Source organism: Lepidochelys kempii, chromosome 18 (assembly GCF_965140285.1).
Source record: "Lepidochelys kempii isolate rLepKem1 chromosome 18, rLepKem1.hap1, whole genome shotgun sequence".
Taxonomy (NCBI): Eukaryota; Metazoa; Chordata; order Testudines; family Cheloniidae; genus Lepidochelys; species Lepidochelys kempii.
The window spans coordinates 18,009,282-18,119,173 of NC_136397.1; the positions used below are offsets into that span (position 1 = coordinate 18,009,282).

Below are 109,892 nucleotides of genomic sequence, written 5' to 3' on the forward strand. Positions count from 1 at the left end.
TACACTAAATCTTCATCAGCAAAGCACTACAAAAACCAGCCAGGTCAGTTTGACCTGTCGAGCTTTGTCTTTATCAGTGCTGCTGTCGAGAGGCTTTCCTCATTATCCCTTCACTGACTGAGGGCCTACAGCAGGCACCCCTCGTTGCAGCTAAATGGTTCTCCGTCAATGCTGCTCCCAGAATTGGTGGCTTGCTGAGCACTCTGAACCCTGCCTAGCACCTGTAGGCATGGGAAAAAAAGAGGCCAAGAATAGGAGGTAGGTGGCTTGCTTGGCAGCGAGCTGGTTAAGGAGCCCAGCTAGTCTGTGGGGATTCTAGACACAAAGAATTTACTCCAGGATTGTCTCCAGTCATATTACAATCCTAGGGAAAGTTCTCTCTACTCCACTGTACACAGGTCTATTGCACCATTTGCACTTGCTTGGTGCCTTGAACGTCTTCTGGCAGCAATGGAAGCCCACGTGTGGAGAATGTAAGGGATGAGATCAGCAAGATAGACCCAAGACAATACCTTTGTCTCTCGTTGCGGAGTTAGTTCCAGAAGCCCATTTGCGAGACATTATCCTAATGCTTCTGACAAAAAGAAGGGCCTTCACCAAGCCTTATGAAGTTCATGTACAAGTCAAGATAAATAACCACAAAAGAAAAAGCCAAAACCCTGAATCAGAAGCAACTTATGTAAAAAGAGGGACTTGTTAAACTGTATCCTGGAAACCCACACGACTTCACATCTCTGACAGGCACTGGGAGCAAATCCCCAAAGGAGTTAGAGGTGCGATCTGCTAAGGACTCAGCTTGGGGAGATAAGAACTACTCTGGGTTCCTAGGTAGATGACTTAAAAGTACAAGAAATAATTACAATCTTCTAGAAGCAAGGGGAAGCCAGGCCTTGTAAACACACATCGATATGAAAGATTCTTAAATCGATGAGGCCTTTCATGGGAAGGCAATGTGGTGAAAACAATATTGACGAAAGGTAGTCACTAAATTTAGAAAGAAGAAATCACTGCCAGGAATCTCTTACTCCAGGCCACCACTTCTGGGTTGATACAGATTGGAGAGATTAACCAGGACCACCACCCATTCTGACCAACAGAGGGCTAAGCAACTGTATCCAAGACCCCACGAGGAGCATTACCCCTTAATTATTTTTCCTAGCTGGATGTAAAGAGCATCAACTCCAGAATGAGGAAAAATGATTGAATGCTTCCCAATTATTGACGAGACAGGTGAGGATGGTTTTATATATAGATAGATAGCTCTGCTCTTCCATCTATACTCTTGTTAAACCTTCAAGTAATGTCAGAATATCCATACAATTAAAATGCTGCACCACTACAAATCACTTTCACCCAGACATCCCAATGATGTGCAAGTTTTAAACTTGTGATTTTAAATTTTTTTCTCGTGCCAGTATCATCCATTAGGTTTACGGAGTGTCTCCATATTCTTAAACAGAAATTCATCCCTTTTTTCCTTTCATCCCCATTGGTCTAATCTGTATCTTGAAAGCCATTTTTTGGCCTAGGAGGTTGCTTGGATTTAGACCGCTCAAGTAGGATCTTTTTTTTTTTTAAAAAAAGGAACCTTTTGGGTTTTTCTAGGCCCTACCCTGTTATTGTGGGCTTTGATGAAGATGAAAGGCATTAGAGGCAAACAGAGGAACACTTTGAGTACAAATACATCTTTCCTTTGCCATCATATAACTTAATTCAGAATCAACATGCGTCAGCACACGAACAGCTCAAGAAGGCAGCAGAGCAAGGTACGAGTGGAAAGCACTCTCTGCACAGGGCAGCTAGAATCACTTTTCATTGGGTTGTGGGCCCCTCTTATTCCTCGTCTATACATTCAGGTGGCTGTTAATGAAGCATGTTTCAGCATACAGCTTAGCTCATAAAATTTGGAGGACTGCTAACATTACAATTTATTTCCTGCCTCAGAGATAAAAATTTGCTCCCAGTTTAAATTCCACCTCTGAGTGACCAAGCACAATTTACAAAGGAGAGGGTGATGCTGTAGAATCCCACACCCCAGAGCATTCTTTTAGATCAAAGCCTTTTGTGTACATCTGGAGGCAAAGCTGGGGTGAAGGGTGGATTCAAGTGGTTCATGCATAATCTGCAGGAACAGCAGGTTAGCTGTTTGGCAAATGGAATAATTTTGGCTGAACTGTTCAAGTTCTCTACATGAATCCACACTTAATGGCTAGAGCAATGGGGATGCTTCCCTTCTAGACACACATATACATAGCATATTCCTATGTAATCAGAAAGAATACCTCTGAAGATCTCCTGGATATGTATATACATTTTATATGGATACACACTCACTTAAAATAAAAGCTAACAAAACTCATGTTCACTGGCCATGTACAATAATATCCTCAGATGCTTACTCAGTTTTTATGAAGGGACAATAAAGAAAGAGTGAAGATGGAAGTGGGATACAGCTCCCAACACTGTGCCCGCTTCTGCTCGCCACGGGTTCAACTCTACAGAGCTGCTGATGCCATCTGAGGTGAGGGGGCGGAAGCAATAATTCTGCTTTACATTTTTGTTCAATCATTCTGGATGATTGATGCATGGAACGCCTTTCTTAAAGAGGCCATCTCTAAGCACTTTAGCTCTCCTAGAGTCATCTTAACCATCTTTCTTTGCCTGCAAATATTCCCATAGCAATCAGCTATGATGTCACAAACATATGAATGAGCAGAAGCAGATGAAGTTGAATGAAATCCTGCCTTTAAGTAAATAGTCTCAAGGAACAAAAGGAAACAGGATGAGAAGAGAAACAATGAAAATGTATTTACTATGCAAGCAATACTGCTTATAAGTGCCACAGTTTTAACTCCCCTCTAGACATAGGAATGTATTCACAAGGAGATGGTTTCTGTTTGTAACTTTTACATTTTGGCGGGGGGGGGGGGAATGATGTGTGGATATTTTAGTGAGGTAGGGCTTTCTATGATCAGAGTATAATTTAGTGGTTACTTAGGACATTCCTGGAAAGCACGTCAGCCTACAGGGTCATGGCTTTTCACTTTAATGCAAATCATGACTTGGCCTTCGCATGGGCAAAGAGGGGCAGAATTTCCATGGTGCCTTTGATGGGGCAGAAAGCTGCACTTGAGAGCTACAAGAGCTGCTGGGTGCAAAGCAACATGGTCAGATACTGGACTTGCATCCATTCTACCTTTTAAGAAATACATCTTTGAACTGGGTTTGTTAAAGAGATTAGGAAAGTGGTAGATACTTGCCACTTCCATGGGGCTTTTCATGCATAGATCTCAAAGTGTTTCACAGAGGTAGATAAATATCGGCATTTTACAGATTGGAAAGCACACACAAAGGCCCCAATTCAGGAAAGCACTTAAGCCCTTGCTTAACTTTAAGCATGTGCTGAAATCCCATTGAAGTCAAGGGAGCTTTAAGCACATGCTTAAGTGTCTTTGTGAAATGGGTGGGTGGGTAAGAGTTTTATCCAAGACTCCATAGCAAGTCAATGGGAGAACCAGAAATAGAACATAGGAATCTGGATTCTGACTCCAGTGTCATTTTAAAATAAGCAAACACCTTTTATAATACATCATAAAGAAGTAAAAAGGACACAAACCTAGTCCTCTCTCAATCCTTGATAGGCTCCCTTTAAAGAGACACCATCAACATATGATTCTCATCTTCTACCAGTAGCTCTTCACTTTTTTCCATTCTTACCTTCTAATAAATTACTTAATTTTCACTGTTTATGCTGTTCACCTTTGGCATTTCCCTCAGTTTGAGCCATACAATTATGTTTTGCTTTTCCTTTATGAACAGTGACTGGTCAGTTTTTGGCCTGCCAGTAGAAACACTAACCTTGTTTGAGACCATAACACGGGAGGGAATGTTTAGATCCAAAAAACACTCAATTTCCTTTTATAATTAAATCATTCCTATTTCTAGGTTTTACACTTTCCCATTCTTTATATGGAACACATCTGTTTACTTGTGGCATGTCATTATAGTATCTTAAGGCCTTAAAGTAATTATTTCATCCTCACATAGCACACCTTGGTTATAAGTGACATATCAGGGAAATGAGGCAGAAATAGATTAAGGCCCTGATTCCTGCAATGAGATGTGCATAAGCAAATCCCTGCACATGTATGGAGTCTCACTGACCTCAATGCATTTCACGTCAGGAGCAGACACTCTGCAGCTTGCCCAAGGTCAGATATGAAATCTTTGGCAGAACCAGGACTAGAAACTGGAACTTCTAAGTCCCAGTTCAGTGCCATACCCTCAAAACACACATTCATTTGTTTAACCCCACTTTCTCTAATGCTTTTTTAGAGACCTTTAGTTTCATCACAAGGAACCAACATGCAGGTATCCAGCTTCTGTTCTGAAAACAAAGATAGGGAGGAAATAGAGATTTTCATTTTTATTGGATGCTTCCAATGTCATATCTAATATTATACAGATACTCATTTCCCATTCACATCTTTGCATATTCCAGCCATTCAGACAATTACATTAAAAGAAGAAAAAAAATGCACAACTGAAATAAAATAAATTGGTAAGCTGGAAAAATACAATATAAACTGTATCATATTCAAGAAACACTCTTTATAATTAAAATCCCACTTGCAACAATTAAAGTAGGATTTTAAAAAAATCTTGATTTTTATTTTTAAATAGGTGGCCTTTATGTATATTTTTATTTCTCATTTTCATATGTACAATTCAGCAGGTCTCTCTGCCTGCCTGTGGCAGAACACCTGAAACGTAAAAACAAACACTGAAAAGGAAAATTATTAACAAAAAAAGTTCGAAGTTCATCTTCCAGGAAAGTACAGTATGGTCAGAACGTTACACACATGCTTCTTTCATCTGCATTAAGGCCTAAGCGACGGATGTGCTTTAATAAAAGCAGACAGTGTGAAGAAAAGTCCTTCCACTTTTCTCTTCAAATTCCTGTAACAGCTCATCTATTTCGTTTTCCATGTCTTCTGTGTGCTGTATCTAAGAAGAGGAAGAACACATCAGTAATTGACATCAGATGATGCTGATCGAGTTTGTAACAAGGCAGCTCTCCTTTGTTTAGGTTTATTTCTAAATCGGACCAAATTATAAAACATTAAGGACTTCATTGGCAATTTGCTAGTAATTCTAAGAATGCACCCAATATGTAGATACACATATGTATTCTTTAACATACAAAATAACATGCAACTATAATATCGACATGTAATTTGTACCACATTTGATTACTAAAGATGCAGCTTGGTTGTTGAGTTCACTACTAGCAACAAAAACAAATCCCCAAAGGAATTCAGGCAGACAGACTGGCACATTGGGCCATATTCACACTGGAATCAGAACCATTTTTCAAACACACACAGTGGCCCCATATACATTAGAAAGACCACTGTGCGAGGCAGCAGGTTAAATACCGTTGTCCCTGACCTAGTTACAACTTTGTCCCATTTTGCGATGCGGATGGCACCTTAATCCTATTTCAACACACAGCCAAGACTTGAGCCAGATTACAAAACACAGTCAAGGTCCCATCTACATTGTGATCCTCGTCCCCTACTACCTATATTAGCAGTGGAGGCTTCTAACTAGTGTGGCCAGGAATTATGTCTTGTCCTCAGACAAAAGAGAAGACCAAGAGAGACTATATAGGACCTAAGAAAGTTACATCTACAGCCCCTCTAGTTCCCACTCAACATATTGGTGATATTTTTCTTCCGATCAGACTGGGTAACAATAGCATAACAAACAAACCAATTTACTTAGAGCATATTCTTGGCAGCACTACATATGAACATGTTCCTGGATCATGCGATGCGAGGAGACCTCTCCTCCACCCCACCCAGTATTCCCTGCGAAAGAATCCAAGTAGCGGCAAGTTCCACATTAGGTGCAAGTTCCACAAGCACACACAGGAGACTTGAGAGCTTTGCCATCTCATCAAGCCTACAGAAGGTTCTGGAGACTGAAAGTGTGTGTGTGGCATCAAGAGATTAGACCAGACTCCCTGTGGAATACCAGTCTGCCATAAGAGTGGAATATCAAGGCTTATTAGCTTGTGGAAGAATTTTCCCTTTGCCTTCATGGACACGATGCTAGATTTCTTTAGAATTTAATGCATCAGCCAGCAAAGATACAAGTGTTGATTAAATAAGGTGGTAGGGCTAAGACTATTGAAGGTGGAAAGTAGAAGGTACCAGCTGCTTAAGCATTTTACGTCTCCCCCACCACACATACAAATGAGGGATTCATTCTGGGCAACCCTCCGAAAAGATGCACTCCTCATTCTTGTAACACCTCAGAACCGAACATCTAAAAATAATCACTGTATAGTAAAAGCTTGGGTCGACATAAGCGCCTGTAAGTATATACGGTTTCCATGCACACAGTGAAGTGTTAGCACATCTGGGGTTCAATGTGTAATAAGTGCTGATGCGTGCAGGCTATGCAATATTGGATTTAAACAATAGTTGCTAAAAGAATTGCGTATTCATTCAAGTACAATGCCCATGGCTAATTATGTATTTGTTTTAAACTTTTTTGCCTAGAAAAACATTCATTCAATGATGATTCATCCATCTAGGCACATCCGTTCTGAAGAGAATCCTAAGGAAGGATTCTAGAAACATCAGTTTGTCAATATGGATTTTGTTTTAGGTAAAGATTCACCTACCACAGGTGAAACAAACAAACAAAAACAAACTAAGTATTTTTTAAAAAAAAACCTTGTAATCAGCTAAGTCCAAGGTGCCCATATGGCATGAGAACTTTATACTTACACACTGACATAGCTCACAAATAAGGAAAGCTCCCAGAGTCGCCTCCTCATGATTATCCTGAATGTCCACGTTAATCACATGTACGGGTTGGCATGTCTCCTGTTCTCTGGAATTCAAATCTAGTTGGGAACACCACACAAAACAGCAACACTTCAGAAAACCATCAGGCTTTAAATGGACATCCAAGAAAATATTTGTAAGGCCTTTATGGGGAGAGAGGGCTATAGTAACGAAACAGGTCTTGTCCTGTCTCAGTCCTCCCTGAATCTTGTTTTAAGAGGTCAGGCTATTTTATGTTTTTCTATTTTGCTGTGCAGCACCCCCAAGTATTCAGTGAAGCAAAAGGAGATTGGCTATAAATAAAATAATTGAACCTTCCAGAAGGATACAAGAGCTCACCTGCCCAAGCACAAAAGTTACTTGCCCAGCCTTTACTTGGATGATCATAAAGACCTAGGCAAAGATTTTCCAAAGCAACTAGTGATTTTGGGTACTCAACTTGAGACACCTTAAAGAGGCCTGTTTCTCAGAGAATGCTCTGCACATATCCTCTGCAAGTAAGGTCCCTTTAAGGTGTCTCAAAAGCCAGGGCTCAAATTCACTAGTCATTTTTGAAATAACTGGCCTTAATGTGTTTCACTCACAGATCAAAAAAGTTAACACTTCCCAGGGAAGCATATTCTGCAAGGCTGTGGAATATCTATTAGTGTGGTTCCTCACTACTCTATAAAGCTTCCAGTCATGTGCTCTGCATTAACAAGAGGCTCTCCTTCCCACCCACCTCCTGCAACCTCAGCTTGGCAAAGTTAGCCAAAGGCTCCGGTTTAACATTTCATCATCCATTCATAGCAGGAGCTATGCAGCAGCACTCAAACCCTCGTTCATTTGCCAATTATGAAGAGTCTCGTCACACTGTGAAAGAGGTGCACAATGTGGAAACTGAATGAGCAGTTGCCTGCCACCACCGACCCTCATATAGACAAAACGCTCTTCTAAAATACTAGAGCAAGAGCTGTTCTCTGCGAGCAGCGCATGCTGAGTTTAGTGGCAATTCATTCAGATCTCAGGGCGCTTACTATTGTAAAAGCCAAACTGGGTCCAAGCCAGCTCCCTTAAAGCCCCCAGAGCTCTGCAATAGTACAACTGACAGAAACCCAAAGGAAATAGACAGTGATTTGGAGAGCTGGCAACATGCTGATACGGGACTAAGCAGGCAGGCAAAACTTTTATTTAAACATATAAGATACTGGATTTTATTGGCTGCTTTATGAATTTAAAGACAACTCCTCACGATTCATGGAATATTGCATGTTGAATGGTTACCGAGGAGGCTGGGTTCTGTTCCTGGTACAGACACTGACTGTATACCCTCAAGCAAATGATTTAGCCTCATAGTGCTCAGTTTCCCCAATTTGTAACATGAGGACAATCCCCCTTGAAAAGCACCATGTATGTGCAAAGCACTGTTACATCTATACTATCGATTTATACTCCCCAGGCTAATTTTACCATTAGTTGGAGCCAAGCACTCTGAATTTTAAGGGACAGCATTTGTAGGGATGTTTAAGACAGGAACTTTGTCTCCAGTGGAGTAGTAAAGAGACTCTTCTAACGAACCAGAGTGCGTCCTTCGTATTTGGTGATGGCAATGCCGGCCAAAGATAAATGCAGGGCAACAGTTCAGCAGAAGCTCCTCTAGTGACTTTGCTACACTGCTCCGTTCCTGCCTCCGCTCTCACTTCTAAGCACCATCACATTTGCATTAGCCTTCAGCGTGTGGCGGCACACGCCCATGAGGCTCCTCAAGATTCTCCAACAGCCCCTCTGGCACACTCAGCTGGGCTCTGTCAACAGTGGCAGCTGTTCTGTGACAGCATTAAGAGAAACAGGTAAAGAGGGCTTCAACTGAGAAAGAACCACCAAGAAAGCTATTGAACCTCCATTTCCTTGGGCATGTCACCTCTTGGCTTGATTTACCCCATTCACAGGATGGGGATAGCACGTCTCTACCTCTCTGGCACATTATAAGGATTGTTTAAAGGCCTTTAGCACAAGAGAGTGCCATGTAAGCATTAAGCATTCACTATTCGGCAACTGAACGGTTGCTTACTTAGTAAAAAGAAAAGGAGTACTTGTGGCACCTTAGAGACTAACCAATTTATTTGAGCATAAGCTTTGCATCTGATGAAGTGAGCTGTAGCTCACGAAAGCTTATGCTCAAATAAATTGGTTAGTCTCTAAGGTGCCACAAGTACTCCTTTTCTTTTTGCGAATACAGACTAACACAGCTGTTACTCTGAAACCTGCTTACTTAGTGTAACATGAACCAGTTTCCACTTCTCTCAATAAAAAACAAACTTAACATTTCTTGATACCATTAAGCACTGGAGATAGCTCTCAGACTATGGGATCATCCAAGCTACAGTTTTTAATAAGTTTATAGTCAGGTTGTAATGGAGCTGACTCTATATATCCACACCAAGGCTGTTAGCCCACGGCTTCTGACTGTTTTGGCATACCTGGCTTCAACCCTGCTTATGGACAGGGTTGTAACATGATTGTCAGGCAGTAACTAGGCTCTAATGCAGGTCTGCTGAAATGCAGATGGGACCCTCTAACCTTGCCTAGCTAGCTAAGAAGATCTGGAGGACCTTAAAAACTGGAGTAATAGCAATGGGACGAAATTTAATGGTGCAAAGAGCCAGTTCATGCACTTAGGGACTAACAAAAAGAATTTTTGCTATAAGCTGGGGATTTATCAGTTGGAAGCAACAAAGGAGGAGAAAGACCTGTTGTATTGGTTGATCACAGGCTGACTATCAGCCATGAACGTGATGCGGCCGTGAAAAAGGCGAATTCAATTTTAGGATGCATCAGGCGAGATATTCCCAATAGAAACTGGGAAGCGTTAGTACCATTATACAAGGCACTAATGAGATCTCATCTGGAATACTGTGTGCAATTCTGGTCTCTCATATGTTTAAGAAAGATTATTTCAAACTGGAATAGGTGCAGAGAAGGGCTACTAGGGTGATCAGAGAAATGGAAAAATCTACCTTATGATGAGACTCAAACAACATGGCTTGTTTAGCCTAGCCAAAAGAAGGCTGAGGGGAAATAGGATTGCTCTCTATAAATATATCTGAGGGATAAATACCCGGGAGGGAGATCGGTTATTTAAGTTAAGCACCAATGCTAACAAGAACAAATGGATATAAATTGGCCATCAACAAGTTAGGTGAAGATTTCTAATAGCCTTGGAATAGCTTTCCAAGGGAAGCAGTGTGGGCAAGAACTTAGCTGGCTTCAAGACTGAGCTCAATAAGTTGATGGAGGGGTGGTATGATGGGACTCCCTACAGTGGCATGTAGCCCACCTGCGACTTCTAGTAGCAAATATCCCCAACAGCCAGTGATCGGGTACTAGATGTGGAGGGCTCTGAGTTACTACAGAAAATTCTTTTCCAGGTGTTTGGTGCTTTCCAGGGTCTTGCACACATGCTCAGGGTTTAACTGATCACCAGTTAAGGTTGTGAAGGAATTTTCCCCCAGGTCAGACTGGCAGTAACTCTTTGGCGGGGAGAGGGGGAGTGCCTTCTTCTGCACCAGGGGACATGGATCACTTTTGCAAGTTTAAACTAATGTAAATGGGGCATTCTCTGTAATGTGAAGTCTTCTAATAATGATTTGAGGACTTCAGTAACTCAGCCAGAGGTTAGTAGTCTATTCCAGAAGTGGCTGGGTGGAGTTCTGTGGCCTGCAATGTGCAGGAGGGCAGACGAGATGATCAGCCTTAAAGTCTAGGAGTCTTCCCACTGCCAGGATTTGCATGGGGGGGGGGGAAGGCAGGGGGGAAAATATCACATGGTGCACGGCTCTGATAGAAGAGCACCCGCAACCCTCTGCCTCTGGCAGTCTTCAGGTGAATCAGTAATCTGTGGAAAATCTAGGCAGCTCTCCTAGAACATACAGACCCAGTTATGTATTATGGAGATGTGGACAGGCCAACATAGCTGGTGAGACACTGCTGTGTGGACACACTGAACCAATGTTCGCCATATTTATGCCAGAGCCTGGTTACTGTTAACATGGTCTGAACTGTAGTAAAGATTGGGCAACTGACACACCTAGACTTTTGTATGGACTCATTTCCAAATGGCAACTTCTGCTTTCAGGGAAGTAGGTAGGAGGGTTGTCTTGCATCTCTCTCCTGCAAGGTGACACCCTCTCCATAAAGACAGGATGCACCATATTCAGCCTGCTGGGATTCCGACCTCAGAAGCTTTTGGAATCTTAGTCTGTAAATGTACTTGACTTTCAGGATAGCTCCTCCAATCCCACCAACCTGCTTTGAAGGCACCTGCACACCCCACTAACTTCTTTTACAGATATAGTTGGCATTTTCCCAGCCAGCCATCACCTTTATGACACATCTGACCCCAGATCAGGGACCACTAGTCTTTTCCCAGATGCATCTGCCACCTGACGCCAGATGGGTTGGATACAGATGTTTGCAATTTGAGAGGGACTAAAAGGGTAATTGAAGTAAACTTAGTTTAACCATCCAAGGTCCTTACCTTCTACTACTTGATCATAGACTCTTTCTTCACAAGTTAGAATCAGATCAAACACATCTTTGCAGTTCTGGAATCTTTCTGGTCGTGGCTTGATTCGCTTATTTCTGTCCAACATGTGTAAAATCCCATTCTGTGTATATCTGAAGTTTCTAGAGTTAAGTAACTTGGAAAGTAAATTTTTGTATTTTCAGTAAAGTAAATGCTTCCATTACTCTTTATTTGCCTTTGTTTGCTTAGAAGCTAATAATTAGGACCAAAACAAAAAACAAAAACCCCATAAACCCACCCAAGGAAGAGATAAAAGATGTCTCCTATTTGAAAATATAAAGGTCAATGAACTTAACTGAACTCTACAGCAATCTCCTAAAAGCTGGTAAAACAACCCAATCAGGAAAATTCACAGCGTCTCTGGAATACACAGCCACCTTCACAGAAATTTACTATTACTGTCAGTACAGAAGCAAAAATCACCCTCGAAGGCTCTGAAAATGAAGAAGCTTTAAGAAACGTCTGTCTTTTATAGAGCGAGTTCCGTAGCCACAATACTTGAACAATTAATGACATGTACCCGTTTTATATACATAAAAATGTATGTCTTCTGTTTGCATACAATATTTCCCACAGTAAGGGCCTATATGTTACAAGCCAGTCATATTGTGCTCTTAATGCTAGTTGCAAAAATGTGTGGAACCTACTCAGAACTGGGTTTGTATAACTGATCTTCTTAAAGGAATTAAAAAATCCAAAGGAGAAAAGTGCCTTGAAAATATGTCACCAGGCCTGGGTGTGCTGGAGAAAGACATTGATTTATGCTTATTGGAACTTTATACCGTCTCCATATGAAAGGGATGAATTTCATCTGCTGCTTAGTATCTATTACAGTGATATGACTAATCTCAGGGTCAGGATTCACACACTGCATTCCAGTTCCATACAGGAATGGGACATACTGCTGTCAACACCATCATTATCTTCCCAGGCTTCTGCAACATTCGGTTTCAGTAAAATATGCCAGCATACAGGGCCATTTTAACCTGTGGCTCATTTATGCTTTTTGTCAAACCACTGCAGAATCAGGCCTCTAGGATTTTTTTCAATTGTTTTTTAAACTGTTCAACATACAAAGTCTTGCTATAATTTGAAACCTAGGTGAAAGACCACTTATTTATTTCCAGACACTCCATTTCTAAAAATAGATATTTTCAGAAGGTAATACACCAAACTTAAAGCCAGGTTTCAGAGTAACAGCCATGTTAGTCTGTATTTGCAAAAAGAAAAGGAGTACTTGTGGCACCTTAGAGACTAACCAATTTATTTGAGCATAAGCTTTCGTGAGCTACAGCTCACTTCATCGGATGCATACTGTGGAAAGTGTAGAAGATCTTGCGTGTATAAAAAGATCTTCTACACTTTCCACAGTATGCATCCGATGAAGTGAGCTGTAGCTCACGAAAGCTTATGCTCAAATAAATTGGTTAAACTTAAAGCCCTTAGGCAAAACCCTCTCTGGAAGCAGTTTCAGACGTGGATTAGGAAGGAACACCAAAAATGTGTGGATAGAAGAAAACCTATTAGCCAATGCACATCTTTCCTCTCACCTTAGAAGAAGCAGTGATACTTACAAACAAGTCTTTGGAGAATGCAAGTTTGCACTGGTTATTACCAGTATAAAGATGCACCATTTACAAATGTGTGATTTTTGTGTCAAGAAATTCCCCTCTTTAGTAGCCAGACCCTTTCTGATCTTGAATCTTGCAAACATTGAAGTGAGCTATCCATTTTTACATTCTTTACAGATTCATACTCCTCCCAGATCCCCTCTAACTTCTTTTCTAAAGATCTAGTTTCTAACTCTTTGAAATAATTTAGGACTCAAATCCCTGAATCTTTCATTCTCGTTATCCTGTGAGTTCTAAAATTCCCCTCTGCTGCCTGGGTAACCAGATCTATTCAGACTATCCCAAATCCATTCTCGAGTGGTGTTGAAGGAACTGCGTTAAGTCACTTCCTCTAACCTACAGATGCTCACCTATGCCCTCCTCAACACTGAATTCTGATGTTTAATAAAACAAAAGTTTTGAATTGCATCAAAAATTAACCCCAGCTCCTCTGCCTACTCAGTGTTCTGCTGTAGATAGAGTGGATAGTCTATTTCTATTATTTTGGTCTTTCACTATCAGCCTACATTCTCTGCAGTGAATTGTCCAGACCACTTGCTTAACAGACAACATTCTTCTGAATGTCTTTTGCTCTGCAAAAGAAAGATTGGCACTGCCCTTTTTATATCCTCAGCCAATTGTCATCTCACTGCAATGTTTCCTTCTTCCAGATCACTAATGAAAATCACTCCCCCAAGCCTTGCGCTATCCCTTTCTCCAAAAACGCTTTCACTTGGAATTATGATTGGTCTACAATGGCCAATTAGTTATCCACTCAAATAGTTCTATAGCACTTACTAGGTCCATAGTTTCACCAGGTCACTCTTGGTTACATCCTTGAAAAGCTCCACTGGATTTACTAGCCACGTTCTTCCTTTTGGGAGTCCATGTTGTTCATGCTTCTGCTTTAATGGATGTTAGTTCCCCGGATGTGCCTAAAACATATGCTTTCCTTCTACTCTCCAATCTATCAGGTATGCCCCCAATTTCTGCTTCCTTCAGAATCCTGATTTGGAACCCATCTGGTCCTGGATTTTTCGGTCTATATACTCTCTTAATCACATGCTCTGGCACAATATCAGTTTCTCCCGGGTATGTTTCCTTTCTAAGATAAAATATGTCTCTAGCATCTGTCCTTTAGCTTTCTTTGCTGAACACTAAGGCAGAGAATTACATTTACTAAAAAGCCCACAGTCAAGTTTTACCTCTTCTGCCAACTTAGAGCTACTTTCTCCCAGGGGCCATCTGCCTACATACAGAATAAGAGGCCAGAAACAAGTATTTTAAGATTTATGCCATTTTCATATATGCTCTTATTATACACATTGCACCTGAAAAAACCAACATACCACACGTTGAAAAACTGGAGGTGGTAATGATGAGTGTTTGCATTATGTACTCATGATTGTTTTCTTTCCCTCATCACAAGCTGGGGTGAATTTCAATATGCCTTCATGGTGTGACACTTGTGTCACTGTCTCCACTATGCTTGCTCAGATATCTTGAGAGTCATTTGAGTCAGACCTTCCTCTTCTGCCCACACAGTGTCCCACCCCCACTGTCTCCTCCCCTATGCATTCCAGACACATTTTTTGGCATAGCCACCTCTCCAGATGGTGTACACAAACTTTTCCTTTGACTTTTGAACAGCAATGCTGGCTCTCAGCTCCAGCAGGAACCTCACCACTGTGATGTTCAGCAAGTCAACACTAGCAGCATATGCATTTCTCCAGGATGTTTTCAACCTAGACAAACCACTACTTGTCAATTGTATTATGCCCATTTTACATCCTTGATCCCACCGCCTTTTATAATGGGCCTGATTCTGATCTCATGCCACAGTAACTCCACTGAAGCCAATGGAATCCCACAAGGGTGAAACTGAAAAGCATAATTAGCATTAGGCTCAAATGCGTTTGACTCTAGGCAGAAAATGTTGCCTGCATGCACACCTAATTTCTCCTGTACCCTTAGCACTATGTACTAATTTTTAGTCAATAAGCCACAAGCTATTTACATGAGCAGTCTCTCAATTTTACGAAAGATGTATGGTGTTCATTTCTTGGTATGGAAAAACTCTTTAGGTCTTTGCAAAATTTAAAGAACTCAACTCATCAGCTGTCCACCACTCATTCCACACAAAGCGAAAAAGATCACAATGAACAGTAAAACAAACTCAACTTAGTTTAAAGTTTTGTTTTTCAAGAGATCATCTCATAGAAGATTATACTCTGTCCTCCCACCTTATCCCAAACAAGAATAAGCCCACCCACTGTTTGCCCCTCTAATCAGTTTATTCATAACCTCCCAACTCATAGAATTCAAACACACAGAGATGCACACTAGCTCTGTGTTATTAGTATATTAGTTGGCAGATACATACAGGCAAGTCCTCAGCAAAGTGAGTGTCTTCCTTCATTCCTTATAGTTAGCAATACGTATCTTAAACCTTCACAAGCAATTCAGCACAGCTGGCCGCGCACGTGCTGAACAGACGACTCTGAGCTCAGACTATTCCCACCTCAAAGTCTAGCTCAATGCCAAAGCCAGGGGAAGTACCGGCCTGAACGTGTTTAGGTTACATATCACGCTGGCACCTCCTTTTCTTACTCCTCTCAAACACACAGTCACGCTTTCATCCACACTAAAGAAGCTATTCTTACAAGCAGCGCAGTAGACGGCTTAAAGTCTGATGTCACGATGTGGATAGAAAGGTGACTAGATCGCCAGGCTCAATGGGTAGTGATCAATGGCTCCATGTCTAGTTGGCAGCCGGTATCAAGCGGAGTGCCCCAAGGGTCAGTCCTGTGGCCAGTTTTGTTCAATATTCTTAATTAATGATCTGGAGGATGGCGTGGACTGCACCCTCAGCAAGTCTGCAGATGACACTAAACCGGGAGGAGTGGTAGATACACTGGAGGGTAGGGATAGGATACAGAGGGACCGAGACAAATTAGAGGATTGGGCCAAAAGAAATCTGATGAGGTTCAACAAGGACAAGTGCAGACTCCTGCACTTAGGACAGAAGAATCCCATGTACCTCTACAGACTAGGGACCTAATGGCTCGGCAGCAGTTCTGCAGAAAAGGACCTAGGGGTTACAGTGGACGAGAAGCTGGTTGAGAGTCAATAGTGTGCCCTTGTTGCCAAGAAGGCTAACGGCATTTTGGGATGTATACGTAGAGGCATTGCCAGCAGATCGAGGGACGTGATCATTCCCCTCTATTCAACATTGGTGAGGCCTCATCTGGAGTACTGTGTCCAGTTTTGGGCCCCACACTACAAGGATGTGGAAAAATTGGAAAGCGTCCAGCGGAGAGCAACAAAAAATGATTAGGGGACTGAAACACATGACTTATGAGGAGAGGCTGAGGGAACTGGGATTGTTTAGTCTGCAGAAGAGAAGAATGAGGGGGGAATTCGATAGCTGCTTTCAACTACCTGAAAAGGGGTTCCAAAGAAGATGGATCTAGACTGTTCTCAGTGGTAGCAGATTACAAAACAAGGAGTAATGGTCTCAAGTTGCAGTGGGGGAGGTTTAGGTTGGATATTAGGAAAAACTTTTTCATTAGGAGGTGGTGAAGCACTGGAATGCGTTACCTAGGGAGGTGGTGGAATAGCCTTCCTTTGAGGTTTTAAAGGTCAGGTTTGACAAAGCCCTGGCTGGGATGATTTAGTTGGGGACTGGTCCTGCTTTGAGCAGGGGGCTGGACTAGATGACCTCCTGAGGTCCCTTCCAACCCTGATATTCTATGTGTTGTATAGTAAGAGGACACTTTGGTTTATTGCTATATAGTACTGGTACAGGAATTAAAACTTAGTATTTAAGACATCAACAGGGATTCTTTGTCGCCAACTCTGAAGAGTGCAGCAATGTCCTATCATTATAAGGTTTAGTCAGCTACTAAAATATTAAAACAGTCTTAGGCTTCCAAACCATGGTGATTTGGTTAAGAAAACTGGATCAAGCAATCACTTTCTCTAAACACCCACCCAAAATAACTTCTACAGGACTGGATCTATATTGCATTTGTTTAGCATGAATCACTGCCAATTGCCAACCTGTGCTGCTGGGTTCTTCTATCCTATTGTTGCTGCATTGTCTTTCTTCTTACTTAATGAGCCCAGCTCGCCTCTCATTTAAATGAATGTAAATCTGGAGTAACTCCATTGCAGTTAGTGGAATTGTGCCGATCTTAAACCAGTGTAAGGAGAATGAGGCCCATTGAGTAGATACTTAAGACAATGCAGCAGAACCCGAGCTTTTTTTACACATTCTCAGTTGGAATTCTCTTCATGCAAACATTTATCTAAAACATTTATCTAAATTCTAAGTTTAATATTTTTGCTTCCTATTTCAATAAATCGTCTAAAAGATGTATTTCTGCTACTTAGCCTGAAAATTTCTAATTAAAAATTTAAAGAAGTTCACTTTATCCAAGTTTCAGTCATCTCTCTTGTACGACTTTGTGCTTCTAACCAGTTAGACGTGTGTCCTTTTTCTTATTCCCAATTCCGCCATTTACAGTTTTCCAGAGGCCTAAAGATTTATAGTTCTATAATTTGCAACTATTTCAAAAGTTGTACTAAACATGCCAAAATGTTTAAACAGAGTGAATCATGTAATAAAATACAGATACAGTGGTTGGGGGATTTGGTTTTTAAAACAAAAACAAAAACCGTATGGCTTGAATGTGTTAGGTCCAGGCTCTCTGTTTATGTTTATACCACAATGAAGTTATTCACCACCTTTGAGTACTGTAGTTATTCTAAATTCTATTTCAGAAGTTAAAATTTAAGAAAAAGTTAGAGCATAGTCGATCGTACTAAAGGCTAGGTTCTCTCCCCAAAGTTTACAAAAGCGTCTAGTAAGAGTAATATTCTGTTCATCGTGTAAACAGCATGATCTGAGATGTAAAATAATGTGTTCGTGCAAACTTCTCTGAGGGTGGGATAACACTCTTCTGTATGATTCACGTATAGTTGACCATTGACAATTCTGGAACAAGGAAATACAGAGATTTTAAGGGAATAAATGTACATTACCATCACAGACGATAGAAGTCACTGTGAGCCTCACACTCAGACCCTTGAAGCGATGCTAAGTCAAGCTGCATTAAATGGAAGAGATCCCTCAGAAGCTGACTTAGTGTCAGCATCCAGATGTTTTCTATCCTCTCCCCCCACATTAAAGATGCATCTTCACAGCTGTAGGCCAGACCTAACCCAACTCTAAACCTGTGGATACCATTTTCAGAGATTAGGATTTTAATTGGCGTACACTTCGTATATGGAACCACAAGGGGACAATAAGAGAAAAAGACAAGGTGGCATTAAAGGGAAACGGCTCGTGGGGGCGTGGAAAATTACCACCATACAAGCTCACAATGATGTAAAAAACTCTAGTTTTACTTTTGTAGCAAGGCGACAGTGAAGCTGTGATCTTGGCCAGGGCACCAGATATTCTAGTGAGATTTGGAGCACAGAAACCAGCTAGCCTGAACAGAGTCCATTCTTTTGGAGTTAGGATTAGGGAAAAGTCTTGCACTTGATGGTGGCAGATTTCTTTTAAGCACTTTAAATGGCAAAAAAAGAGTGCAAAGTCTGCTGAGACAAGAGAATTAGATTGTTAGAGAACTTTCAGATACCACATAACAGATGTGTTCTGGACATCGCAAAGTGAGGCGAGATTCCACACTTCACACCAGGGAGAATCAGAAGTAATTAACTCCATTAACTTCAAGGGGAGTTACTCCAAATTTACATCAGGGTAACCGAGATCAAAATCTGCCCCTCTGTTGAAGTGTGAAAGGGTTTGATCACAGAAATCAGAAAAAATGGCTTTTGAAAGATCTAACCCAAAGCTAGTGACCAATGCTATTATATTTCCTCATGCATTAACCTACTACTGCACTGTGAAAGGGCAAGCACCCCAAAAAGGGAGGTTTATTAAAAGAACTCCTGCAATATCACACAAAATTTGCAGCAAGGGCGGTTTAGGTTGGACATTAGGAAAAACTTCCTGTCAGGGTGGTTAAGCACTGGAATAAATTTTCTAGGGAGATGGTATAATCTCCATCACTGGGGATTTTTAAGAGCAGGTTGGACAAACACCTGTCAGGGATGGTCTAGATAATACTTAGTCCTGCCTTGAGTGCAGGGGACTGGACTAGATGACCTCTCAAGGTCCCTTCCAGTTCTATGAAAATATACAGACATATTGTGTATTAAATAGTACAGCCAGCTATTAAACTGCTCTTTAACATTGAAACATTAGTCCAACTCCCAAAATTGTCCTGCAATGTGACATCACGGGGAATCTCTGATCAGGGAAGGCAAGGAAGTAGAAGAGCAGGAGTACTGCAAGTCAGGACTTAAATACAATAGCAGACGTGTTCACAAAATGAGCCTACCACATGCTTTTATCAGTCCTGTCAGTTACATTAATTAATGCTAAACTTTGCTATGCATTTATTAAATCCAGCATGAAGACCATCCTAATTAATTAAACCAACTCTGTATAATCTTACCTTGAAATGAAAAGGGATGAAGTTATTACACTAACATCCTGTCATTTTAAAAAAAAGAGTTACAGGGGAACTAGATGACTCAGTAATGAGATAGGGAGCTCTACATCATTAGGTTGCCAGAAGTTACCACCTTCTGATGGCCAACAGGGGAAGAATGGGAGCTTCCAGTCAAGTTTCCAACATGTAGGTGGCCACACCGCAAAAAACACACCCACACAAAAACAAAACCACATCTATCAGCGCTCACCATTGTACCCATTGTGAACAGTCTTCAAAAGACCAAGAATGGCAAATGAACTCCTTTTTCACCTATGGATGTGGACCATTCAGAGAAGGACTGAAGCACATTGTTGGGGTGAACCAAGGGGGAGGAAACTAATGGCCATAATGTACATTTTGTGGATAAAGGCTTCTGTCTCCAGGACTTTCATCCCAGCACCTTTCACAAGCATTAAAATAGGGAAGTTACTATTAAAAAAAAAAAAAGAGAGGCAATTCTTGCCAGTATCATAGAATATGGTTTCCGGTGCTACCTCAGCCAGACCATGGCAAGAACTACTTGTACATAAGCAGGCAATTTTTGTAACAATGCTTGTAACAGTAAAGAAGAAAGTCCGTTTCAAACTCAATATAAAATAGGCCAGGAAAAGTTGCCCTAAATCAATTGTTCCATTTTATTTTGGGATTGTTTTCCCCCTGATTATAAATAAAGTGGGGAGAATGAGTCACCAGTTATATCAAAACACAGAGGGGCTCCTGCATGAAACGTAGCTGGAAGGACACTGTAGTTGTACCACAATTATTGCTGTGTAGGGTGGTCAAGTTCCATATTGATGGATGTGGGACAAAAACCTCCTATACAGAGAGGACAGTAAAATACTGGCTGTTTGTATGGTTTAGATGTAAAAACCTTCACAGTTCCCCTTCTTAAAATATGACCATTCCTAAACATAGGACATTCTTCATATCCATTTCCAGATGCAACAGACTTTGCATTTAGACCCCACCCACCTATTTTGTCTGCTCATGGTCTCAGACATTCTATGGTTAACTGAGCATTTTACATACACAATTTAAAGTACAGAACAGATGTAGCAGTAGGATATAGCCAAAAAAAGTTCTTTTCCCTCAAATGCCCTTGGATGTTTACTTTATAATTCTATGTATTCTAGGGCCTACATTTTCAAGTGACTAGTGATTTTGTATGACTAACTTCAGACATCTTAGAGGTCTGATTTTCAGACAGTGCCTAGCATTCACCCTTGGAGTATCAAGTCCCTTTAAGGTGTCAAGTTGGGCACCTAAAATAACTAATAGTTTTTGAAAATTTAGGCCCTTAATGCACAAAGAAAATGGTTTCACCTTCAACAGGAACAGCCCTTGGCCTGAACAATGGCATAGCTCAGACATGGGTAACTTTATTGGGTCACTACTTCGATTGTAAGCTCTTTAGGGGGAGGGACTGTCTTTTTGTGCTCTGTGTTGGTACTCCTCACACGTGGGGTCCTGGTCCATGACTAGAGCTTCAAGGCACTGCCAAAATATAAATAAGGGGAAAAAATAATTCAGAGTAAATAACTAAGGAAGCGATGAGGACAATGAAATGGGAGGAACAGGAAATAAAACGGGGCTTGTACAGTCATGCCAGGGGAAGGGAGTTAAGTGAGGGAAGGAGGAATAGATCACTAACTGTGCACCCTGATACCCTGAGTTTTCCATTAATTATGTACTATTCACTCTTTGTCCAACTGGGTTTAGCATAATCTGTTTCTTCACAGAGATTTCAGCAGCATCTGAGCCATAGAGCTCTAATTAATTAGAGTTGGCACACAGACAACAATGCACAGATCATCTTCCTAGGCCAACTATACTTTAAAATAAACAGCAGTAGTATCTGATGCATTTAAATTTCAAACACAGCTAGACAATCATGTGTTTATGGCACACAGCATGAAGAGGCAAGGGCAATACACGCCATGGGTACTTCACTCTGCCAGCCCTTTCCAGCATAGGAAGCCATTGTCATAGTTGGACAGATATTCTATTTTAATTAGGGCTGTTGATTAATTAACTCATAAGATTAACTCAAAAAATTAATCATAATTAAAAAAATTAAATCAGTTTTAATCACACTGTTAAATAGAATACCAATTGAAATATATTACATATTTTTTTCTACATTTTCAAAGATTGAAATACAGACTAAAGTGTACACTGCTCACTTTATATTACTACAAATATTTGCACTGTAAAAGTGATATAAAAGAAAGTATTTTTCAATTCACCTCATACAAGCGCAATCTCTATCATGAAAGTGCAACTTACAAATGTAGATTTTTTGGGACATAACTGCACTCAGAAACAAAAACGCAAAACTTCAGAGCCTACCAGTCCCCTCAGTCCTACTTCTTGTTCAGCCAATCGCTAAGACAAACAAGTTTGTTTACACTTACAGGAGATAATGCTGCCCGCTTCTTATTTACAATGTCACCTGAAAGCGAGAACAGGCATTTGCACGGGACTTTTGTAGCCGGTGTTGCAAGGCATTTATGTGCCAGATATGCTAAACATTTGCATACCCCTTCATGTGTCGACCACCATTCTAGAGGACATGCTTCCATGCTCATTAAAAAAAGAATCCATTAATTACATTTGTGACTGAACTCCTTGGGGGAGAATTGTATGTCTCCAGCTCTATTTTACCCACATTCTGCCATATATTTCATGTTCTAGCAGTCTTGGATGATGACCCAGCACATGTTCATTTTAAGAACACTTTCGCTGCAGATTTGACAAAACTCAAAGAAGGTACCAAATGTGAGATTTCTAAAGATAGCTACAGCACTCCACCCAAGATTTAAGCATCTGAAGTGCCTTCCAAAATCCGAGAGGGACGAAGTGTGGAGCATGCTTTCAGAAGTCTTAAAAGAGCAACACTCTGATGCAGAAACTACAGAACCCAAACCACCAAAAGAGAAAATCAACCTTCTGCTGGTGGCATCTGACTCAGATGATGAACATGAACATGTGCTGATCCACACTGCTTTGAACTGTTATAGAGCAGAACCCATCATCGGCATAGATGCATGTCCTCTGGAATGGTGGTTGAAGCATGAAGAGACATATGAATCTTTAACGCATCTGGCATGTAAATATCTTGCGACGCAGGCTACAACAGTGCCATAAGAACACCTTCTCACTTTCAGGTGACATTGTGAACAAGAAGCAGACAGCATTATCTCCTGCAAATGTAAACAAACTTGTTTGTCTGAGCCATTGGCTGAACAAGAAATAGGACTGAGTAGACTTGTAGGCTCTAAAGTTTTGCATTATTTTTGAATGCAGTTTATTTTTTTTTAACATAATTCTACATTTGTAAGTTCAACTTTCATGATAAAGAGATTGCACTACAGTACTTGTATTAGGTGAATTGAAAAATACAATTTGTTTTTTACAGTGCAAATATCTGTAATAAAAAATAAAGTGAGCGCTATACACTTTGTATTGTGTTATAATTGAAATCAATATATTTGAAAATGTAGAAAACATCCAAAATATTTAAGTAAATGGTATTCTATTATTGTTTAATCACCCGATGAATTTTTTTAATCACTTGACAGCCCTAATTTTAATTTCTTGCCCCTACTGTGTAGCACTGTTGGTACCATGATAATGCTCAAAAGGGGCTGCATTTAAGCAGAGTCTGAATATATGGTTTAATATGGTGCACGGTTTAATACCGGAAAGCCTTCTCAGGCCCACAAAAGGCACTATGCAAATAGTGCATGAGTACAACTACTGGCATATATTAGGTAACATTCTGTACATATTATCAAGTTAAGCTTCAATCCACCCAAGTATTTCAAATGTTCCATTTTATACACCTACCAAATGAGCCTTTTAAACATGAAATTCACAACTGATTTAAGATGAAAGTTTGTCGCTATCTAAAACACAGTGGGGATTATATTAAAAACCATTTGGTAAATTGTATCCAGCTTTTAACTTTGCGTTTACCAAAGAAGTGGACACTTTTGGTGAAAACATTTTTATAGCTATCCCCGGCACCTAGGGCTTTTAAATCTTCAAATAAAAATCTGACATGCAAATGACTCATGCTCTGGGTACAGTAGTCAACATACCGGTACAGATACCATAATTTTTCTTTGTAGAAACCAAATGTTCTGTTTTGCTATGCAGACAAGCCAACTATAGCTGTTTGGACTGGCATTTACAGGTCTCATTTTTCCATGGTATCATCTTAGCTTTCTAACTGGCTACTATTTACAACGTCAATTCTGTATTGTGTATGTGTCGTATTAGCAGAAATGAAAACCAAACATTTCCTCCAGGTGGCCTAGAAAAAAAAAACACTGATCTAGCTTTCCAGTAGTTTAAGAGCCTTCCTTATTTCTCCAGGGAATAAGACTGAAAAAGAATCAGGATTAAAAGTCCCACACTGCAGCCTGTTACAATTTACTATTACAAGAATATGGCTAGATCCATTTCAGTTTGCATGGAAACTGCATGTTTTTAAACATAAAATTTATGTAGTTCAGACTGTGTCTATATAGCTCATTGTATTGTGTAACGTAACTCAGGTTCCGAGTATTAGATCAAGTGTCTTAAAACACAAAAAGGGGATACTTTGGGGTTAAACACACTTGAAAAGTTTTTTGGTGTCAATGCCTTACACAACACTGGAAATAAAGTTAAAATATCAAGGTTACTTATTAATACCAGTTCTTGATTTTTATATTCCTCTCCACTTGGACAATGAAAATCAGATTAGTCACTTTACTTTTGTGGATCATGTGCTAGTAATGCTATGAAGTTTGGATTGCAATCAATGCAGGGGAATGTTTACAACTAAACAAAATATAGTTGTATCACAAAGTAGGGGAATCCTTTAACTGATCTTAGTTTTCGTAGTATTTTTAAAATAAAAATCTAAATTTTAGGCCCAAACTAACTTGTGACCCTTGAAGTATGTTTAATTGTTCATAACCTTGAAATGATTTAAGTAGGACCAATGCAGGCGACTGGACTAGATTGACCTCTCAAGATCCCTCCCAGTCCTACGATTCTAGGATTCTACATTTCAACTCAAATAACCTTTGGTTCTCTTACTCCCAAAGATCACACAATACATAACACTTATCTAACATTTTTCTGGTGCCTCACAGAAGTGTTTACTGAACTACACAAAGGAATTGTGTCACCCTGCACTGAACTACAGCCAGGAACAGTTCAGTAGTGCACAGTAGCACCACACAACAGTTTGTGACAGTAAGTGAAGGTTTAGGTTAGATATTAGGAAAAACTTTCTAACTACAAGGGTAGTGTAAGTTCTGGAATAGGATTTAAGGGAGGTTGCGGAATCCCCATCACTGGTGGGTTTAAAGAACAGGTTGAATAAACACCTGTCAGGGATGTTCTAGGTTTACTTGGTCCTTCCTCAGCATAGGGGAGCTGTACCAAGAGGACTTCTGGATGTCCCTTCCAGCCCTACATTTCTATGATAATCATCATATTTAGTTTGAAACTGTAGGTGGAAAACTTAGGTAGGCAGAATGCAATTTCTGACATTTGAATTTAGCACGGACATCAGAGGTGATGCCATTTATCTTTGTGATAAAGGCCATAACACCACAAAGTTTTAAATCACATCTGAAATACAGCACAGTGCCTGATGTTATCCTGGAGAGCTGATCCCACATGGGGTCAGAAGAAAGAGCTCCTACCCATTGAATCACCAGAACCAGCAGCATGTGGGATTTCCTCTGAGATCTCATCTAAGCACTAGCCAGGCTCAACTTCACTTAAGGAAGCCACAACAACAGGTGAAATGGCAACTAAACAGGTTTTCAAAGGACATTTTCATGTGGGGAAAACAAGAGCACTCAAGATCAAACTAAACCAACATACTCCCTATACTAGCCTGACTGAGGTCATTTTTATTCTATTGCATTGGATGAATAAATTCAGCATGAAAATGCAAAGCTTTTCATTTCGCAAATCCACCTCGATCTGGTTTGCCCAGTCATCCTTAGGATGACCTGTTCAGTTTAATCCAGGAAATAGGTGTCAGATTAAGATGCTCCTTGTGATGCCAGTAGCTTTTAATCTTTAATATTTTGTTGCTTAGTGCTCATAAGAAGAATGAAATCTAGTATTTATCCCCTGAATGGGCAGCAGCAAGGCTGGATTCCCAACACAGCTCAACCTTGCCCTGGAGGAACAGCCTCTGGCTTAGTTTAGTCTTCACGGCCCATTCAGTCCATGTCCTGTCTGCTCAGACTGCTAAGAAGGGGGCCAATTATGATGGTAGTGGTTTGCGTTGAAATGCCTTGGCCACCCATTGCATTTCACAGAGTCTCCACACCACCCACAACAGTAACAGCTTCTGTTCATTGGTGAAACAGGGCAAGGTTCAAATTGGCAACCTAGAAGTGAAAGGCTCTAATTATTAGTCCTCTCTAAAACGGTCAGTAACCCACCTCCAGGGACCATGTCTCACCATTCTCTTCCTCGCCCTGTGGGTCTTGCCTTTAACTTCGCTACCCTTTCTCACTTTTGACAGGGTGGTCTTTCTGCTGCCTTCGTCAACGAAGCCTATGTTTACACTACAGGCTTCTGGCACCATAGCACGGTTGATCGGGCGTGGGCAAAGGTGTGATTCCTAACTGACATAGCTGTGCCAGCTGAAGTCTCTAGTGTAGACACAGCTATACTGTACTGGTAAAACTACACTTTTCTTGGTATAGTTTATTTCGCTCCTCAGGACTGAAATGGGGAAGATAGGGCCTTACAAATGTGGTCACTTTGAGATCTACTGATGAAAAGAGCTACATAAAAGCTAGGAGTTACTGACATACTGGTACAAAGTGCAGCTTTGCCAGCATAGCTGCCCCCAAACTAGGAGCACTTTGCAGATATAGCATACTGGAATTCCGGTAATGGTACAGTGCTCCTACTGTAGATAGGTCCTAAGTACCAAGCCCCACCTAGTACTACACACCCATGCTGGGACAGCCTTTGGCCCTCTTTCCTATTAACAGGAAGCAGCTGTGCACAATTTTGATTGCTCCTACTTGAGAAAGCTTCTCAATTGCTTTTGCATTTGGCATTTTAACCTATGTTGATTCTTTTAAAAATTAGTGCCTTGGAGAGAGAGTGTGGATTTGAGAGAATGATCACAATCAAGAAAAATGCAACCCTCAGATCTCCTAATCATGGCTGTGGAGGTGCACCTAGGAGTAAGGGGATGAAACTGAGCAAGGTAAAATTTAGGCCGAGTAGCAGAGAAACACTTCCTAATAGCGAGCTCTATTAGACCGTGAAATAGTCTCCTGAGGGAAGCAGTAGAAGCTGGAGTCATTTATAAACACAGACAGGGACAAAAATCGCCTCTTCCAGGGAACAGCCCAGCACTGGGTTAGATGAGCTGGATATGCTAACAAAAAGGCATTTCCCACTGGACAGCATTATTTGTTTCCTTACTATGCACAGACTGGCCCGCGAACTTAGTGCATGGGTCATTTACAAAGAGGACAATTGCTTCATGACTCGATTTTCCCTTTTCACTGCAAGGTTGAAAGGAGCAGAAAAACAGCGTGTGGGGCTCGGCTGCATTGCTTGCCGGCCTACAGCACTGCTGGTGCTCCTAGAGCAAGCTGGTTTCTACCCACACCTGGCCAGTGGCAACAGTGCTAATGTGTCTGAGTGGGTTTTTACTCCTGGGAATGACAGCAAGAGCAGCATCACAGCACATCACCTTAATGGTGGGCGGGCAAAACAAGGGTGTTTTGGAAAGCCAAACTGTATTGGGAAAAATTCCCTCCCAATCCCATGGCTGCTTCTTTTCTCGGCATGCCTAGCAGCATTTTGCTGGGCCCCAAGGCTTCCGTCACGGCTCGCTTGTTAGCGCTCAGTGCCCTACAGCCCATCTGTGGGAAAAGAGATTTACAGTAATGGGGAGGGGGGTCCCCAGTCAGATAGTCGTGGAGCACTTAGCAAGGGAACTGCAGGATGCTGACAAGCTAATAGTGAGCAGCACGCAGAGGCACACTAACTTGGCAGCAGTGGGAAGGGAGTTGAGAATGAACACAGAGGATCAAGCAACAGAGAAGAGAGGGAGCCCATCATAAGGTTTCAGATAAGTAGCCGACTTTGCTCCTCAGAACATAATCTTGGGGGCAATGTGAGGGAAGGCCTGGAGGGATCAGGAAGGACACGTCTGGGTAGATTACTGGCAATGTTAAAGCCTGAGTACAGGGAAGGAGGCATTGCAGAATTTTAGGGTAGACTAATTATCCCAGATGCTGACCCCCTCCCTCTCTGAGACAGCAGTGGCATTTTCTTTTTCCAACTCTGTTTAGTGTCACCAGAGCGCGTGGTTCTGTGCACAGCCACAATCCCTCAAACTGGTTTCAGCTGTCCAAGATGGCTCTCCACCGTGGAAAGGTCTCTGGAAGTAAATTCTATGAGTTAGGACAGTCACCCCACTGATGGGAATAAATGCACGGGAGTAATGTGGCATGGATTAGAAAATGCCATACGGGAAGCAAGGGCTAATTTCCTCGCCCTTCCCTATCCAATTTTTCAAACAGCGCCCTGTCATGAATGTGGCAGCTTTAAGAGTCTGCACAGGCCTGCATCATTCCAGGAGCAGACTTATGCTGGCTTCAGCTGACACTTTCCTCCACAGGAGCATCCATGGAAACTGCTCAACACCTACTCATCACTACTCAGATGAACTGAGATATCCCTTTCCCTATTCCATATTCCTTCCTCCCCCTGCCCCCAAAAGCTCTGGATGCAAAGGATGATTTGGGCTCATATCAAGGGAATTGCAAGAAGAGATTTTCAGAACAATATAAGGGTTGTCTTAGGACCTAGTGCTAGAACAACCATATCTGAATATACTTATTGTTGGCTGGGTTCTAGCACCTTCCTGACCAGCATGGAGAGGGATTCAGTTTTGAGACGCTTGTTATACACCACTACCTTACATTGTCTACAGTACTTTTATAACATGCTTCTCAGAGCAAGCCCGTTTCACATCAGTTCTCAATGCGAGCACGGGTTCACAGCGGGAGTAGACATGCTTGTAATGTGGCTGGAGACTTCCAAATCTTCTACTGGGCAGCAACAATGCATGATAGTCTAACCTCTTTCTCCGCCGCGGGACCCAGGGGTAACAGCTGAGAAACTGCATCTTGAAAATATGGATCCCTCCTTACCACAGCTACGTTTTTGGGCCAAAAAAAAAAAAAAAAAAAAAAAAAAAAAAGGCAAACTTATTTCTAAACTGCCTTGCGTCAGCCCACATCTAACCGTAAACAGCCCTAAGTGGCTTTGTTCCACATGTTACAAGGGCAAGACGGCTTCAGCGACGAGATACACCCGGTTCAGAAAGAAGAGGGTTTAGCAATAGGTTCATCTTCAACCGCCTTGTGTTGGACCAGTCTAAAGCATCCGCTCTGCAGTGCGGCTGCATTCCCTCCCCGCCCCCCAGGAAAGGTTAGCGTCCAAAGCATTCGCAAGCACATACTTTGAGTACCGCTCTTCCATATGGTATTCAACATACCTTATTCCTAAATCAGAGGGGTAACGGCATTTTCCCCCACTTGTTCATCATTTGCCGTGGCCTTGGCTGTTTAGAGGATCATTTGCAGGCATTTGCATAATGCTATTTATAGCGCACCCAGCCATTTGCTGCCTGCCCTTTATCTCAGAAATTCACTGTAGAAAATCATTTCTGAAAAAGTGCTGCTTTTTAAAGACATTTCTCAGAGCTGATTAAGCACTTTTATCTGGGACATGAAGCTCGTCCAGACACTTCTTACACACATGCTGGTAGCATACATTAACAGAGAGATCACCCAAGCAGAATGCTTCAAAGCCAGGAGTAATGTCATTCACAGAATGTTTTCTTTGGGGCTTTCTTTTGGCGGGGGTCGGGGGGAGAAAGCGGGAATACTGCTGAGCCAACTTGTTTTCTGTTGGGAGCGCACTGCATGTGCATTTGCAGCTGGCGATGCATTACGTATCCTCCCACTCCCATAACGGCCCTTCCTACTCACACTGCCAGATATAGTATGCCGCATGACGATCCAGTGCTATAAAAGTCTATGATGCTCTGCACTCCTAGGCCTCTCTCCCTGAGTAAAGGAAACTGTGCCAGAATATTCATGTTGGAAGCAGAGCAAGCACTCCACTTCCCCTACACTTGTGGTATAAATCGCCCTTCCGTTCTTAAAAAACATACTCAATCTGCTCCCCACACATGACTAGCCACACACTTGGGGGCCTCACACCAGAAAGCAGGACAGACATGATGTGGCTGACTCAGGGCTTTTTCCTGCTCCTACCTCTCTTCTGGATTCCTCCCTTCCCAAGATGTAGGTTATGGGTAAAAATTTCAAAAGCACCCCGTGACTTAGAAGCCTAAATTTCATTCAAGTCAATATAACTTAGGCTCTTAACTATCTAAGCCATTTCTGAAAATGAGACAGGCATCATAGGCCCTTCTGAAAATTTTACCCTATTTTGAATCTAACATCTAATCATATCTGCCTGCACAGAGCCTCACAAAACAAGCCACACAAGTTTATTCTCAACATGTTTTAGGGGAACATATAATTTATACCTAGACCTCCCTCAGATGCAAGTTTATTGCCAGAGGAATTTTGTTCAGTTCACTCTGAATTTCAGTATCCTGCATCTTTAAGAGTATTGATATTTTACTCCACATGCATTTGTGATTTGAACCACTGATCAAAAAGAACAAACATCAAGCTTCACTTGCTCTTCTGTACCTACATATGCCAACAGGGTTGGTTTTCTTGAGCTCAACATTTCATGTCTCTGGTGGCAAGAATAGCAGGATTAAATCAAGAACTATAAAGGCTCAGATTATCAGAGATGTAAATCAAATTCACTACACAGGGACTCTCCCAAAAGAACCTTCTATGATTTAAATTGTTAGGTACTAGCGTCAAGTTACTAGATGCTTTAGGAAAACGAAAAGCTGTGATCCCACAAGGCACAGTTAGAGAATATATTGGTATCTGCTTAGTTTGGGAAGTCTGGTGAGGAATCCTGTTGGTAGCAGGGAGACTAGCTCTGCCCCAAGGGAAATTAATCTGCTCTACAGCTAAGCCCCTTCATGTTACCAAGTGGCAGACATCATATAAGCATTACATATACAGAAAAATAACCCACACTCACTGCAAATGGATTGCAGATAAGCCTTCAAGACAAGAATGCTCAGATGTGTTTAAGATCCTAGACAGTCTCAAATAGCTGAGAAGGTAGACTAGGAAGTGGCTTTGCTTACAATTATGGAGAAACATCAAACAGAAAGGCAATGTTCTGGGCTACCTTTTTAACAGGTCTGTTACAAACGGACCCAACCTAATTGTAAAGGCTTGGTAGACACATCAAAGGAAAAGTCAGGCCTAGCAATTGTACTGCCTTGACTGTGACTAGTGACACTACTGTGGCAGTTCTGATGATTGCTAACCTACTACTAGAGAAAGGATATCAAAGGAAAGAGCAGTGTAAGCTTCCCTCACGTTGCCCCCAAGTTTCCCCAATGCTGACTTGAAAGAGCCACCTTTAGCAGAAAAAGGGTGCGGCAGAGCATCCCATTTGAGCAGAGCGGTGCACTTAACATATAAGCAGGTGTGTAGGGGACGGTTTGCTCTGGAAATGAAAGTTTATAAAGTGGAAGTTACATGCTATTTAGGAATGCATTTAAGACTCGCATCTGAAGAAGTGGGGGTTTTTTCCCCACTAAAGCTTATGCCCAAATAAATCTGTTAGTCTTTAAGGTGCCACTGGACTCGTCGTTTTTAAGACATGTACACATCCATTAAATGGCATGGTGATTTTAAAATATTGAAGTATTTCACATATTTAGATTTGATTTCTGGAACAGTTAAAATCCCAAGAGCCCAACACAACCCCAAGACAGTCATACAGCTCTGAAGAACTCAATTCCTAGGTGATTTGCAAAAATCTCTACTTCAGGCCACTACTATTTTGCCTAGGTAGGGTTCCAATTCATCCAGCTGCTACGCTGAAAAGTTCTCTTCCTTCTTTTGATGTCCTCTACTGTCCCCTAGGCATTTTCAAGGCTCTTAGAGCCCAACCCAAGCTTTGCCAGAGAACCATTTCTTTTGAAGGAATGAATTTGCTCCCCCAGCTGCAACATTCTGTGATAAGAATTTTCAAATGGATTGGTTTCAGTAGCTATTAGTCAAAATAACACATTTACAAATATGCTGTATGTAAAGCTCAAATATTGTGGTTATGAATGCAGTAATACCACCTAGATATTATAATAAGTTTGTTTTAAAAATCTGTATGCAATAGAGCCCTGGCTGAGATGGGCTTCTGCTACCAGCACAGAAACCAAAACACCCACAGAACTGGCCCTTTGAAGAATTAACTTCAATGGGACAATGCTCAGATTAGTTCAACAAGCATGATGGAAAAGCAGAAGGGAACTAAAATAAGCAGCGGCCAGGAAAAGAGCAATCTGATGAAGTGGCAATGACTGAAGTTCTCAGCTCACAGTGGCGATGAATTTAAACATGCCCTAGAGGTCTTTTCTGCACAAAAACTGTATCACTAACTATACCGCTATAGCTAATGTGGTACAAGCGCCCTAGTGTAGACTCAAAATTATAATCAGTTTAGAGATGCCTTATACAAGTATAGCTATTCCCATTTCAGAAGGGGAAGCAGCTAGACTAGTGTAAGGCATCTTTACACCAGTTCAACTACATCTATACTAGAGGCTGTACTGATTTAATTATTTTGGGTAGGAGTGGAATAGTTAAAATCGGTACAAGAAGTGTGTGTAGACCAGGCCTAAAGTTCTACAGAACAGTGGATATCAGGACAAGGAAGAGGATCTCTCATAGGTCTTGCACGCAAACTAAACACGGAAACAAAGTGGTGTGACATAGCAATGTTATTGGCTAGAAGATTGTCTCTATTAGTCTATTGCCCCATTTAGAAGTCATTGTCAGCCAGTTTTAATCAGAAGCTTTCATTCAAGCAATTTTTTAAGTAAAGATAATGGTAGGGAAAAGCGATAATCTTAACCTTCTGGAGATACATAAATATTGAGGCAAAGCATCTATGGGAGATAAATGTCAAAATGTTGCCAAAATATCACAGAACCAATGCCCATTGTAATTCCTTTCCATTATACTAGGACTGATGGCAGGGTCAGCCTCTCATTCCTTAACTCTTTTTGGAAAGCCTATGAGTGGAGAAACTAGGAGGCTCATGCCCTGCCTGGATTAGAAAAGGTTTGCCTATATAGCTATGCCAGCCAGCCTTCCTAGTGGAGACACCTCTTACGCCAGCAAACAGTTCTTTTGCTGGAACAGGTCATACTAAGCTGTATCAGCAAAAAACTGTTTTGCTGGTATAACTGCATCTACACTGAGGCTTTTGCTGACAAAGCTATATCTGTTAGGGGTGTGATTTTTTTCCCCCCACATTCCTAACCGACATAGCTACACCTGCAAAACAATTAAGTGTAGACCAGGCCTCAGTGGAAGCTGATGCAAAAAGCATAAAGGTGGAAAGGAGAGGTGGAAACAGGGAAGAGGCAGTGGGAACTCGTATCTGAGAAGCGAGAACCAAGCTGACCAGGAGGAGCTGCAGTCACTGTACAAGTTACCTGGGGGAGAGGCTAACAAGCTGTCCAGTTTTATAAGAGTCAAGCATTGCACTGCTCCAGGGACCCTTTGGTTATATGGGGCTCAGCATTAACGGGTTGTTAGTTATTTTGCCTGATGGATATTGGTGCAGTAATGTAAAAGATGTTCATTACTGATCTGCTTCACTGATTGGCTTGGAAAAGAGCTATTTGCTTCAGCCAGAGCAATGCATCTAACACACTTTTCTAGAGTACATTAATGTAATAAATATTGTACTCTAGAATCCTTCAGAATGAAATTTAAGAGTGTTTTACAAACTACAGAGCACCACTGAAATGCAGCCAGACTTGGGAGGGAGGGAGGGAGTTTACCAACAGCATTAGCAAGAGAAGAGGTAGTCATTTTGGCAAAGTTAATCAGGCCAAACTCCTCAACTTGCCTTAAGATCTTAACGGTCTGTCCAGAGTAGATATGACCTCAGGTTAAGGTCTCACCTTTACTTTGGGTATGCTATTTTTATGGACTACCTTCTGGTCTGTGGGGGGGTTGGGGGAAAGGTGTACATTCATCCAAAGCTGCCTGGCTGACATGCATTTCATTTGATATCACTGAAATTCAACAAATCAAGGAACTTAGACTTGCTTTGCACAATTTTTAAAGATTTCTTAAAGATCAGTTTTACATATGAAAGAGTCTCAAGCTCTGGATCTTTTCGGGTATACGCCTGAGCAGCTGAGACTCACTATGGCAAGAGAGGAAATGTAGTTGAGTAAAAATTTAGAAAGAAAAGACGAGATCTACTCTTTGATCCTTGAATGGAGCCTGCAGTTAATATTGCCTCCTTGAAATGGAAATACCAATTTAATAGTCTTTCCATTTTAACATGAATGCAACAAAGGTGAGGTGCAGTCCTTATAGAAAAGCGTCTAATTTTAAAAGGATCTAGTAGTGAACATTGCCTTTGAGAACTTTTTTTTAAGGTTTTGAATCAATGAATCTTTAGTCCCTTCTCCAGAAAGCTCTCGTTCCTGCAAGACTGGAAACTTTGATATGCAGAAAGTTGGACCTTTTAGAGGCTGTTCAAATTCCAATTTTTAATATTACTTTTCCCTCTCAACTCAGTTTCTCAGACATCCGAGTCTTCTAGCGAAGAACAAAACAGCAGAGTGTGACATCTTGGCCTCACTTAATTAAAATCAGTTTTGTCGTTGACTTCCATGGAGCCAGAATTTCAACTCAAGGGTTTAAAGCCTTTCAGTGTCAGGTATCAAAAAAAAAAAAAAAAAAATTGTGTAGCACAGCACAAGCTCCACGGAGCACAGTCTCCCAGCCAAGGGCCAGGACAAAAGGAATGTAATAAAGTAGGCCGGCACCTTCCAGCCAGGTGGACCCCAGAGTGCTTTACAAATCAGCTGCAGGAAACCACTTCGCCCACCACTGAATGGCAGCCACTTTAGGTGGAAGATGACAGCTGCTTATTAGCATTACACAACAGTTTAAGAGTATCTATAGCCAATTGAAACTATAGAGGGAGTTGTGAGGGGTAGAATATCATTACCCAAGGTAGAATTTGGCCAGGATAGTCTTATGGAAAGTGCAGAAAGGGAGTCCTTTGAACCATTAGGCATTCAAACACTTTCTAGGGGTTCCGACAAGGAAGTGAATAGCCTGAGGCACAAAAGGAGGTTTTCTGAATAAAAGGGAGGCCAGCAAGTGAGCCTCACTGCTCCTGGCTACTTCCCTCAGTCTGTCCGCCTCTCGGTCTCTCTCAGGCCATGAAACATCTCTGATAAGGTTGGTTTCTCTCCATTACATCTCAGCAGGGAGAACAGAGCTAAAAGCTAAAGCTCAACTGGGGACATTAAAAAGGTCAGGAGTGAAGAGGAGGAAAGAAACTGGAGCACAATTTACTCAAGTAAACAAGTCCCAAGAGTTGGGTTTCATTCAGGAAATGGCACCTCAGGCAGAACAGCACCTTTTAGGGACAGTGTTTCAGCACTGACTCAGAAGATACTGGTGCTGATTTACACTTAGGAGACATAAGCCGTACACATATCTGGCATAAACTGTCATAGAATCATAGACTATCAGGGCTGGAAGGGACCTCAGGAGGTCATCTAGTCCAACCCGTTGCTCAAAGCAGGACCAATCCCCAGTTTTTGCCCCAGATCCCTAAATGGCCCCCTCAAGGATTGAACTCACAACGCTGGGTTTAGCAGGCCAATGCTCAAACCACTGAGCTATCCCTTCGTGAATCACCATCTTGACTCACTTCAGCACCTTGCATTTTCCTTGGAAGTTTCTCATCCCAGCACTAGCCTGGTTCTACCTTGCTTTGCTAGTAAGATCTATCTAATGGACAACCAAAGCTGGTATGACAGTAAGTAATGTTATGTCCATTTAATTCTGCTCTTAACTAAAGGTATCTCCCCCCACTATGTCCATTCACCCTCAGATCATGCTGCTTTCTCCAAGATACCCTGGAAAAGCAGCTGTATATTCATCTTTAAGATCATTAAATGTAAGGAAAAAAATCCAAAGTTTAAAAACACAGTAGAAAATTCGAAAGACTTCACTTGAATAGATATAGCCAAAGCACCCCAGGTTACCTGCAACTTTTTTACTGTAAAATATTTAGCTGCAGCGGTATTTACATGTTAATTTTAAAGGCTTCAGCTATTTTTCTTCCAAGGAAAATGTGCATTTTCTTCAGGGCATTTGAAATCAGATATAAGAATAACTGCAAATAACCAAGAAAATAAAATTCTCAGTGAACTAGACTCTACGGTTTTGTGAAGAATTACTCTGTTCTCAAGCTAAGCTCAGGCTCAATTATTGTAAATTACAGGCAATCTTTATGCTAGCAGTATACAAGTAGTATTAAATAGATTCAGACAGACAGACTATTTTTAAGTAACATTAAGTGTGTTACTGACAAGTGGAAGAAAATGTAAAAGGCTAACATTCTTAACACATACTGTCAGGCTTTTCTCATCCCTCATCACAGCAGGAGTGCAAGATGGTGTAGTAGGCTTAACGTTGAATCACTCGGCTCTCTACTCATTGTGCTATTCCTTATTTCAATAATTGTTATTGTCTGAAGTTCTACGTTAGCCCAATTCTGCATTCATAACACCCAGCAGGAGCCTCTGGGTGCACAAGAAATGCAGGAGATGCCCTTTTAGCAACGCTTTCCTTCCCACAAGGGCATTACAAGATTTTTAAAAGCTTTCAAGTCCAATCGCCATGCACTAGAGATCAGGTCTGAGACTCAGATATTTATAGCTTATGCCTCCCTGGAGTTGTTACTATTTATTGGTTTAATATAGATTGCCTTTATGTGCCATTCAAAGCACGTTATGTATCCAATAGACATCCTGTTAATGGAGATTTTTTGATTTATTACAAAACTCCCTTTACATTTGTGACATAAGCTTGACAAATCAGTTGAGTGGCTACAGTTTATCAAGCCAATCCAACTGCTACATCTGCATATAGAAGATCCACCAGAACTACCCATGCTGTCCTTCAGGGCAGGTATCTCTTTTCTATGCTTGTACAGCACCCAACACAACAGGACTCCAGCGTAGTACCAGAATCAATATTTATTAACAAGGCTCTGAAAGACCAGTGATCTTAACTCAATGCAAGGGCTAGCAAGTCCAACAGAAGTGTTTACATTATGAGTCTAAGCTCTGTTCAACTACATAAAATGAAGGGTTCCCCACCCTGGATATCTTTAATCTGGTAAAGATATTTCATATTAAAGCCCGTAGAATCTCCTGACTGTAGATCATGTACCAGATTCAGTGGCCAATATTATTTTGATTTTGAAGGCTTCTTGTTCAGCAGAGCTCATTCCCGCCCCCCAAATCCCCCAAAGACTGTTCCCTTTTTAATTTTATCTTATTGGCTACATTATTCTGTGTATTTTCTTCGCTAAGATTTAATTTCAATGACAGCAAACCCAAGTATGTGTCAGATAAGGCAAGTCCCTCCCCTCATCAACACTAAATAAAAATCTCTCTAAAGCAACCCATAGATCCCGTTACCTGACTTACATATCTCTATAGCACTTCTCATCCAAACAGATTGCAAAGCATCATACAGGCTTTTAGTAAGTGATTGCAAAGGCGACAGATCAGGTCACCTACCACTGAATGGGAGCCGACCATGCGGTTTAGCGAGGCTGTTAAAGAACAGCACACTGCAACGCTACTCAGTTGTTCCAGGCGAGTGAAAAACTATGTCCTTCCTCATATTTTTCTTTGAGAATTGTTTCTTAGAAGTCATCTCTTCGACCACTCAGAACCTTTTCATTTCTTTATCCTTCCCACCCGCACTGCATTTTTGGTGGCCTTGTAGACCACCAAAAAAGGATCTACCAATCCATTTGAGAATCTCTCCAATATCTAACTGATGCTCAAGAGAATTTGCATAGGCAAAGTTCGCCAAACTGGAATTGGGGCAGAACATGTGGCTAAAACACCACTATCTTTGGAGAAAAACCTATGGGACCTTTACTGAATACAAGGTTTCAGGACTGTGGCACCTTTAAAGGCCATATACGTTCTTCAGTGCATGACAATCAGGTCCATTAAGGTGGGATGTGCAGCATAATAGAAGACCTAATGGTATCTTGCAGAGCTACTTATTGCAGGATTCTGATCGTACACTCAACTAGGTGGTAACTCAGCCTCACTAAATCAAATCTTGTGTTCACACATTAAAAATTCATGCTTGTTAGCAGGGCCAGTGCTCCCTATGATGCAGATTTCTGTGGCACAGCAATACTGAATTCCGCAGAACACTAGAATTTCTGTGGCAATTAAATTCATTAAAACCGTTTTGAATTTAAGGGAAAAAAAAGTGACCATTAGTACACCATTCCTTGTGTCGTTTTAAAATTAAAATCTGTTGAATTTAATAAAAAGGTTTTGGGTTTTGTTTGATTTTACTCTGGCACAGCTTCCAAATTCCCAGTTTTCAATGAGCTGCAGAATTCTGCAATGACAATGCATAACTACACTGCAGAAGTTGTCCAGAGGAAACAAGGTAATTTGAATAGCTACAGCTGGGACTTATGAAACTCAGAACTGCGACAGAGGCAGCTAGGGGGGAAATTTTCAAAGGAACAAAAGGCAATCAGGCACCCTACTCCAGGGTTGCAAACTCTTGCCATTATCATGAGTCTCGCAATATCTGGCACTTTTCTTGAAGCTCCAGGAGCCATGTTATTACATGAGAATCTCAGCTTTCACTTACAAAAAGTGTTCTAGCCATCATGGTTTCAGAGAAAAGCTTGAAGACATGAACCCTAGTGACTCAGAAAGCAAATAAAAAGAACCCTAAGATTTATTATTGAAAATCTCATGTTTTGAGGGGTCGAACTCTGATTTTTCTATGCTTCGGATTGGTAATACTGCAACTCCCACTGACTTTCAGTTGTAGCTGGGTGACTAACTTCTGCTTGTGCCTTTGAAAATCTCCCCCTTCAGGTTTTTGGCACCAGAGTATTCTATGTCTCCTCTTATCCTTCCCCACCCCTTTAGTGAGAGGCCATAAAGATCCAAAAATCAAGGTCGATGAGGGGGAGAAGGATGGACTTCAACTACTAGTTCCCAGCCTCAAGTAGCCACCTCAGTGTACTTCTCCCCCAGTATCTACCAGTGAATCCAACAACAGGGGACAAGCACATTAAACTGGAAGTTTCAAGCTAAAATCATCAGCAGCAAAATTTATGTTGACATTTCAGCTGGTTTCACAGTTAATACCTTACTGAAGTGAATGGAGCAGACGTAACCAACACAAGGGTAAAATCATCAGAAGCTGCTGAAGCCATGCCTATATTAGGGCTCTCACCAGTGCAACTGAAAGGACAGAAGCACTAGTAGGAAGTTTCCTAAAACTTCATAGTGTGGACGCTGCCTTCGATTGCAGAAAAAGAGGTGAATGCTGTAGTCCTGTAAAACATGGAACCCTGGTTACCACAAATAGATAACAGTGGATTTAGAAGTCTCAAAATCCTGGTCTAACACACAGAACTGGCCTCAGTTGTCTGACCCCAATCTGAACAGCTGAAGATGGTGTTGACTGGCACTAGAAGTGGCAACGTCAAGCCTAGTGTGAGCGTGGCTGCCAATTTTGGGTACCAGAAGAAAGTACATGGGAGGGAGGTTAGGAAAGGGAGAAGATAAATGATCCAAGACTCCAAAACCTTTTCCCTTTAGAAAAGGTATTTTCATAAAAGGTATTTCCACGTAGATAAGTATTCAAATATACAGAGGGATTAGAATATCAGCTTCCTGATCAGGAAAAGGACACTGACTGCACACGACTGACAGACGTGAAAGGAACAACTAAATTTAACAAAACGGTAGTACGCAACTTTGGTCAATTGTCACAAATCAATTGCCATGATGGGAATTTCTCTAAACTTTATTCCAGCTCCTTAAAGGACTGCTTCTTGGAAGAACTAGTTTCTAGAGCACGCAAGATGGGAGGCTATACTTGAATAGGAATTGATTCAACAAGCAGCTCTAGAGAGGCTATTAAGTAACAGTGACCACAATACAATTAAGGTCAACATCCTCAGAGGAGGAACTGTCCCAAAAACTAGTACTGTAACACTTAACTCTAGAAAGAGGTACAAAAAAAGAAGAGGATGAAGCTCTGATCCTAGTCAAAACTCGGCATGGAGCTGCTGAAAGCATATCAAACTCCCAGAAGGCATTTATACCTCTAAGCAAAAAAGGAAGCTGGGACAAGGTTGCACAATATGGTTAAAAGGGCCAGATTCAAGAGGTTATTTGAGCTGCACAAGTCTCCCTCAGAAAATGGCATTAACTGTAGTGAAGCCAACAAAAAGGAACAAAAATCTAAGAACTACGGAGGACTCTGAAGAGCAAATAGCTGAAAGACATGAAAACAAAATAAATTCCTTAAAAAAGACAAAAGTTGGAAGCCTGCAAGAGAATAGGTTTGTCTGCTGGGCTACCAGGGAGAAAGAGGACCAATTAAGGAGAACTGGAATATTGTAGAGAAACTATCCATAAAAGTTCTGAAGAATGAAATAGCTGGGCTGGAACAAAAATAGGAACTCCGTTAAAGCAGCTACTAACTAAACAGAAGGGTAGCAAACATGCATATTTTTAGAAAGGTGGCAGGTGTGGGTCCTGGGAAATAGACCAGTAAGCCTTACTTCAGTACCAACCTCATCCAGTATAGCAATTCCTTTGTTTTTATGTCTTCTGAGCTAAAGATGTGATCCTGGTTGTTGTTAACATCATCTGAGTTTTCCAAGCAGATTAAGACTAATCAGAGAATGGCTTGAAAATTGAATGGGGAGGGATGTTGGACTACATTGTTTCAAGATGGACCTCCAGCTCTCATTTTTGTCTAGACCACATTCCCTATGATATGCTGATAAAGAGTTGCTCTGCAACATCTCAAGCTTAGGGCAACTCCTTCTAAGATTGGACAGTCCTTCTTACCACAATAGAGAAAGGCCGCCTGGCATACAGATTACACTCTTCCAATCCCTAAACCAGTGGCTCTGGTGGGGGGGGGGGGGGGAGATGCGGCGCGGCAGGAGAAACCAAAGAACTATGCCATAAAAGGATCAGAGCAAGTACCCAAGGAACTAGATTTATCAAAGGACATTTCCCCCAGAAGTTGAACTGTTGAAACTTCCAGATAGGAAATCCGGACATTCTGCAAGAAAAAAAAGCCTGCTCGGAGCAATTGCTGGCTCCAGGACTTTAAAGCCAAAGCAATCTGCTCATCTCCTTTCTCAGAGCAGGAGAATGTCTCCTTACTTCACCACAGTGATCATTCCTACAGATGAGGGTTAGCAAGAAAAATGTTCTCTGGGAGTTATACAGACTTCTTTCTGCACATGCTCTCTGAAAGGGCTGAGTAAGAGAAGAGCTTTCAGTGATGCCTTTTCTCTTGAGGAAGAGCTAGTCAACCACACCCCACAGAGTCTATTTCCGGGTGGCTGGGTTGGGAAGCTTTAGGAAGCTGCCTCCTCAGTATTTGCCTCTGGACCAATCATGGGAGAGAGGAGCAGTGGGAGAACCCCTGAGAGCAATGACTCAGACACCTTCCCAAGCCAAACTGAAGAATTTAGGGAGACAAATAGTGACGGCTCCCAGGACAGACAGTTCTCAATGTAGGTCAGATCTGCTGCAACAACACATAGCTGTACACCTCCTAAACCTACCACCGTGCTCAAGAAAAGAGATTAAGTCCACCTCTGCTCATCTGGATCCTGTGGAGACTATGTGCATTAGAGCTGGGTAAATGTTTAGAAAAAATTTCCCCCTCCTACCACCAATAAATAAATATTGTAGATTTGGGTCAATTGGAACATTGAGTTCACCTAAATATTTCAGTCAAAACAATTGAAAAAAATCAAAACATTTCATTTGGACATTTTTTAAATAAAGGGTTTTGATTCTATACAACTTTTTGTTTTGAAGTTTGTTTCAATTTCATTTGAAAAAAATATTTTAAAAGATCTCAAAATTCAAACAAGTATTTTGTTCAACCTTAAGCAAAATATTCAACTTTTGGTTCACTGAACAATTTTCACTAAGACAACTCGAAATTATTTCCCCCCATAATTTTTTGGTTATTCACGCAGCTCTAATGTTCCATGCTGACACATGCTTCACATTTCTCGCCCCAAACTCTGGGATGATCAGAATGGTCCCTCAACTGAGGCACATAGACCTGCTCCAACACTTAGTACTTCACCCTATTCTCACTGAGCTTTATCATGTTGCATCTCACCAGTGAAGAGGAATACATCTTCTTGGGAAGGTGGAAGAAAGGGGAGTAAACCAGGGGTAAGGGTCTGCTATGGGGGAAACCACGAGGCCATATTTGCCAGCAAGTTGGTCTGTCCACATGACATAAGCAACAGCTGCCATTTGTTCAGGTTTGTTTGGTTTTTGCAGGGAGGGAGTAACTATAAACAGAAACAAAGATTAGTAAGAACCAGGGAGACTAACTGAACCAGAATTTTTACTTGGAGCAGAACCAAACCTGAACCAGAATACTGTCCTACCTACTGAACCTGAAAAAAAAAATTTCAGTTACAGGTAAAAATAAAGGTTCCGCATTTTTTAAGATCAATATTTTAAAAGACTATTGTAATTGTGTTTTCTTTATAAGATAGGCATGTGAATGCTACCAGAAAGGCCTGTTCCGGTATAATGAGAATAGAAAGCTGCCAGGCCACAAGAGTAAGATAGGAGAAAGGAAGCTTAGGAGCTACCTACATACCATGCGAGTTCCCAGAGACAGACAAACCATCCCCGAGACTCTCCACTGGAGAAAGATGAGGTAGAATACTCCCTGGTCCCAGAAGTTAACAATAACTCATCAAGCCCAAGGAAAACAGTAATGGCCCCTCAACCCTTCTCCCCCTTAGACAGGCCCTCCCACCTATACCCAACCCCTAAGGCAGCTCCTGCCTCCAGTTGCCCCAAACTCAAATGTATCCTTTAACTGTATAGGTCCAATATGAGATCGAATAACAGATGTTATTTTAGTTTGCTCAAATTGTTCATAAGAAATAATCATGTTTATTTGACAACAGAAAATACTAGGAAAACTCACGAAGTTGAAAAATAAACAGTAAAAAAACCCAAGAGTTTCAATTTTAAGTTAACTTCTATTAAGGCCTAAACTTGATTTGAACTGGTTACTGGCCCATTTATTTTTTTTGATGGCTTGAACCCAAACTGAACCCTAACATGCTTAAAGCAACTGAACCAAACCAAAATAAATACTAGTTCAACTTCCTAGTAAGAGCAAAACAAAGTTTTACAATGGTGATCCCGTTAAATGGGTCTAGATTTTAGGGAGCAGAGCTCAATTCCCCTCTCCTGGATTTTCACCATTTTCTCTTCTCCAGAGAAGAATCTGTATGTTTCAAACTTGTACATACTTGGCTTCAAGCATCCTTCTTGATTACTAAGACTAGGGAAGTTACTCTCTGCATTAAACAGAACTTCTGGCCTTCTCTATATACCTTCTCTTTCCTGTCAGTCCCAAGGTTGAAGACCCAGAGCTGGAGTGCAGCTTACAGCCAAGGAGCAGGGACGCCAAATGCACAGGCTGGTCAGCAGGGCAACAGTGCAACAGCCCAAGCTCAAGGAGTGGAGCTAGGCTGCTTAGAGACCATAACAGAAACCCCATCTTTGGAACTAAATCAACAAATGTTTTCACCTACGACCCATAGATGTGTGGGTGGGTGGAATGGGAATGAAGGCATTTCATGACATAGTAAATTTAACACTGCCACAGAATTTAGGAGTTACTGCTACAGAATTTGGTCCTATGGTGCTTTGGAACCCAGAGAGCTGTGCACAGAGACTAACCTGATGAGCCAGTTGGTGTCTGGCTTTTGGAAACTTAGTCCTTCATTTCTCGCATGTGTGGGTCTGTTTTCTGCAGTGTCACTGTCTCTTTTTAAAAGGCATTATTCAGCTAATCATTATGTACTTCGAAATAAACCTACTACCTTGTTTACACAGCTATAAAAAGTGGCAAAAGTAATCACTCCAACCACTCCAGAAGATGGCCACGACTTATGAGCAACAGAGATGAAGGAGACTTGTATATAAGCACATTTCCGGGAGTTGTGGATTGCGAATTACCCCAGCTATAGGGATGCAATAATCCCTAGGATATTACTGGAGGGGAGAGAAAGGAATGAGCCTCTAGCAAAAATGTCAACCCATTATCCCCACTGAGATGTGCCTCTCTCTCCTCTAGTAAGATCAATGGGTCTTAAACCACACTACACCTTGGAGATGGCAGTTAGTCTCCTCAATGACCTCCAGAGTGACCCCTATTCAGGATTTCCTGCTGTCAACCAACCAGGGATGAGTCAGCTACTCACCACTTCACTGGAACATCAGAGGCACTTTGCATGCAGCTCCTCATGCTGCCATATCAACTTTGGGGATGTGTCATGGTTATAATCAGCAGTGACCAGCCACAGGCATCGCTGCCCAGTGAAAGCCCCTACAGTAGACAAAGTAGCTACTTGCCCTGGCAGAACTTGTCCCTGCTGGAAACCATGGTTAGCACCACAGGTGCCAACAGCAGCTGTGCTGATCTAGGGGTTGCACCAATACAGCGACAGTGATGGCTAAAAACAGGGCAAATGCAAGGCCTTAGTCAGCTCCATATTTCTGATGGCAAAAAGGGCACTATTCTGCAACATGGAGCATTTTGCCGGTGTTTTGCCAAGACATCAACTTTAATCAAAAGCTATTTTCAAAAACATTTGGTTTCAGCCAGCTTCCCTGCAAATGTAATACCCTTTTAAAGATTTGGGAGAAGAGCTTCACAATACGGATGTTAATCTTTTCTAATTGGCAACCTTTTATTTTTTGTATTTAACGTAGCTGAAATTAGTTTGATAATAAATTTACATTCCATCTTTTATCTAGATGGATCCCAAAGCAATTTACAAATTAATACGTAACAATTTCACCCACCAGCTCTGAGGTAGAAGGCAACTGTTTAACTCCACCTAGCAACAGTAGTTTAGGAAAGGAAGAGGTTCTACATCAGCAGTTCTCAAACTGGGGGTCGCAACTCCTCAGGGGGTCGCAAGTACATGCACAAAACAGAGACCGACTGCTAGAATATATGGAATTTAAATCTAGTGTTTTAGAAAATTACACAAACCTTTCTGTCGCAATGTAGTGTATTTACTTCAAAAAGTATTGTAAACGTATAATGCATCTATCATTGTTCCTAAATAAAATATATATTTGTATTATCACCACCTTAAGAAAACTGGACTCTGGGGATTGTAGCATCGTACATGCATGTTCGTTGTCTTGAGACTAAAAAAGGTGAGACCGAGACAACATTAGAGGTCTTGATTGTTCAGCAGCTGAAGAGCTATAGCCATCTCAAAGTTTGCCTTAGCACTGCCCTGCCCCCCGAAGCCACCCCTCTGAGCGGAAAGGTCAAATGTTATGCAGAAGTGAGGTGGCATGATATGGCATTGTCACCCTTACTTTTCCAGTTCTGCATTGCTGCTAGTGCCTTCAGAGCTGGATGTCTGGTCAGCAGCCACCGCTCTCCAGCCGCCCAGCTCTGGGACAGCACGTGCCAACAGCAGCAGCGCCGAAGTAAAAGTAATGGGGTGCTAAGTCTGCTGTGGAAAGTTTTTTGTTTTGCTTCCTCCCAGTATTAAACAGTAAATATTAAAAAAAAAAAATCTGCTTATAATTAGAAAAAAATATGTTTTAGTCAATTTAAAAGTGGTGAGAAAAGGTAAATTCATTTTAAACAAGGTTACAAATGTAGCATTTAAAAGTGTTAAATATAAAAAATTGTTTTTAATTTATAAGGGGGGGAGGGTGTTGCTGTCTGAAAGGGGTTGCCAATATAAAGTTTGAGAACCTATATCCATGAGAAACTTCAAGGAGAATTTAAGTAGGCAGAATATAATTTAAAAAGTTGGATTTTGGCCAGGCTACAGACATTAACATTTCTCATGGGGGAGGGAACGGGGGGGGGGGGGGATGAGGAAAAGAAAGAGCCATAAGTGACTATAAGTTGTCAGGAGGACCTTGATTCTACTTTTCATCTAAAAGATAAATTTGAAAAATGTCCTACTGGGGATGCTAACACCATATGAGGCATTGGTTTTAATTAAAATGATTTTTTGTGGTTTAGATCCCAAAGCTTAATGAAATAGTAGATTTAAATTACAAATAAAACAGGTAATTTTAACATGTATTTGCAGTTTTTATATTTGCACATGAATTTCTGCTAAGAATTTGGGACCTTTTTAAATTAAACATTTCCATTCCCTTTTTAATATGGACTCAGAGGAAAGAATGCCACCTATCGATCACCAATATTTGCCGCATCACTTGGGTTTTCTTTGGAAGGCTCCCAATTACGAGCTTGGTCCTATTAAAGCAAATGAGAAAACTCCCACTAAATTCCATCAGGAGCAGATCTCAAGGCCTGCAGAAGCATGACCCTACCTGAGGGATTTGACAAAAGGCAGTATGGCTGAAATTGACATGCTCAATAACTAAAGATCTATTTCTAGTTAACTGCTGGTATCTGCAGGAGCAGATTCAAAATTGAGTCCACAAGTGGGTTTCCCTTCCCCACACAGATGGTTTCTTAGTAGTAAAAGGGTGAATATAAAAATTTGGAGCTATATTTTAGTAACAGACTGGGCTACAGAACAAGTGTATTTGGCACACAGGTATTGGTACCAATATTTCTGTCTCCTGTCATGGACTCTTTGATGGGTAAAGTATTTTTCAGATTAAACATATGGACATAAAATTACTATTTTCTGTATGTCATCTTGTTTCATATTTATTCTACTTATCTGACTCCGTATGCTAACCTTTAACAGAGTCTAGGGCATAATTTTCAAAAGCATCTAAAATCCTATTTTCAAAGGTGACGGGCACTTCTGAAGCTAAGATGATGTCTATACGTACAGCGCTGCTGCGGTCTGGTGAAGACGCTCTATGCCAACACAAGAGCTCTCCTGTTGGCATAATAAAATGACCTCGACAAGTGGCAGAAGTTATGTCGGTGAGAGAAGCTCTCCCGTGGACATAGCGCTATGCACAGGAGCTCTTATGTCGGTGCAACTTGTATCACGCGGGGGAGAGTTTTTTCACACCCCCGAGTGACAAAGTATGTTCACGTATGATAGGTCTACAGGCTTATGAAAACAGGACTTTGGCAACTAAGGGACTTCAATACTATTGAAAATGTTGCTACTCGTCTCCCAGTAATTCTGAGGGAATTTAAACAGCTGAATCTCTCCTACATAGCAACAGCCGCCCTGATTACTTAGTCTTGACAACTATGTTTATTTCATTTTAAGTGTTTGACTTCATTTTAATTTTAAAACACTAATCTCTTAGTACTACATGTATATCCCTGCAGAACCTAACTTCGTTACTTCTGCATCCCCAACTCCTTCTGAACTAAAAGCATTCCTTTTTAACAAGCTACTCTTTTGAAAGTATTTCTCATTCTTCTACCTATAACACAGAGAAGTACCTACATTTGTAAATATGTCCTCATTTAGTGTGGAAGATTACTTATGGAAAGGTTTATAACCTACAGCTATAACACTTGAGAATTTGCACTAATATATATTTAAGTGCAATCCAGATGCTTTTTATTTTTGTATAAGTGTGGATTCTCTTGTTGTTCTTCCCTCCTCCCCACCACTGATAGAGAAAAGAGTTTTCACACACCTTGCCATTCTAAGCCGCTTTTTACCTCAGCTGACTGATGTCCACACCATCGTAGAACTTCAGGCCTGGTTGGGACGGCTGCTTTCCGAAGCAGTTATCAATTCGTTGACTGGCTAGCAGATGATGGGCTGGAGTAGTTTAGCCAAAACTACTTACTGAATATCAAGTGTCCACAGTGCACGTATCTCCCCACTGGCCTACAGAACTCAAGCACGAAGTCACTCCTAAACACAGGAGCACACTGTGCTGCATTGGACCTATATTCCCATACTGAGGTAATGAGATACACAAACTGGCCCTTGTCACTAAGAACGGCTGTTTCAGACAATGTGGAAAGGCTGAAGGTGGCAGTCCTCCCCACTTAACTGAAGATAGCAGGATTTGGGGAGCATAAGGACAAGCCAAGGAATTTGGACCCCCTCCTTCTCCCACATCCCCTTTGAGACACCAAAGGAAAAGTAGTTCCCTCCCACCCTACGACAAAGCACCTCTTTCCCCCCCACAAAGAGTAATCAGCTGCCCTGAGTCCAACAATGCCATGGTCCCAAAGATAGCTGCTCCTTGGCTCACAGGCAGGAACAAGAGGGGTCTCTGGTTTTCACGAATTTAGGAAAGAACTTACCCACTCACCCAGAGTCTGGAAGTTGAGCTGCCTTTTGTACTGAAAAAGTATATCTGTTTCAAAGAACTTGAATTTGCAACATTTGAGGGCATAAAATATACAGACATAACTCCTTCCCCACCCCAAACTGGGCTTTTGCTTAAACGGGAAAATCAAAATAGAAAGGAGTGCTCAATGTCACTCTGCATAAGTATCTGTGGCTCAGAGCATAGCCACTCCGCCTCTAATGTGGAGCAGAGCTCAAAAGGCAACTCCAGAGAAGATACTGGATAGAGGACCAGATGTGTTTTAATTTTGTTGTATCTTAAAACAGTGCTACGTTCCCAATACAACAGAATAGGCAAAGTGGTAGTCACTGCAAATTCTTAAGTGCTTGAGAATGAAGACTGCACAATTCAAACAGTCCTCTATTTGAAGGGGGAAAAAAGTGTTTGCATTGAGATGTGCACCATCTCAATTAGAGGATGGATTGGCTGGGAAATATCCCTTTTCTTCACCAAAGATGTGATCATACAAAATTAAGTTATGTACCGATTCAATGGATGCCCTACATTTCAAATTTAAAAGATACTGCTACTCAGCCTTTTCATCAGAAATTGGGTTCCCTAATGTCCTTGCATAATATGGATATCCGTTTTGGGGAAAACCATGTGGAAGGAAATTTCCAACATAGTATCAAATTTAATTGTACTGTACAGCTTTATGGAGCTGCTCGTCTTAGCTGAGTACATTCAGAAAACTCAACACGAAAGAAACCACCACTACTGGGGTCTTATGGAGCTCAAATTTAATGTTTTCTAGTCAGCAAATACACAACTAAAAACCTGCTGACTCAAATCAAGCCACAGTGAAACCTGCACTAAGGACCTCCTCCATGTCTTAACACAATTTTAAAAGCCTACTCAAGTCTTGCAGTACACAATTTTGTTGAACCAATAGTTGAAAGCCCATCTCTTCTACTGGGCTACTGAACTTGTTGATTCCTTGGGTGGCCACTTAAAATAGGTTTCACTGTATTCCCCATTTTCTAATCTTCATCTAGTGCCTGTTTGCCTGTTCTCAGCCTTTTAAAAAAAAAAAAAACTGAAAAATTTCAGCCATACAAAAATAAACTGTTTAGTTATATAATAGTGAAGCTTCAAAAGATATTAAAAATAAATATTTAAAAGATAACATTTTAGCTGCCATTTCCAGATAGCTATAGAAGATAGATATCAAATCTAACATTAGCAAGATTTTACTAATTTGATCCAAAATTACTTTTATGCAGCTCCCTAGAAGTTAAAAATCTAGGTCACGCAACAGTAAAGGATTGGACAGACTGCCATATTATACCTTGTTATCCAGACTCGCTTCAGAGGCATCACATTTTGTAACAAGGGCCTTGTAATTTACCACTAGAAATTAATAAGCAAAACCTACATAAATTTAGTTTTCCCTTTCACACCAAATTATATTTTTAATATTAAAAATCAGATCCTGCGTAAAGAGAACAAGACCCCAAACAAGTGCCCTGATCTTGCAAACTAAAGATGTGTTTGGGGTTTTTTTGTTTTAAATATAAAGTATAGATGTCCTAAAATACTGTGTGCTCATGGCTGATGTGAAGAAAGGTAGTGTGCCTGACCCTTGTCACCTCTGGTCTTTGGGAGTAAACCTCACATTTAATTGGGCTTTCTGTGCCCATTCTTGGAAATATACTTAAGGAATATGTTTTTGATGTACAGCCAAAACCAGAAATTAACAATTAGCTTCTTGATGAGAAGAGAAAATATTTGATGGATTATGTTCTCTCCCCTTAGGCCACTAGTCTACTCTAAACTTTACCTGTTTGCTTGACTGAGCTACATATGATTTTCATTCTTTTGGTGGCAGCTCTTGGCATGCCCATTGCCAGGAATGGGCTCTGCACTGGGAAAACATAGCCCACAGTGCAGTGCAGTTCATGGATGAAGGTGTAAAATATTCATAGTTCTGTTCAAGAACTAAGTATGTTAATTTACTATACAAGAGGATTTTGAATGCATGCATTATAACTCAATAGCAAGTTACAAGGGGAGTGTTAGAGATCCTAACAGAATGTGAAACACCTGCCTAGAACCTTAAAACAAAGCTCTTGCCAGTCAAGCAGCTGTGTATTCCTTATGCAAAATAATGAATTACACCTTTCAAAGATGAACCATATAGGGTTTTTTAAAAAGGTCATTCCACGGGGATACAGTTCTTTGTCTTTCCTAAGCAGATCATTGTACATCTGATCATATGTTGTTTTGAAATCATAAACATTCGGCTTGTCTGGTGCTGGTCCTGGCAGTTTCACATGAGTCCCTGTTCCAAAGGATCGAACACTGAATCCTCGTTTGCTGAAAGACACAAAAAGGGATTTATAATTAGATTGGAAAGATTTAAAACCTACATGTCTAGGTGCTGAACAGCAATGCACTGGACTTGGAAAAAAAATAAGATTCTTAGAGACCTGTCAACTCTGAATCCAACCTTCTAAACACATTTAAGATAAAAAATTATACATTTGCAATTTAATGTAAGTCTTGGTGCACAATATGTATCCTACACTTCATTTAAATAACTTTAGTAATGTTGCAAAAAAGTGGCAGCCAGAAAGTGTGAAGTTGCGGGCAGTCTTTGTCTGATATCACAACAAAACAAATTGGATTGTATTCTTTTTCAAACTCACAAACTTTTTTACATTGTGTTCTAAAGAAGCTGAAATTATGTGGGTTTTGTTTAACTCTGTTTCTCTAATATCCTCATGCCAAGAGTTGTCTGTTCAACCACAGAGTGGAAAGTGTGCAGGAAGAACTCAAAACTGTTACATAATCAAAGGTTGTACTTCCTGCTGTCTCCCAAATTTTGCATCTGTACGGGTGCAACCCTAATATGCAGCATAAGCACAATGAGAGACTGAAAACAGAAGGGGGAAGCTTTATTGATGAGCACAGAAACTATGAAAAAAAGAGACATGGTTAATAAGACAAACCTTTATTTTCAAAACATTCCACACTCATCCATAAACCAAAAAAAGCAGCCCCCGAAGTTAGAACAAGCTCCCCACCTGTATCTCCCAAGGAAGATAAAATTAAAGCTTTGAGATTGAAAAAGTTCATCTTGATCTTCCTGATATTAGTGGTTGAAAAAGAGTTAGCAAAGGGACTCAAAACTGCTGTACTGGTACAAATCATGACTACACTAGGCACCTGCACTTAGACATCTGTGTCGACGCAAAAACCAAGCAAGTGCAGATAAGGCCTTAGCCACAAGACTATCACCAATACAGCTGATAATGTGTAGTTCTAATACACCAAAATGTCAAAACACTTCATTTTTTGCCAATCCAAAATCAGTTTCTATGGAAGAGGCAATATTCAATAGTAACAGTTCTCCTATTGACTCCAGCTGTGCACCTGAAACACTGATGCAATCTAAGCCACTACAAAGGATTTTTTGATAGTACATCTATTATGGGAAGGCTGGAACGTAAGAAAGTGAAATTTGTCCTCATGTCCCACCCTTTAATAATGAGTAGGAGAGAAATGGAGAGAAATAACTCTGCTACAGAGTCCCAGTATCTTATAACAGAGGCCTTCAAGTAGAATCTGTAAAGCTGTTAGGGCCTTTCACAGAACCTATTTTATGACTATAAAAATATATCTGCACCTATATAGCATCTATTCTCAGACTACCCATGACTAATGCATGAGATTCAGTGTGCTACTTCTGACAGTTAAGCATGCGTCTCCCCTTCAGTTTCAATTATTAATTTTGGCACTGAAGCCAGATCTCCATTTCAAACTCCAGCAGGAAGATAAAGCAGATAGCAGCTCCTGAGTCTGGCACCAGTCCTTGGTTTGATGCTCTCATATTCCACCATGGCGAGTCACTTGCAGCACACTGTATGACCGATACATACTTGATAACCTATCAGGACCACTACTAAACACAGATGAGAGATACTGCTTTGGAATCGGTCCCAAAAGGAACAGATTCCTCTCATTTAAAATTCTGAAAAGAAATGTATACCAGCCTAAAATTTTACTAAAAATTATTAGTGCACCTGTAGGTCTAATTTTCACAATATTGCATCTTTGAAAACGTATTATACCAGAATAGAATTGTATACATATGCACAAATACAGCTCTCCTCTGGCACACAACTGGGTGGGAGGAGGAAGAGGTTTGAGCTGGACTGTCTGGACATCATGGGAGCTAAGTTCTATGAAAATGGGCAACCTGGAGAGCATAACGAAAAAAAAAACCATCAAATTAAAATCACTGAATTTACATTCTGTGAGCCTTCACCGAGTTTTATAGAAGTGGAAAGGAAGGGAGTGACGAGATTTTAAGGAGATGAGTAAATAATACTGCTGCTGAATTTAAGGGCCCTTGCCACAGAATTTGGTTCTAATGTGACACAGGACCTTGATTACTGAATTATATACACTAATAAATCAAAACTACCAGGTTCTACCCTCACCCCAACCTTGCTAAACACGGATGTAATCAGGAAGTAAAATGTGCAAAAAACCGTAATACCAAGATCCCATGAATTTCAACTTCTCCACGTATTTTCCCCTACCAAAAGCTGTAACTGCATCATCACTGTATCTACACCCTTTTAAGGATATTCGGGCTGATTATCAGGAAAAAATCTTCCTGAGAACAAAACTATTAAGCTATGGAATACGCTGCCAGAGAAAGTGATGGAAGCACCCCTGCTTGGGCATTTAAAACTATGCAATGGAATACCAGAACATATACTGTAGGTAACGATGCTGAATTGGCAGGGTGATAGACAAGATGAGCTACAAGGTCTTTTTCATTTCTAACCTTTGGCTGCTGTCCTGACTCCCCTTTTGGCCCACAGACCACCCAAGAGACTTTACCACACTACTGTTACCAGGAAGGAGAAATTTATTTTGGAAAAAATCAACACACAGTATAAGTTAACATCTTATTAAATGACGAGCAATAAATAACTGAATTATAGTTTTAGTAGTAGCTAATTGACGCTAACCACCTTACATACTAAGCAAAAAAGCAAACGTGTACAGTGTATTGACAATCATTATGGGGTAAAGAAGAGGTCGGGGGATAGCAAAAAAAACTCCAAGCCCATCCATTATTTTCACTGCAAAGAAAGGCAGTTTTGTTTATCAATTTTATTCCACTCCATTCACCCCACCCGCCACACCAACAAAACAGTTGGTTGTCTAACCAGGAAAAAATGGGCTGAGACACACAAAGGTTTGCAGAATTTGGGTTCCAACGTGTAAGTGACAGATCCTCTTATGCTTGGTTCTCACTTGTTTTGACTGAAGTCCCTCTATAGCAGCTTTCAGGGTACCTACTTAAGAAATGCACTTGGCAATTTCAATATCTAATAAAGCAAGTGATTAAACAAGAGATCTTACTTATTCTTATAGATTCACTACTTCTTGACCCAAATTACAGGTCTTCTGAAAGACTTTTACCATTTTAAAAAGTTCTCCAATTAAATTGATAAGCATACAATGCTTAACAACCCAAAGGTTAAGTCTCCCTGAAATGTCAATTTACTGTTTAAAAATGCACATATGCAGCTTCCAAGAGATGGCTATAAAATTTCAGCAAATTAAGTCAGCTGTACAGCGATTAGGACTACTTTTAGTTACTTTCCTCCTTTCATTTAAATCAGTCCATGCTGAATTGCACAAGTACGAATGCAGAACATTCACTGTTACAGATCAGAAAGACATCTGAAAGGAGGAAGGAGCAGTATCAGAAATGATAGTACTCAGTATTTCAAACAGAACACTAATTTTTTTTTAAATTAAATTATATAAACCTGTCTACCAATTTTTTTAAAAGCACCAAATGTGCATTGTTTAAATTTAATACAAGTACAAACATCGGAATCAGCTAAGTTTTTCCAACCAGATTGAAAATTAGTTTGTCCACAAATTTTGCCAGAGTCTGATGGATACTTTATTGACTTGTAGCCAAAAGTCATAATAAACCGGGCATGTCTTCCATTCCATTCCTGTCAGCAGCTATTCTTTTAATAATTAAAACAGAAAAGAAATTTCGAGGGCAGACAAACAATCAACTGCATGGTGCTGACTTTTAGATATCTTTTCACTAGGTCATTATGGAAAGGGGGGGGTGTATGCACACGTGCGCACAACCCCACCCCGTTGAATATTTGTGGAGTTAAGATTATGAGAAGCAGGATCAGTCTGTTGCTTCACATATACTGCAATACCACTGCAAATATCTTCTACTCCCAGTATGGCTTCCCAACCATAATCCTATATCACCAAGCTCAAGCCTACCACATTTCTCATATTTAGGGTTATTTGGTTGGCTATTTTATTAATGTATTAAGTGCCACCAACACCCTTGACCTCAGCAAGCTGCCCGGCAAGCTGCCACTTGAAAACAAAGGATTGTAAGAACTCCTCCATTAGTCTGTCAGTATTGTTTAGGAGGTAAAAACATCTGGCTTTCTAATTCTGATGTGATTTCTGGAAAGGCATTTCAAGAGTCTGGCTTGCTTTTTAAAGACCCAGACTTGCATCGTCACTGAATTGTCAAAACACAAAAGAGACCGAAGTTATCAAGCCCTGAGATCCAGAGCAGATGTGAGCATGTACTGTGAGCAACTGACCTTCAGCATCTCAATTCCTTGCTCTCCAAGTATCAAATTGCAAGAAACAAAAATAAAATACAAGTGTTTAATTTTAAGTGTTTATGCACATCCTATTCCCAGGGACTGAGTGCTCTGTCTCTGTAGTGCTCCAAAACCTTCTTGGCATAGATTGTGAAGGACCAAGCTTTATCCTAAACTCTCATGTGTTCCCACACCACAAAGAAGAGGAAGGCTGCCTTAGTAATGTATTTGTCTTACCGTGCTTTTTATTCCATCTTCCCCTCTTCTCACCTTCCTATACTTTCTCCCTCTCCAATAATTCTGAATGCTCTACTGTTTCTGCACACAGTGGAGACAGGAACTGTGATATGAAACTGAGGTGATCCTGGTAAGTTTCATTCTGCTAGACCAGGGGAGGATAGGTGGGATGGATGGAAGTGGAAAGCGTATATGATTTCCCACAGTTGAAGAGAGGAAGACTCATTTTTTAAAAGATTAATTTCTCTTCCCTTCCCCAACCTTTGGCACAGAGGCTAATCTCTCTGTTACTCATGCCTAGGCCATTTTCCATACTTACATTAGTTTCATTCTACTGCCCCTACTGGGCAAAAAAGTACAATAGGAGAACCACGACAGATGGAAATTTTAATGATGAAATTCAAACTGTTCAGTTTTTGTAAATTTTGCTGCATCCAAACTAACACCAGATCTGTTTTGTAGTTGAAATACATCAGTACATTTCTACCTGTGGAATCCCAGAAAGGCAGTGTTTGTTACAGAAATAACTTCATAGGGGAGCTAACACCAATCTCCCATTATTCTTACATGAAAATTCAATTTTTATACTGCTGTCTAGTATTCAAATATTTTCTTAACTTCAAAACAATTGAGATGCAGTTACACAAGAAATGTGAACACAAACTGGTCTGAAGTAAACATCAGATTTATATCAACTTTCATTCCTGTAGCTACAATAACCAATAAGATGTTTTAAAGTCCATGAAAACAGGTTGTCAATTATGAGAAGCGCTTCAGTAAAAGAACAAATCCCCCCATTTAAAAATTTGATATGGAAATAAGGCTCACTAATAAATTCTGTACACTACATGATGTAAAATGGTATCTGGAAGGACTACAAATAGTGTGAATTAGCCAGTCTGTACCTGTGAAAAACAGGTTTGTAAAATGGAGCTCCCTTATCCCTCTCCTGCCCTTTCTCCACCCATCTGTTTCTGCCCTACAGTCATCACTTCATCAAGTAGTGGGATTTCGCAATACGACTCTGCCATAAGATAATGGCGTAAGAGAAGATTTTGGCACCATACCCTTTTCTTCTTCCTCTTTCTCTACCCGCCCTCCCTCCCAGGTCAGGATGGTGGAACTGCAACAGTCAAGTCATTTTCTTCCACTTTTTTCTCCTTGATTTTTTCTGTTCGCATACCACAATACCACTGGCTGAAATGAGTCACGGGAGATGCAGACATACTGGCCACAGCTTTCACCACAACACTTACCACAGCCACCCTCTCTCAAAAGGTAAAAGCTGCATTTGATGAAGTCTGCATCTCATCTGAAATAATAAATAGAAACTTTTCATTGGCAAGGCTTCCTACCCCAAGATTTGAAATTCTGATGCATTCTGACTTATTTTTGAGACGTCTCTCTTCCCTAAACAGTCAGAGCACAGCTCTCAAAACCAAAGTCTTTACACTGCATTAGTAGTGGCCAGAGTACATCTGTGTGTGTCACTTACACAACATGTTGTGCTTTGACATAATCTGAAAGTGTTTCAGCACATTTCTGGTAACTGTACAAAAAATTATTGCTAGTGCCAATTGAATTACTCAGCACAGCCTTCTTCTGCTAAGCAATTAAACAAGTTGGATTAGTGAGTGAATCCAGATAGCTAGCACCAAGCTTCAGTAATACCAAAAAAAAGAAATCTAACATTTACAGTACAGGATAATTTATACAGAGTTTTGCATTATCAAGGTCAGAGTAAAGTTATTTATAACTATATGGGAAATATTAAGGTAACTCCAAGTACACCATCCACAGCAACAGCAAGACAATACTAGCGCACCTCAGATCACTGCTGATCACTGCAAATGCCTCATTCTAACCCAATGCATTAAGAGGTCCATTGATGGATGTAAGATTTGTGTAAATAATTTCCACGAATGCTAGTTAAAGTTATGAGCCTAGATAGGAGACTGTACCCATAGGAGACTGTACCCACACTCAGGGCATGTCTACACTTGCAATTTAAAGCTGAAAAAGTCCCTTTTTTGCACAAAAACCATGGGAGCGTCTACACTTACTAATGACTTTTTGCAGTGAACCTCAGAAGTCTCACCGCAAAAAGAAAACCACCTCCACGAGAGGCATACAGCTCTTACTGGTGATGCTTCTGCAGTGATGTGGAAGTGAAGACACGTTCTTCCTGTTTACAGAGCTTTTAGCCCCCGCAGGATATCCCACAGTGCAGAGGTGACCACTCTGGGGGGCCAGCAGCTCTGCTGCTCTGACACCAGGTAAACAGACAACCCCACCCTCCCCCTGTAAAGCCCTGGGGAACTTTGAAACTCCCCTTTGTGTTTTCTTGGCAAGTGCTCACTTATCATTTGGCCAGGTGACAACGCTTGCTCCATGGAGCAAATGATCCCCTGCTTGGACCAATGCGAGCTACTGGAGCTGATCACCGTTTGGGGAGAGGAGGCCGTGCAGGGACCCAGGATGCCCCACGATCACCTCACCCTACCTTTCCACAAGGCCTATCATCAAAATAGAGAGAGCTGAACTGTGGGATAGCTGCCTTCTGTGCGATGCCTCATCGGGGATGGAAGTACTGCAAATGTAAACACTCTCTGTGGAAGTAAATGGGTTCACAAACCAGCTCTTTTCTTTCAACGGTTCACTATCACCACTGAAACTGACAGTGCAAAACTCTGCAAGTTTAGACATAGCCTTAGTTTAGCAATAACTTTACACAGATAGGCCCTGATTCGGTATGCATGTGCCCAGCTTTAAGCACAAAGACAGTTTCAGTGAAATCAGGCGGACTATTCATATGCTTAAAGTTAGGCACTAAGTTAAGTACATTGCTGAACTGGGGCCATGGCATTTTCCACCAGACGGATCTCTACACACTTGACATACAACTCTACTTCTAGGAACACAACAGTTGTTTAACAGCTGACAGCAGTGCTCAATAGCACTGATGAATCGTTAACACTTGAAAAAGGACACAGCAGTCCTTATTCAGTTTTAGACGCTGGTGACATCTAAAGCAGAAGAAACAGAACTTTAGTCCAAGCAGATAAGTTAATATTCTGGAACCTTATATGGCTTGTGTTCTAAAAAGGAAATCTCACCTAACCTTAAACTCAAAATACTGCTGAGATTCTTCTCTCAAGTGGCCAATATTGAACATAATAATATAAAGGGATGTAAAATAACTGCTTTATTGCAATTGAATGGCAACAACATTGTTTAGGAAAAAAGTAAAAGTTCAGTTCCTAGGCAAGTTTAGCACACACTATTATAATAAATAAAAGTAGAATAATGAACAGCATTTCTTTAAATAATGTTTTCAGTTTAATCTAAAGTTGGATCCCACTCAGCCAGTACGCATTTTACTCTTAAAAACTGCATTTGCAATCTAAAAGCGTATTGCTGACTGGTTTCGGTCTCTGAAATCTTCAGAAAGTTGACAACTGGCTCAATTTCTACGTTAGCCTTTTTGAATATGTTCGTCAAATAAGTCAAATTCTATCAATATAAAAATGTAATAAATCAATGTTGGCATTTGCTCATTCTTGCTGGTTTCAAGCTAAATAATTTAAAAACATTTTTTGTAAACTAAATGGGGAATCTGACAAAAAGTTAAGCATACTCTTCATTTAGTTCAGTTGCTGATTGATACTACACAATTGGTATAGAAACTCTGACTGAAGCTTGTTTATTGTAAACTGTACTTGGTTGAACTTCTGTTTCTCCTATGTGGTTAAACCCCCAATATTACATGATTTGTGGTTTAAGGCTCTAATGAAGTTTCTTATAAGCTTTCAACTCTCATTCTGTTTACACCATTAATAATATACCTCACACCCCACCTCAATTCTAAACATACAATTTACTAAAAATGAACTTGTATGAATGTATATGTAATGCATAAATCCTCACTCAAAAGCTACAAATTCTGAATAAACCAGAAGTCAGCTACAAATACAGAAATCCTAATTTCAAGAGACTGAGGAGTTGTTACTATATTAGTCTGAAATTGCAACAGATTAACAGTGTAAACATAGTAGGCATAGAACTCTACCCTGAAACAGTTCAAAAGTACATTTCTTTTTAGGAAGGCACTTTCAGTATGGTACTTTATATATAACAAAGTATATAAATTCATTAAGAAGAATTTGGAAATTCTTATTTGAAAGGATTTGCAGATAAAAGAAAATCCTTGTATCTGCTATAAGTGACAGAAAAGGAGAATTTGAATCAGATAAATTGTGCATACTCAAGGTATAGAGCAACTGGTCAACTGTTGGAAATGGGCCATCCTGTTTTCTCCTGCTGATAACAGTTCACCTTAATTGATCACTCTCATTATAGTGTGTATGGCAACACCCATTTTATCACATTCTGTGTGTGTATGTATATCTACATCTATATCTATTTCCACGGTAAACATCTGATGAAGTGAGCTGTAGCTCACGAAAGCTCATGCTCAAATAAATTGGTTAGTCTCTAAGGTGCCACAAGTACTCCTTTTCTTTTTGCGAATACAGACTAACACGGCTGTTCCTCTGAAACCTATCTTCCTACTGTATTTTCCACGGCATACATCCAATGAAGTGGGTTTTAGCCCACAAAAGCTTATGCTCAAATAAATTTGTTAGTCTCCAACGGGCCACAAGTACTCCTCGTTCTTTTGGGGATAATACTGCAAGCTTCCAAATACTGTCTTGTAAATTAATCCCAATTCTTTTCATCCTGTTTCCATTTGTAATTCCCTACATGCTTAATTTATAATTTTGGACAATGCACTATACAAGTTGTACCCAGTCTATTCGGTATTCAGATCTGTTCATTGTCCTGTCTTGCATTACTTCAAGGTGGATTTTATTTCCCAAGTTCTCAATGGAAGATGGACTTTCCCAGCCTTTAGAACCTGCCAGTGATTTTCCTAATTTGATTACAAGGGGTATTCCCTTCCTCCTGGACTGAGCACACTGTACTGTGGGCCTAGACACAGACACTAGGTTCAGTAAATGAGTTAGATCACTTTCAGTTAAGGCTTACAAACTAATAAAGAACACTGGACTGTGATGCAAACTGATAAAAGCAAGGAAATAATTGCAGTTGCTATAGCCCCTATATTATGCCTGCATATTGGAGGCTTCACGCTGCCTTTTACCCCAGTAATTTAGTCTTTCCTTCACTGGCTTATCACACCATCATTCATTCCTGTAGTTAGCATATAAATATAAACATATGTTCAAATTGCCATGTTGAGATGATCCAATGTACATAGTGCTGTCCATTTACAATGAGGTTACAATAATGAATTGACAAACAGTTCTCTGTCCTGAAGAACATAGCTGTAGAACAAATAAAACTTTGTTCATTTACATTAATTTATAGTCTTTTCTGGCAACAATACACCTCTACCCCAATATAACGCAGCCCTCGGGAGCCAAAAAATCTTACCGCGTTATAGGTGAAACCATGTTATATCCAACTTGCTTTGGCCTCGAACATTTCCGTTATTAATAGTCACTTCCCATCCCGACTGACCTCTCAGAACTCCCGACCCATCCAACCCTCTCCCCCTTTGTCCTGACTACCCCTTCCAGAGACCCCCCCGACCCCTAACCACCCCTCCGAAGACCCCACCCCCATCTAAGACCCCCTGCTCCTTTTCCCTGACTGCCCCCTCCAGAGACCACCCCCAGGACCCCACCCCCTACCCAACCCCCTGACTGCCCCGACCCCTATCCACACCCCTGCCCCCTGACAGGCCCCCTGGGACTCCCACACCCTATCCAACACCCCCGTTCCCCATCCCCTGACCACCCCGCCCTCAAAACCATCCAAACCCCCCTGCTCCCTGACCGCCTCCCGAGACCCTCTGCCCCTTATCCAACCCCTCAGCCCTGGACTGGCACCCTTAACACGCCACTCAGAGCCCCGTGTCAGAGCCAGACACACTGACGCGCTGCTCCGCTGGAGCACGCAGCCCTGCCCCGCAGAGCACTGCTTTACTGTGTTACAGCCAAATTCGTGTTATATCAGGACATGTTATATCGGGGTAGAGATGTACTACTATAATGTGTCTTCATAAAAGGAAATATAAATCTGAATTATTTCAGTGTAGGATTCTATGTTTGCTTTATATACATTCTCTATTAATATACTGCAGTTTCACAGACTGATACACATTATACTGTAACAATACTATCACCAAACCCAAGGACTTTGATATTTAATTATATTTTTATAAAAAAAAAAAGTAAATGGTTCAGAACCATGATGCTGTGCCTGCCACTAACCTATGTAACCATGGAACTTTATTACTGTTACCTTCCTCCTCCTCCCCCCCCATTCCCTTTTGCTGTTTGCTCAACTCAATTGTTGCATCTTGTCTTAGACTGACCCAAAATACTTGCAGGAAATGTCATTTTACAAGTTTATACAATACTCAATATGAGCATTGATCCCAACTGGGGACTTTGAGAACTGCCACTATACAAATAAAAGTTACATTATGAATAGATCGTGATTCTTAAACTAAAAGAAATCCATTTTCATTAGAATTCTTCACTGACAAAGTTATTCTTCCCCCTTCCCTAAATGGCTACTGCTCTTGCACAACAACTTTAAACCAGTTAAGGGGTGGCAAACGGTCTCAGAGACCTTGACAGTATCAGTGTATTATAGACCCGTTTGTATTTAAATTTTCATGATCCAAGAGAGAAACGGTAACATTCTACTGTATTAAGCTTACATATACACATGCAAAGGTACTATCATTCACTGTGCAAATTCCCATAGATAACTATGATTTTATGTAGTATTACTGCATACATTTAAAATACTATGCAAGAGAACGTCACCATGTTGTAGTGGAGTGGTTCTCAAACTTTTGCACTGGTGACCCCTTTCACATAGCAAGCCTCTGAGCATAACCCCCCTTATAAATTAAAAACTTTACATATTTAACACCATTATAAATGTTGGATGCAAAGTGGGGTTTGACGTGGAGGCTGACAGCTCACGACCCCCCATATAACCACCTCATGACCCCCTGAGGGGTCCCGACCCCCAGTTTGAGAACCTCTGTTGTAGTGTATCCCAAGTGAAAACTATAAAAGTCATTACAACATAGGATAAGCTAGGTGTGGCTGAGTATGGTTACAGAATGACATCCAGTTTGGCAACTTTTAAGATATGAAAGTCATTTATTTGGTCAATATTGTTTGGGGTATTTTGTGTTTGGTTTTATATTTCAACAAGCTACATATATGCAGTAGTTTCACAGATCTTGTTCGACTTTTGTATCATAGCGTTATAGTTGTAAAAAGTTTAAATATAGTTGTAAGTAATAGATGAGGGACTATATTGGGACATTGGGAAATCCATTTTAAAAAAAACAGAAAGCAGCTATTGTTTGATCTTGTAGGACATTTGCAGCCATAGAGAACAAAGAATATAGAAAACATACAGATATCTGACTCTCTGTAAGGCATAAGTGATAGTATAAAGCTATACAGAATGTCAGTCTGACAAACAGCCTTAGCTAAGTTTCCAAACTAAACCATACATCTCACCCTAAATGGAATCCACTGTGCTTCAATTTAAAAGGGTCAAGAGTTTATAGATTTCTCAAAAAAATCTTCCTTTTTTTTTTTTAAAAGAGGGTTAAAATTTGAGGGGGGGTTATAGCAGAAGCAGACCTTTAAAAGATAATTTGATCAATTTTGAACCATCCCAAATCCTGAAGTTTCTATACGCAAGAGCACTGTTTTTCTTTTTTTCCCTTTTTTTTTTTTTGGGGGGGGGGGCGAAGAGAAAAGAGTTGAAATGTGTCAGAAAAACGTTTTTATTTGGAACTAGCATTTCTGAGTCCAAAACAGAGACAAATATTGAGATTTTTGTCAAGGACAAGTTTTCAATTTTATATCAAACCTACCTGAAACACCTGATAATTTCATGCATTTAAAAAAAAAAAAAAGCATAAGACCCTATTACAATAAAAATATTGAAAACACCCCACATAAACCATGTATTAAGACTAACAAAATAAATGGTTTTAAAATTCTATAGTGCTTCAGACAGGTCAAAAATATCATAAACTGAGTAAATTTTTAAGATGATGGGCAGTATTGACAAATGTTTCCTCCACAAATTAAGAACTAGAAAAAAAATAACACTGCCAAAGTGAAAAGACTTGACTTAAAAAAAAATTAGTGTTGTTTTTTTTTTAAACAAAATCTGTAAAGCCTATACCCATAAATACTGAAACTTGAGAGTAGGGTAAACAATATTTAAGATATGAACTATTTAATAGAACTTCCTCAACACTAAGAAAAGCCCTGTAACAGGGTTTTAATTTTATTGTTTCAGTTTCTCAGTGCAAATATTTTAAAATAAACTACAAACAGAATAGTTTTACAACCCCTCAGAGCATCACGTTTCAGAAAGCTCTTTCAAGCATTTTTAGATATCATGTAAAACTCTGCCCATCGTTTCAAAGGGACAGTATCCTGTATTATAAAACCTAATTTTTTGTCTGAGAAACTTTATAAAATGCAATATAAATGCCTCTATGCTATTTTAAAATTTCAGTAACAGTTTTGTTCAATTGAAACATTCCCCCACATTGTTTGATGCAATATCTAGTTGTAGTGTGCTTTGGAAAAACATGTAAAGCACTGTAGGGCACAATCCCACAATAGCAAGATGGATGACTGGATGATCAAGTAGGTATTTTCCATCTCTGACTTAAGAGTCTATAAACCACAAATTGAAGTTCACTAGAAAATGAATATTTTCCATTGTCCACATTAGGAATATGTAAAAAGCAAAACAGCATAAATGAACATTATGACCATACTGGGTCAGACCAATGGTCCATCTAGCCCAGTATCCTGTCTTCTAACAACGGTTGGCACCAGACGCTTCAGAGGGAATGAACCGAAGAGGGCAATTATCGAGTGGTCCATCCACTGTCGTCCAGTCCCAGCTTCTGGCGGTTGGAAGTTTAGGGACTCCCAGAGCATGGGGTTGCGTCCCTGACCATCTTGGCTAATAGTCATTGAAGGACCTATCCACTGGGAATTTTTCTAATTCTTTTTTGAACCCAGTTATACTTTTGGCCTTCATGACATCCCACTGCAACAAGTTCCACAGGTTGACTGTGTGAATAAATACTTCCTTATCTTTGTTTTAAACTATCTGCCTATTATTTCAATTAGTGACCCCAGGTATGTATGTGTTTTGTGTATGTGTGTGTGTAACACTTCCCTATTCACCCTCACCACACCATTCATGATTTTACAGACTTCTATCATACCCACCTTAGTCATAGCTTTTCTAAACTGAGCAGTCCCAGTCTTTTTAATCAATCTCACACAGAAGCTGTCCATACCCCTAATCATTTTTGTTGCCTTTCTCTGTAGTTTTTCCAATTCTGATATATCTTTTTAAGATGGGGTGACCAGAAGTACATGCAGCATTAAAGGAATAGGCTTACAATGGATTTATTTAATCGCATTATGATATTTTCTGTCTTATCTATTCCCTTCCTAATGGTTCCTAACATTCTATTTGCCTTTTTGACTGCTGCTGCACATTGAGCCAGAATATTCAGAGAATGATCCACGATGACTCCAACATCTCTTTCTTGAGTGGTACAGCTAATTTAGACACCATCATTTGAATGTATGTTTTCCAATGTGCATTTGCACTTATCAACACTGAATTTCACCTGTCATTTTGGAAATGGAAGCAGTAAATTTCTATAACTTATTACTTTTTTAATTGTCTGAAGCATTATCAGCACACAAGAAAGAAAATATTTTTTATCCAGACAGCCATTTAATGATGATTTTAAGGGGTTGTTAACTATTAACTCATATTGTTTAAAACCTAAGTTTTGTGCTAACAGGCTAAGAGCTCATTGCAAGATCTAAGACCAATAGAAATGTTTTCATGATTTTTTTTTTTTAAATCCCAACAGAACTTGCAGCATTGGGAACCTGAAAGTGACTTCATCCGTTTCCCTTGTAGGAGCTGAGAGAAATACAAAGAGTAAAACAGCAAAATGTGAAAAGTATACTGCATTTTTAAAATCCCTTAATTTTTAATATTTTTTAATGTTTAGTAACAGGAAAGGCAGTTTTGTTTACAACAGGATGTTTATGATATTGTCTCAATGAGTCTTACAATGAGTTTGACTATTACTAACATGGTAAATTGCCTTCGACCAAGATGGCTGCCACCACCAGAGAGATATTTTATTGATCACGTGCCATGTGTGCTTTAAAACATTTTAAATACATTCCTCAGTTTATTCCTAAACTTTCCTTTCAAGTGATTTTAAGCCAAGACCTAGATTACTTCCTTGTGCTAGATAAGGGAGCTTCAACAAACACACTTTCTGGCTCATCACTTTTTTCCTCCCTCCTTTCGGTCTCTCTCGTGTATTTTCCGCTCTAAACTAAGTGAAGAGTTGAAAACATTGGCAGCACTAACTATGCGAGCGGCCATATTCCTGAAGGGGAAATTGAACGTTCAGAGCTGAGCGGCCTGTCCAGTGTCCCTCTAACAAGCCAGCGAGAGGGGGCTCGAGTCTCTGAATCCCGCCGGTGTATTCAGAGAGGGCGGATGACGCCGGGGCAGGTTGGTTTTAGGCTGCCGAGCCCCCCAGAAGCCAGCCCATGGGATTGCTCCGGGCCGGCAAGCATGGGGTTGTTGTGGGGGGGGGAGATGCGGATGTTAATGCTCCGCCAGAGCCCTGGGACCGGGCCAGCCTTATCAGAGGGGCGGAGCAGCCCGGGGAAGCCGGGATAGGGCCCAGACCCCTGGCCAAGGAGATTAACCCAGCCCGGGACTTGAGCGAGGCCAGCGGAGGTGGGGCCCCGTCGATCTCTTCCGGCGAGAGTGTGAACCGAACCGCCCCCCCCGCCCCATGTCAATACGGGGGCGAGACCCGATGGAGACCAGGAACCGGGGTCAGTCTCACAAGGAGCGGTTCAAACCCGCCCCCGGGCCGGGCTCCAGCGGGGCCGAGCCCAGGTGGCTCGGGCAAAGGGAAGCGGGCGGGAGGGGGACGCCGGCTGGGGAGTGCCCAGGGCCGGGAGGCTCAGTCGCCGGAGAAGATTACGAGCCTCCCCCAGGATAGCGGGCTGGGCCCGGTGCAGGGGCGCGGGGATCCGGTCCGGGGCAGGCCCCAGGGCAGACGCGGCGGCGAGCAGCCCCCGTGCGTGGGGAAGACGAGGGGCGGCCTCGGCGAGGGAAGGGGCCACGACGGGCAGGGCCGGGCAGGCCCGGTCCCGGGGAAGGGGGAGTGACGGGCAGGCCCCGGTTACCTAAGGATGTTGTGCGCCTCCATGCTGCGGTTCTGGTTGCTGGAGCACACCACGGCCACCCGGAGCGGCGAGGAGGGCATGGCGGGACGCGGAAGAGGCCCAGCTCCCCTCCGCCGGTATCGTGACTCCTCTGGTCCCGGCCGTCCGGCTCCGGCTGCGGCTCACATAAAATGGCGGCCAGAGCCAACGACGGGCGGCGCCGGGACGTGTCACCAGGGGCAGCGTCGACCTGCTTCCCCTAACCATAGAGACCGCGCGAGAGCGGAGCCCTTCGCATACCATCGAGAGGCGGGCCGAAAGAGAGAGCGCCACCGCAGGGAAGGTCCGCCAGCCATAGAGAAGACGGATCCGTGAGCGTTACACCAGAGCGAGGGGCCGCCAGTCATAGAAAGGAGAAGCACAAGTGTGACAGCGCCGCCCTAGTGGAGCAAGAGGGCCTGCCAGCGCTCTGTGCCATGCCCAGGGGAGGAGGCAGAGAATGTGCTTCAGAATGAATTGCCTTTTGGACAGCGGTTCGAATCCCACCCAGGCTCTCAGACATAAAAGCCAGGCACACTTTGGAGCTGGTGAGAAATGAGTTTGCCTAGTCCCTAAAGGGTAGGTGATACCATCAGAAAAGCCTCTGGCACTAAGTGACAGTCTCAGTAGGGAAACTCTCTAGAACTCACTTTCTTATAGAAAAAGGCCCTGATTCGCCATTGCCCTGACCCTCATGCAGCCATTTAAATTTACAATCCTAATACTGAGGCATCTGGCACACATTTGGCAGGGACACAAATGATTACACAGAGTGCAAAGCCAGGGGCAGGGAGGGGGAACAAGAGGGTGGGGGGATAATTCCTATCTGACAATTGTAGTGATCAGTTTATCCCCCAGAGCATCCTTTTTTTAGGCTATAATAACTACTAATACCACAGATTCCAAGATGATGAGCACCTTATAAATACCACAGAGAGACAAGGTGAGTGAGGTAATATCTTTGGTTGGTGAAAGAGACAAGCTTCTGAGCTACACAGAGCTCTTCTTCAGGTCCTGTAGCTCTGTGTAACTTGAAAGCTTGTCTCTCTCACTGTCAGAAGTTGGTCCAATAAAAGATAGTACCTCAACCGCCTTGTCTCTCTAATATTCTGGGACCAACACAGCTATAACAACACTGCAAAGATCATTTAATGCACTTTTTCACTTTTATTCAATCACCATCACGGGACAACTTTTTTTTCCAGTTAAGTCTTCAGTGCAATTCTCAATGGTAGCTGACACAATTCAACTCTGACCTGAGACCTCTTAAAAGCATTTTCTGTGCATAACAGAAGGTCCTTATTCTTTGTAGTCCCAAACAGTGATCCACATTGGCATGAAGGATGCCAGGTAAGTAATGATGGAAGCTCCCATCTGCACAGAGCACTTCCTGTCTGGCAGGGCTACAATCCTTACATGAACTCCTTTATGGACTTGCTGCTCTATCTCTTTAAACAGCCTCTCATTTAGTCCCTGAAAAAGGGATGAGCCACCAGCCAATACCACATTGCCATACAGATGCAGGCAAATATCCCCATCACGCTTTGTAACTCTGTTGGAAATCAGAGTATGAAGCTCTGGGTGTATCAATGCCAATGCTACGTGAAAAGATTTTCTGGTGCTCTGCAGAGGTGAAGACCAATTTTGATGGCATTTCCATCAGGAAGTTTATAATCTCTCAGGACCTCCTCTGACTTCTTCTTAATCTCTTGGCTGGGGTCTAAAGCCACATAGCAGGACTTTTCCTTGATATCTGACAGTTCACCATATTTCTCTTAGCCCTGCTCATGAGAGAACAGCCACTTGTCGAGAGGAGCCTCATGAGGTATTCAGTGATATCCCTGCCTGCAACATCCAGCCTGGAAACAGCATGAGGTAAGCAGTGTCCTTCATAGATGGGCACTGCATGGGTAACTCCATCTCCACTGTCCATTACCATTCCAGTGGTATGACATACAATGCCAATGTCACCTGCACAGATAGATACAGACCTGGTACCTTAAAATGCTCAAACATCAGCTCAGTTATTTTTTCTCAATTGTGAAGGGGATTCAGAGGGGGCTTGCTCTTTAGCACTGGCCTCTCGCTGGCATCTGTTCTAAGCTCACACGCCTAGATGTGTCTCCAGAGCTTCTCCACGTCATCTCAAGATGCAGCCCTGCCATGGTCAATAGGATATTTCAAAGATAAGGTCCTCCAACTTGGACAGGGCTTCTTCTCCAACATAGTATTCCTCCTGACCATCTCCAGGCACAGCTGCTTTCACTTTAGGGTGACCAACCACTGAAATAATGACAGATCTTGATGTCATCTCTCCTGCAATGCCAGCTTTACATGACCGGATCCATTGTCAAAAATCACAGCTCAGGTTTGTAAGATTTTTTAATCAAACATTACAGCAGGAAGAGAGAATGAAGCTGCTGAGGTTGGCGCTGGGGCTTGGTTTTGGTTTTTTGGAAATTTAGTGAAGTTAGAATGTTCAGGGATAAATATTCTAGATTCCTGAGGTCACAAAACAATAATAACCACACTAAATTTTGATAGTGCATTCCATCCAAGGATCCCGAAGCTCTTTACAAAAGTAGGAAAATATTATCCCCATTTTACAGATGGAAAATCAAGGAACACAGAGGTTAAGTAACTTACCTGAGGTCACAAAGGATACTAGAGACAGATCTAGGGGTAGAGCCCATGGTTCCAGTCCTCTACTCTGATCACTAGACCATCTGCCCTTCCCAAATCAGGAACAGAACCTTGTTCAGAAATATGCTGTAGCTCAGCCACAAATTATGGGCTTCATGTGGGAATTATTGTGCCAAGTTCTCTGGCCGGTGTTATACAGGAGTTGACTAGATGATCATTAATGGTCTCTTTTGACCATCTATGAAGCTAGAGTCCTGATACCCAGGTTGCCTGCACTGACTATGTTGCCTCCCAGACAATCCAAAAAGATAAGCATGAATTTGAAAACTTTTCCAGTCTGCTCATGGCAGAGTCTATATCTGACACAGTTGCAGCTATCTGCTTTTGCCTCTTGAGGGTCCTTATCCAAGCAAAGGTGCCGGGGGCAACAGAGGTACATTGACAATAAATTAAAGCCAGGTCAGCAAAATTGGCATGGATGGGCATTTAAAGATGGAGGCCCAAATGAACTGGGTTGCTCTGTAATAGAGTTCAGCTTGGACTGTGGGAGGACTGAGCTGCGGGAGCATGGCCCCTCAGACCAGACTGAACGTACTCCTGCTGTGTTTATCCCACTCCTATATCAGGCCTTTGTTCTGCAAAGAGATCTGCATGGACTTAAGGCTCCTTCTGCACGGAGCTCTGTGGAAGACCCAGTGGTTTGTCTAATTTAAGTAAATCCAAAAAAACACCTGCTCTTACAATCATTCAACTTTGTAAGTAGAGTAATTCTTTGTACAAACATAAGAATAGCCCCACTGGGTCAGACAATTGTCCATCTAGCCCAGTATCCTGTCTCTGACAGTGGCCAGAGGGAATGAACAGAACAGGGCAATTTTGAGTGATCCATCCCCTGTCCTCCAAACCCAGCTTCTGGTAGTTGGAGGTTTAGGGACACCCAGAGCATGTGGTTGTGTCTCTGACCATCTTGGCTAATGGCCATTGATGGACCTATGCTCCATGAATTTATCTCATTCTTTTTTGAGCCCAGTTATACTTTTGGCATTCACAACATCCCCTGGCAATGAGTTCCAAAGGTTGGCTCTGTGAAGACATACTTTCTTTTGTTTATTTTAAACCTGCTGCCTATTACAGAGCAGTTCAGCTGTATTCACCTCTTGGATCAGATCCTGTACTCCACTTAGGACTTCTCTCCAGTTGTGGGTTCCAGGACTAGGTGCCTCAAAGAGGAGTCATTTAATGTGTCTAGAAATTTCATCTCTGCATCCCTTCCTGAGGTGACATGTTCCCAGTCAAAATGAGGATAGTTGAAATCCCCCATTATTGTTGCGTTTTCTGCCTTTGTAGCCTCTCTAATCTCCCTGAGCATTTCACAATCACAGTCACCACCCTGGTCTGGTGGTTGCTAGTATGTTCTTACTACTATCCTCTTAGCCAAGCATGGAATTTCTATCCCTACAGAGTCTATGGTATTGTTTGATTTATTTAAGATTTTTACTGTATTGGACTTTATGCTTTCTTACTCATATAGAGCCACTCCCCGACCAGCACTACCTACTCTGTCATTCCTATATATTTTGTACCCTGGTATTTCCACATACCGCTGATTATCCTCATTCCACCAAGTTTCTGTGATGCCGATTATATCAATATGCTCATTTAATGCCAGGCATTCTAATCCACCCATCTTAGTAGAAAGAAAAGGAGTACTTGTGGCACCTTAGAGACTAACCAATTTATTTGAGCATAAGCTTTCGTGAGCTACAGCTCACTTCATCGGATGCATACTGTGGAAACTGCAGAAGACATTATATACACAGAGACCATGAAACAATACCTCCTCCCACCCCACTCTCCTGCTGGTAATAGCTTATCTAAAGTGATCACTCTCCTTACAATGTGTATGATAATCAAGTTGGGCCATTTCCAGCACAAATCCAGGTTTTCTCACCACCCACCCCCCCCCAAACTCACTCTCCTGCTGGTAATAGCCCATCCAAAGTGACAACTCTCTTTACAATGTGTATGATAAACAAGGTGGGCCATTTCCAGCACAAATCCAGGTTCTCTCACACCCCCCCTTTTTTTCCAAAAACCACACACACAAACTCACTCTCCTGCTGGTAATAGCTTATCCAAAGTGACCACTCTCCTTACAATGTGTATGAAAATCAAGGTGGGCCATTTCCAGCACAAATCCAGGTTTTCTCACCCTCCCCCCCCCCCCCCCAAACTCACTCTCCTGCTGGTAATAGCCCATCCAAAGTGATCACTCTCTTTACAATGTGCATGATAATCAAGGTGTGATTATCATGCACATTGTAAAGAGAGTGGTCACTTTGGATGGGCTATTACCAGCAGGACAGTGAGTTTGTTGGGGGGGAGGCGGAGGGTGAGAAAACCTGTATTTGTGCTGGAAATGGCCCACCATGATTTTCATACACATTGTAAGGAGAGTGGTCACTTTTGGATAAGCTATTACCAGCAGGAGAGTGAGTTTGTGTGTGTGGTTTTTGGAAAAAAAAAAAGGGCGGGGTGAGAAAACCTGGATTTGTGCTGGAAATGGTCCACCTTGATTATCATACACATTGTAAAGAGAGTGGTCACTTTGGATGGGCTATTACCAGCAGGAGAGTGGGGTCTGGGGGGCGGGGTATTTTTTCCATGCTTTGTGTGTATAAAAAGATCTTCTACACTTTCCACAGGATGCATCCGATGAAGTGAGCTGTAGCTCACAAAAGCTTATGCTCAAATAAATTGGTTAGTCTCTAAGGTGCCACAAGTCCTCCTTTTCTTTTTGCGAATACAGACTAACACGGCTGTTACTCTGAAACCCATCTTAGTAGTTAGACTTCTAGCATTTGTATATCAGCACTTGTCCATTTGTCTATATTCAGTTGCTTGCCTTCATGAGTTGTGTTTAAATGACTGTTCCTCGCTAACTCCCACCTGTAATTTACCAACTTCTTTTCAATCCTCTTTACTAGGCGATAGACTTCCCCCTTTTAAAAAAAAAAAGGAGGACTTGTGGCAGCTTAGAGACTAACAAATTTATTAGAGAGTAAACTTTCGTGAGCTACAGCTCACTTCATCGGATGCATACAGTGGAAAATACAGTGGGGAGATTTTATATACACAGAGAACATGAAACAATGGGTGTTACCATACAGACTGTAACAAGAGTGATCAGGAAAGGTGAGCTATTACCCGCAGGAGGGTGTGGGGGAACCTTTTGTAGTGATAATCAAGTTGGGCCATTTCCAGCAGTTGACAAGAACAGTAGGGCGGGAATAAACATGGGGAAATAGTTTTACTTTGTGTAATGACACATCCACTCCCAGTCTTTATTCAAGCCTAAGTTAATTGTATCCAGTTTGCAAATTAATTCCAATTCAATTCCAGTGCTACTCTTCCCCCTTTAATAAATTCATCCCTAAGGGATGCCTCCGCTCAGGTCGTGTGACCATCCACATCTGCCAGCTTTCCCCAATCCCTTAGTTTAAAACAATCCTTTCCAACTTTTTCAATTTTACACTCCAGCCATCTGGTTCCATTTTGGGTTAGGTGCAGCCCATCCTTCCTGCATAGGCTCTTCCTTTCCCCAAAGGTTCCCCAGTTCCCAGTAAACCTAAAACCCTCCTCCCTACAACATCTTTATGCCCTCCAAGTCTGCAATTCTAAGTCCAGATAGGTACTGAAATCCCTAAGATCAGTCTTATTGTCTTGTCATAGATCTGTCTTATTTGTGCAAACATTTGTTGATTTGGCTTTTAATTAGCATATGCACAACAAGAATAATAAGAACAAAGCCATTTCAAGCTCCATTAGAAACACAAGTGGGAGATAATCTGTATATAAGTCTTTGCCAAAAGGAAAAAGGACAACATCAGTGAAGGAGACTTTGGGGTAGATTTTCATAAATGGGAATTGAGTGCCTAAGTGCCATTTGAGCCTTGAAAAAAATCTACTCTTTTGATTTCAATTGTCTATACAAGTATTAAAAAACAAAAGAACACAAACTTTTTTGAAGTGCTGGATTGCATGCTTTCCAATTTAAAGGGACTCTCTTTCAGGCAACTGGTGATCTTTATAAGACCTGAACAAACCTAGTATGAAAATAAATATTTAATTATTCAAAGTTTTTATTTAAAACTTCCTCTGCAGCCCCCATGCATCTGAAGAAGTGGGTTTTTTCCCCACGAAAGCTTATGCCCAAATAAATCTGTTAATCTTTAAGATGCCACCAGTCTCCTCATTGTTTTTGGGGATACAGACGAACATGGCCACCCCTCTGATACTCTGTAGCCTAGGACATTATGGTGAGTGCTTGAAAATCAGAAAGTTAAACTGACGAGAACTGCTCCTGCTTGTTTACATAAGAAAACGTCTTCTTTTGGCTTTATGACTCTTGCTTCTGCTTGATTTTTTAAATCCAAAAAGGTCAGCAATTTATTGAAAGGGCTAAAAGCAAGCAGAAGACTCCTTGATGTAGAAGTGCTACCTCAGTAGTGCCAGGGAGGGGTGTTTTTCATCTTTATGGGTGTGGCCTTTTTTTATTTCTTCTCCATCAGCATCCTTAAGACTCTGGAGTCAGACAACTCTTTTTCAGCATTCGGTCACGTCAGCAGCTTGGGTAATGCTGATGAGGCTTCGGAGGGAAAGAGAAGCTGATTCCTTCTCATTGGAAAGTGCTCTTCTGAAGAAATCCACATGCATTTCCTTCTCTGCATTTGTCCTCCCTTGCTAGGAAGAACTCATGCCCTAGGCCAGCAGGCAGGGTGGTACAATCAGATCCCCTCCTACCCAGATATGTGTGAGTTTAGCTCACAGAGCCTGGGGATTTGAGCATTCTCATAGTTCTTCATCTGTACAGCATGTTCCATGCACCTCAGCAAGCAGGGAGGTTTGGCAGCTGGGGAGGGGAAGGCAACATCAGCACATCTGTGACTATGGGCGGGAGGGCCCTGGGCATTCTTGCCCCAGATGGCAATGCACTGTTGGCCACTGGTGCCACTGCAGTGCCAAGGCTGCACCAGCTGTTGGGGAACTGGTCTGCTGCCATTCAAAAATTGGGGGTGGGGGCAGGGGTGTTCCATTCCTTCCCCTCCCCACAGCAATCCTCCCCGTGCAGCCTCACTGCTCTCGGTGTGATTTGTAAAAGGACAGCTCAGTGCAACAAACACAAAATATCCCGTCACAAGACTGCAGGCTGCGAGTCAGCTGCTTTAATCAGCTGCATCACAAAACAGTGGGGGTGTCAGAGCAGGGGGGACGGGACTTCCACAGCAGGAAGAGTAAGGGAGCGGCTCCAGCCCATAAAACTCTGGGTAACCCCTGTTAACCTTGTTATGACTGTTTTCATTGTGCACGTGGAAGCATTGGCTTGTGGTCAGAGCAGGGCTCGAGGATTCCTGGGTTTGTTTCTGGCTCTGCCACCGATTCACAGTGGGACCTTGTGCAAGTCCCTTTCTCTCTCGGGGGTGGGAGAGGTGCGGGGGTGGCCATACGTGTATGATTTGAGCCTGAGCCACAAAGTTCAGGGTGTTTAGAGTTGGAGTTTTTGCTCAGCCTATTATCTATTGACAGGTCTATGACAGCAGAGATCGATGGTACCTTTAAAGCCACAGTCGATCTAAAAATCCCTCTAGAGCCTGTGTCTGAAGCTCAGTGCATTTGTCTGGATCTGAGATGCTGCCATCTGACCTACAAGGGTTTCGCAAAGGAGAACCTGTGATGAGAGCTGCTTGGGAATGCATGTGCCATCACCAGCCAAGTTACATCAAAGCCCTGGTCTACACTAGGACTTTAGGTCGAATTTAGCAGCGTTAAATCGATGTCAACCTGCACCCGTCCACACAATGAAGCCCTCTATTTCGACTTAAAGGGCTCTTAAAATCGATTTCCTTACTCCACCCCTGACAAGTGGATTAGCGCTTAAATCGACGTTGCCAGCTCGAATTTGGGGTACTGTGGACACAATTCGATGGTATTGGCCTCCAGGAGCTATCCCAGAGTGCTCCATTATGACCGCTCTGGACAGCACTCTCAACTCAGATGCACTGGCCAGGTAGACAGGAAAAGAACCGCAAACTTTGGAATCTCATTTCCTGTTTGGCCAGTGTGGAAAGCTGCAGGTGACCATGCAGAGCTCATCAGCACAGGTGACGATGATGGAGTCCCAGAATCGCAAAAGAGCTCCAGCATGGACCGAACGGGAGGTACGGGATCTGATCGCTGTTTGGGGAGAGGAATCCATGCTATCAGAACTCCGTTCCAGTTTTCGAAATGCCAAAACCTTTGTCAAAATCTCCCAGGGCATGAAGGACAGAGGCCATAACAGGGACCCGAAGCAGTGCCGCGTGAAACTGAAGGAGCTGAGGCAAGCCTACCAGAAAACCAGAGAGGCGAACAGCCGCTCTGGGTCAGAGCCCCAAACATGCCGCTTCTATGATGAGCTGCATGCCATTTTAGGGGGTTCAGCCACCACTACCCCAGCCGTGTTGTTTGACTCCTTCAATGGAGATGGAGGCAATACGGAAGCAGGTTTTGGGGACGAAGAAGACAGCTCACAGCAAGCAAGCGGAGAAACCGGTTTTCCCGACAGCCAGGAACTGTTTCTCACCCTAGACCTGGAGCCAGTACCCCCCCGAACCCACCCAAGGCTGCCTCCTGGACCCAGCAGGCGGAGAAGGGACCTCTGGTGAGTGTACCTTTTAAAATACCATACATGGTTTAAAAGCAAGCATGTGAAAGGATTACTTTGCCCTGGCATTTGCGGTTCTCCTAGATGTAGTCCTAAAGCCTTTGCAAAAGGTTTCTGGGGAGGGCAGCCTTATTGCGTCCTTCATGGTAGGACACTTTACCACTCCAGACCAGTAACACGTACTCGGGAATCATTGTAGAACAAAGCATTGCAGTGTATGTTTGCTGGCATTCAAACAACATCCATTCTTTATCTCTCTGTGTTATCCTCAGGAGAGTGAGATATAATTCATGGTCACCTGGTTGAAATAGAGTGCTTTTCTTCAGCAGGAGCCCATTCCTGCTGGGCTGTTTGCCTGTGGCTAAACAGAAATGTTCCCCGCTGTTAGCCACAGGGAGGGGAGAAGGTTGAGGGGGTAGTCACGCGGTGGGAGGAGGCAAAATGCGACCTTGTAACGAAAGCACATGTGCTATGTATGTAATGTTAACAGCAAGGTTTACCCTGAAAGAGTGTAGCCACTGTTTTATAAAATGTGTCTTTTTAAATACCGCTGTCCCTTTTTTTTTCTCCACCAGCTGCATGTGTTTCAATGATCACAGGATCTTCTCCTTCCCAGAGGCTAGTGAAGCTTAGAAAGAAAAAAAAACGCACTCGCGATGAAATGTTCTCCGAGCTCATGCTGTCCTCCCACACTGACAGAGCACAGACGAATGCGTGGAGGCAAATAATGTCAGAGTGCAGGAAAGCACAAAATGACCGGGAGGAGAGGTGGCAGGCTGAAGAGAGTAAGTGGCGGGCTGAAGAGAGGGCTGAAGCTCAAATGTGGCGGCAGCGTGATGAGAGGAGGCAGGATTCAATGCTGAGGCTGCTGCAGGACCAAACCAGTGTGCTCCAGTGTATGGTTGAGCTGCAGCAAAGGCAGCTGGAGCACAGACTGCCACTGCAGCCCCTCTGTAACCAACCGCCCTCCTCCCCAAGTTCCATAGCCTCCACACCCAGACGCCCAAGAACGCGGTGGGGGGGCCTCCGGCCAACCAGCCACTCCACCACAGAGGATTGCCCCAAAAAAAGAAGGCTGTCATTCAATAAATTTTAAAGTTGTAAACTTTTAAAGTGCTGTGCTTAAAGTGCTGTGTGGCATTTTCCTTCCCTCCTCCACCACCCCTCCTGGGCTACCTTGGTAGTCATCCCCCTATTTGTGTGATGAATGAATAAAGAATGCATGAATGTGAAGCAACAATGACTTTATTGCCTCTGCAAGCGGTGATTGAAGGGAGGAGGGGAGGGTGGTTAGCTTACAGGGAAGTAGAGTGAACCAAGGGGCGGGGGGTTTCATCAAGGAGAAACAAACAGAACTTTCACACCGTAGCCTGGCCAGTCATGAAACTGATTTTCAAAGCTTCTCTGATGCGTACCGCGCCCTCCTGTGCTCTTCTAACCGCCCTGGTGTCTGGCTGCACGTAACCAGCAGCCAGGCGATTTGCCTCAACCTCACACCCCGCCATAAACGTCTCCCCCTTACTCTCACAGATATTGTGGAGCACACAGCAAGCAGTAATAATAGTGGGAATATTGGTTTCGCTGAGGTCTAAGCGAGTCAGTAAACTGCGCCAGCGCGCCTTTAAACGTCCAAATGCACATTCTACCACCATTCTGCACTTGCTCAGCCTGTAGTTGAACAGCTCCTGACTACTGTCCAGGCTGCCTGTGTACGGCTTCATGAGCCATGGCATTAAGGGGTAGGCTGGGTCCCCAAGGATACATATAGGCATTTCAACATCCCCAACAGTTATTTTCTGGTCTGGGAATAAAGTCCCTTCCTGCAGCTTTTGAAACAGACCAGACTTCCTGAAGATGCGAGCATCATGCACCTTTCCCGGCCATCCCACGTTGATGTTGGTGAAACGTCCCTTGTGATCCACCAGAGCTTGCAGCACTATCGAAAAGTACCCCTTGCGGTTTATGTACTCGGCGGCTTGGTGCTCCGGTGCCAAGATAGGGATATGGGTTCCGTCTATGGCCCCACCACAGTTAGGGAATCCCATTGTAGCAAAGCCATCCACTATGACCTGCACATTTCCCAGGGTCACTACCCTTGATATCAGCAGATCTTTGATTGCGTGGGCTACTTGCATCACAGCAGCCCCCACAGTAGATTTGCCCACTCCAAATTGATTCCCAACTGACCGGTAGCTGTCTGGCATTGCAAGCTTCCACAGGGCTATCGCCACTCGCTTCTCAACTGTGAGGGCTGCTCTCATCTTGGTATTCATGCGCCTCAGGGCAGGGGAAAGCAAGTCACAAAGTTCCATGAAAGTGCCCTTACGCATGCGAAAGTTTTGCAGCCACTGGGAATCGTCCCAGACCTGCAACACTATGCGGTCCCACCAGTCTGTGCTTGTTTCCCGAGCCCAGAATCGGCGTTCCACAGCATGAACCTGCCCCATTAGCACCATGATGCATGCCTTGGCAGGGCCCATGCTTTCAGAGAAATCTGTGTCCATGTCCTGATCACTCACGTGACCGCGCTGACGTCGCCTCCTCGCCCGGTATCGCTTTGCCAGGTTCTGGTGCTGCATATACTGCTGGATAATGCGTGTGGTGTTTAATGTGCTCCTAATTGCCAAAGTGAGCTGAGCGGCCTCCATGCTTGCCTTGGTATGGCGTCCGCACAGAAAAAAGGCACGGAACGATTGTCTGCCGTTGCTCTGACGCCGGGAGGGGTGACTGACGACACGGCTTACAGGGTTGGCTTCAGGGAGCTAAAATCAACAACGGGGGTGTCTTTACATCAAGGAGTATTTCAGGCAGGACTTCACGGAGGGTTCCAATAAGAAATGGTGCACCTAAGTTATTGTTCTTATGGGAACAAGGAGGTTAGCCTGGCCTCTGATTGATACATGGCTAGATTTACCTCGCTGCACCTTCTCTGTGAGTGACTGCAGTGTGACCTAGAGGAATGAGTCCCCTAGACAGGGGAGGAGGCAAATGAGTACAAAACAAATCTGGTCTATTTCTTGTTTTGACCCACTCCATCTATCTTTTACATCTTTGGCTGGCAGCAGACGGTGCAGAAGGACTGCATGCCATCCACATCTCATGGCTGCTTGGCAGAAGATGGTACAGTACGACTGCTAGCCATCCTCATCTCTTGCCTGCCTGGCAGAAGATGGTACAATACGACTACTAGCAATCCTCATCTCTTGCCTGCCTGGCAGAAGATGGTACAGTACGACTGCTAGCAGTCTGTATCGCCTGCCCGCTCACCATAAGACGGTTCAATAGGACTGACTGCAGGACTAAAGAGAATGACCTGGTCAAGTCACTCCAAATTTAGTCCCTGCGCCCATGTCTGCCCAGGCGCTCCCAGCCGATGTGGCCAGGAGCACCTCAGACACGACGAGGACGACTACCAGTCGTATTGCACCGTCTGCTGCCAGAAGGCAATGGGTTGCTGCTACTGTGCAGCAAAGCCGTACCGCGTCTGCCAGCACCCAGGAGACATAGGGTGACGGTTACCTGAGCGGGCTCCATGCTTGCTGTGGTATGGCGTCTGCAAAGGTAACTCAGGAAAAAAGGCGCAAAATGATTGTCTGCCCTTGCTTTCACGGAGGGAGGGAGGGAACGGGGGCCTGACGATACGTACCCAGAACCACCCGCGACAATGTTTTAGCCCCATCAGAGTGCTCCATTGTGACTGCTCTGGACAGCACTCTCAGATGCCCGATTGTTTGCCATTGCTCTGACACCGGGAGGGGCGACTGAGGACACGGCTTACAGGGTTGGCTTCAGGGAGCTAAAATCAACAAAGGGGGTGGCTTTACATCTAGGAGTATTTCAGGCAGGACTTCACGGAGGGTTCCAATAAGAAATGGTGCACCTAAGTTATTGTTCTTATGGGAACAAGGAGGTTAGCCTGGCCTCTGATTGATACATGGCTAGATTTACCTCGCTGCACCTTCTCTGTGAGTGACTGCAGTGTGACCTAGAAGAATGAGTCCCCTAGACAGGGTAGGGGGGAAGCAAATGAGTACAAAACAAATCTGGTCTATTTCTTGTTTTGATCCACTCCATCTATCTTTTACATCTTTGGCTGGCAGCAGACGGTGCAGAAGGACTGCATGCCATCCACATCTCATGGCTGCTCGGCAGAAGATGGTACAGTACGACTGCTAGCAGTCCGTATCGCCTGCCCGCTCACCATAAGACGGTTCAATAGGACTGACTGCAGGACTAAAGAGAATGACCTGGTCAAGTCACTCCAAATTTAGTCCCTGCGCCCATGTCTGCCCAGGCGCTCCCAGCCGATGTGGCCAGGAGCACCTCGGACATGACGATGACGGCTACCAGTCATACTGTACCGTCTGCTGCCACAAGGCAAGGGGTTGCTGCTACTGTGTAGCAATGCCGTACCGCATCTGCCAGCACCCAGGAGACATAGGGTGATGGTTACCTGAGCGGGCTCCATGCTTGCCGTGGTATGGCGTCTGCACAGGTAACTCAGGAAAAAAGGCGCGAAACGATTGTCTGCCCTTGCTTTCATGGAGGGAGGGAGGGAGGGAAGGGGGGCCTGACGATATGTACCCAGAACCACCCGCGACAATGTTTTAGCCCCATCAGGCATTGGGATCTCAACCCAGAATTCCAATGGGCAGCGGAGACTGCGGGAACTGTGGGATAGCTACCCACAGTGCAACGCTCCGGAAGTCGACTCTAGCCTCGGTACTGTGGAAGCACTCCGCCGAGTTAATGCACTTAATGCACTTAGAGCATTTTCTGTGGGGACACACACACTCGAATATATAAAACAGATTTCTAAAAAACCGACTTCTATAAATTCGACCTTATTCCGTAGTGTAGACATACCCAAAGGGAAGACTTCGATGGATAGCAGCATAAGATGTCCTCAAGGCAGGCTGGGTATAAACAGGCTTCCCTTTATCCCTCACTTTTCTGACTTATCTGATCAGCACTGTCGATATGCTGGAGCTGGAATCGCTAGGAAGTGTGGCCATCAGTTTAATACTGGCCATTACATTGTTCCCAGCTCCCATCCGACTCTGACAAATGCAGCCACATTTAAATCATTGAGGAAGCACACTTTAGCACTGTCTAATCACACTGGGGGGTGGGCACAACCGCCGCCCCCCAGTCCAGAGCTCCAGAATGGTGCTAGTCAAAGACTGCTGTTGTTGTCTCACTGAGTACAAACAGATGCCGTGGCAGGCGCTGGTGTCATTATTACGCCGAATCATCGGTTTGAAGGGTTAGTGTGGCTCTCTCTCATCACCCCTTCACTGAGCAGATGTTCTTCCACCGCTCACTTCAGGGCCTGCCTTTTTATATTCCAGGCACACAATCCCAGAGGCCGTATGAGAGCTTCTTGGAGAGCAAACGGACAGCCCACCCAAACCCTGCCTGGAACAAGCCTGGAAGGAGGCGTCAAGGTCAGCATTATGAGGGCATGTGATAGGACAGAGGCCTGAGCCTGTAATCCTTCATTATGGGAGTAACCCTTTCTCATGCAGGGCTCCCATAGTCCTGCATCAGGGTGAATGGAGGAGGAAGCATTACTCAAGTTAAATGATACAGAGAAAGTAAAAGTCCTAGCAGGTCCATAGCAATCTACCCACTCTCAGGGCAGGACTCGGCCCTTTCAGGGGAGATGTGCTTTAATCCCCGTGGCAGCTGAAAGTCTCAGCTTACAGCTAGCTACTCTTTGGGAGCAATAGAAAGTAGGGTCTAAGTCAGGGCAGCCCTGAGGATGCTCTAATATGTGATGGGAACTTGGCAGGCCCCTGTATTGCCCCAGGTATATGCTGCCCAAAGGTGCCTTCAAGCCATCTGAACCCCTCTTCCCCCCCCGCACCCGCACTTTACTCTGTGCACTGAAGTGAAGTAACTGAGAATCAGGCTCATCGTGTCTCTCACGCCTCATCTCTGTCCCAGTCAAGCTAGACGTATTCAGGAACTCTTAACCTCTCTCCCAACTCAGTCCCCAAGCTCCTCACTCATTATTAAAAAGAAAAGGAGTACTTGTGGCACCTTAGAGACTAACCAATTTATTTGAGCATGAGCTTTCGTGAGCTACAGCTCACTTCATTGGATGCATACCGTGGAGGAGGTATTGTTTCATGATCTCTGTGTGTATATAAAGTCTGCTGCAGTTTCCACGGTATGCGTCCCATGAAGTGAGCTGTAGCTCACGAAAGCTCATGCTCAAATAAATTGGTTAGTCTCTAAGGTGCCACAAGTCCTCCTTTTCTTTTTGCGAATACAGACTAACACGGCTGTTACTCTGAAACCTGTCACTCATTATTGTCCGAAACCCCGCCTCCAACCTGTCACCAGCATCTTGGCTGCCAGAACAGAATACAGGTAAATCCTACCAGCCAACAGGAGACTCCTGTGTCTGCCTCTCTCCGCAGCAAGCTGCAGGTCGGCCAAGGTGGGATTTAAATCCATGCGTTCTCTTGGCCTGGGGTAGGAGAGCGGGCTGCGTGAAATTCACAGCTAGACGGGAGAAAGGCAGAGGAACCAAAACTGCTCTTCCAACGTATTGCAGTTCCTCAGCAAACTGCCTGTTCCAGGGCCAGGGGAAGGCAGCTCCCACGGTGATTTCTGCATTCCTGAGATAGGAAGCAGACAAGGGCTGGGCTGCAGTCAGCAATTCCCTCCTCTGCACGGGATGGAGGCAGGCACTTCATGGCCGACAGCTTTGTTTCCAGTTTAGAAAGAGGGCAAAGCTGTGCATGATCAAGTCCTGCAGCTCACATCTAAACCCAGGGACAAGATGCCAGAAAGGCCACATTTAGCCCTGAGAAGGGGGATTAAATAGGGGTACCGTGGCCCTGCTGCATGCCAGGATTTGATGGGGCCGTTGGTCCCAACTCCTTCCTCCCTTTGAAACCTCTCACTGACTTCGGTAGCAGCAGGAGGGGGATGGATGTATACAAATGCATAGCCAAGAAGTGTTGTTAGTGTGTCAGATGCTTTGATTCAGAAAGCACGTCATGCTTCAATCCACTAACCCCGAGCACCTTTATCAAGGGAGTCTTTAGCATGTCAAGAGCACCTTCATACAGGCAGATCTCAAAGCATTTTGCAAATAATAGACAATAAAATGGCTGACCCTCATGTGACAGACAAGGAAAACGATGCACAGAAAGGTTGGAACTCACCCAAGGAATAGGAACCATGCTTTCCTGATGCCGGCTCCCCAGCTCTGACCACTAGACCACACATTCTCCTTCAGGTGCTTGGCAAAAAGGGGGCCATCGAGCCCGATGGTGATGGGAAGCAGAAGAGCCTTGTCTTAAAATGCAGAAATTCTGCTCCCATTTTCTCTCCCAGTTCATATTTGCCAACTGAAAACCTGCAAGGAACAGCTTTGAAACAAAGGGAAATAAATCACCATCAGGAGTGCTTGATGGATTAACTTTGTGAGCAAGCAATAAACCCTGTCTCTGAGCTATCAAGGCAGCCTTCAGCTTCATGCGCAGAGAAGGCCAGCGTTTTGCGGACCACTGCCAGGCAGATGAATGCGCAGGGTATGTCTTGCGACCGTGGGAAGCAGTTCCTCGCCTGCACTCCAACGGGCATTGCAGCCCCTGTATTTCAAGTTCCAGCAAACTCCAAAAGAGATAGAGGCTGAATTTCACTTGGCTTTGCCTGGAAATCTTGAAATTCCAGAGCCTGTGGTCACCCTGAGACTTGGGATCCAGGCTCCCCCCGGAAACTCAGACCACCCCAAATGATTCACAAGCCTGTGCCAAACTCACCAGGAAGCTTGTTTAATTTGTCAGTTTGTTGCACAATTCAAATCCGCTGAGTTTCACCTGGTGTCACGGACCCAATCGAGAGTTGGAAAAGATACACAGTTCGGCTGGGTCATGCCATCAATGTTTTGCTGCAGTACGCAGAGCAGTTCTAGAGTCTCCCAAAGGTTACTCAAAAGCCAGCCTGAGCTCAGCGATGCTTCAGTCCTGCTTGTGCTGAATTTCAGCCCTCAAGGCAACGATCCTCCAGCACCGCAGTTCTCAACCTTTTCCAGACTAGGATTCCCCAGAACTTTCACCCCCATCTAGCCAGGCCCCCGGTTAGCAATATGGGAAGGGCAGGGTAGTCGTGGCCCCCAGGTTGAGTACGGCTGCTACTCTAGCTGATTTCTCAGCAGAGGAGGCAGGAGGAGAAATGTGCATCACCTGTTGGACTTCTTAAATGGGAAATCATGAGATGGATCCAAACAGACCTCAGCACTCATTAGCCACTGTTTGATCCCCTCCGCTTTTCACATAATCCCAATTGTTCCCCCGTCTATAACACACCCCCTTTCTTTCTCATAAGCTGTTCTTCACCTCCATTGCTCATAACATCCTGGGCAGGGCCATGCAGCCCGAGTCTCCCAAACCAGCAGGTGCCAAGTTCCTCATTAATTACAGCACTTTTCAGCCTTAAAAAAAACAACCCCAAACCTTAGCTTGACGGCTCCCCAGCAGTGCCGCCAGCAGAGATCCGGTTTCAGTGGAGGGCACCAGGGCCTTGCATTGGACAATGCCAGTGGGAATGCGGTGAGCAAAGAGATTTAATAGGCACAAGTAGCTGAAGTTAAGGGCAGAAATGAAATCAGCTGGCTGTAATCTTGATCAATGTCTGCAATTAGATGGCAGTGGCACACACAGACGCTGCCATCTGGCGAGAACACAAATTCTAACCTAATGAGGGGTTTTCATCCACAATTAAAAAGGAACTGACTCCAGAGTTGTTTGGAAGAATTTCTGCTTTCCCAAATGTGTGTATATATATCATCCAGAGAAAACAAATGGCAAGCTCTTGAGAAGCTCTTAAGGAGTTGCTAATTCCTTTCATAACCTCCTCAAGGCATTCAAAAGCTACTGGAGCTTAATCAAGCACCTCTCTTGACCGCAGCTGTTTGTTTAGCAGTTCACATAGAAGGCAGGAGGATGGGTGTTAACTGAGGGTGGATTGTCTCTGGACAGCTGAGTGGGGCCAAGCTGCAACACCAAGGAAGCTCTAAGTATGACACAAAAAGAAAAGGAGGACTTGTGGTATCTTAGAGACTAACCAATTTATTTGAGCATAAGCTTTCATGAGCTACAGTTCACTTCATCGGATGCATTCAGTGGAAAATACAGTGGGGAGATTTATATATACATAGAGAACATGAAACAATGGGTGTTACTATACACACTGTAAGGAAAGTGATCAGGTAAGGCGAGCTATTACCAGCAGGAGAGCGGGGGCGGGGGGGGCACGGGGGACCTTTTGTAGTGATAATCAAGGTGGGCCATTTCCAGCAGTTGACAAGAACATCTAAGGAACAGTGGCGGGGGGGGGGGGGGGAGGGAGAGGAATAACATGGGGAAATAGTTTTACTTTGTGCAATGACCCATCCGCTCCTAGTCTTTATTCAAGCCTAAGTTAATTGTATCCAGTCTGCAAATTAATTCCAATTCAGCAGTCTCTCGTTGGAGTCTGTTTCTGAAGTTTTTTTGTTGAAGAATTGAAACTTTTAGGTCTGTAATTGAGTGACCAAAGAGATTGAAGTGTTCTCCGACTGGTTTTTGAATGTTATAATTCTTGACGTCTGATTTGTGTTCATTTATTCTTTTACGTAGAGACTGTCCAGTTTGACCAATGTACAGGGCAGAGGGGCATTGCTGGCACATGATGGCATATATCACATTGGTAGATGTGCAGGTGAACGAGCCTCTGATAGTGTGGCTGATGTGAATAGGCCCTGTGATGGTGTCCCCTGAATAGATATGTGGACACAGTTGGCAGCGGGCTTTGTTGCAAGGATAGGTTCCTGGGTTAGTGGTTCTGTTGTGTGGTGTGTGGTTGCTGGTGAGTATAGCTCACTAAAGCTTATGCTCAAATAAATTTGTTAGTCTCTAAGTTGCCACAAGTCCTCCTTTTCTTTTTGCGGATACAGACTAACATGGCTGCTACTCTGAAATCTCAGTATATCAGCAACCCAACTGGAATTTAGCCAGCAGCTCTGCCAGAGGATTCTCTGATGCAATCAGATCTCAATGGGTTGGGTTGGGCAGGTCAGTCCTAGGAGGGATGGGAGAGACCCCATGCAACCAGAGTTCTATGTGAAACCGGAATTCCATGCAACCAGAGTTCTATACCGGAAACCTACTGACCGCTATTCCTACCTACATGCCTCCAGCTTTCACCATGACCACACCACACGATCCATCGTCTACAGCCAAGCTCTGCGATACAACCGTATTTGCTCCAACCCCTCAGACAGAGACAGACACCTACAAGATCTCTATCAAGCATTCTTACAACTACAATACCCACCTGCGGAAGTGAAGAAACAGATTGATAGAGCCAGAAGAGTTCCCAAAAGTCACCTACTACAGGACAGGCGTAACAAAGAAAATAACGGAACGCCACTAGCCGTCACCTTCAGCCCCCAACTAAAACCCCTCCAATGCATTATTAAGGATCTACAACCTATCCTGAAGGATGACCTAACATTCTCACAAATCTTGGGAGACAGGCCAGTTCTTGCCTACAGACAGCCCCCCAACCTGAAGCAAATACTCACCAGCAACCACACACCACACAACAGAACCACTAACCCAGGAACCTATCCTTGCAACAAAGCCCGTTGCCAACTGTGCCCACATATCTATTCAGGGGACACCGTCACAGGGCCTAATCACATCAGCCACACTATCAGAGGCTCGTTCACCTGCACATCCACCAATGTGATATATGCCATCATGTGCCAGCAATGCCCCTCTGCCCTGTACATTGGTCAAACTGGACAGTCTCTACGTAAAAGAATAAATGAACACAAATCAGATGTCAAGAATTATAACATTCATAAACCAGTCGGAGAACACTTCAATCTCTCTGGTCACGCGATTACAGACATGAAAGTCGCTATTTTACAACAAAAAAACTTCAAATCCAGACTCCAGCGAGAAACTGCTGAATTGGAATTCATTTGCAAATTGGATACAATTAACTTAGGCTTGAATAGAGACTGGGAGTTGCTTAGTCATTATGCAAGGTAGCCTATTTCCCCTTATTTTTTCCTCCCCCTCCCCCCATCAGACGTTCTTGTTAAACCCTGGATTTGTGCTGGAAATGGCTCACCTTGATTATCATACACATTGTAAGGAGAGTGGTCACTTTAGATAAGCTATTACCAGCAGGAGAGTGGGTTTGTGTGTGGGGGGGGGGGGGTGAGAAAACCTGGATTTGTGTTGGAAATGGCCCACCTTGATTATCATGCACATTGTAAGATTATGCTCAAATAAATTGGTTAGTCTCTAAGGTGCCACAAGTACTCCTTTTCTTTTTGCGAATACAGACTAACACGGCTGTTACTCTGAAAATTGTAAGGAGAGTGGTCACTTTAGATAAGCTATTACCAGCAGGAGAGTGAGTTTGGGGGGGGGGTGAGAAAACCTGGATTTGTGCTGGAAATGGCCCAACTTGATTATCATACACATTGTAAGGAGAGTGATCACTTTAGATAAGCTATTACCAGCAGGAGAGTGGGGTGGGAGGAGGTATTTTTTCATGCTTTATGTGTATATAATAAGATCTTCTACACTTTCCACAGTATGCATCCAATGAAGTGAGCTGTAGCTCACGAAAGTTATGCTCAAATAAATTGGTTAGTCTCTAAGGTGCCACAAGTACTCCTTTTCTTTATGTGAAGTGTAGTTGCTGATGATTCAAAGGTGATGTCTTTATTCCAGCTCCTGCCATCCAGCCTTCAACCTAACATTTGATGCAGCAAAGCACACCCCTGCCTTGGGCCGCTCCTTCTGCTCTGGAGTTCTATTCACGGAGTTTGTTGACACATATTTATGCACCAAGCGGCCCTCTCCTCCCCTCTCCTCGCTTATCCATCCAGAGATGAGCCCAAGTCACAAGCTGAGATCCAGATCCAAACTTTGCTCCAGCCAGAGGCTGTCCAGATTTAGGGGTTAGTTTGGCCCACTGTGGAGAGAAGAGGCAGATGTGAAATTTTGAATCTGAACTTCACCAAAGTCTGGGGTGGGGAATCAGGTCACTTCCCAGAGTTCGGTTTAGCCCATCATCTAGACATAGGGACCGTGGCTTGGACTCGTCTAAAGGTTGGTTGGGTCTGGATCCCAGTTTTTGATTGAAATCCATCTCTGGACACTCCAGGAAGGATTTGGAATAGATGCAATTTCTGCTTGCTTGTGCACTCAAATAAAGGCTGTTGCTGAATCAATTAAATGCATTCTTCCAGCTGCCAAGACCGACACGCCACCTATGGTCAAGCCTCCCCACGATCCCCCAGCTATGGCCATGCCTTTTGAGCCAGGTGGAGGCAACTCCAGGGCAGAATGTCACTCATAATCCCTTCTCCAGGAAAGATCATTAGTAGATACTGCTCAGCTGGGGAGAACATCCAGGCAAAGTCCAATCCACCCTCCACAGCCTGGGCCTTACTGGCCTCTTTCTTAGGCAGACTCCTTCCATGTAGGGGAATGGTCTCACTCCTGATCCACAAAATCATCATGCCTAGAGTGAAAGGAGCCAGCCCATCATCAGAAGCCATTCGCAGCTTGCCCTCTTGTGACCAGATGCTGCCACTGCAACAGGGTTTGCTGCAGACGTAGCAGAGACTACCAAGTTGGTCTCTTCGGGCCCTGCAGGGACCGTGTGGAGGAGCCAGGGGAAAGGTTCAGCCTCCATCGTCAGACTGTCCCTGCTGACTCTACTGTGCCTGCCCAGAGTGATGTCAGTTAGCTCCAGTTATCATGGTGGGGATGGTGTAATGTGGACATCTGGGATGCTAGGATTAGGAAAATGGGGGAACCCCTCCCTGGACAAGAACAGTGAGCTTCCTTAGGAAAGGACAAGGAACCACAGGTACCATGTTTGTAATTCGGCAAGGGACAGAGAAGCGGATAGAAGTGGCACCAGCAGGACAGCATCTGGGCTTTTATAGACCTAGAAAAGTCATACGATAAAAGGGAGAGCATGATGCTCACGCCGGTGCTGAGGACAGGGGGAGTGTCTGAGGATTTAATAACTACGGGGAATGCATGACACACCTCTTAGAACGGTGATCCAAAGACCAACAAGTCCCTTCCCTTTTCGAATGACAAGCCCTGTGGAAGTGAAAGTTGGACTGTACCACGGGCTGGCTCTCTGTCTGTGGGAAAACCCCAATGGGAAAAGGTGAGAAGCTGCTATATGCAGAAGTGATAACAATAAGGGTGTCCTCAAAAGAAGACCTACTGGAAACAGTAAACCAGTGGTGTGACACTGGGTAACTGTATGCAAACAAGCCTTGGACTATGTGCAATAAATGGGCAAGTCTTTCTGAGGGCCGAAACTTGTCTACATGGGGACACTCAGGAATATTCAGCCAGATTAACTAAAGGTGTGATTTTAAAGCAGATTAGGGTTTGTCAACACATGAAAATTAATACATAATAAAGTAGAGTGTGAATTTAAGGTGGATTAACTAGTCCTGATTAACTCCATGTGTGGATGCTCTTATTCTGGAATAAGAGTGTCCATTCATGCATTTAATCAGGACTAACTCTTGTTTAGTTTTACTCCATTAATCTCTATGGCCAGAATCCCTGTGGCACCTCTACTGACCCAGAAAAACTATGTCCAAGAGAATTTGCACTGTAAGATCTCTGGAGCAGGGAACATGTTTTGGTCTGTGTTTGTAATGCACCATGTAAATGTCTGATGTTACTGAAGTATGCTTAATAAAGTAATCATAAACAATAATCGTGAATAGCTTTCCTAGCAGTCCCTATATTTGTTCCTAAATATGCCTCATTAAAACACTCTGTTCATATGTCTCTCTCCACGTGCCTGTCAGTGCAGACTAGGTCATCCACTAGCGTGTCTTGTAAAATAATCATCCAGACGTTTCTATCAACGCTCACCAACAGGCAGTTCCCCGAAGTTTTAGCAGCTGCTGCTTCAGGTTCTTTTTTAACACTAGATGGCAGCCAAGTGTCACTGTGAATACAGACAGGTGGGGACAGAGAGATGAGGGTGACCTGCAACATTATTAGATCCTGAGGTGAATCCTGAGCTGAATTCCTCCCAAATTACAAGCAGGTTGGGGGGTGGGATCCTGGATCAGCCCCCATCTCTGCGTTGGAGGCCAGATGATTCTCTTCCTGGGATCCCTTTTGTTTAAAACAATACCAGATGCCTCCCTCTGTCTCTGTAGTGCCTGGCATGGTGTTTCAGGTTCGAGTTGCAGGCATTTAACAAGGGAAAAGTCCCTCGTCCCTGTTTACAGAACGCTGGGCAAAACTACGGGGCCCTTCTGGGTGCCCACTGAAATGCACTGGGCTTGGTGAGCAGCTAGAGAAAAAATGATCACAGCCCTCCTAACTAGGGAGAACCGGCCAGAGCCTGTCCTCAGCCTCAGTCCTCTTCCCCCCGGCCTGTCATCCCCTCTCTCCCATCTCTCTGCTTTGCTGTCTCGCCTTGGGCCACATACACAACTCGGCAGTGTCCCCTTTCCTGGGGCAGCAGAGTGGCCAAGGACTGAATGGCCCGTGGGGACTTGAACACCCCTCTCAGTCCTAGAGGCAGCCCCTCCAGGGCTGGGTCTCAACACGCTGTCAGATCAGCATGCTGGAAGACTGCCCTGCCACATTCCATGTGGTCCTTGGGGGTAGTGGACAGAGGCCTTTGGTCTCCAGGGTGGGCAATCCAGCATCAGATCCACACACAGGAATCACAAAGCGGACCAGCTCTGATTTGAATTCAGACAGACCCTGAGTAAAAATACTGATTCTGTATTAAACATGACACGGAGGCAGGCAATCACCCCACACTCCAGGCCCGGTCTGGCCCATCTCACCCCGGGCCACACATGCCGGGCACCGAGCTGATGAGTTGTTCAAGGTTTTCTGCTGGAGCGGTGTATTGATGCAAGGCGATGACTATCCTCGGTGATTAATGTAATTGAAGGGAAGTGGATGGCGATGCCGGAAGAGACAGTGCTAAGCAGGCTCCGGCTCCCCAGCTCCCTCCATAATTATAAAATACAGAGGGCACGAGAATCAAGAGCTCCCAGGGACGCTGTTTGGGACTGGAGCTCACCACGAAGCTACTGAGCTTCAGCCCAGTCAGGAGAACGGTCTGGAAACCGTTTCCGCCCACCCCACCCCGTTTTCCCTGGCCTCCAAGCGACCGGAATGAATTTTGCATGCAAGAGGCCACGATGAATCAACTGCTAAGAGCCCTGGGAACAGCTGTGTAGCCCAATCAATTTGCCATGAAGATCGGTACAAATTAAAGAGCGGATCCTGTGGGGTACTGAGCACCCTTCACTCCCACTGAACTCAAAGGGGCTTTAAGGCCCTCATGCCTTGCAGGACTGGGCCCTGAGTCAGCATTCGAGGGGTTTATGAATATATTAAACTGGGGACTCAGCGCCCTTGCACCAAGCTGGAGAAGAGGTAATTAACAACTCTGATTGGCTGCCTGAGGAAGGCACCAACTGTCCAGCTACCCAGATTGTGCTTGGTCTGGTTGGTCCCTTGCTGCTCCATGCAGAGCCCAGATGGCTCACAGGGGCTCCAGCCTGAAGTTCCATCAGAGTGTCTATGTAATACCCTGGCCACAGCCCCTCCTGGGTTCCGTCCAGGACTTCGGATCAAATAAAGGCACATCCCAGAGAATCCATCCAAGGCTCTGCATTCAGCCCAGTGCATGGTGGGACAGGACTTGTGGCGCTGGAATCAGCGCAGTGTGAATGCTCATACAGAGTAGACACAATCCAGACCACTCTTAGTTCTGTACCCCAGAATCCCGTCCCAGTGCTTTGATTTAAATAATCTAGGAGATGGCCCACAATTAAGGGTTTATTCTGTTAACTTTTACATTTGTTCTGCATCCTTAGCCTGCAAATTAACAATCTATTTGTTGTGAAATATAAATCAATGGAACATACAATTAATGGGACGGTGCCTAGTCGTCAATATAGTTTCTTTGGGGCAAAGTCTGAGATCCTTATACAGGTAAGTCTCCCACTGAGGTCAGTGATTTTTAAATAGACCCCCTAGTTGAAATCAATGGGGAATTCTGCTTAAAAATTGATGGTACAATATGGGCCGAACAAGAACTTCAGAATTAAGCTGCAGGCATTTGGGGCCCACTTGAACCTCAGAAATGGCATCGGGTTTAATGTTTTAGTAATTAATTATTATTATATTGGTTTAACATTTTCCTGTGCCCTTAATACACATTTAGCTAATCCCGAGGCTCCATAAAATAAGAGTTACCAGCTTCTCAGTAAGATTAAATAGCAGGGGCGGTGTGGTGAGGTCTCAGGTTATTAGCGTTTCATTCTTTTTTACAAAATATACTACACCAGACAACAATGTAAATTTTCTTTTCAGCCATTTTTATTTTCTTCCAGAATTCAAGCTGATGGGATGAGCTCTTTTGCATGTAGCCTCTTCATGGGTGTAAGGGGGAAATTAACAAAGTCTTTGCATTGCGATGTCCCATTTAGCTTTGACAGCCGTTCCTGATGAGCAGGAGACAATGCCTCCTGCCTGGGTTCACCATTTCAGAGCAAACATTTTTTACAGTTGCAAAGCAAAAACTTAAATATTACCTTATAGCATGGGATAAAGATATTATAAGAGAGATCAGCCACTTACAAGCATTTCATAAAGTCTAAGCACTAAACACATTGTCCTAAGTCCAATACCCATCTTAACTATACTAACCCCCAGGGGGACAGCAATGGATTTGTCCCTACTCAGCTGAGGCCTAAAGCCTTGCCAAGAGCTGGCACCTGGTTGGCCAGCATCACAATCAGCCGGAGGAAAAATGCAGAACCCTCCCACCCTGTGGGAAAGTGCCAAGCATCAGCCTTTGCCCATAAAGAGGCCACGACACTTGGGCCCGGCCTGTGGTAGTTTGACAGCTGCCATCTTGGCCAACACCAAGGACTGACCCGGGAAACTCCAGAGCTAAAAGCGGGAGCTGCTCCAGCCTGAGCTCTCCCGCTTGGGCCCATACCAGACTCTCATCCTCTGTGGAGGGGGTGCATCACACACATTGACCAGTGAGTTATAGCCGATCAAGAGGCTAACTTCCCAGCCCTCAAACCAACCTCAGGGTCACCGTCCAAAGCAACTGCCCAGCGGGGGCCATATTGGGAGAGATGCCCACCTCAGGTGCTTTGCAGAGCTTTGGTCTCCCACCTTCTCCAGCCACCTGTGGTGTTTCCAGAAGACGCTTTGGCTGCTGGGGACTCAGCCAGCCATGATGAAATGGCATCCTCGTGCCATTCAGAGCCCTCAGTTGCCCCCTTATAAAGTAATCCTGTTCTCCCAGCTGCATTCTCTCTGCTCCAGGGCTGCAGGAAGCTCTGGACGCTGCCAGCAGCAGTCTGGCTGTGTTAACATCTGTACATTCATTTCTCCTGCCTGAGGGAGTCGGCTCCTTGCCTGAAGCTTGTTGACAGCTTTTATCTCCTACGTGACAGCCAGGACAACAGCTCCAGTTTCCCAGGTTGGTGTCTGCAGCATTGCACGTAAGGACCTGCTTAAATGAACAGGCAGCAGAGGACAGGGATCCCTTATCTTGAGATGGGAAACCTACCGGCTGCAGTCATGTCATATGATTTAATCACCGAGCCACCTGTGTCTTCGGTCCAAACAGCTCGTGGTGGACATAGCATCCCTGGGGAGGGAGCTGGGAAAGGCAATGCTGTTCTGCCACAGAGCTGGACCCAAGGCTCTGCGTTCTGCTTCCAGAGTTCTGGGTGTCTGGGTACAGGGTTGGGTATGGAATAATCTGGGTGGGTCAAGGAAGGGAGGAGGACCATGGTGGGGCGGGGAGGACACAGCTGGGGGAATACAGGGTTTTGTTTCCTTGAAGCTTGTTTCTCCACCGTGTGCGTCATCATTTACACCAGTGCCTAGAGACTAAAAAATGCTCCAAAGCAGGTCTGAGCAACACCACAGGGGGCCAAGCCATGCAGAATGAGGTTCTTTGGATGGCTCTCAGCCAGCCTGGGAATTGGCAGGTCTCATGCCCATCAAACCCCTGATCTGACAAAGGCAACAAGTAAAGCTGGTCGGAAAATGGGTTTCCCCTCTCGCCCCCCGTGGACAGTTTTGACATTTTCATTGATTAAATCGAAAACAGACCTTCCAAAAAACTGTTCAGGCTTCCAGTGAAAAACCCAAAGTTCCAAGGAAGTCACAGACCTTCTACAAAAACAGTCAGTTTGTCAACCCCCCAACTTCCACTGAGAAAAAAAAAGTGGATGGAAAAGTGCCACCCAACCCCAGCAATGGGAGAGGAGGGCTCCCTGGGAGATGGGGTACTCACCAACTGGAAGGACTGGCCATTGCCAAGGTATAGTGAAGTTAAGGGTCCTCTACTGCTGAAGGTAATCGGAGTCTGGCTACTGACTTAGGTACAGGGCACACGGGCCAGATTCTCAAAGATATTTAGGAACCTAACTCCCATTGATTTCAGTAGAGTCTGGCTAAATAAGTCTGAGAAACCGGGTCTTCATGACTTGCCCAAGCTAACACAGTGAGTCAGCTGGAAGAGCTACGCCGAGCACCCAGGTGCCCAGCCTCCAGGCTGTGTGCTAATCAATAGGCGATGCTTCCTTTAGGGCCAGTACAGTGTGCAATCCAGCTTACACGGGCACAGCAGTGGGTCCTATGTGAGAGCACCAAGCAGACTGCCAAACAGCATGGAGTTTATGTGGGCCTGAGGCTCCAGGGAGAATGAGTCAGTGTCACAGACACTCATCAGAATGCCATTCCACTGACCTGACACCTGCCAAAACCAGATGACCCCAGCAGGAGCAACAGAGAAAACCTTTGAAGAGGATATTTGTCGCCTGCCCTTTAAAGACAAATCAGTATCGCCTGGAGCAAGCCTCCCCCGGGGAGAGGGACACTATGGCAAACCTACTTCAAATGAAAAGGAGGACTTGTGGCACCTTAGAGACTAACCAATTTATTTGAGCATAAGCTTTCGTGAGCTACAGCTCACTTCATCGGAGCTCACGAAAGCTTATGCTCAAATAAATTGGTTAGTCTCTAAGGTGCCACAAGTACTCCTTTTCTTTTTGCAAATACAGACTAACATGGCCGTTACTCTGAAACTACTTCAAATGAACTCTTTGCAGGGCCTTGCTGCAGACTGACTTTGCAATCTACCCTTTGCGCATCCACCTCCCCAACTCTTCCCAGCCTAGCTGGTTGCTTGTTTCAGTTTGAGTCCAAATGGAAATGTAGGTCTCCATCTCCTGCAAGTCAGGGAGGACACAACAAGCTGCTACATTGCCTTACTGGCTCTCATTCTGATACCAAGTCACTTCCAACCAGGGAAGGAAGCCAGCCTGGGCAGCTCCAAAACAGGCTGCCACTTTGATTCAAGTGGAACTGATTCGTGTTATTGCTGCTCTTATGAAATTGCAGCCATTTAAGGATTGCAATAAGCAGAGGCTGGGTTATGTACCCCGGTCTGGGCTGCCCCAGTACAACAGCACAATAAATTAGCAGGCAAGTTGTTATTAAACTGAGAACTGCTCTAGATATCTCTCCAGCTACATATATTTTGTTTACGGGCTCTCTCCAATGTGTACTTAATGTGCACTCAGAAAACCAGTTATTGTTAATTAAACACTATTTGATTATTAAAAAAGAAGGAATGATGATGAATTAAAACCGCGTGTCAGTGATAAATCTAACTGGCTGGCAATTAACTCAAAGCGACAGAACCCATAAACGTCTCATTACATCCTTGTTTGTATATCACACTTTTATGAGCCTTTAATCAACTGGAAAAAGGCAGCCAAAGCTGCTTCATGGCATGCCTAGAAAATCAGAGGTATGTTGGGAAAAAGGTAACCAGAGACTTTACTAAATGCAGGAGAGGGGGAATTCAATCACTAGAGACCAAGCCCCATTTACTGAGAACTCCTTAAATCAAGACACTGAGACTTGGTAACTGTAGCTCAGATCCCCAGCCGGGGTAAATCAGTGACGCTCCACCGAAGTTGATTTACTGGAGTTGATTTACACGAGCTGAGGATCTGGCTCTATGAGCTGTGAGTGCTCTTGCCTACATGGGAGGTGTAGCTGGTATAATCTCGTGTGAAATTTAAACTGATATGGGGGGGCCATTGTTTAGTTTAAATCCGTTCCCAAGTTACATAAACTAAACTGGAAAGAGGCCCTCTTATAGCAGAATGACAGTGTCCACCTAGGGTGGTGTCGGTATAACTATCTCGGTCTAACTGGTCATACTTCCCCATGTAAACAAGCCCCCGGTCATGCTGGTCTAAATCTGCAGTAACTCCAGGGAGTTATCCAGCGTTAATGAGAACAGAGCTGGCCTTCCCCAAGTCTGCACTACGGACTCACACAGCATTGGCCAGACCCCCAAAGCTGTGGCCCAGCAAGCACTGGGCTCAGTACAAAACCTGCAATGGATGGTCTAGGGGCAGCTTCTTCTTGAGCACTTCCGTAGTCCTGGTTGGGAGGGTGGCGGGGATGTCCCAGGACATTGCAGAGTCGCTCTCGGAGAGAAATTCCCAGAGAACGTCACCCTGGTATAACGTGACCCCATGGGTCAGCCCCGAGGATGGAACCCAGGCCCTCAAATGGTACGAGCATGAGAAGTGAAACCCTCTATTTACCCTCAGAGCAGGCACAGCATGGCCAGCGGCAGCCCCAGCTTCCTCCACTCTCACTCCTGACCTGGAGGAGCCAGAGGTCCAGGCCTGAGGCTGCCGGCTGGTGGATGGGTTAGTGCTGATTGTGGAGAGGGTAGCTTTGTGCTGCCTCCCCTGCGGTAGGATCAGGTGCCCAGGAGTTGCTGTCAGTTGCTCTAAATCCGAGGACGAGTCTTTCCGAAAGTCCAGTTTGGGGGAGGTGCCTGGTGAACATGCCTCCTGTGGTGTGGCTGGTGCTGGGCCCACCCATGGAGAACCAGCGGTCAGGTTTTCCGAAGAACGAGAGTTTAGATGACAGAAAACAACAAAACCGCCATGGAAAGCCGGACCCCCATCTGCGAAAGACACGGCAGACGGCAGGGTCCAGATCTGCCAGCCGTAGCCTCCCCACAGAACGGAGCTCAGAGATCTTGTAAACCTTTAGGGGTAAGGGCCATCTTTCTGTCCTGTGTCTGCCCAGCTGTGCCTACCGCAATGGAGGTCCTGGTCCAAGCTCCGAGGTGTTATGATAATACAAATAGTAATGACAAAAGGAAACCAGAGACAGGGTGCAAACAGGCAGCCTCCACCCTACCCTACAGACAACACAGTGCACAAACTTACCCCCCTTTCAGGCCTGTGCTTTTACTGGTAGTAATTAACAAACAGACCTCAGCCGAAGCCTCTTCCTGAGCTTTGGTTTCTTTCAAGGTTTTCCCCGCAAGACTAATCTGGTTTTTGCCCACAGCTCTCTACAGACTCTCATTATATCATTATATCCCTTGGCTGGAGCTAATCAGACTCACCTGCTCTAGTGAGTCAGCTGCAATAACCATCTCGGCTCCTGTCACTCCGGGTGTCAACCACAGTTTGTATCTCCTTCCAGGAAAAGCAAGAAAAATGATGCCGGCAGTGAGCACGTGTCCCTGTTGCTGTGTCCCTTTCTTGGGCTGTATTGGCAGCAAGCTAGTTCCTTATTTATGATGCCGCGAAGAAGCCGCACTGTGATAACAACATTTCTGTTCTTGCACACCACATGCCCAAAGCATCTAAAAATACCCCTTGTTAGCACATCTTGTGAGCAATGCAGAAAGGTGGTTCCTTCCTCACTGCCTGAGTTCACAAAATAACGCCACGTGTGCTTTGAAATCTTGGAGTGAAATGCACAGAGATTACCCGAATCAACTCTCCATCTCGACACCACATTGTCATTCTTGCTAATGATCCCAAAGCAGAGAGATGTCAAAAGAGATCAAAGCAAAGCTCCAGTTTGCCACCCATGGAAATATCCCTGCTGGATGTCAGACAGTGTGGGGTACTGGGGATGCACTCGCCAGATTTCTGTTGAGGAAGAATACATGCAAGAGGGGAGGGGAAGTTTTGCTTGAGTAACAACTCAGTATTGCCAGTTCCAATAGCTCAAAAACTATGAGTCAGGTCCCCAAAAAGCATGAGATTTTTTTTTTTTAAATAATAAGTTTTAGGTTCTTTTTATTTTATCTTCTGGTTTCTGAATCTACCATGATATATGCCATCATGTTCCAGCAATGCCCCTCTGCCATGTACATTGGTCAAACTGGACAGTCTCTACGTAAAAGAATAAATGGACACAAATCAGACATCAAGAATTATAACATTGAAAAACCAATCCGAGAACACTTCAATCTCCCTGGTCACTCGATTACAGACCTAAAAGTCGCAATATTACAACAAAAAAAACTTCAAAGACAGATTCCAACGAGAGACTGCTGAATTGGAATTAATTTGCAAACTGGACACCATTAAATTAGGCTTGAATAAAGACTGGGAGCGGATGGGTCATTACACAAAGTAAAACTATTTCCCCATGCTTTTTTCCCTCCCCCCACTGTTACTCGCACCTTCTTGTCAACTGTTGGAAATGGGCCATCCTGATTATCACTACAAAAGGTTTTTTTCCTCCTGCTGATAATAGCTCACCTTAATTGATCACTCTCGTTACATATAGTGTGTACGGCAACACCCATTTTATCATGTTCTCTGTGTATATCTATATATCTTCCTACTGTATTTTCCACTGCATGCCTCCGATGAAGTGGGTTTCAGCCCATGAAAGCTTATGCCCTAATAAATTTGTTAGTCTCTAAGGTGCCACAAGTACTCCTGTTCTTTTTGCGGATACAGACTAACACGGCTGCTACTCTGAAACCTGAGCCTGTAGGATGCACTTGGGTCATGTTTTCAAGCTTCACCAGGCTACTTCTACCCTGCAGCCAGGGGTGTGATTTGCAGCTTGTGAGACCTAGCCATGTTAGCTGGACTCTCACCAGCTCAGTAAAAAGAGAAGTGAGGCTGCACAAGCAAGTACATACCCAGGGGCGCCAGGTGGACTTGTGCAGCCTCCGCTGAAGCCCGCACCGCCATATCCTCACTGCTATTTTAGTGAGCAAGCTAATTTAAAACTAGCACAAGTACATCTACACAAGCTGCAAATCACACCGCTGGCTGCTGTAGAGACATAGCTGCTGCAACCACGAAGACTAGAAACCTTTTTTTATTATTAAAGCTGAGATTCTGACATGCTCACATGACTCCAGGAGCTGGGGCTTTGGGAAAAACACCAAATATCAAGAGACTCATAGTAAAATAGTGAGAACTGGCAGCACTGAGAACTATGCACTCTGGTTCGTAATGATCTCCCAGCAGAGCTGAGTACAGTGACTAGTTGTGTATTCAGTGAGAATACATTCACCTCTTTTCTCTGCTCATGATCGTTCCATGATCAGACTGCAATTCCCTCCAGTGTGGTGAAATTCAACCCTGTGCAGAGGAACAGCACAAGTTCTCAGCAACCCTTAAAGCCCTCATAGTGGTACACAAGTCTTGTGCTGGCCCCCTGCCCATGGGTGAATTTCACTCTACTGGGTTCTGTTCACTAACTCTATTTCTAGGGACACATCACAAATAGGTTGCTCACGGTGGGCAAATGCCTGTGCATGAGAATTGAGAATCCATCTGGCACAAGTGTTCTGGGCCTGAGAGTTTTCTGGCTGCCCTCTAGACAGTCACGGGAGCAAATTCAGCCACACAAATGAACCCCGAAGGGGCACGTATGCAGCCCAAGCAAATCCACTTTCAAATTCAAGCTAATGCCAGTGGGAAATGATTTGTGGTACCCACCCATCTCTGCTTCCCAAAGCCAGTCTCTCTTCTCTAAAAAGAAAAAGGAGTACTTGTGGCACCTTAGAGACTAACCAATTTATTTGAGCATGAGCTTAATGCTCAAATAAATTGGTTAGTCTCTAAGGTGCCACAAGTACTCCTTTTCTTTTTGCGAATACAGACTAACACGACTGTTACTCTGAAACCTGTCACTCTGAAACCTCTCTCTCCTCTGCATCTTCCTCTCTAAACTATAACCTCGTGCCAAGGGAGAGCTGTCACGGCTTTTGCAGCACATCCCTTCCCGTAATTTTCAGTGTGATCTGGCCTGCAATCAAACTGCTTATTAAATCAGAAAGCGCCTCCCTCAATTACCCGATCATAAAAGGATCAAAGCCGGTTCTTAGCTCAAGGTCAGTTTTATTGATTTTGGGGTTTCCCCCCTCCCTGGAGAAACGAAAATGAAAGTTCTTTTCAGCCTCTCCGACATGCCAGAGCAATTCTCGGGCTGCTAGAAAGGGACCCAGCAGCAGCATTATGAGAGCCATAATTATCCAGGGCTGCTTTTTGGGAGATTAAAGACCTTATTAAAGGGAGCCCTGAAACAGCTGAGATTGTTACACCTGAGCAGAATTGAATTGCAGCGCACAGACTGCTTGTGACTTTGGAGATGTCCGACATGTGTCATTTCTGAAGTGAGGCTGTGCTGAGCTGTCCGTCGAAAGGTCTCTGTATCATCTGGAAGAAAAATCCCGAGTGCTCCACCGTGCAGCAGAGGGCAGCTCAGCATTAGAGTCCTGATCTGCCTCTGTCAAAGCCTTCAGGAATGCTCCCAAAGCCCAGCCGCACTTGGGTAAATGTCCAAAAAGTCACCAGGGGGAAATAAATGGCGGGTTGAGGGCAGGTTTGGTAAAAGCAGTTAAGTGTAATTTTTCAAGGGATCTTATTAAAAAAAAAAAGTTTTTTTTCATTTACAAAGAAAAACACTCCAGACTTGGCTACTTCTTCACACAGTACATAGGCAACCTGTGGAACTCACTGCTGTGGGGAGTCAAGATCAAGATAAAAGGGCTGCAAGACAGGAGGGAACTGGGACAGCCGCCAGGGGCAGAGGAATTGCAGAGCACGGATCCCTCCAGCAAATTGGTGAGAAGGTGAGACAAACAACACCCCAAAGAGGGAGAAGCTGGACAAGAGGCTGGGGAAGCCCACAGAGGAGAAGAGGCAGGAGTAGCTCAAGGAGCAGCAAGGGACTGGCTCAGGCTGTTCCTACAAGGGTCTTGAGCTGGAACCCAGTGGAGTGGGTGTGGCTTTTGGAGAAGGTCTTCAACCCAGGAGACCTCGGGCTGATTAGCCCCGCTAGAGCCACAGAACATGACTCCCCACCGCCCTGAAGGGGACAGAGACTACTGAGGACCTGGCTGGAATGGGGCACAGCAATATAAGGGGGATGGAGCCAGGGAGGGGTAGCTCCCCATCTTGTCACAAAAGGGTGTTAACAAAGACCCTCATATTGCAGGGCCTCTAGGAGCTACTGTAATACAAATTAATAACAACAACATCCGCAGGCCCGGGGAACCGTACCTGTGCTCTGTGGGCCGATGACTCTAACCTCCATGGCTCAGTCCAGCACCTGGCACCTGCACGAAATTCCCCTCGGAAAAGAAGAACAAAGAATATTAAAAGATCAACTTTCTCTGGCCCCCTCCCTGATCTGATTTAGTTTCCTCCCTTCCTAATTTCATCTCATCAGTAAAACCTGTTTACCCAGCCAGTTCATGCCCCTCTTCCTGGAATGGCTGTTTTACCTTCATCTCCTCTCCCTGCTAGGCTCCTTTCCCTTCCATTTTATCTCTAAGCTCTTTCCTCTGAGTTTCTGTCTCCTGACTGGTTTGTTGAAGTGCTGTTGGCCCTGAGAAAGAAAGCACAGAGCTCTTTCCCTTTCATATTTCGTCCTTAAAGAGAGACAAGTCACCAGCAGTTTTGTGGCACTAAACTCATATGTTGGCTTCTTTAGGCAAAGACGGTTTTAAAGAGAACAATCTGAGAACTCATTTCGCAGCAGCACTTGACCTCAGCCTGCTTTCTTCCTCTTAAAGAGATAGACCCATAGCCACTTTCCAGCCTTAATTGCTCCTCTAGAGCCTTAGAGGGAATGTGAGCATTTGCTAGTGGGGCAAGAACCAGGGTGGTCCAGTGGCCAGAGAACAGGACATTGGGAGACCCTCCCAGCTGTCAGAGTGGTAGCCATGCTAGTCTGTATCAGCAAAAACAAGGAGTTAGTCTCTGTGGTGCCACAAGGACTCCTCGTTGTTTTTCCTCCCAGCTGTGTCGCTGATTGACTGTGATCTTGGGCAAGTCAACATTTTTATGCCTAAATTTGCCCCCATCACAAAACCAGGATAATGACAGTTACCCAGCTTTGTAAACCATCCCAGGAACTAGGGGTAGAAACTCTCTTGATAAGCCCCAAACCTCTCACGCTGCTTGCAGCTGTCATGGGTACTTTGCCTATTTGTTTATGACGTTCAAGCACCAGGATAAACCCCTGCGATAGTCTCAGGGAGAGGGGGACACTGCAGGACAATCTTGCACCTATTTTCTATTAGGTGCACAGCTGTTTACAAAGAGGAGCCTATTCAGAAGTAGGTAACTTTGTAATTTCCAACCATATGATCAAGGATTGCACACAAAGCATATCTAGCAAATGGTGCTACACTAAGTGTTTTCCAGTCAGGTTGCTACATCATGGTGAGTTTGCAGTTAGGAATCCTCAATGTCTTTGCACCTGAAGCACCACCTGGAAGCCAGTTCCTGTTTGCATGGTTCCATCTGCCAGCTCCTCCTCGAAGCTTTGGGGCTGTCACTGAACAGTGCTCAAAGGGTCTAGTGAGCGGTAAAATTATCCCTTTAAATAAAGGTGTCAGGAATCTGGGAATGTCACCTGGCTTTGTGTGGGGGTGAACTTGATGTTCATGGAATTGAGGAGCGGATAGCATTAGCTAGGCCTAGGCATTGTGCAGGAAAATGCTGTCCAAGCTGCCTTTCCCTGTCAACACACCTTACTCCTGGCTTGTGACACCACCTGATCTGTGATCATTAATTATCCAGAACTGGAGGGTGGTTCAGGGGTGAGGGAAAACATCCACTGTGAGCTAGAGACTAAAACTCAGATGCTCACATATTTTCACTTGTAACCAAGTCAGGAACTGAGCCTGTGTTGCTAGATGTGAAAGGCTGGAGGCACTAATGCCAAGATCCTCAAAGGTTTTTAGGTACCTAACTCCCGCTGAAATCAATGGGAGAGAGACACTGTACTACCTTTCAGGGTATGAGCCGAACCCCCTGAAATAGGTCTCCTTAAGTATTTCAATAACTGACACTCCTGCCCCGCTCCACCCCCACCTCCAGGCCCCAACCAAGCCCAGCTGCAGCTACATTCCCTGCTGCCACCACACCGACTGGAACCAGTTGACAGGCGAGGAAGTCGAGCTAATCCTTGCAATAGCATTTTAGCAGCATTTTGCTGCACCACATCGGCTGGATTCCAGGGCTGGTGACAGTAAGTGTATTAGCAGATTTAATCTTGTTGTCTGTGGAAACCAGCTTCTGTTCAGACACATTCGCTTCCTTTCAGGCTCTCTGTGTACTTAACACATTTTAAAGCACAAGTAATCCGCAAGCCTCTTTGTTGAGAAACTCAGAGGTCTCTGCCTCTCTAGCAGGGGAGACCCACCTTTGCCCAACAGGTAACCATGGGTGAAAATAAATCCTGGCTCCAATGAAATAAGTGGCAAAATTCCCATGGATTTCAATGGTGCCAGGATTTCACCCCACATCTTTATATTCAAGAGACCACAGACCTTGGCATGCAGTGCTCCGGCTTGATAGGACCAGAACCAGACAGAGCAACCTAGGACAGGAATGAGCAAATCTGTGTTTAAAGATGAAGGCAGTTGGTGGGGACTGCACTGAAGGATTCCACAGGCTATATTTGGGCTGTACTTTGGCTGACTCTGCTCCATGCAAGAGTGATGCAGATAATCCTTTAATCTGGATTTTGGTCTCAGCAAACGTATTTGTTTTTCCTATTCTTCAAAAAGCAATGAAAAGTCCCATTGTGCAGAAACAGAGAAAAGATGATGAATTTCAGTTAGTAATCAACATCTAGTAGCTGATTCCCCCCCCCCATCTGTTACACCATTGAAAACCCATTAAAATATTTTACACATTGCATAACTAAATTCGTGGAACTCACTGTCACAAGATATTATTGAGGGCAAGAGTTTAGCAGCATTCGAAAAAGAATCAGGCTTTTTATAGGTAATGAGAACATCCTCAGTTACATTAAATGGTACAAAAATGTTATAAGGGCTCTAAACTCCCATGCTTCAGGTATACACTGACACCTAAATCACAACGGTCAGGAAGGAAATTTCCTCTGTTGATAGATTACTCTATAATAGTCCATCTTTTGAAGCATCTGGCACTGGACCCAGTCAGAGAAACAGGATATCAGACTAGATGGATCACTGATCCAATAAGCCAGGGCAATTCTATATCCAAAAATCTGTTATGAACTATTACTAATGGGACAGCGGCAGTTTTATCCTGGCACCCAGTGATTTTTTACAGTATTTTAGTTTTTTGTCCAGCTGCTCAGACACAGTAAGGTGTTAGCTCACCATGGCATGAATGATCCTCAAGCGGAGAAATCCCTTCTGTCTTATCCATTACCGAACAGGCTTTGCATGCATTACCCAAAGTGCACTTGTACCTTCTCACGTGATGGTCCTCACTGGACTGCACTGCTCCTCATGGGGGCGGAGAGGGGGCGAGTTTGCCATTGCTCAGTAACAGAGAAGATGCAGAGAAGCTTGCAGCCTGATTTGCTAGCAGGGGAGCCTGATCTGTCCAGCTTTTTGTTCTTTGGTCTGTGGCACTGCAGTCAAAGAGGAATTAGCCCAGAGTAGCTGGAGGAGATAAGGCGACATGAAGCTAGGAACAAATGAACATTCCAGCAACAGGGGCGGGTGTGTGTGTGTGTTGCTGATTTACCATGCCAGAGCCTTTCAGGTGATGCATTTAATTAAATAACATTGAGACCTCATATTTCAATGGACAACAGAGACTAGTGCAATTAAAGCCTGCAAGAAACAAAGACAAATAGGCTTTCAGTGAAGGTTGCCAGTCTTTGCTAAATCATATATTTAAACTTTTCCTTTTGTAGATAGCAAGCTCTCCAAGACATTGGGTGTTGGAGCTCTCACTCACATACCCCTCACCATTGAAAACACCAGTACCCACCTGTATCCACATTGGATAATCGCTTATTACATAAAGTAGCTCCATTTCCATCATTTTCGTACTGTGATCTGTATTACTGTAGGCCGCACTCGAGAACAGGGCCTGTGCAGACACATCTACACAGCAGCTGGAAGTGGCCTCCCAGCACCTGTAGGCAGAAACGCTAGTAGCATGGCCATGCCGGCGCAGACAGAGGCTCAGGCTACCCACCTGGGTACAAACCCGCCTAGGTGCACGCTCAGGAAGTCAGCCTGAGCCACCCCACCTGTGCGGCCGGCGCCACGCTGCTATTTTTAGCATGCTAGCTCAAGCAGAGCTAGCACCTGTCTACCCGCCCTGGGAAACACAGTCCCAGCTGCAGTGTAGACAAACTCATAGTAAGAGGCAGTCCCTGCCCTGATGAGCTTACGAGCTGGAAGCAGAGTCACAAAGAGGAGACATAACCTGCCCTGTTCACAAGCAGGTCCAGGACTAGAACCCTGAGTCCTTGGTCGGTGCCCTACCCACTACACCACACTGCCTCTCAGTAGGATGGCTCAAGAACAAAGGGACTACTCAGCATGAGTAAAGGTGGCCAAATAAAGCCCTTTATATAAGATGCTGCTGGATTCTATCCTTGTCTTTGTTAACGAGTTCTGTGTCTCTTTGGACAAGATGTTGTATCTCACTTCCCTCCTCTGGGAATAATTATCCAGACCAAGTCACCCCAAGGTGCCAGGCTTACTCTGCTCATCCATATGAAGTGCTTTGAGATCCTCAGTTGGAGGGTGCTATGAAAAGTGATTTGGTTTGAGAGAAGCATTATTGGAAAGTGGTAAAATCATATGAAGTTCCAGTTATTACAAATGGTAAGTTATGTACGAACACTCCGGTAGTGCCATAAGAATTGGTGGAAAATTAAGCAATTGGTTCAAGCCAAAGTTTTAGATATGGCAAGGTGGCATGAAATCACCATCGCATTTCATCGAGTTCTTAAATGGGATGTTAGGAACAGTAAACGAGTTGGAGAGCATGACATTGGGTGATCTAGAGTTAAGCTTATGCAGATGGTAACCAGCAGACATGTTTGAAGGATGATGACACTCTTTGCTACCTTGGAAAATTGGTGTGGTTGACTTGGCCCTACAATAAATGCAAAGAAGTGGTTGCATCTTAGAAAAGGGACAATCGATGAAGTGTTTAAATGCAGCAGCAGTGAAATCCTAGAACAAGTAAAATCTAACGTGTACCTAGGAAGCTTGATCAGTGCTGACAGTTCCAACAAGGATATGATTAAAAGGAAATGGGCTTTAGGTACAAGTGATGCACAGAAGCTGATGTAATTATGGACGGGTAAAAATATTAAATTTGGTACCAAAGTGAAAGTGTATCCACCCAGTGCACTGAGGGTATTACTCTGTGGTCTGGAAGCAGCTGCATTAAATGAAACAGCTGTCAGAAAGCTGAAGGCAGTAGGGAAGCGAGTTCTTCGGAAGACACCAGGTGTAAAGCGGAACAATCTTCAGCCAGATGAAGACGTGGGAAGGAGAGTAGAACGTGAAGTCAGGGAACGGGATTGGCTGCGGCTGACAAGATAACGATGGTGGGGACGCTGCAGAAGATAAACAGATCACAGGAGACCAAATAAAATAATGCAACTGCAACCAAGGTTAGTCAAACCTAGAGGCTGACCACCGAGCAGATGGCAGGACATGGTACACAGGGACATAACCAGATGGGGGTTCAATAGAGGAAAAAGCCCTGGTCAGGAATGGATGGTGATGCTGTTCTGCTCATCGTGTCCATAAAGATGCTTTGGGATGAGAAGGAGGAGGAAGGGGGAAAAGCCCAACTCTGCTAGGCTGCTGTAAGCAGATTCTTGCCTCGTTCCTAGTAGACATTTCCACTTCAATCACTGAGCTAGGGAAACCTGCCTACATCTGCATGCAGGAAAATGAGCACGTCCATCTTCATACTAGCGGTAGGGAACACCAGCCCCATCATGTGCAAACACATGAGCCTGCCAAGCAAATAAAGGATACCGGCACCTCTTCTGGGGCGAGACAGAAGAAAAGCAATAGTGGGTTTGTTACCATTTAGGTAGAGCAACACAACTCAGCGCGAGCACTATTAGTGACTAGATAAACTGCACACCCAGGGTTTGGATTGCCAGGTGAAATGGCATTGTGCCCTGCCACTATGGCAGCTCCACCTACATCAGCAGAGAGAAAGTAGGGTCCAGTGGTTACAGGGTCAGCTGAGGACTTGGGAGACCTGGGATCAATTCCCTGCACTGCCACAGCCTTCCCAGATGACCTCAGGCAAGTCACTTAGGCTGAGATTATTGAAAGTATTTAGGCACCTAACTTCTATTGTTTTCAATGAGAGTAAGGCACCTAAATCCCCTTAAAAAGCCGCTCTGGGCCTCAGTTCCAAGTCTGTTAAATGGGCATGATAGCACCGCCCTACCACACAGGGGTGTCATGTAGATAAATACAGTAACGATTGTGAGGCACTCAGGGACTGCGGTGCTGGGGGCCAGAGAAGTACCTATAATAGAAGGATCAAACCTCTCCATGTGGATCAAGTCCTAACTGGCTGTTGTTACTTATCTGCTAAAGCATCTCAGGCCAGACTCCACCCTGACATACACTCCACGCCGTGCTATTGGTTTCAGGATGCCTAGCTGTGGAGAACCTGAGCCCTGTGCGTGTGAACAGGAGGAAGATTATTGTCTCTGCAGTAAACATACCCATTGTCACAGGGCAGGACAGAAAAAGTTCTCAGGAGACTCAGATTTGAATGCAAAAATCACTGTCACTGTGTAGTCAAGGTTTAATCCAGACTGACACCAATTGATTATAATCATCATGGTGGTAATGCCTAGTGGCTCTGACCAAGATTCGGGCCCCATTGTGCTCGGCACTGCACACACACACACATTGTAAGGACTGGTCCCTGTAATTAGATGCAGCAGACAAAGGGAGTATCATCATCTCCTTTTCACAAATGGGGAACTGGGTCACCGAGGGATTAAGAGACATGCCCAAGGTAGGAGTCTGTAGCAAAACCAAAAACTGCATCCAGGTGTAACGAGGGCGCCAGCATGGGGCCAGGAAGAATCTGGTACATCCCGTCACACCGAGTCTGAGTTCACTGCCTTAATCACAAGATCATCCTTCCTTGACCTCACAGCCTCTAGCTGCCTTTCCTTCCACTCTATTTTACAGTCAGGAACCAAACAAACAAATCAATAAGTAAAAGCCCTACTGGAATCTGAGCCCTACTGGAGTGTCTCTCTGTTTCCCCGGAGCTCCCTGGCCTGGGGCCTGGTCAACCAAACCTCCTTCTCTCTACTCAAGGGCTGAATGAATGAAAGAGGCCCTCTTTCATCCCTGGTGATAATCTCTTCAGGTCTGAGTGGAGACAGGCTCAGCCATTGCAAGGGAAGCTTAAAAACCCCACCACTCTGAAAACAGTGCAAAGACTGGATCCGGTTTTCAGCTTGGGTGGCCCTCAAATAACACTCGGGGAAGGAGAGAAGATGCATCTGCTCACAATTAGCCTGCAACAGACCTTACCAAGCATCATTACTATAACTGCAGGACTTTTACGCAGGGACACAATAAGGTAGCTGTTATTTACCATTCCCCTCTCCTCAACCTACCCCCTCTTCTTTCTACAATGCTTTGGTGAAAACCAGCCTAGTGGCCTGCAACTCTGCAAGATTACTTCTCCAGGTCTCCATGGAAGCAAAGCACCAGCCTTCCCTTCACCCCACAGAGAAGCAAAGCACATTGAATTTTCCCTTTGATGTAACACAAAAGCGAATGGAATTAGAAAACAAAACAAAAAAACCCACCTTAGCCTGAAGCTGAGGCCATCTCTGCCTGGGAGTTGAGATGATTCAAAGGCAACGCCAGTCAGAAGAGTTCCGTTTGCTCACCTTTCTGCAAATACCGATTTTTCTCCCATTTAGCACAAGGGCACAGAGAAAACTTGCTTGCAGGCAAAATTCAGCCGGATCCTATTTTAACAGCTGCACACGTGGCCTGCAGACTGCAGGGTATTTGTGTTGAAATTAGCAGGTAAGCCCTGAGTCCAAACACCCCTTAGACTGCAGCATTTGGATTTTTAACACCCCAGTTGCTAAGGTAGAGACAACACAGCAGAAGCTATTTCCATTTTCCCTCCGTAATATTAATATACAATGGTCAGCTCCCGGGCTGGTGTAAATCAGCCCAGTGCCATTGAAGTCCATGGAACTGTGCAGAGATACACCAGCTGAGGATCTAGCCCCAACTTTTTATAGCTGTCTGAAATGGAACAGGATTAATCACAGCCCTTCAGCACAAGCTGTGTATTTTGCAGAGACTGGCTAACAATGCTTAATTTAATTGCCCCATTTTATACAACCACTGAGTTTAACACAGTTTGTCTGGATCAAATTAATATCAGGGCACATACACGTAACACACCCATTATTGCTACATAGGAAATTCCTTATTCATGCTGTAGAAAAAATCAAAAGATCAATTGCAAATGGGTTGTTATTGAACATGTTGTTTTCTTGTTTTGCTTAACATCATATACAAAGGGAGAGAATTATCTAATTTTTCCTGCCCCAGCACTGTGATGTATTGTCAAGATTTAATTCACTGAAAGCCAATGAGAAGCCATACAATATTGTTTTACACCTCCCATCCATAATGCATAGAAATGAATGTAATGCTGATAAGATAATCCTTCTGAGAGTTGCAGCAATTCCCCCAGCAGGATTAAACCTTTGTAGTACATCTTGTTGCTCTGGTTTCTTACCCCTCCCGCCCAACATGCTGCAGAAATACAATCCAGAAAAGCAGATGACATTGCTAGAGGGTGTCTCTTTATATGGGGTAGAGCGGGGAAGATGTTGTAGCAAGTGGATTTTCCCTACCACTATCTACCAATGCAGTTTATTTGAAAGATCCCCACATAAATCTAGGAATT

General features: G+C 43.6%; 1 protein-coding gene, 1 long non-coding RNA gene and 1 pseudogene across 4 annotated transcripts; 1 reads left to right on the forward strand and 2 right to left on the reverse strand.

Moving 5' to 3' along the window:
- Window positions 1-4,411: 4,411 nt before the first annotated feature.
- On the reverse strand, window positions 4,412-66,641 carry SSU72 (SSU72 homolog, RNA polymerase II CTD phosphatase). Its single transcript, XM_073316867.1, has 5 exons — window positions 66,397-66,641; window positions 50,373-50,516; window positions 11,377-11,516; window positions 6,801-6,919; window positions 4,412-5,007 (listed from the first exon to the last, which is right to left on the reverse strand). Exons 1-5 carry the CDS (start codon window positions 66,474-66,476, stop codon window positions 4,906-4,908), a joined length of 585 nt encoding a protein of 194 aa, XP_073172968.1. The 5' UTR covers window positions 66,477-66,641; the 3' UTR covers window positions 4,412-4,905.
- Window positions 65,546-76,887, forward strand: LOC140900145 (uncharacterized). Of its 3 annotated transcripts, none has more exons than XR_012155567.2 (3): window positions 65,546-66,993; window positions 74,644-75,757; window positions 76,336-76,887. It is a non-coding gene; the product is annotated as an uncharacterized LOC140900145 (long non-coding RNA). The 3 variants fall into 3 exon arrangements; XR_012155569.2 differs by having other exon boundaries at window positions 65,546-66,962; XR_012155568.2 differs by having other exon boundaries at window positions 65,546-66,039.
- LOC140900143 (actin-related protein T2-like) lies at window positions 67,681-68,808 on the reverse strand (annotated as a pseudogene).
- Window positions 76,888-109,892: the final 33,005 nt, after the last annotated feature.

Excerpts from the sequence above, each read along its gene's own strand:
- SSU72 (XM_073316867.1), bottom strand. The coding sequence starts at position 66,476 with ATGCCCTCCTCGCCGCTCCGGGTGGCCGTGGTGTGCTCCAGCAACCAG. Across the intron at positions 6,920-11,376 it reads CTATGATCAAGTAGTAGAAG|ATTTGAATTCCAGAGAACAG; the intron begins GTAAGGACCTTG and ends GTTCCCAACTAG. Across the intron at positions 5,008-6,800 it reads TTTGTGAGCTATGTCAGTGT|ATACAGCACACAGAAGACAT; the intron begins GTAAGTATAAAG and ends TCCTCTTCTTAG.